This window comes from Mustelus asterias, unplaced genomic scaffold (assembly GCF_964213995.1).
Source record: "Mustelus asterias unplaced genomic scaffold, sMusAst1.hap1.1 HAP1_SCAFFOLD_1228, whole genome shotgun sequence".
NCBI lineage: Eukaryota > Metazoa > Chordata > Chondrichthyes > Carcharhiniformes > Triakidae > Mustelus > Mustelus asterias.
The window spans coordinates 1-107,000 of NW_027591173.1; the positions used below are offsets into that span (position 1 = coordinate 1).

A 107,000-nucleotide genomic window follows, 5' to 3' on the forward strand; every position below is an offset into this window, starting at 1 on the left:
CACCCTGCAAAAGAAATTCAGGAAAATGATATGAAGTATGGATAGAAACTCCGAACAGACAATTCTTGTTTCTCTGGAACATTTTTCCTCTCTTGTTCCCCCAAATCTGTAAATCCCCGTCACACACACTCTCCCTCCTCCCTGGGCTGAAATCCAAATGTGGAAATGCCGACGTTGGACTGGGGTAAACACAGTAAGAAGTTTAACAACACCAGGTTAAAAGGCCATTCACCTGTGTGTCTATTTAACCTGATGTTGTTAAACTTCTTACTGAAATCCAAACCCATCTCACCATTTAATCATAGAAACCCTACAGTGCAGAAGGAGGCCATTCAGCCCATCGAGTCTGCACTGACCACAATCCCACCCAGGCCCTACCCCCACATATTTACCCGCTAATCCCTCTCACCTACTCATCTCAGGATTCTAAGGGGCAATTTTTAGCATGGCCAATCAACCTAAGCCGCACATCTTTGGACTGTGGGAGGAAACCGGAGCACCCGGAGGAAACCCACGCAGACATGGGGAGAATGTGCAAACTCCACACAGACAGTGGCCCAAGCCAGGAATCGAACCCAGGTCCCTGGAGCTGTGAAGCAGCAGTGCTAACCATTGTGCTACCGGTCCACTCCCAGTTTTCTCCCTCCCTCTCCTCTGTCTGGGTTCAGTTCTCCAGCTCCTGTCTGCAGACTGACAATAAAACCAATGGGTCTTATTGGGGGTGTTGGAGCCTCCAGCGGGTGTTTGTGAATCCTCCCCGCCCACCTCCCAGGGTTTCCTTCCTTCCCAGAGATCAGAGTCCTCATTGATTTGAGGCCAAAGTGTAACCTCTTATTTATTGTCCCCCTCCCCCATCCTCTGATGTGAACCATCCTCCAGTGGCTGAGCCAGGATGGGGCCGTTAACCTGGGCCTGTTCCCGGGAGGGAGGGAGGGAGAAGCCCCGCAGCTGCAAACCAGGGAGCTGACAATGATTCTGATGGGTTTGCGGATCCACAAAGTGTTTCCAAATCCTCCCAGCCACCGCCTAACGCTGACTCCGCTTCTCCGGGACAAACAAGCGCCAAGGACAGCAATGACACTGCGCATGCTCCACATCACAATGCTTGGGGACTGATTGACGGCAGCTCCGGACCAATAGGAAGAGGGGGCGGGGCTGGAGGACCAAGCGGGAGCGGCTGGTCCTCCAACCAATCGGAGTGAATGAGGGGCGGGGCTGGAGGACCGAGCGGGAGTGGCTGGTCCTCCAACCAATCGGAGTGAATGAGGGGCAGGAAGTGCGGGTAATGGCGACGGACAGACGGCCGGTTTTATCTTGGAAACGAGATCAATACGAGGTAGCGGGCGGCGTGCGGGGAATGATAAATGTGGCGGGTGGGTGGAGAGACTTTGTAAACATGTTGTTCAAACCCAAACCCCGGAAATGAACTTCCCGGTCCCCCCCTTTGTACCAAATGGAGCGGCAGCTGGTAGTGTTAGACCCGGGCTGACTGCCGCCATTGAGGCTGCATGTGGGAGGCCGGCAGGGATTGTGATCGGAGAGTGAAGCCCTGACGTCACAATGGGATGGGTGAGAGTGTGAGGTCACAATGGAATGGGTGAGAGATTGACGTCACAATGGAATGGGTGGGAGTGTGACGTCACAATGGAATGGGTGAGGGTGTGACATCACAATGGAATGGGTGAGGGTGTGACGTCACATGGAATGGGTGAGAGTGTGACGTCACAATGGAATGGGTGAGGGTGTGACGTCACAATGAAATGGGTGAGGGTGTGATGTCACAATAGAATGGGTGAGGGTTCCAGATGAGCTGAGACTGGGCTGGAGTCGGGCGATGGCACTGACATGTGGCCCGGTGGCACAGTGGTTAGTGCAGCTGCCTAACAGCGCCAGGGACCCGGGTTCAATTCCAGCCTCGGGTCGCTGTCTGTGCAGAGTTTCTACATTCTCCCCGTGTCTGCGTGGGTTTCCTCCGGGTGTTCCGGTTTCCTTCCACAGTCCAAGGATGTGCCGGTTCGACGGATTGGCCATGATAAATTGCCACTTGGTATCAGGGGGATTAACAGGTAAATATGTGGATAGGGCCTGGATGGGATTGTTGTCGGTGCAGGCTCGATGGGCTGAATGGCCTCCTTCTATACTGTATTTTATTATTCATTACTTTTAATTAATTACTATTAATGCTTCTATGAATGAAGGTGGTCTTGATGATGATGTGGACATGTGGCTGGAAGCTCATCTTGGGATGAACTATTTCACCCTGGTTGTCAACAGTGTGGTTCAGCCTCAGACAGTTGCCAGGAGGAGAGATAAAGTTGTTGGCGAGGGAGTGGAGTTTGTAGTGGGGACTGAACACAATGGGTTCAGTCTTCCCAGTATTTATATGAAATAAATTTCTGTTCTTTCAGTACTGGATGTCAGACAAGTCAGGATGGTGTGTGGGTTGGAGAGGAGCTTGGAGCTCATGGTGTTCACAGGGTTTGGAAATTCTGTCAAAGTTCCTGTTGAGTTGTAGATGTATAAAATCTCTCTCCTCACCTCCGGCCTCTCCTACTTCTCTCTGTTTCCACTCAGAGTGTGGAGATGCCGGCGTTGGACTGTGGTAAGCACAGTAAGAAGTCTCACAACACCAGGTGAGAATCCATTGATATGGATGGAGATTTACAACTTTTTGGGAATGAAATAGGAAAGAATGTTCTATAGAAACTAGAATTGTCTGCTCTGAATTTCTATCCTATACTGATTGTGATGACTTTTGCAAACTCATTTCACAGGATTTTCAATGAGGAATCACAGGCAAAAATCTCAACGCCACGTCTAGACAGAGTCATATTCCTTGGGATCTGAATATCTTGTAATATGGAACTGTAGCTACGTTATATATTTCCAGACATCTCTTCCCTCAGAGGGTTGTGAGTCTTTTGGATTTCTCTTCTACAGGGACCAGTGGAGGCTGAGATTCATTGAATATATTCCAGTTAGACAGATCTTTGACTGACAAGGGTGTCAAGGGTTATGGGGAAAAGAAGATTTTGGAGCAAAAGCTAATATGTGGGGGGATTTCTTCACTGAAGGGTGTGGTAAAGCTTTGGAATTCTCAACCCCTGAGGACAGTGAAGCCTCAGTCATTAACTATTTTCAAGAGCGAGATTGATTGGTTTCTAGATATTGAAGGTATCAAGGGACATGGGTTTAGTGCGGGGAGAATGATGCTGAGGTAGATGAACGAATTATCTCATTGAATAGTTTAAAAGGCTCGATGGGCCAAATGGCCGACTGCAGCTCCTATTTGTTCTGGTCTCTGTGTCCAGGACAGGAAGCAGTGAGCATGGATCTGTCAATCAGCCTCAATCAGCACCTTCAGGAGAATTGGGAGGGTGAATATTAGATACAGCAGAGTGAGAATGGAGGGAGAGTGTGTGGGATGGAGATTTACAGCTTTTTGGGACTGAAATAGGAAAGAATGTTCCATGGAAACTAGAATTGCGTGTTCTGAATTTCTATCCTGTACTGACACTGATGACCTTTGTAAACTCGTTTTACAGGATATTGAAAGAGGAATCACAGACTGAAATCTCAAACGTCACGTCTAGATCTGACAGAGTTATATTCCTTGGGAGCTGAATATCATCGGCCTTTGAATCTAGAAGGAGAAATGGTTGTCCGGTCTGTCGATTTGAAAAGATTTCAAACATCAGTGTAACTGGACAAGCACCAACACACTGCCACACTCGAGTGAGAGTCTTCCAGTGCACTGACTAAAGAGCTTCAACCAGTTACACAGCCTGAATAAATATCACACCATTCACAGCAGGGAGAGACTGTACCCGTGTTCTGTGTGTGGACAAGGCTTCAACTGATTGTCCACCTAAGACAGAGGCAAGGACACCTGCACCATGGAGAAACCATGGAAATGTGCAGACTGTGGGAAGAGATACAGAGTCCCATCTCTGCTGGAAGCTCATCGGCGCAGCCACACTGGGGAGAGACCATTCACCTGCTCTCAGTGTGGGAAGGGATTCACTCGGTCATCTGACCTGCAGACACACCAGCGAGTTCACACTGGGGAGAGACCGTTCACCTGCTCTCAGTGTGGGGAGGGATTCACTCAGTCATCCCACCTGCAGAGACACCAGCGAGTTCACACTGGAGAGAGACCATTCACCTGCTCTCAGTGTGGGGAGGGATTCACTCAGTCATCCAGCCTGCAGGCACACCAGCGAGTTCACACTGGGGAGACGCCATTCAGCTGCTCTCAGTGTGGGAAGGGATTCACTTGTTCATCCCACCTGCGGAGGCACCAGCGAGTTCACACGGGGGAGAGACCATTTACGTGTTCTCAGTGTGGGGAGGGATTCACTCAGTCATCCAGCCTGCGGACACACCAGCGAGTTCACACTGGGGAGAGGCCATTCAGCTGCTCTCAGTGTGGGAAGGGATTCACTTGTTCATCCAGCCTGCAGACACACCAGCGAGTTCACACTGGGGAGAGACCATTCAGCTGTGCTCAGTGTGGGAAGGGATTCACTCAGTTATCCAACCTGCAGAAACACCAGCGAGTTCATACTGGGGAGAGACCGTTCAGCTGCTCTCAGTGTGGGGAGGGATTCACTTGTTCATCCAGCCTGCAGACACACCAGCGAGTTCACACTAGGGAGAGACCATTCAGCTGCTCTCAGTGTGGGGAGGGATTCTGTGATCCATCCAGTCTGCGGAGGCACCAGCGAGTTCACACTGGGGAGAGACCATTCACCTGCTCTGATTGTGGCAAGGGATTCAGTCAATCATCCAACCTGGTAAAGCACCAGCGAATTCACACTGGGGACAGGCCATTCACCTGCTCCGTGTGTGGGAAGGGATTCACTCAGTCACCTCACCTGCTGAAACACCATCATGTTCACGAGTGACTGCAAGGACTGAATTTTGCTGTTAATCTCATCGAGGTCCCAACCATTTTCATTGGTGTCTGTTTCTGCTGATGTTAATAAACCCTGGCCCAGTTGTAAGATTTGTATTGTGGATTGTCTTGTCTGAGTCCTGAACTCGGAAATAAAAACAAGAAGTGCTGTAAAAACTCAGCAGGTCTGACAGCATCTCTGGAGAGAGAAACAGAGCTAATGTTTTGACACTGAAGAAGAGTCACATTCAACTGGAAACATTAACTGTTCCTGTCTTTACAGATACTGTCAGACTTACTGAGATTTTGCAGCAGTTTTTAGAATGACGGTGAATAAAGAACAAAGAACAATACAGCACAGGAACAGGCCCTTTGGCCCTCCAAGCCCGCGCCGCTCCCTGGTCCAAACGAGACCATTCTTTTGTATCCCTCCATTCCCACTCCGTTCATGTGGCTATCTAGATAAGTCTTAAACGTTCCCAGTGTGTCCGCCTCCACCACCCTGCCTGGCAGCGCATTCCAGGCCCCCACCACCCTCTGTGTAAAATATGTCCTTCTGATATCCGTGTTAAACCCCCCCCCCGCCCTCACCTTGAACCTATGACCCCTCGTGAACGTCACCACCGACCTGGGGAAAAGCTTCCCAGCGTTCACCCTATCTATGCCTTTCATAATTTTATACACCTCTATTAGGTCACCCCTCATCCTCCGTCTTTCCAGTGAGAACAACCCCAGTTTACCCAATCTCTCCTCATAACTAAGCCCTTCCATACCAGGCAACATCCTGGTAAACCTCCTCTGTACTCTCTCTAAAGCCTCCACGTCCTTCTGGTAGTGTGGCGACCAGAACTGGGCGCAGTATTCCAAATGCGGCCGAACCAACGTTCTATACATCTGCAACATCAGACCCCAACTTTTATACTCTATGCCCCGTCCTATAAAGGCAAGCATGCCATATGCCTTCTTCACCACCTTCTCCACCTGTGACGTCGCCTTCAAGGATCTGTGGACTTGCACACCCAGGTCCCTCTGCGTATCTACACCCTTTATGGTTCTGCCATTTATCGTATAGCTCCTCCCTACATTATTCCTACCAAAATGCATCACTTCGCATTTATCAGGGTTGAACTCCACCTGCCATTTCTTTGCCCAGGACGAGAAGGGGGGATGTAATAACTGGAAATGAGAAAATGGCTGAGGCATTGAACAGGTATTTTGTGTCGGTCTTCACAGTGGAAGACACAAAGAACATGCCAAAAATTGATGACAGGAAGGCTATGGCAGGTGAGAACCTAGAAACTCTCATCACGAAAGAGGTAGTGTTGGGCAAGTTAATGGGGCGAAAGGTAGACAAGTCTCCTGGTCCTGATGGAATGCATCCCAGGGTAATAAAAGAGATGGCGGGAGAAATAGCAAATGCACTAGCGGTAATTTACCAAAATCCGCTGGACTCTGGGGTGGTTCCTGCAGATTGAAAACAGCAAATGTGACGCCACTGTTTAAAAAAGGAGGTAGACAAAAGGCAGGTAACTATAGGCCGGTTAGCTTCACTTCTGTAGTAGGGAAAATGCTTGAATCTATCATCAAGGAAGAAATAGCGAGACATCTGGATATAAATTGTCCCATTGATAAGACACAGCATGGGTTCATGAAGGACAGGTCATGTTTGACTAATTTGGTGGAATTCTTTGAGAACATTTCATGTGTAGTGGACAATGGGGAACTTGTGGATGTGGTGTATCTGGATTTCCAGAAGGCATTTGACAAGGTGCCGCACCAAAGACTGCTGCATAAGATAAAGGTGCAGTGTTATGGGTAATGTATTAGCATGGATAGAGGATTGGTTAACTAACAGAAAGCAAAGAGTGGGGGTAAGTGGGTGTTTTTCTGGTTGGCGATCAGTGACTAGTGGTGTGCCTCAGGGATCAGTGTTGGGACCGCAATTGTTTACGATTTACATAAATGATTTGGAGTTGGGGACTAAGTGTAGTGTGTCAAAATTCGCAGATGACACTATGCCTTATTCACTACCTGGAGAGAATTCAGAGATTGGTGTAAAACTGGGATCTGCTCCTAAATGAAAGGATCAATGTTTACTTTTGCCACTCTTTTTCGTTTTATATATTTGTAGAAACTTTTGCTTTCTGTTTTTATATTCTGAGCTAGTTTACTCTCATAATCCATCTTACCTTTCTTTATAGCTTTTTTCATGGCTTTCTGCTGACCTTTAAAGATTTCCCAATCCTCTCAGTTCCCACTTATCTTTGCCACTTTGTATGCATTTTCTTTCAATTTGATACCTCCTTTATATCCTTCGATATCCATGGCTGATTATCTCTTTTTCTACAGTCTTCCTTATCACTGGTATATACTTTTGCTGAGCACTGTGAAAGATTGCTTTGAAAATCCTCCACTGTTCCTCAATTGTCCCACCATAAAGCTTTTGTCCCAGTCTACCTCAGCCAACTCCTCCTTCATCCCTTTATAGTCTCCTTAGTTTAAGTACAAGACACTGGCATTGGATTTTACCTTCTCACGCTCCATCTGTATTTTAAATTCAACCAAGGAAGGAATTCAATTACCCATCCCTGCTGGAAACTCATCGACGCAGTCACACTGGGATGAGGCCATTCATCTGTCCCCAGTGTGGGAAGGGATTTGCTCACTCATCTACTCTGCTGAGACACCAGCAAATTCACACTGAGACGAGGCCATTCAATTGCTCTTGTGTAGGAAGGGATTCAGTTGGTCATCCAGTCTCCTGACACACCAGCGAGTTCACACCGTGGAGAAGCCATTCACCTGCACCCAGTGTGAGAAGAGATTCGCTGGACTCATCCAACCGAGCAATACAATGGCGAACTCACAACGAGGAGAGGCCATTCACCTGCTCCCAGTGTGGGAAGGGATTTAATAGTCATCCAAACTAGCAGTACACCAGCGAGTTCACACTGGAGAGAGGCCTTTTACCGACTGTGTGTGTGGCAAGAGATTCATTGACTCATCCAGCCTAGCAATATACCAGCGAATTCACAAAGGGGAGAGGCCATTCACTTGCTCCCGGTGTGGGAAGGGATATGTTACCTCATCCACTCTTCTGAGACACCAGCGAATTCACAAGGAACTATTGTGATTGTATTTTCCTGTTGAGCATATTCAGACTAAACCATGTTCCTTTGGGTCTGTTTCTGCTGAATTGAAAAATAACTTCAGCTCTGTTTAGGTGTTAATATAGTTGGTCTGAGAAGAGGAGGATTTGGGGTCAGGAAACTTGTACAAAGCATCAGATTATCTGAACAGCAGAGAATTTTGTACATGGAAGGAAACAACTCCGTTCTCAATCACATTATGGAGAAACCGTGCAAATGTGGAGACTGAAGTGATTGGTGGACCATTTTTTTTTGGTTTTCTAATTCAGCACATTTTTATTTTTATTCGTTTACTATCATATTATGGTGAGCACTCGGGTTTGATTCCTGGCTTGGGTCACTGTCTGTGTGGAGTTTGCACGTTCTCCCCGTGTCTGCATGGGTTTCCTCCGGTGCTCCGGTTTCCTCCCAGTCGGAAAGACATGCTGGTTCGGTGCATCGGCTATGCTAAATTCTCCCTCTGTGTATCCAAATAGGAGCTGGAGTGTGGCAACTCGGGGATTTTCAGTAACTTCATTGCTGTGTTAATGTAAGCCTACTTGTGACACTAATCAATAAACTTAAACTATATTACATGTAGCTCCGCTGTATCTTTCCAGTCAGACTCATTACAGCTCAGAAGGAATGCATTGGGTTTCTCAAACCTATTTGACTCTTTGTAGACGAGTTACACGGCCTGAAAAAAACATCACAACATGCAGCGTGGGGAGAAACTGTAGACATGTTCTGTGTGTGGACGAAGCTTCAACCTGGAGAGATACGAGGACTCTGGCACCATGGAGAAACTGTGGAAATGAGAGGATTGTGGGAAGGGATTCAATTACCCATCTGTACTGAAAACTCATCAATGCAGTCACACTGGGGTAGAGGCTGTTCAGTTGTGCTGACTGTGGGAAGGGATTCACTCAGTCATCTGCTCTGCAGAAACAGCAAGTTCACACTGGAGAGAGACCATTCACCTGCTCTGAGTTTGGGAAAGGATTCACTGAGTCATCATCTGTGGAGAAACCAGAGAGTTCATCTTGGTGAGAGGCCATTTACTGGCACTCAGTGTGGGAGCAAAAGAATGATTCAACCCCTGTTGAGACATTATGGCAATCACTCAGATTAGACCCATTATCTGCTCTGGGTGTTAACTAAATTATTTGAGATTAAATATATACAAATGGAGGGCATTGATTGGATGAGTGCAAATAAAGAGACACTGTCACAGAGTGGAGTTGGGAGGTATGTACTTGTAATGTTTTACTCTGCAAATAAATCTATTCCAAATAAAGGTTAGCTTCAGTTTCTTCCTTCACCATAACGCTGTCAGGATTATAACATGGTAACAGGGAATGTTTGTCTCATGGTGAATTTTAAAAACTAAAGGAAAATATATTTCAGGCAGGAGCTTACAATCCCAGTAGCTTTTGTGAGAAATGGTTGAAAGCCAGTGGGAATTGTCAGGGTCTGATTACCCGCTGATGTTCTTGAAGTCTGAACCACACGATCAATGTAAGAATGAAGTGGAGATGTGGACACGGGTTACATCCCGACTAAGGAGAAAACAAGGTCTGGCCTTGGCACTGTCACTTCTTGACAAAAAGATCAGAAGCAAAGTATTTTGTGAGCTGGATGTCCATCAGTTGGATACTGATGAAGGTTTGAATCTTTTATAAAGATTCATTGAGATTTACAAGATAGATGATCTATTGGTTGCCTATGAAGCATAATTGGACTTTGACAGGTTTTGTGTGAGGGTGAAAGCATCTTTAGTGCGTCTGGATATCGCAACAAAAGACAGGATTGGAACAGCGCTAATAGGTGATTGAACCCCAGCAATGACTGGGGAACTATTAACAGGTGTTTCAGGTCTGAATGAAAACGTCATCGTGCAAGCATATGAGTTAGGAGCAAGCACTGGCCACTCAGCCCCTCGTGTCTGCTCTGTCGTTCAGTAAGATAATGGCTGATCTGATTGTAACCTCAACCCCAAATTCCCACTTACCCCGTTAATCTTTCACCCCCTTGATAATCAAGAATCTATCTCGCTCTGCCTTCAAAATATTCAAAGGGATTCTGACAGCAACTTTTGAGGAAGAGTTCCAGGAACTCTCAACCCTGTGGAAAAAAAACTTTCCTCATCTCTGCTTTAAATGAACTTATTTTAAACAGTAAGCCCTCATTCTCGATTCTCCCACTAGAGGAAACATGCCCTCCACATCCACCCTGTCAAAATGCCTCAGGATCTTATATGTTTCAGTCAAGTTGCCTCTTACTCATCTAAACTCCAGGGGACAAAACCCTCACCTGTCTAACCTTGCCTCATCATCCCATTCCACAGTGACTGCACCTCGACAGTGTGTGGATCAGATTGAAGATGTTATCCATATTCACCTCATGGTGAAGAGTGACACAAGGTTAAGGGGTATGAAAGGTTTCCAGTTGGTGATATCAATAGATTGAAGCCATTAAAGAGAGTGTTGATTCGATGTAAAGTAGCTGGAGTCAGCACTCCAGGACTGGTGTAGTCTGGTGTGTCTGACAGTGAACCTGCTCAGTTTAATGTTGAGTGAACCTTCCATGAAAAAGGCACAAATGCAACTGGACATGGAACAAGGTATGATTGTTTACTCAAATCAGGACATTATTGTGTCCTCTTAACAAAACCTGATGTTTCTAATCCTCGGGTTCGAGAAGGATTCATGGCATCAGGTGAAGAGAAACAGAAAAAAATTACAAATTGTCTTAAAGCTGCACAAACAATTTGCTCGTCCTATCGAACAAAGATTAAAAACCCTGCTACAAGATGCAAGGTTGGTTGGTGAAGAGTATACGAGACTCAGAACAGATTAGTACAAAGTATCGGACAAAGCCATTACATCCTTCCCTTGGCTCATGAAGAAGTTGCTGTGCATCTAAAGGTATGAGACAAAGACAGAATTATTTTCATTCTACACTTTATCGATATGGTAACCCAACTTAGTCTTTCTCCAATAATACATGGTAAGGACAAAAGGGTGATTCTAGAACAAGTCATTGAGAAGTGGACAGGGACTGGACCTGGGGCACCAGCTAAGGTTCTGGCTGATAATGGAGGGGAATTTGTTAATGATGAGTTTTGAGATGTGTGTAAAAACATGAACATTCTAGTCAGGAACACAGCAGCTGAAAGTCCTTTCAGTGATGGACTCTGTGAAAGGAATCACTCGGTGATCGATGAAATGCTGCAGAAAATCTTAGCTGGTCAGCCAAACTGCAAGTTGATAACTGCACTGGCCTGGACGGTTCATGTAAAGAATTCACTTCAGATGGTTGGAGGGTATAATCCTTGTCAATTGGTTTGGGAGAAATCCCAAATTACCCTCTGTGCCGGGTGATAAACCTGCTTTCGAAGGGATGACAATTAGCACAATTTTTATTCATTTATTATCGAATTGTTTCACTAAAATAATTGCTCGAGCTAAGAAATTGTGGATCCTAGAAGAGCGGTGTCTTATAATGTAATACTTTGTACAAAATAAAGACCATCATATTTTTCTTCTACGATTTGTTTTGAAATATTGTTGTGTGAGTTGTTACAATTCGGGTTGGAAACATTATCGTTTCAAGAGAAATTTAAACACCCAGCGATTAACTGAAAAGATTACATCAGAAGATTGCAGGTTTTTAAACAAAAACAAACTTTATATATAAAACAAAAGAAATATTAAAAATCAGCATGATCAATTATATTTTATGAAGATTTATGCTGTAAACTCAGTTCTACTTTTCGACCCCTCTTTAGTTCTGAAGAGTCACGTGGACTCAAAACATGAACTCTATTTTCACTCACCACAGATGCTGTCAGTCCTGAGTGTTTGCAGTATTTTTCAGCTTTTGTTTGTACTTTTTACACCCCCCCCCCACCCCACCCCACCCCAACAAAAGAGTTCCCTTATATTTAACAATATAGAAACATCAAAACGAGAGGCAGGAATAGGTCATTTGGCCCTTTGAACCTGCTCCACCATTTATTGTGACCATGGCTGATCATCAACTTCAATATCCTGATCCCTCCCTGCCTCCCTATCCCTTGACCCTTTTAGACCCAAGAGCTAGATCTAATTTCTTCTTGAAGGTTCATTCACTTCTGTTCCAGGAACCATCCCAAAGGAATGTCAAAGCTCTCCAAGATTCACTTCAATTCTCCTCACTTTTCCAGCTATTCTCCAAGCTCCAAGATTTTATGGGGGTCTGACCATTAGCTTTTGATAAAACAACTCTCCAACTTTCCATTAAGACCTCAAAACTGTGGCCTTCTAAGTTCAAGCATGGGCTTCACTGTGTTCTTCCTGAGGGATTTAAACATTGGGAACACCTCTGATTCCTAATGACCTTCTCGGCTCCATGTCCCATAGCTGGTTCACAGCTCCTGGTCCCACAGCTGACGGTTTCCAAGCTAACTGCAGACTGCCTGCTTTCTGTGAGAAACACCCAAAATTCCAACCAAGCTCCACCCTGAATCACTTATCCCCATGGTAACAGAGACCAATTGGGATGTCCAATAGATGTTTAAATTAATTAACTTGTAATTTCAAAACCAAACATGTGACCCTGAGGTCTGCCTGATGAGTTCCCCTCTGTAACAAAGGCAGGACAATAAGTGTCAGACCCAATGGCCCTCATTTTACCGGCACGCTCGCCAAGGCTCACAGAACGGCATTCTCCGTTGCCCTCGGGCACGATCTTACGAACCTTGGGCAGGCGGGCGTGCCGGTAAAATTCCGGCAATGTCTCCAGGTCTCCTGCTAAAAGAGGCTGAGCCCAGCCCCCTTTTTACAGCATTAGCTGCTGTACTCTGCTCAATAAGAGTTTAAATGTCCCAAATCTTGCGTTAATTATGCTACTTCCAGCTGATTTGAAAATGTGATTTTCAGTCTCTACAATAATCAAATATCCCGTGGTTGTTTTTTTCTGAATCAAATTACTGGCAATCTTCTTGAATGAACATGTCAAAACTGAGGGAATTCCCTCTGTGTATTTAATTAGAAATGTCTCACTGTGACTCAAAGAGGAAGAGTCCAGCTGTCCTTTTACAGTTCTTATCCTTCCAGCTTTGACTCCTTAAATCAACATGGGCCACATCTTGTGATTGCAAAGTCCCTTAGGGTGTTTTTACCAGATTCTCAACCCAGATTTTTCATTTTTTTAAAACTAATTCTCAAGCTCAAAGTTAATTTGTAAAACAGGAATGATTCGACAGACACAAACCTCTTCCTCAGGAAGAAATGAAAATGTATCACCATCTAAATATCCTATTTAGAATATTACAATTTTCTGTACATATTAATAACAGCCATGATCATATTGAATGGCCGAGCAGCTCAAAGAGCATCAGCCCACTGGAAGCAAAGTCATGAGATTGGTCAGTCCAGCAGAAAGAAACCCTCCGACCGTCCCACTTTGGGGAGGCGATGGCCTAGTGGTATTATCGCTGGACTATTAATCCAGAAACGCAGCTAATGTTCTGGGGACATGGGTTCGAATCCCACCACGGCAGATGGTGGAATTTGACTAAAAAATATCTGGAATTAAGAATCTACTGATGACCATGAAACCGTTGTCGATGGTCAGCGTTCTTTAGGGAAGGAAATTTGTCGTCCTTACCTGGTCTGGCCGACATGTGATTCCAGAGCCACAGCAATGTGACTGACACTCAACTGCCCTCTCGAGAGCAACTAGGGATGGGCAATAAATGCTGACCAGCGACACCCATGTCCCACGAATGAATAATAAAACTGTCAGAGTGAACATGGTTCAGTTCTGGATGTGAATAACAGCAGCAATAACAGCAGAATCCAGTCCCTGTAATCACTTGTGAACTCGCTGGTATCTGAACAGATTGGATAACTGAGTGAATGCCATCCTGCACAGACCCAGTGAATGGCCTCTCCCCAACATGAAGACACTGGTGTGTCATAAGGTTGGATGAATCAATGATTGCTTTCTCACTCAGCTGAACAGCCTCTCCCTACTGTGAACTCGCTGGTGTGTCTGCAAGTGAGATAATCGATTAAATCTCTTCTCACACTCTGGACAGCTGAATGGCCTCTCCCCTGTGTGAACTCGTTCATGTCTCAGCAGGTCAGATGAAGTAGTGAATGCTTTCCCACACTCAGAGCAGGTGAACGGTCTCTCCCTGGTGTGAACTCGCTGGTGTATCTGTAGGCTGTAGGAGAGAGAGAATCCCTTTCCACATTCAGAGCAGGTGAATGGCCTCTCCCCAGTGTGAACTCGCTGGTGTGTCTGCAACTGAGATAACCGACTGAAACTCATCACACACTTGGAGCAGGTAAATGGCCTCTCCCCACTGTGAATTCGCTGGTGTATCCGGAGGTTGGAGGAGCGAGAGAATCCCTTTCCACACTGTGAACAGATGAACGGCCTCTCCCCTGTGTGAACCCGCTGGTGTGTCATTAAGTCGGATGAATTAGTAAATCCCTTTGCACACTTAGTGCAGGTGAATGGTCTCTCCCCAGTGTGACTGCGCCGATGAATTTCCAGCTCTGAGGGGAATCTGAATCCCTTCCCACAATGTCCACATTTCCACAGTTTCTCCATGGTGCCAGTGTCCTTGTATCTCTCCAGGTTTGCTGATTAGTTGCGGTTGGTGTGTGTGTATGTGTTACACCAATGTTTAAAATCTTTTCAAGCAGATAAAAGAGAGAAATATTTCTCCTGGACTCAAATGCCGATAATATTCTGGTACCAATAATCAAACAATTCTGTTAATTCTTCACTTGATGTTTCCTTTGAGATTTCAATCTGTAAATCCTTCCCTCCATTATCCTGTAAAAGGAGTTGACAAAAGTCATCACCGTCAGTACTGGATAGAAATTCAGAACAGATAATTCTGAATATAACTGGACTAAAAACATGTGGTATACAATGCTGCATTTCTTAATTAGATAGGTGATGGGAAGGAGATTTGAGAAAACTATATTTACTCCAGATTTTAAAAGCAATCTTTCTGAATTGTAATGTCTCTTTGACTGGAACTATATAACATAACTACATGCTATAATTACAAGAATAAAACAATGAATCTTATTACCGAAACATAAATATACCAAATATATGAACACAAGTTATATCTCTGTTGTGACTAATCTAAAAAGTAAACAAATTTCCAGAAAGTTCCAATGGAATACTGAAGGACAAGGTTTCACATTTTAAAAAATACTTTACAAATCAATCGAAAACCAGCATCACTAAATCATGCAAAGAGAGAAACACTATTTGAATGCACAAGATAAATTACACTTTAAAAAGCTCAGACAATAAAAACAGGTTTCACAAAATCACAAACATTTCCCCCTCAGTATATTTGGCTCTAATTCCAGTTACATAGTCCCACAACTCTCTGTAATTCCCAGGGGGAGAAAGAAAGTGTTTTACTCACAGCTGTTGTCCAGAGGATGAAGTTTGAGTCTGTGTGTGAAGTTTGAGTCTGTGTGTGAAGTTTGAGTCTGTGGTGAAGCTACAAACAGAAGCTGTTCTGTTTCAAATCAAACTGCGGGACTTGGAAGAAAATGATGGGAAGAGATTTTGCAAAGTCCCCTCCCCCACTCCCTCAGCTGGCAGCCCAGCACGCAGGCGCAGAGAGCGCTGCTGAGCCGAGCTGTCCGGAGCAGGCGCAGAGAGCGCTGCTGAGCCGAGCTGTCCGGAGCAGGCGCAGAGAGCGCTGCTCAGCCGAGCTGTCCGGAGCAGGCGCAGTGCGGCTGCCGCCAGCGGTCGCTCTCGATCTCTTTTTGGAGCAGCAGCCGCCGTAGAGAGAGGGGGGAGGGGGAGATCACCGAGCGGCTTCTCGCTCTGGCCGGAGCCGCCAGCCGGTTGCCCGGAAACCTTGGCTCGAGGAGGTGCAGGGGGAGGGGAACAATGAGTGGGGGCGGGGCTCCCGTGTCCGCTCGCCCGGGCCTGCGCACTGGAACCCGAGGATGTCACTGCGGTGCAGACTGATTCCTATTGGCTGATATAGGCAGGCCTCCATTGACATCACAATGCGGAAGTTGTCCAATGAGCTTCAGAGTGAAACTTCCTCCTCTGGACAACATCAGGGAGGAAATCAATGTTTCCCCCTTTCCATTTCTTTTCTCATTCTGGGGGAAATTGGGGACTCGCAGCAACTGAAGGGAGAGGAAGTGAATTCAGGGAGGCTGCAGACTGGAACTATTACAGACGAACATCGGAATTAGGAGCAGGACGAGACCCAGGTATCTTTTTCTTTCTCTCTCTCAAAGATATTGACATCTTTTGGCTCCCTCAGGTTGTCACATTTATTTGTCTGACAAGATAACCTCTTACCTAATGTTCACAATTAAAGGGGGAGTTTTCCCAGGAGAAGACTGTTTAAATGAACAGTAAATTCGCTTGGGACAGAGATATGTTTAATGTAGTTATATGGTACGTGCTATGTTATTTATGATTCCCTATTTCTTGTCTTGACATATAAAAGGCACTGTGTCAACATTACCTATTTCCACTGATGGAGACATTCCAACATAGAAGGAATCCATTTGGCAATTCAAATCCATGCCAACCCTCTGTGGAGCAATTCAGTCAGTCCCATTCCCTCTCTGTACTCCCATTCCCCTGAGTTTCACATCACAATGGAATGGATGAGAATTCCAGATGAGCTGAGACTGGGGTGGAGTCGGGTGATGTTACTGAGGTGGAAATAGTGATAATGATGTGGATGTGTGGCTGGAAGCTCATCTTGGGGTGAAATATTTCACCAGGGTTGTGAACAGCCTGTTTCAGGTCAGACATGTTTGTGATTTATATAAACGATCTGGAAGAAGGTGTAACTGGGGTGATCAGTAAGTTTGCGGACGACACAAAATTGGCAGGACTTGCAGATAGTGAGGAATCATAGAAACCCTACAGTGCAGAAGGAGGCCATTCGGCCCATCAAGTCTGCACCGACCACAATCCCACCCAGGCCCTACCCCCACATATTTACCCGCTAACCTACGCATCTCAGGACTCTAAGGGGCAATTTTTAACCTGGCCAATCAACCTAACCCGCACACCGTTGGACTGTGGGAGGAAACCGGAGCTCCCGGAGGAAACCCACGCAGACACGAGGAGAATGTGCAAACTCCACACAGACAGTGACCCGAGCCACGAATCGAACCCAGGACCCTGGAGCTGTGAAGCAGCAGTGCTAACCACTGTGCTACCATGCCGCTCCTTAGAGGAGCATTGTCAGAAGCTACAGAAGGATATAGATAGGCTGGAAATTTGGGCAAAGAAATGGCAGATGGAGTTCAATCCTGATAAATGCGAAGTGATGCATTTTGGTAGAAATAATGTAGGGAGAAGCTATACGATAAATGGCAGAACCATAAAGGGTGTAGATACGCAGAGGGACCTGGGTGTGCAAGTCCACAGATCCTTGAAGGTGACGTCACAGGTGGAGAAGGTGGTGAAGAAGGCATATGGCATGCTTGCCTTTATAGGACGGGGCATAGAGTATAAAAGTTGGGGTCTGATGTTGCAGATGTATAGAACGTTGCTTCGGCCACATTTGGAATACTGCATCTAGTTCTGGTCGCCACACTATCAGAAGGATGTGGAGGCTTTGGAGAGAGTACAGAGGAGGTTTACCAGGATGTTGCCTGGTATGGAGGGGCTTAGTTATGTGGAAAGATTGGGTAAACTGGGGTTGTTCTCACTGGAAAGACGGAGGATGAGGGGAGACTTAATAGAGGTGTATAAAATTATGAAAGGCATAGATAGGGTGAACGGTGAGAAGCTTTTCCCCAGGTCGGTGGTGACGTTCACGAGGGGTCATAGGTTCAAGGTGAAGGGGGGGTGGTTCAACACAGATATCAGAAGGACATATTTTACACAGAGGGTGGTGGGGGCCTGGAATACGCTGCCAGGCAAGGTGGTGGAGGCAGACACACTGGGAACGTTTAAGACTTATCTAGATAGCCATATGAACGGAGTGGGAATGGAGGGATACAAAAGAATGGTCTAGTTTGGACCAGGGAGCGGCACGGGCTTGGAGGGCCGAAGGGCCTGTTCCTGTGCTGTATTGTTCTTTGTTAGAACCATAGAAAATTACAGCTCAGAAACATGCCTTTTGGCTCTTCTTGTCTGTGCCGAACCATTTTTTGCCTCGTCCCACTGACCTGCACTTGGACCATATCCCTCCACACCCTTCTCATCCATGAACCCGTCCAAGTTTTTCTTAAATGTTAAAAGTGACCCCGCATTTACCACTTTATCCGGCAGCTCATTCCACACTCCCACCACTCTCTGCATGAAGAAGCCCCCCCTAATATTCCCTTTAAACTTTTCTCCTTTCATCCTTAACCCATGCCCTCTGGTTTTTTTCTCCCCTAGCCTCAGTGGAAAAAGCCTGCTTGCGTTCACTCTATCTATACCCATCAAAATCTTATACACCTCTATCAAATCTCCCCTCAATCTTCTACGCTCCAGGGAATAAAGTCCCAACCTATTCAATCTCTCTCTGTAACTCAGCTTCTCAAGTCCCGGCAACATCCTTGTGAACCTTCTCTGCACTCTTTCAACCTTATTTATATCGTTCCTGTAACTCGGTGACCAAAACTGTACACAATACTCCAAATTTGGCCTCACCAATGCCTTATATAACCTTACCATAACACTCCAACTTTTATACTCGATACTCCGATTTATAAAGGCCAATGTACCAAAGGCACTCTTTACGACCCTATCCACCTGTGATGTCACTTTTAGGGAATTCTGTACCTGTATTCCCAGATCCCTCTATTCAACTGCACTCTTCAGAGTCCTACCATTTACCCTGTACGTTCTACTTTGGTTTGTCCTTCCAAAATGCAATATCTCACACTTGTCTGCGTTAAATTCCATTTGCCATTTTTCAGCCCATTTTTCTAGTTGGTCCAAATCCCTCTGCAAGCTTTGAAAACCTTCCTCACTGTCCACGACACCTCCAATCTTTGTATCATCAGCAAACTTGCTGATCCAATTTACCACATTATCATCCAGATCATTGATATAGATGACAAACAACATGTTCTTTGACATGTTGCCAGGAAGAGGGATAGAGTTGTTGGCAAGCGAGTGGAGTTTGGAGAGGGGCTGAAGACAGTGGGTTCAGTCTTCCCAGTATTTATACGAAAGAAATTTCTGTTTGTTTAGTACTGGAAGTCAGATAAGTCAGGATGGTGTGTGAGTTGGGGGAACTCGGAGGTGATGGTGTTTATACCCATCTGCTATCTCGGTCCTTCTTGTTGGTGAAGTTGAGGGTTTGTGAGATTCTGTCAAAGTTCTTGTCAAGTTGTAGATGTATAAAATCCCTTGCCTTCACCTCAGCCACTCCTACTTCTCTCTATCTCCTCCCAAAGTGCCAAAAGAGTCTTATGTCGACCCAGGCTGTGTGGCAGGTTTCATTCCCTGAAGGATATCAGTGAACCAGTTGGGTTTGTATGACAATCCAGCAGCTTTCTTGGTTACCCTTTCCTCACGGCAGCTCCACAAATGAGCAGATTCATTCAGCTCAATTTCACAACCCACCGTTGTGTTTTTGTGGGTTCTTTCTCACTCACTTTTTTCTGTTTTAAATCAATTTCACAGGGGTTTACAAGAAGAAGATTTGCAGTTGAGAAACTGAAACAAAATATGATATCAGAATCTGATGAGTCGGCCAATTTATTGTAACCTGAATATCATTGTATTTTGAAATTGGAAGAAAAAAGCACCGTTCACAGTGGAGAGAAACTGTACACGTGTTCTGTTTGTGGACAAGACTTCAACCAATCATCTGGCCTTTGGGAACATAATTGCAGTCACAACAGGGAAATGGCATGGAAGTGTGAGGATTGTGGGAAGGAATTCAATTACCCATCCCTGCTGGAAACTCATCGACGCAGTCACACTGGGGAGAGGCCATTCACCTGCTCCCAGTGTGGGAAGGGATTCACTCAGTTATCCAGCTTAAATATACACCAGAGGACTCATGCTGAGGAGAGGCCGTTTACCTGCTCCCAATGTGGGAAGGGATTCAATCAGTCATCCAACCTAGCAATACACCAGCGAGTTCACACTGGGGAGAAACCGTTCACCTGCTCTGAATGTGGGAAGGGATTTGCTGACTCATCTACTTTGTTGAAATACCAGCGAGTTCACACTGGGGAGAGGCCATTCACCTGTTCCCAGTGTGGAAAGGGATTTGCTCAGTCAGCCACCTTGTTCACACACCAGCGAATTCACACTGGGGAGAGGCCATTCACCTGCTCTGTGTGTGGGAAAGGATTCAGTCGGTCATCAACTCTGCTGACACACCAGCGAGTTCACACTGGGGAGAAACCATTCATCTGCTCTGTGTGCGGGAAAGGCTTCAATCACTCATCCAACCTAGCAACACATGAGCGAATCCACACAGAGGAGAGGCCATTCATCTGCTGTGTGTGTGAGAAGGGATTCAATCAGTTGTCTAAACTAGCAATACATCAGCGGGTTCACACTGGGGAGAGGCCATTCACCTGCTTGCAGTGTGGGAAGGGATACGTTACCTCATCGAATCTTCTGACGCACCAGCGAATTCACAATGAACTATTGTGATTGGATTTCAAATTAGGGAGAAACCATGAAAATGTGCAGACTGTGAGGAGAGTTTCAGTTACTGTGAGAGCTGGAAGCACCGGGGACTGTTTGAAGATGGAGGGTTTCTACAAACTGCTCTAAGACTTGTCTTCTCTCTGAAAGCTTCAGGACAGTCTATACTCATTATAGCAAGTATATTTATGTTTTCTAACTGTAACTGAAGTGGGATCTACATCTCTGAGGAATGTTGCATATTTGGAACTGAAATTGTGCTAAATTAAAAATTAAAGTTGTTTCCTTTCACTGTTAAATATTGTTCAACAGTTAATAGTTAAGCTGCTTCATTTTTTGGAATTATATTTAAGCTGTTGTTAAATAAAGTTTGTTTTACCATGAAAGATTCCTAATTTGTCAGTGGAATTACTCCTGGAGTGAAGCATCCTATCCTCACATTTATGCCAAAATAGAAAGATTTGTTTGGATCTAATCTGGCTTCCTAACATAATTTATGGGTTCTGGTCCAGGACACTTTTGGAAGGGATTCAGTCCATAATCTACCCTCCAACCATCCCCGCTTCACACTGGGGAGAGACCTTTTAAATGCCCAGACTGTGAGAACTGCTATAAAAGCTGTAGAGAACTGATGTCTCATCAACGTGTTCACACTGATGAGAGACCATTCAGCTGCTTTTACTGTGAGACGTGGTTCAGGGAATCATTCCAACTCCCTGTACACCAGCGAGTTCACACTGGGGAGAGGCTATTCACCTGCTCTGAGTTTGGGAAGAGATCCACTCAGTTTTGAGATTCGATTTCCAGTATCTGCAGTATCTTATTTTGATCTGATTTTTTGTTTGATTTATTATTGTCGCATGTATTGGGATCCAGTGAACAGTATTGTTTCTTGCGCGCCATACAGACAAAGCCTACCGTTCCAGCATTTTCTGTTTTAGTTCCTTTTGAAGGGTTCTCCCTCTCTCCTCCATCCTCACCGACAACAAGAAGTCTGAGGAGCTCATGGAGCTCCTTTGTCACTAAAATGGAGACAACCTGATCAGCTGCCTCTGTTGTTTCCCTCCCTTCCACTGGGTCAAACTGTGTCTAACAATTTTCCCAAGCTTAAACTCATCTTTCTTTAGTTTCTCTCTGTCAAGCAGTAGATTTAGTAATCTATATTTGTATTATTGGATATTAGAAATAAGGTATAGATTTAAGTGAGTTTAATTCGGTGTTTCTGTGTACAGAAGGGTTAAAACTTTCATAGATTAATGTTAAATAAAGGTGTTTGCATGTATGAGGTTTTGGTTTCATTTCAAACTGTGCCCGTATTCTGTTTAGAGAATTTACAATGTGAAAACACACAAGTGTAAAAAAAGATTAGGTTGTTACTTGGCAACCAGTGGCCATTTTGGGTTCGAAAGAATTTCTGAGTTAGCTGAAGAGGAAACTGCCAGAAACACTGGGCAGAACAATGGAGTAAGGACAAGAAAGAAAGTCCCAGAAGTTTAAGAACAGATAGTTCTAGAAACCAGGGCATGAAAAAAGTCTGAGGAAAACTGAAGTCAAAGGGAATCTGAACAAGATACTGTTCCCTGAAGTTAAAGAAAGGGGCAAAGAGTGGTTTCCAGTTAAAGGCAACACACATGGTGACGTTAGCTGGTGAAAAGCCAGACTCTGAAGTAATCCTAAGGTTGAGGACTTTGGTACCACCTGTGAAACAGTAGTGTTCTGTTGGCATGGCTGGGTACCTGAGAGATTACGTGGAAGCTTGAATGCATGTGATAATCTAAGGCAGAAAAATAGTGAAAGGAGAGATTGAAATCCTGGAAGTGGATCCTTGCTGAAAAGATCTGAGAGAGCGCATTGTTTGGGAGAACATTTTCGAGAGTGGATCTGGTTGATGAAAATTTCTGTGCACCAATTTCAATGACAATGTTACAATTCGTGACGTTACACATGACAGAATCTCAGTGTGATTACTCAGCATCAGGTTATACTCTGAACCGGTGCAGTGCAAATGTTGGAACTTACTGATCAGGAACCGGTCAGAGATTACATTGAATCACAGAGAATTCTCTAATTCTTGGGCGACACGGTGACACAGTGGTGAGCATTGCTGACTCACATGGCCAGGGTCCTGGGTTCGAATCCCGGCTCGGGTCACTGTCTGTGTGGAGTTTGCACATTCTCCCCGTGTCTGCGTGGGTTTCCTCCGGTTTCCTTCTCCAGTCCAAAGATGTGTGGGTTAGGTGGATTGGCCATGCTAAATTGCCCTGAGTGTCAGGGGGGCTAGCTAGGGTAAATGCATGAGGTTATGGGGAGAGGGCCTGGGTGGGATTGTGGTCGGTGCAGACTCAATGGGCCGAATGGATTCCTTCTACACTGTCGGGATTCTATGAATATCCAGACCAGAAAGACATTGTTCGGTTTAACTAGTCTGTGCTGGTGTTTATATTTCATACAAGACACCTCCCATTCCATCTCCCTCATTTCAGCCTTCCAGCTCATCTTTCTAATCTCCTTTCCCTCACGTACTCATCACGTTTTCTTTTTAAATGATGAGTTGTCCAGCTAGTTCCTGTGGCAGTGAATTTCACATTGTAATCAATCTCTGAGTATAGATGGTGAGTGACTTGGAGGGGAACGTGCAGGTGATGATGTTCCCATGCATTTGCTGCCCTTCTCCAAGGTGCTGGAGGTTGCGGGTTTGCAAGATGCTGTCAAAGAAGCCTTGGTGAGTGCTTGCAGTGAATCTTGTAGGTGGTACACACAGCTGCCACGTGAGTCAGTGTTGGAGGGAGTAGATGTTTGTAGAAGGATTGCCAATCAAGCTGCTTTGTCTTGGATGGTGTTGAGCTTCCTGAGTTGTTGGAGCTGCACTAATTCAGAAAATTGGAGCTTATTCAATTAGACAGAAGAGTTGTGCCTTGTAGATGCTGGACTTTGGGGAGAAAGATTAAACAGACCTTTTAATGGAAAATTTACCTGATCTGGCCCAGACACCACGAGGAGATGGAAATGGGATGTGTTCTGATTCTCAATTGAAACCCTACCCAACTGAAAAGGTGAACATTGAAGACTCGAACACGGAGAGAGGTATGTCTGTTAGTGTTCTTCAGCAGTGGAAGTGGGGATCAGGATTGTGCTGGAAGAACAGGAGTGATGGTGAAATGAGTCAGCAAATAGGGAATGGTTATTTAACCACCAGCTCGGGTTACTGAAGCCTGAATATTGTGGGAGAGAAAAGGCGAGAGTGTTGCAGAGTTTAAAGTGGAACAAGAGAGTTTTAAGCTGGTGAAGTCAGTGAAATCTGAGTCTCGTCTTTGTCTGCTGTCATTTTACAGAGGCCCCGTTTTGCTGAAAGCAATAGAGAAAACGTGGAAAATCTCAGCAGGTTTAGCAGCATCTGTCAGGAGAGAAAAGAGCTGATGTTTCGAGTCTGGATGACCCTTTGACAAAGCTTTTTCTCTTTTGGTTTCAGATTCCAGCATCCGCAGTAATTTGCTTTTATCCCATTTTGCTGAAACTCTTTATTTCCACAGCTACAGAATCAGTGAAAAGACACATTCTTCACAGCAGCATCAAACTCACACTGACTGTTTCCTCACTCACCTCGAGGTTATCGATTCACCTCCGGCCTCTTCCGTTCACTCCTGCTTCGGGTGTGGTCTCAGAATGGGGAGGGGGAGGATTAGTGACCACCTCCCCGCACCCCCCTCCCCTCACCCCCCCTCCCCTCACCCCCCCTCCCCTCACCCCCCCTCCCCTCACCCCCCCTCCCCTCACCCCCCCTCCCCTCACCCCCCCTCCCCTCACCCCCCCTCCCCCCACAAACACACACACAGAGGAACAACTCAAACACAATCATTAAATAAAGCAAACACACGCACGCACACACCAAACGTGTATGTGCTCGCACACAGGTACACACACACACACACGAACTGAAATGCGTGTACACCCACACAGACACACACTCACTCATAGACACAAGCGTGCCTGCTCACAGACAAAATCATAGAATTCCTACAGTGCAGAAGAGACCATTCAGCCCTTTGAGTCTGCACTGACTCTCTGACAGAGCATCTTACCCAGGCCCTATTCCCGTTACCCCATATATTTACCCCACTAATCACCCTGATCCACATATTTTGTGACATAAAGCAGCAATTTAGCATGGTCAATCCACCTAACCAGCACACTTTGGAGTTTGGGAGGAAACCAGAGCCCCTGGAGGAACCCATGCAGACATGGGGAGAACGTACAAACTCCACACAGACACAGGGGCGGCACAATGGGGAGCACTGCTGCCTCACAGCACCAGGGACCTGGGTTCAAATCAAGCCTCAGGTTGTGTGAAGTGTGTGTGAAGTTTGTGCATTCTCCCCGTGTCTGTGAGGGTTTCCTCCAGTTGCTCCAGTTTCCACCCACACTCCAAAGACGTGCGATTGAGGTGGATTGGCCGTGCTAAATTGCCCCTTAGTGTCGGGGATATGATCAGTGTAAATACGTGGGGTTATGGGGATAGGGCCTGGGTGGGGTTGTTGTTGGTGCAGGCTCGGTGGGCCGATTGGTCTCTTTCTGCACTGTCGGGATTCTATGATTTATCCAAGGCTGGAATCGAACCCAGGGCCCTGGCGCTGTGAGGCAGCAGTGCTAACCACCGTGCCACCATGCTGCCCAGGTGGGCACACAGACAGCTGCACACACTACACTGTCAATCACCTCCCTCCAGCTGTCAGTGCTGAGGAAGTGAAACCAAGCTCCCCCCCCTCCTCACTCACTGCTGTGTCAGGTGGATAGTAAAATCCCACGACCACTACTGGATGGAGCGAAGGAGAGCTCCCGCTGGTTTCAGAGGGTCGATCTTTATCCTTCAAACAGCCTAACATTTGGTGGTTATCCGACAGGTTGTGGGATCTTGCTGTGTGCAGTGCCTGCCGGGTTTCCCAGGTGAACAGCAGTGACTGTGTTTCGGAAACAGGAAGCTGCTGTGTTGATTCAGAGCGGACTGGGACAACCCAGAACAAGCACAGGAGCTAAATCACTCCCTCCTTTCGATGTTCCCGCCTGCCGTTCTGTAGGAAGAGATGGTGACTGCACAGCAAGATCCCACAAGGCACGATGCAACACACAGCCAGGGAACTTAATTTCAGAGACGATTTGAGGGACCCCTGGGAGAACCTGTTACAGCAGCTCGAATCTCAGGAACAGGTTACACAAATCTGTGACCTTCTGACCTGGGTGAGAGAGAGAATGAGAGGCACCAGGATAAGCCTGGAATGACTGATCCAGGAACTTCCAGTCCCATCGTCAACTCCAACAGGTCCCTTATCCGAGGCTCAGCAAAGGGGGTCAACATGACAAACAACTGAATCCCCAGTGAAAAAATACACAGTCCCTGCTGTCAATATCTCCGGCCATTCCACATCGGTCACAGGTACACGGGCCAATGTCTATCTCTGTGTGCGTGGGGGGCAGTGATGGGAGGGCATGTTACCTACAGAAAGCCTGGTCCCAGGTTAGCCAGACGGCAGGTTATGTCCGGTGTCGATCGTCCTCGGGCCGTGTCTCAGTGAGCGACAGGAGGAGAGTGGGACCATCACAGGACCAGGCCCCCGCCCGTGTACTCCACTCTCTGTGTGAAAGGAGAAGGTGGTAAGAATCGGAGTGGGAATAGCTTCTGTCGCGCCTGCTCCACTATTCATCATCAACCTCATCTCCACTTTCCCCGCACTCCTTCCCATCCCTTAATTCCCAAAGATATCTCCACTTTCCCTGCACTCCTCCCCATCCCTCAATTCCCAAAGATATCCCCACTTTCCCCACACTCCTCCCCATGCCTCAGTTCCCAAAGATATCCCCACTTTCCCCGCAGTCTTCCCTCATCCTCCAATTCCCAAAGATATCCCACTTTCCCCGCACTCCTTCCCATCCCTCAATTCCCAAAGATATCTCCACTTTCCGCACACTCCTCCCCATTCTTCAATTCCCAAAGATATCTCCACTTTACCCAGTCTTCCCCCATCCCTCAATTCCCAAAGATATCCCCACTTTCCCCACACTCTTCCTTCTATCTCTCAATTCCCAAAGATATCCCCACTTTCACTGCACTCCTCCCCCATCCCTCATTTGTTTTTGTTCAATTGTGGGATATGGGCGTCTCTGACTGGCCAGTATTTATTGCCCATCCCTAGTTACCCGAGGGCTGTTGAGAGTCAACCACGTTGCTGTAGCTCTGGAGTCACATGTAGGCCAGACCAGGTAAGGGCGGCAGATTTCCTGTGGTTGACTCTCAACTGCCCTTCAAGGGCAACGAGGGATGGACAATAAATGCTGATCGGCCAGTGATGCCCATGTCCCACGAATGAATAAAAAGAATTGGGCCCAATCTACTCAACCTCTCAGGCTCCACAGCCCTGAATGGTTTCCTCTTCCTATTTTCCTGGCTCCCCCTCACATACAGAGTGCGGATCTCACCTGGGGTGGCTGGATGAATGCCAGCCAGTCAGCGGCATGTGTGGGCAGCAGCCCCATTGCCTGGCACTTGTAGATGGCCAGGGCCAACCCCAGCAGGTTGCCGATGAAGTAGATGAGACGCTGCAGCCAGTGCTGATTCGAATTCCCCAGGACCCTAAAGACTGAGAGCGAGAATGGAAAAGCAGGAAGTTCAGGAACATGTGAGAGCCTTCCCTCATAACACAGCCCATCCATTTTAGGTATTAGTCTGGTAAACCGTCTCTGAACTGTCTCCAGCATACTTGAACATACTTGATATCCAGCATACTTGAACACTTCCTTAACACAAGGGGCGGCACGGTAGCACAGTGGTTAGCACTGCTGCATCACAGCTCCAGGGACCTGGGTTCAATTCCTGGCTTGGGTCACTGTCTGTGTGGAGTTTGCACATTCTCCTCGTGTCTGCGTGGGTTTCCTCCGGGTGCTCCGGTTTCCTCCCACAGTCCAAAGATGTGCGGGTTAGGTTGATTGGCCAGGTTAAAAAGAAAATTGCCCCTTAGAGTCCTGAGATGTGTAGGTTAGAGGGATTAGCGGGTAAATATGTGGGGGTAGGGCCTGGGTGGGATTATGGTTGGTGCAGACTCGATAGGCCAAATGGCCTCCTTCTGCACTGTAGGGTTTCTATGATTTCTATGATTAAATAAGGTGACCAATACTGCACACAGTACTCCAGATGTGGTCTCACTAGTGACCTGTACAACTGAAGCATAACCTCCCTAGTTCTGTATTTAATTCCCATCACAATGAATGATAACATTCTATTAGTTTTCCTCATTACTTGCTGTACCTGCATATTAGCCTTTTGTGATTTATGCACTCAGACACCCAGATCTTGATCAATTGGGCCAGTGGGCTGACGAATAGCAGATGAAGTTTAATTTAGACAAATGCGAGGTGATGCATTTTGGTAGATTGAACCAGGGCAGGACTTACTCAGTTAATGGTAGGGCGTTGGGGAGAGTTACAGAACAAAGAGATCTAGGGGCACATGTTCATAGCTCCTTGAAAGTGGAGTCACAGGTGGACAGAGTGGTGAAGAAGGCATTCGGCATGCTTGGTTTCATCGGTCAGAACATTGAATACAGGAGTTGGAATGTCTTGTTGAAGTTTTACAAGACATTGGTAAGGCCGCACTTGCAATACTGTGTGCAGTTCCTATTATAGAAAGGATATTATTAAACTAGAAAGAGTGCAGAAAAGATTTACCAGGATGCTACCGGGACTTGATGGATTGAGTTATAAGGAGAGGCTGGATAGACTGGGACGTTTTTCTCTGGAGCGTAGGAGGCTGAGGTATGATCTTCTAGAGGTCTATAAAATAATGAGGGGGCACAGATCAACTAGATAGTCAATATCTTTTCCCAAAGGTAGGGGAGTCTAAAACTGGAGGGCATAGGTTTAAGGTGAGAGGGGAGAGATACAAAAGTGTCCAGAGGGGCAGTTTTTTCACACAGAGGGTGGTGAGTGTCTGGAACAAGCTGCCAGAGGTAGTAGCAGAGGCAGGTACAATTTTGTCTTTTAAAAAGCATTTAGATAGTTACATGGGTACGATGGGTTTAGAGGGATATGGGCCAAATGCGGGCAATTGGGATTAGGTTCGGGGTTTTAAAAAAGAAAGGGCGGCATGGACAAGTTGGGCCGAAGGGCCTGTTTTCATGCTGTAAACCTCTATGACTCTCTGACTCAATCCCTCTGAATCTCTGAGCTCTGCAATCTCTCAAAATTTAGACAAAATGCTTATTTTTCATTCTTCCTGCCGAAATGGACAATCTCACATTTGCCCACATTCTACTCCATTTGCCAGATATTTCCCCACTCACTTAACCTTTCTATCTTTCTGTACTCTCTGTATGTCCTCTTCACAACTTACTTTCCCATATATCTGTGTGTCATCGGCAAATTTGCCAAACATCCCTTCATCCAGTCATTCATATAAATTTCATTCCTTGCCTCAAATTTGATTCCTTTTCCACTATTTAGTTTGAAACCGTCTCTATTTTCCTCATCATGGGGTTCACAAGAACACCGGCCCCAGCACAGTTCAGATGTAGACTGTCCCAATGGTACAGATCCACTTTACCCAGTACTGCTGTCAGTGTCCCATGAACCAGAACCCACCTCCCACACCAGTTAGGGCAGCACAGTGGCACGTACTGCTGCCTCACAACACCAGGGACTCGGTTCTATACTGGCTTAGAATCCCTACAATTCAGAAGGAGGCCATTCAGCCCATCGCTTCTGCACCGACCATAATCCCACCCAGGCCCTATCCCTGTAACACAACGTATTTACTCTGTTAATCCCCCTGACACTATGGGAGAACTTACCATAGCCAATCAATTTAACCCGCACATCTTTGAACTGTGGGAGGAAACCGGAGGACCCGGAGATAGACAGAGAACATGAAAACTCCACACACACAGTCACTCGACGCCGGAATTGAACCTGGGTCCCTGGCGCTGTGAGGCAGCAGTGCTAACCACTGTGCCACCGTACCGCCCCTTGGGTCACTATCTGTGCAGAGTTTGCACGTTCACCCCGTATCTGTGTGGGTTTTCTCCGGGTGCTCCGGTTTTCTCCCAGTCTGAAAGATGTGCTGGTTAGGTGCACTGGCCACGCTAAATTCTCCCTCAGTGTAACCCGAACACGTACTGGAGTGTGGCGACTCGGGGATTCTCACAGTAACTTCATTGCAGTGTTAACGTGAGCCTACTTGTGACACTAATAAATAAACTTTAATGCAGCCTTTCAGTCACGCATTCATCCCTCCGTTCTGGTCTGTCCTATACCTATTAGCATGTGGCTCAGGTAATAATTCAGAGATTATAACCATTGAGGTTCTGCTTCTTAATTTAGTGCTTAGGTCCTCATATCGACACTGAAAACCTCCTTCTTTATCTCTGTTGTTCATACCTACATTGACGAGGACAACTGGAAGCTTCCCCTCTCCACTGAAAGTTCTTCTCCAGCCCTGATCAGATGTCCTGAGCCCCGGCCCCAGACAGGCACCACAGCTGCCTTGATTCACATTCTTTGCTGCAGAGAATGTGTCAATCCCTCTGACTATACTGTCCCCCATTATCACTGCATTCCTTTTTGCTCCCCTCACTAGAATGGTTTCCTTACCACAGTGCCATGGTCAATTGGCTCATCCATCCTGCAGCTCCCACTCATCCAAACAAGCTGAAAATACCTCAAACTGGCTGGACAATGGTAAAGGCTCCTGTCTGTGAGTTCCCTAATCTGTCTCACTCTCCTGTTCCTGACCACTGACCAAATCAGCAGACCCTGGGCCAAGAGGTGTGACTGCTCCCTGATACAAAGAATCCAGGTAACCTTCCCCCTCCCTGATGCATTGCAGTGTCTGTAGTTCAGCCTCCAGCTCATAAACTCTGAACCAGAGCTGCTTGAACTTCACTTACTGCAGACATGGTTGCCCTGGATCAAACTGACAGCCAGGAGCTCCCACACGCTGCAGCTGTGACACATCACCTGTTCGCATGTGTGCGAATAAACTGTTCAATTATTTTACCCAATTACATATTTTATTTTTGTTTTCAAGTATTTTAGTTTTTAAGTATTTTATTAACCTTACCACCAGTTGCTGTATTATTTTAATCCTTAAGAATAGAATAAACCTTCGTCACTTAGCAGATCCTCACCAAAAATCTAGCTTCTTCTCCTGTAGAAGAGTAAGATCACTTCCTGACGGCTGAGAAAGTTAGAAAGCAAAACAGCACCTCTTTCCCTTCCTTCTCTAACTCCCTTAATTACCCAACTCCCAGAACTCTATTCTAAGCTGCATTCAAGTGATGCCGGTTCAGAGCTGTTTCTGAGCTGCAGATTCAATATAGTACTCACTTGCAGACATGGACATCAAGGCCTGTATGGGTCTCCAGGCCATCATGCACACCATCATGATAGGGAGGATGGAGATGGTGTTGCCAGCCATGTACATGGTGAACAGATTCATGGGCAGCTGTTTCAATGGGCCCAAGGCGATGTCCCAGCAGCGCTGAAAACAGAAAGTGAGCAGGGTATCAGTAAAGAGAGACGGTTTGGGGAGGTCATATGCTGATCTTATACCCGGGCCTGGAAGTTAGGATGATGATTAACACAACAAGTCCCTTTAACACACAGGCTGCTGTGGTTCACCAAGGTACTTCACCATCATGGACAAACCAGACGTTGTCAGCCACACACTAAAGACACATTCAAATCCAACTTACTTTCTCAACCAGGATCCGGTCTGTTACTTGGACGCAGATGTCCGGTAGCTGTTTGTCCGAATATGTGACTGGACACATGGAGTCTCTGTGGCCACAATGTTGATCACAGCTCCTGTGAGAAACAGAAAACACAAATTGGTCACCCTTTCAAGACCTTCTTTCAAGAGGGAGTCTCTCTGTTGAGGACCCCAATGTGGTGGCAACAGTGTCAGCATGAACTAAAGCTTGGGCAAACCTCAGACACACACTGCCATTGCGTGTACCAAACTGCCAGGGGAATGGAGGGATGCAGAAGTGGATTAGTGTCAATTGATAATCAGGGTGCCAATCCGCTTGCCCTCCATTGAGGGACAAAGCGACAAATCACCAGATGTACCAAATTGTATCTCAAAAACAAACACTGCGGGATATTGAGAGAGATCCAGTTCAGCACCCGGCCCTGGAAACGAGCAATCGTTCCTCCAACCACCACCGCAGTTGGCACCTGATCAGGTGGAGGGGCTGAAACCAAAAGGGCATCTCAGGGTCATGACCTGGGGAAAAGATGCCAAGTGGGGTCTGAGTGGTTTCTGGGGGATTTGAGGGGCTGCTTTGTGCTGAGATGCTCGGTGAGGGGTAAAAGAGGCGCGAAAAACCCGGGTTGGGAAGTTTTGGGTTGGTTCCACATCCCCGGGTCATTGTGCGGTGGCCTCCCCTCGGGAGAGGCGGGCTGACCCGGCTTGCCTCCTACTCGAGCCCCCGGCTCCCCGCGCGGCCTCCGCACCTGCTGCTACCGCTCAGGTTGAGCTCGAGGGTCCACTTGTGCCAGCGCGCGCGGTTGACAAGCCCCGCCCCTGCAGCCATGACAACGCCGCCGACCGTTAACCGTCCCCCCTTTTCAAATCTGATTCCGATCCGAGGAAGAACCCGCGCGCTTCCGTCAACAAACCACTCCCGCTGCAATGCGCATGTGCGGTCCCAACCTCCTCAGCTCTGTTTACGCCGCCCATTGCCCCGCCCCCACAACTCCGCCATGTTTATTAGGGGCACATCGGTTCCGACTCGATCCACTCTCCGGCCAAATGGAGCGTCTCTGACCCGCACAAAGATGGACACCACTCAATATCAGAGATTTATAATATTGCTTCCTTAATTCCCTCACGAAAATGTCTTACACCGTATAAAACATCAATAAAACCTAAAGGACCAGATTATCCTTCTCATTCTGCAACCAAAACCAATTCAATGTTACTGGGTTTCTCCACAGATACTGCCAGACCTGCTGATGTTATCCATCATTTTCTGTTTTTATTTCACATTTCTGCAGTATTTTACATTCTGCCTCGAAGGGCTGATCCTTCCAACCAAGTTACAACGGACAGAACAATATAACATTGTGGCTTCCTCCAAGTATGAGAACTGAAGGGTGGACAATTTGCATGTATTAGTTAAAGTAAAGTTTATATTAGTCACAAGTCGGCTGAGATTAACACTGCAATGAAGTTACTGTGAAAATCCCCCAGTACTCACAGTCCGGCACCTGTTCGGGTGCACTGAGGGAGAATTTAGCATAGCCAATGCACCTAACCAGCACATCTATCGGACTGTGGGAGGAAACCGGCGCACTCGGAGGAAACCCACGCAGACACGGGGAGAACGTGCAGACTGCGCACAGACAGTGACCCAAGCTGGGTATCAAACCCAGGTCCCTGGCGCTGTGAGGCAGTAACGCTAACCACTGTGCCAAGGTTGATTAGAATCACAATATCACTGATGTAACCTAGTGATGCCAATGAAATAATGACAGTCATCTCATTGATGAGAGACAGTTTGATCTTCAATTAATTTGAAATAAGTTGTCATATGGAAAGAATACAGGTGTTGAATATAAATGAAGAGTTCAGTTTATTTTGCTCACTCTGACGAATCAGGCTGAACCTTCTACTGAGGACATACAAGGAGAAGATTTTGTCTTGTCATCCTGTTACTGACAAAGAACAAAGAGAACAAAGAACAGTACAGCACAGGAAACAGGCCCTTCGGCCCTCCAAGCCTGTGCCGCTCCTTGGTCCAACTAGACCAATCGTTTGTATCCCTCCATTCCCAGGCTGCTCATGTGACTATCCAGGTAAGTCTTAAACGATGTCAGCATGCCTGCCTCCACCACCCTACTTGGCAGCGCATTCCAGGTCCCCACCACCCTCTGTGTAAAAAACATCCCTCTAATATCTGAGTTATACTTCGCCCCTCTCAGCTTGAGCCCGTGACCCCTCGTGAACGTCACTTCTGATCTGGGAAAAAGCTTCCCACCGTTCACCCTATCTATCCCCTTCATAATCTTGTACACCTCTATTAGATCTCCCCTCATTCTCCGTCTTTCCAGGGAGAACAACCCCAGTTTACCCAATCTCTCCTCATAGCTAAGACCCTCCATACCAGGCAACATCCTGGTAAACCTTCTCTGCACTCTCTCTAACGCCTCCACGTCCTTCTGGTAGTGCGGCGACCAGAACTGGATGCAGTACTCCAAATGTGGCCTAACCAGCATTCTATACAGCTGCATCATCAGACTCCAGCTTTTATACTCTATACCCCGTCCTATAAAGGCAAGTATACCATATGCCTTCTTCACCACCTTCTCCACCTGTGTTGCCACCTTCAAGGATTTGTGGACTTGCACACCTAGGTCCCTCTGTGTTTCTATACTCCTGATGACTCTGCCATTTATTGTATAACTCCTCCCTACATTATTTCTTCCAAAATGCATCACTTCGCATTTATCCGGATTAAACTCCATCTGCCACCTCTCCGCCCAATTTTCCACCTATCTATATCCTGCTGTATTGCCCGACAATGCTCTTCGCTATCCGCAAGTCCAGCCATCTTGACATATTAAATAGAGCAGGAAAATACATGGGCATTGAATGGAATCTGACTTCTCCAACTGGACTCAATGGGAGCTGTCTTGAGAACACATTGTCTGGACACTATTTTCAATAAAATACTGGAACTCTGCATATCTCCCTGCACAGCACATTTCTCCATTCAGCTTGTTCCATTTTTGTACATGGTTCCCTCTGATTCCTGTCTCTGTGTCTCTCAGCCCGCAGTAATTTACCGTGCTGTCAGACAGCAGCTCGTGGATGGTTCCTCACTTTTCAAACTGTCGAATGATGCAGAAAATTAAGTCCCCATACCCTCTGCTCTAAAAACACTTCCATAATTAGGGATGCGGATGAAGAAGTTAGGAGCTTTATCCTGGACTTGATGGTACAGCACTAAGGAATATGAACGAGCTGTGCTCGAAAAACTCTAATTAATGGTAACTGAATCTCCCTCACACTGTGTCATTGTAACTGACTCCTGTGAGACACGGACACTAAAACTGATTTATTTTACATATTCTGATATATCCTGACCATTGATTAACTGTAAATAGCTACTGAACCTTGGGGAGGAAAGTGTGCAGGTGACTTTCTCCCTCTCTGATGCCCCACCATGACAGCAGCTCAGACTCCAGCTCAATAACCCTGAGCACAGATTCTGCCAGCTGCAGACACTCGCCACAGGTATGATTGTCCAGGTTTGCACAAACTCTCACATGCTGCAGTTCTAGCACACCACCTGCCCTGTGAAGAACATCAAACTCCTGTCCAGTTACAGGAGAAATAAAAAAAGGATTAACAACAGCATTCAACCCCTGCAGTTACACATGAACTCGCTGGTGTCTCAGCAGGTTGGATGACCGATTGAATCCCTTCCCACACTCTGAGCAGGTGAACGGCCTCTCCCCATTATGCGTGTGTTGGTGTGTCTGGAGATTGGATGATTGAGTGAACTGCTTCCCACACACACAGCACCTGAACATTCTTGCCCCAGTGTGAACTCGCTGGTGTTGAATAAGATGAGATGATTGTCTGAATCTCTTTTCACAGTGAGGACAGCTGAATGGTCTCTTGTCAGTGTGAACAAGCTGGTGTTTCATTAGATCCGGAGAGGTTTTAAAGCAATCCCCATAGTAAAAGCATTTATATGGTCTCTTGTCACTGTGAACTCTCTGGTGTGACCCTAGGCTGGATGACTTTGTGAATCCCTTCCCACATGTGGAGCAGATGAACGGTCTCTCTCCAGTGTGAGCACGTCGATGGGTTTCCAGCTGGGATGGGTAACTGAATCCCTTCCCACAGTCCCCACATTTCCATGGTTTATCCATGGTGTGGTACCCTTGTGTCTCTCCAGATTGGATGATCAGTTGAAGCCTCGTCCAAACATGGAATACGTGTATGGTTTCTCCCCGCTGGGAATGGTATGATTTTCTTTCAGGCTGTGTAACTGGTTAAAGCTCTTTCCACAGTCAGTTCACTGGAACACTCACTCGGGTGTGTGTGTCTCGGTGCTTTTCCAGTCACACCGATGCTTGAACTCTTTCCCCACAGGCAGAACAGAGAAACATTTCTCCTTCCACAGTGAAAGGTCGATGATATTTAGCTCTTGATTAATTCAGTGACTCTGACTGATTGCAAAGAAATGTTTTTCTGTCTTCAGATCATCTCCTACTAACTCCCTGTAAAAAGAATTGACGGTGTCAGTGTCACTCAGTCCAGGATAGAAATTCAGAACAGAAATATCTAGTTTCTGTGCAACATTCCCACCCTCTGTTCTTCCAAATATGTGATCCAATTAAACTAAAATAAGCTAAAATCAGCAACAAAGTCCTCACAAAAGGAAAGGGAATGTTCTTAACTAAACCAGAATGTTTTTTACAAACACATGAACAAGGAGCTGAAGTGGGCCATTCAGCCCCTCCACCATTTATTAAGACTGTGGCTGATTTGATAGTAACCTCAAATCTGCAAGATGCTTACCTCTGATAATCTATCACCCCCTTGCTTACCAAGAATCTATTCACCTCTGCCTTAAAAATATTCAAAGATTCTGCTTCCACTACTTTTTCAGAAAGAGAGTTTCAAAGACTCACAACCCTCTGAGTGAAAGAATTTCTCCTGACCTCTGGTTTAAACGGACGACTCCTTATTTTTAAACAGTGACCCCTAATTCTAAGTTCTCTCACAGGAGGAAGCAGCCTCTTCACAACCACCTTGACAAGACATCTCAGGATCTTATAATGGTTTAGTCAAGTCTCCTCTTGGTATTCTAAACTCCAGTGGATACAAGCCAAGTCTGTTCAACCTTTCCTTACAAGACAATACACCCATTGCTGCTATTAGTCTGTTAAACCTTCTCTGAACTGCTTCCAACATATTGACATCCTTCCTTTAATAAGGTAACCAATACTGTACACAATATTCTAAATGTGGTCTCACCAATGCCCTGCACAACTGAAGCATAACCTGGTTACTTTTGCAATCAACTCCCTCACAATAAATGGTAACATGCTATTAGCTTTCCTAATTACTTGCCCTGCCTGTATAAGGGCCTTCTGTGATTCATGCACTGTGACACAAAGGTCTCTCTGCACCTCAGAGCTCTGCAATCTCTCACCATTTAGATAAGTTTATCTTTTATTCTTTCTGCCAAAGTGGACATTTTACAGTTGCCCAATTCTACTCCATTTACCAGTTTTTTGCCCACTCACTTATCCTATGTGTATATTTTTGTAGTCTCCTTATGTCATATTTACGACTTATTTTCCTGCTTATAGTAGATTGGCCATGCTTAGTGTCCAAAGATATGTAGGTTAGGTAGTCTAACCATGATGAAATGTGTGGCATTATAGGGATAGGGCTGGTGGTGGGCCTGGGTAAGGTGCTCTTTTGGAGAGTCAGGGCAGACCTTATGGGCCAAATGGCCTCCTTCTCCACTGTACGGATTCAATGCTTCTATGGTTTATCTTGTGTGATCATCAAATTTGGCAATCATTGCTGCAATTCCTTCATCAAAGTCATTTCAATATATTGTAAACAGTTCAGTTCCCAGCAGTGATTCCTGTGGCACACCACTTGCCAAAAGGGCCACCTAGATTTCCCTCAGTGTACCTGAACAGGCGCCGGTGTGTGACAGTAACTTCATTGCCGTGTTAATTTACCCTACTTGCGGCACTAATAAATAAACTTTAAACGTTAATGATCCACAAACTCCTCTGGGCAGCACAGTGGTTAGCACTGTTGCCTCACAGCGCCAGGGACCCCGGGTGCTTTCCCAGCTTGGGTCACTGTCTGTGTGGAGTTTGCACGTTCTCCCCGTGCCTGCGTGGGTTTCCTCCGGGTGCTTCTGTTTCCTCCCACAATCCGAAAGACGTGCTGGTTAGGTGTATTGGCCATGCTAAATTCTCCCTCAGTGTACCTGAACAAGCGCCGGAGTGTGGCAACTGGGGGATTTTCACAGTAACTTCATTGCAGTGTTAATGTAAGCCTACTTGCGACACTAATAAATAAACGTTGAAACTTTCTATTGGTTCCTGTGACTCTGCGGGAACTGGGACCTCATTGGAAACAGACACTAAAGCCCCGCCCTCTATTGCGTCACCAAGGGGGGCACGCATGCGCGCCATTCCCCGTTGGAACAAGATGGCGGCCGTTAACTACGCCTTTGTCCCGGGAAACAGACACGGAGCTGCAGACACGGGACCTTCAGGTCAGTATTTGGGGTTTGAGGCTTTCACCACGTGTTTCGAAACATTCCCCGTTCCACGGTTGGCACTATCACTCCCTCTCGGTCACCATATTCTTACCCGTTTGGAGATACGACGAACAACAAACACTCCGTTGGCCATTGCTGCGCATGCTCCGAATACAGAGCGCTATTGCGTTTGCGCACTGCCCTGGATAGGGGACATCCACCGCCGCGGAGAACTCTGGGTAAAGTACCCACCATCTACTGTCCAAATTAATTTTTCTGCTATGATGTGGGGATTAGGGCGGCGAGGCAAATAAATGAAGTTAGGAACCAAATAAAATGAAAATCCAAGTGCACAGATCCTCCATAGAAAGAAGGAAAGTGCGAATTGGTGGAGAATCAAGAGTTCACAAAGCAGTGGCAAGAACTGCAGAAACCAACCCCTGCAATCACATAGGAACTGACCAAGTGAATCCTATCAGTGAGTAATTGTATGACCTCGTGTATGACTTAGATCATATATTTTAGTCATGTTAGCACACTAATAAAACTGAATTACTGGAAACAGGCTGCAGCTCTTTTCATTTTCATTTACTACAGTATGCAGGTGTCACTGGCATCTATTATCATTGCTGAATACTTTTGAGAAGGTGATGATAATCTGTCTTCCCTAACCACAGCAGCCCATGGAGGTTTCGGATGGTTTCTGGGTCCCCAGAATATTAGCCTGGGCCTTTGGATTACTAGTCCTGTGATATTACCACTGTGTCACCATCTTCCATCACAAAAAATACTCATTTTAGCATTTCCTGCTATTGAGGCAATTTTGTATCCAAAATGTAACTTGCTCATGGATCTCTTGAGATTTGATGTTTCTGCCCAGTCTGCCATGTGGGAACACTGTAGATGTGGATAGAATGTTTCCTTGTGTGGGAGAATGGGTGGCACAGTGGTTAGCACTGCTGCCTGACAGCGTCGGAGACCTGGGTTCAATTCCCAGCTTGGGGCACTGCCTGTTCGGAGTCTGCACATTCTCCGTGGGTTTCCTCCCACAGTCCAAAAGACGTGCTGGTTAGGTGCATTGGCCATGCTAACTTCTCCCTCAGTGTATCCGAACCGTGGTTAGAGTGTGGCGAGGCGGGGATTTTCACAGTAACTTAATTGCAGTGTTAATGTAAGCCTACTTGTGACACTAGTAAATAAATAAGTAGAATCATCCAAAATGAGGGGCCAGAAATGTAAGATAGTCACAGACAAATCCAATAGGGGAAATAAGGAGAAATGTGTTGATCAGAGCAGCTACAATGTGGAACTCGCTACTACAGGAAATAGTTGTGGCAAAAAACCTTTCAAAATGAAACAAAATGAGTGGATAAGAGGGAAAAGAATAGAATGAGAAAGTGAAAGACTGAGCTGAGGGAGGTGGAATGGAAGGAGATGCTTGTGGAGTATCAACAACAGCAGAGACTGACTGGGCCAAATGGCCAGTTTCTGTTATGTATATTCTGTGTAATTCCATATAAACTGTTTCCACAGGATGTTCGAAGAGGAGGATTTACAGATAGGAAAAAAAATAATTTTTAAGATCTTCAGAGTGACACAATTCATCAGGACCTGAATATCATCGGCTGTTCAATGTGGAAGGAAAAATGCTTTTCTGTTCAAACATCAGTGTGACTGGAAAAGCACCGAGACACACACACACCCGAGTGAGAGTGTTCCAGTGAACTGACTGTGGAAAGAGCTTTAACCAATTACACAGCCTGAAAAAAACATCACACCATTCGCAGCGAGGAGAAACTGTACACGTGGTTTATGTGTGGTTGAGGCTTCAACTGATCATCCAACCTGGAGAGAGACAATGACACTGGCACCATGGAGAAACCATGGAAATGTGGGGACTGTGGGAAGGGATTCAAATACCAATCTCGGCTGGAATATCATCGACACACTCACACTGGGGAGAGACCGTTCCTCTGCTCCATGTGCGGGAAGGGATTCACTCGGTCATCCGACCTTCTGAGACACCAAACCACTCACAATGAGGAAAGACCATTCACCTGCTCCACGTGTGAGAAGGCATTCATTCAATCATCCGATCTCAGGATACACCAGCGAGTTCACACTGGAGAGAGGCCATTCACCTGCTCTGACTGTGGGAAGAGATTCAGTCAGTCAGCCCACCTGCTGGCACACCAGCGAGTTCACACTGGGGAAAAGCCGTTCACCTGCTCTGAGTGTGGGAAAGCATTCATCCATTCATCCCACCTGTTGAGACACCAGCGAGTTCACACTGGGGAGAAGTTGTTTAACTGCTCCATGTGTGGGAAGGGATTCACTCAGTCACCCCATCTGGTGAGACACCAGCGGCTTCACAAATGACTGCAGGGATTAGATTCTGCTGTTAATCACATCCAGAACTGAACCATGTTCATTCTGACAGTTAGTGTTTCCTTCTGCTGAAAATAATTTAACTGAAGTTTTATATTCTGGTTATATGTCCAATAAACCAGCTTTGTTTTGAACCTATTGTTTTAGATTTTTATCTTTCCCACCCAAGTGTTTAACATCACCTGTCTGGGGCTCAAAAAGGACAATCTGGGGGAGGATCGTACGGCAGGAACGGAACTTCAGGCTGGACACAGTCCAGGAACACGGTGACCATCCACATTTTGTCCCTGTTGAATAAAATCAAACACAGCGTTTATTCTCCATCCAGTTATCTGACCTTTTCTATTTGTACAGCTTACACTGATCTCCCTGGTAACAGTTATTGTGCTTCCTTCCCTCATTTCCAATTAGTTATTATAAAATCTGTTTCTTCCAATCTATCTGGAACATCAGGTGGACCTTCCCAAGTGGAATTGAGACAGAGGTGAGATCAGCCATGATCAGATTGAATGGTGGAGCAGGCTTGAGGGGCTGAATTGCCGACTCCTGTTCCTAGTTCTTACGTTTTTCAGTTAACTATCATCACTGTCCCTGTGAGGGAATGTTTCTATCCTGGACTCGCTGTGATGGATTTTGGAAACTCCTTTCAAATGGACTTAGAGGGGGAGGATTTACACATCGTAAACCTAAACTAAGAAAAATATTTGTCTTTGATCAATCTTTAACTTTGGACATTTTTTTCACAGGACTTCAGAAGCTCAGTGGTGGAAGGCAAAAAACTCAAACAAAACATCGCAGCAGCATCTGACGCTATCACCTAAATAATTGTAATCCGAATATTATTGTAAGTTGAACATGGAAGGGGAAAGCACGGTTAACAGTGGGGAGAAACCATACACGTGTTCTGTGAGTGGACAAGGATCCAGCCCATCACCTGGCCTGTCAAGACACCAGCACAGTCAAGCTGGGGGAAACCATGGAAATGTGGGGACTGTGGGAAGGGATTCATTTGTTCATTCCCCCCCGAAACACCTGCTGAAACACAAGTGGGCTCACACTGGGGAGAGGCCTTCTTCCTGCCATAAGTGTGCGAAGGGATTTACTACCTCATCCATCTTGTTGACACACCAGTGTGTTCACACAGGGGAGAGGTCATTCACATGCCCTGAGTGTGGGAAGGAATTCACTCGTTCATCTATCCTGCTGAATCACCAGCGAGTTCACACTGGGGAGAGAGCTTTTACCTACCTGCTCTGAGTGTAGAAAAAGATTCACTGATTCATCCAACCTGCTGAAACACCAGCGAATTCACAATGGGGAGAGGCTGTTTATCTGTTCTGAGTGTGGGAAGGGATTCACTCAGTCATCTATCCTGCTGAAACACCCAGCGAGGTTCACACTGGGGAGAGACCGTTAACCTGCTCTGTGTGTGGGAAGGAATTTACTCCATTATCTCAGCTGCTGAAACACCAGCAAGTTCATGAGTGACTGGATTTGCTGTTAATCACACGCAGGACTGAACCGTTCTCATTGGCACCTGTTTCTGCTGATGTTAATCAGCCCCAGCCCAGTTGTAGAGCTTATGTTGTGGGTTAAAAGTCAAATAAACCGGCGATGTGTGAAATACGGTTTGATGAATGTTTATAATTTCTCTGACACAGGTTAGTTCCTTTTGAAGAGCTCCCCTCCTCCACTGTCTCCTCCATCGTCACCTCAACAGCAAGTATGAGGACTCATGGAGCTTCTTTGTCACTTAGTCAGGGATTCTGCTGTAATTGCTGCTGTTAATCACATCCAGGACTGAACCATGTTCATTCTGACAGTCCCTATAACTGGAATGGAGACTGTCAAGTAACTGAGCTTTGTTTAAACCTATTGTATATTTTTGTCTTTCCCACCTGAGTGTTTAACATCACTTGATTGGAACTCAGAAAGGGTAATCTAGGGGAGGATCATATGGCAGGAAGAGAACTTCAACCTGGACACAGTCCTTCAGGGTCACACTGAGAGGGACAAACAGCACTTTGGTCTTTCTAGAAAACCATAAGACATCGGAGCATTAGGCCACTCAGCCCATCGATTCTGCTCTGCCATTCAATCATGGTTGAAACTTTTCTCATCCTCATTCGCCTGCCTTTTCCCCATAACCCCTGATCCCCTAATTAATCAAGAACCTATCTATCTCTGTTCTAAAGACACTCAATGACCCGGCCTCCACAGCCTTCTGCGCTAAAGAGTTCCACAGATTCACCACTCTCTGGCTGAAGAAAGAAGGGCATGGACAGGGTGCACTGGGAGCAGCTGTTCCTCTTAGTTGAAGAGTCAGTTATGAGGGGACACAAGATAAAAGCACAGTCAAGCTGGGGGAAACCATGGAAATGTGGGGACTGTGGGAAGTGATTCATTTGTTCATTCCACCCCCCCTCCCCCTTCCCCCCCCCCCCCCCCCCCCCACCCCCCCGGCTGAAGCACAAGTGGGCTCACCCTCCACTTTATCTTTATCTCACCTCTCTTCACTGACAGCAAAATCTCCATGTGGGTTAATCCTGAGGTGCGTGAGAAATGTGTCCAGCCGCTCTCTTCCATGACTCTGAGCTCCTGGACACGGAACAGAAACTCCTTTACAATGTGTTTTAGAGTCAGGAAGAACAACAGTGAATAATGGAAACGGGCTGTCAAATCAGAGATTGGTGTAAAATTGGGATCTGTTCCTGACTGAGTAAAATGGCAGGTTTAAGTTTCAAAATGTTAGTGTAACATTTGTGAATCTACCAATGTAAGGTCATGGTAACAGAATCACAGATTACTACAGTGCAGAAGATGCCCTTTGGCCCATCGAGTCTGCACTGATGCATGAAAGGCCCTGACCTGCCCACCTAATCCCACTTGCCAGCACTTGGCCCATGTTATGAATGTTATGGCGTGCCAGGTACTCATGCAGGTACTTTTTGAAGGATGTGAGGCATCCCGCCTCCACCCCCTCTCAGGCAGTGCATTCCAGACTGTCACCACCCTCTGGGTAAAGTTTTTCCTCAAATCCCCCCTAAACCTCCAACCCCCCACTTTTATCTTGTGTCCCCTTGTAACTGACTGTTCAACTAAGGGGAACAGTTGCTCCCTCTGCACCCTGTCCATGCCCCTCATAATCTTCAACACATCAAGTTACATTTCTATATGGAACCTTTAACCATTTCTCCCCTTCCATTGACTTCAATGTGATGGAAGCTGACTGTTAGAATGTCAACATATAAAATATATTTACAAATGATTGGACAGTTTCTTACATTTGGGATCTTTCTCTGTTTTGTGCACTTGAGGTGATAGATAACAGACTTTCTCATGTGACTATCTAGCAGGAATATTAGTTTTAAAGTTCTTTTTTATTAGTGTCACAAGTAGGCTTACATTAACACTGCAATGAAGTTACAGTGAAAATTCCCCAGTCGCCACACTCCAGCACCTATTCGGGTACACTGAAGGAGAATTTAGCATAGCCAATGCCCTAACCAGCACAAGAAAACCAGAACATCCAGAGAAAACCCACACAGGCACAGGGAGAATGTGCAGACTCCACATAGATAGTGACCCAAGTCAAGAATTGAACCCATGTCCCTGGTGCTGTGAGGCAGCAGTGCTAACTACTGTGCCACCGTGCCGTCCAAAATCAGTTGTGAAACACAAATAATCTGATTTTAAGGCTTCCTGGTGCAATAAACTGATCATGCTCTTCCCAGCTAACACCATTTCACACCCGCATCTGTTGGATTTTAATGTGATTGTCCAATGTAGAAACCTTGCATCTTTTAGCCACTTTGAATTCATACACGCCCTTCTCCCTCCACCCCCTTCTCCCTCCCCCCCCCTTCTCGCTCCCCCCCCCCCCCCACCCCACCTAAAGAGATTGTCTTTGAAATCAGTCGTTCCTGAATGATATAAAATTGTGTATAAAATTATGAAGGGCATAGATAGAGTGAACAGTGGGAAGCTTTTTCCCAGGTCGGAGGTGACGAACACAAGGGGTCACGGGTTCAAGGTGAGGGGGGCAAGGTTAAACACAGATGTCAGGGGGACGTATTTTACACAGAGGGTGGTGGGGGCCTGGAATGCACTGCCAAGCAAGGTGATTGAGGCGGACACGCTGGGATTGTTTAAGACTCATCTAGATAACCACATGAACAGACTGGGAATAGAGGGATACAAAAGAATGGTCTAGTGGGCACATGAGCAGCGCAGGCTTAGAGGGCCAAAGGGCCTGTTCCTGTGCTGTATTGTTCTTTGTTCTTTGATGACAATATAAGCTTCTCTCTAACCTGTCCAAAACCTCCTGTCAGTTCATTAATTGAAACCAGGGACTCTCTCCCTTTTTAACCTGTCGGCACGGTTATTCCTTTAATTTACCTCTTGAATTAAACAAAGAACGAAGAACAATACAGCACAGGAACAGGCCCTTCGGCCCTCCAAGCCCGTGCCGCTCCCTGGTCCAACTAGACCATTCTTTTGTATCCCTCCATTCCCACTCCGTTCATATGGCTCTCTAGATAAGTCTTAAATGTTCCCAGTGTGTCCGCCTCCACCACCTTGCCTGGCAGCGCATTCCAGGACCCCACCACCCTCTGTGTAAAATATATCCTTCTGATATCTGTGTTAAACCTCCCCCCCTTCACCTTGAACCTATGACCCCTCGTGAACGTCACCACCGACCTGGGGAAAAGCTTCCCACCGTTCACCCTATCTATGCCTTTCATAATTTTATACACCTCTATTAAGTCTCCCCTCATCCTCCGTCTTTCCAGGGAGAACAACCCCAGTTTACCCAATCTCTCCTCATAACTAAGCCCCTCCATACCAGGCAACATCCTGGTAAACCTCCTCTGTACTCTCTCCAAAGCCTCCACGTCCTTCTGGTAGTGTGGCGACCAGAACTGGACGCAGTACTCCAAATGCGGCCGAACCAACGTTCTATACATCTGCAACATCAGACCCCAACTTTTATACTCTATGCCCCGTCCTATAAAGGCAAGCATGCCATATGCCTTCTTCACCACCTTTTCCACCTGTGACGTCACCTTCAAGGATCTGTGGACTTGCACACCCAGGTCCCTCTGCGTATCTACACCCTTTATGGTTCTGCCATTTATCGTATAGCTCCTCCCTACATTATTTCTACCAAAATGCATCACTTCGCATTTATCAGAATTGAACGCCATCTGCCATTTCTTTGCCCAAATTTGCAGCCTATCTATATCCTTCTGTAGCTTCTGACAATGCTCCTCACTATCTGCAAGTCCTGCCAATTTTGTGTCGTCCGCAAACTTACTGATCACCCCAGTTACACCTTCTTCCAGATCGTTTATATAAATCACAAACAGCAGAGGTCCCAATACAGAGCCCTGCGGAACACCACTAGTCACAGGCCTCCAGCCGGAAAAAGACCCTTCCACTACCACCCTCTGTCTTCTGTGACCAAGCCAGTTCTCCACCCATCTAGCCACCTCCCTCTTTATCCCATGAGATCCAACCTTTTTCACCAGCCTACCATGAGGGACTTTGTCAAACGCTTTACTAAAGTCCATATAGACGACATCCACGGCCCTTCCCTCGACAACCATTCTGGTCACTTCTTCAAATAACTCCACCAGGCTAGTGAGGCATGACCTCCCTCTCACAAAATCATGCTGACTATCGGTAATGAGTTTATTCCTTTCTAAATGCGCATACATCCTATCTCTAAGAATCTTCTCCAACAACCTCCCCACCACGGACGTTAAGCTCACCGGTCTATAATTACCCGGGTTATCCTTCCTACCCTTCTTAAATAACGGGACCACATTAGCTATCCTCCAATCCTCTGGGACCTCACATGCGTCCAGTGACGAGACACTGTTTGTGAATTGTTTGATGTTCCCATATCTCAGTGACAAATATTGAGCTGTTTGCTCCACGCAGTAAGAAGTCTCACAACCCCAGGTTAAAGTCCAACAGGTTTATTTGGTCGCACAAGCCACTAGCTTTCGGAGCACTGCTCTTTCATCAGGTCAGTGGGAGTTCTGTTCACAAACAGGGCATATAAAGACACAAAATCAATTTACAAAATTTACAGCCTGCATACAATACGCATCTCTTTAACCTGTGCTTGACCCCCTCTCCACTCACATTGTCTGTACCTTTAAGACTTGATTACCTTAAAGACTCGCATTCCAACCATTATTTTGTAAATTGAGTTTGTGTCTGTAAATGCCCTGTTTGTGAACAGAACTCCCACTCACCTGATGAAGGAGCAGCGCTCCGAAAGCTTGTGGCTTGTGCTACCAAATAAACCTGTTGGACTTTAACCTGGTGTTGTGAGACTTCTTACTGTACTAATACATGTGACAATAATAAATCAAATTGTACGTTCAAATTGAAATTCTGTTCTCCAAGGGATGAGTTCAAAGATAAATAATTACTGCGCTTAATTCTTGAATTAATCCCTGCTGTCTGTGCTGAATGAACCCATCTCAGTGGTAAATGTTGATGTGTTTGCTCCGCACCCACAGGGCTCCATCTGTTTGCTCCACACCCACAGGGCTCCATCTGTTTGCTCCGCACCCACAGGGCTCCATCTGTTTGCTTCGCACCCACAGGGCTCCATCTGTTTGCTCCACACCCACAGGGCTCCATCTGTTTGCTCCGCACCCACAGGGCTCCATCTGTTTGCTTCGCACCCACAGGGCTCCATCTGTTTGCTCCACACCCACAGGGCTCCATCTGTTTGCTCCGCACCCACAGGGCTCCATCTGTTTGCTCCGCACCCACAGGGCTCCATCTGTTTGCTCCGCACCCACAGGGCTCCATCTGTTTGCTCCGCACCCACAGGGCTCCATCTGTTTGCTCCGCACCCACAGGGCTCCATCTGTTTGCTCCGCACCCACAGGGCTCCATCTGTTTGCTCCGCACCCACAGGGCTCCATCTGTTTGAAGCCACAAACAGAAAGGTCCAGTTTTCTCCTGGAGTTTGACACAAAGCAGCTTTCACAATGATGCAGAGTTTCAGCCAATGAGAGCGATCCGGAGTCAGCCCCGCCCCTCATTCACTCCGATTGGTTGGAGGACCAGCCGCTCCCGCTCAGTCCTCCAGCCCCGCCCCCTCTTCCTATTGGTCCGGAGCCGCCGTCAATCACAGTATGGAGTACATGCGCAGTGTGGATTAGCTTTGACCGATTCACAGACGGTGAGTTTGCGGCGTGGCCGGAGAGATAGAGTTGGCGGGTGGATGGAGAAGCTTCATAAGCACTTGTAATGGACCTGAAAGCAGCATAAGGTGCTAACGGTCCCGAATTTGTATCTCTGCGGCAACAGCTGCTCCGCGCCGCTTCGCTCGGTAACAAACCCGGGTTAACGGCCACCATCTTTGGGGCGATGTGCAGGAGTGCGCATGCTCGCTGCTTCCTGTCAGCAGGAGGAGAGAATGTTGTGAATTTCTCTCCGGGACTGACAGGGATGGACTTTGGAAACTCCTTTTACAGGGAGTTAGAAGGGGAGGATTTACACACAGAAAACTCAACCCAAGAGAAATATTTATCTCTTCTAAATTTCTGTCCTGGATTAACAGTGATTTTTGTTTTGTAATCTTGATTTACAGAATACGACAATTGGAAAATTCAAACCGAAGATCACATCACATCTGGCAGCCATCCCGTTCTTTAGAATCTGAATATCATCAGCTTTTGAATGTGAAAGGTCAAAGGTTTGTCTGCTCTGTCTGTTGGGAACGATTTCAGATTTCTGGGGTGGCACAGTGGTTAAGCATTACTGCAACACAACGCCAGAGACCCAGGTTCGATTCCAGCCTCGGGTGATTGTGTGGAGTTTGCATGTCCTCCCCCATATTTCCTCCCACAGTCTAAAGATGTGCAGATGAGGTGGGTGGCCAATAACTGGTGTGAAGATAATCCCAGAAACTATAGTCAGTTTAGACTTGGCGATAGGGAAAATTCCTGAAACAATAATTGAGGACAAATTTAATAGTCACCTGAGTAAATGTGGGTTAATAAGGAAAGCCAGCATGGATTTGTGAAGGGAACTAACCTGCTTAACCTGTTTTTTGATGAGGTTACAGACACCAGTGTTGAGGATAATGCTATTAATATGGTGAACATGGACTTCCAAAAGGCATTAGGTAAATTGCTGCACAACAGACTTAGGAACAAAGTTATGACTCGTGGAATGAAAGGGACAGTAACAACATTGACACAAAATTGTCCACGGGACAGGAAACTAATGAAATATTGGTTAATGGATGTTTGGGAGTTCTCAGGAGCTGGTGTTAACACCCTGCTCTTCCTAATGTTCACAAATGACCCAGACCTTGGTGTTCAGGAACAGTTTTGAAATTAGTGGGGACAGTCTTCTGTAGACCCAGACCGTGTGGCAGGTTCCCTTCTCCGAAGGATATCAGTGAATAAGTTGCATTTTTACAACAATCCAGCAGTTTTCATTGTCACTTTTTCCCAGTGACGGACGTACAAATGACCAGATTAATTCAGTTCAATTTCACAAACTGCCTGTGTTTTTATGAGTTCTCTCTCACTCCCTTTTTTTCTGTTTTGAAACAGTTATACAGGGTTTTAGAAGAGCAGGATTTGCAGTCGGGAAATTGAAACGAAACATCACATCACAACCTGGTGGAGTTTTCCAATGTATCGTAACCTGAATATCATTTGATTTTGAACATGGAAGGAACAAGCACCGTTCACAGTGGGGAAAATCCATACACGTGTTCTGTGTGTGGACGAGGCTTCAGCCAATCATCTGACCTGTTGAAACACAAATGCAGTCAATCCAGGAAGAAACCGTGGAAATGCAGGGATTGTGGGAAGGGATTCAAATCCCCGTCTGACCTGGAAAGTCATTGGCTCAGTCACACTGGGGAGAAACCGTTCACGTGCTTCAAATGTGGGAAGGGATTCACTCGTCAATCCTACCTTCTGACACATCAGCGACTTCACACTGGGGAAAGGCCGTTCACCTGTTCTGTGTGTGGGAAGGGATTCATTCAGTCATCTTCCCTGTTGAATCACCAGCGAGTTCACACTGAGGAGAGACCAATTAAATGCTCAGACTGTGGGAAGTGTTACAAATGTTCTGGGGAACAGGTGCGCCATCAACGTGTTCACAGCAATGAGAGGCCATTCACCTGTTCCTTGTGTGGGAAAGGATTTACTCAGCAATACAAACTGCTGACACACCAGCGAGTTCACACTGATGAGAGACCTTTTACATGTCCAGACTGTGGAAAACACTTTAAAAGTTCCCAGGACTTGATGCAGCATCAACTTGTTCACACTGATGAGAGACCGTTCAGATGCTCTCACTGTGGGTCTGCATTCAAGCGATCGTCTCACCTCACTGTACACCAGCAAATTCACACTGGGGAGAGGCTGTTCACCTGCCCTGAGTGTAGCAAAGGGTTTACTCAGTCATCCGTCCTTCTGACACACCAGTGTGTTCAAACTGGGGGGAGACCATTCATCTGCTCTGAGTGTGGGAAGGGTTTCCCTTCCTCATCCAAACTTCTGATGCACCAGCACGTGCACACTGGGGAGAGACCGTTCACCTGCTCTGTGTGTGGGAAGGGTTTCACTCAGTCATCGAACCTGCTGACACACCAGCGAGTTCACACTGGGGAGAGGCCGTTCACATGTGCTGAATGTGGGAAGGGATTTGCTTATTTTTCTGTACTGATGAGACACCAACAAGCTCACAAACAACGACAATGATTGAATTTTGCTGTCAATGACATCCAGGATTATGTTCGTTGGGGTCTATTGGATGATGTCAATACATTCCAGCCAGTTGTTTGGGCTAATATTGTGGATAAAGGTCAAATAAATCAGTTTCATGTTACTATTTTTATATTGAACACACTGTGTTGCATCTATTTAATGTCTCTAACTCACTTAAGTTAGATAAATCGCCGGGACCGGATGGGATGTACCCCAGGTTACTGTGGGAGGTGAGGAAGAGATTGCTGATCCTCTGGCGATGATCTTTGCGTCATCAATGGAGACGGGAGAGGTTCCGGTGGATTGGAGGATGGCGGATGTGGTTCCGTTATTCAAGAAAGGGAGAAGAAATTGCCCAGGAAATTATAGACCAGTGAGTCTAACCTCAGTGGTAGGTAAGTTGATGGAGAAGATCCTGAGAGGCAGGATTTATGAACATTTGGAAAGGAATAGTATGATCAGAAGTAGCCAGCACGGCTTTGTCCGAGGCAGATCATCCCTTACGAGTCTGATTGAGTTTTTTTAAGATGTGACTAGACACTTAGACGGCGGAAGAGCGGTAAATGTGGTTTATATGGATTTCAGTAAGGTGTTTGATAAGGTGCCCCATGCAAGGCTTATGGAGAAAGTGAAGGGGCAAGGGATACAAGGGGATGTTGCTTTGTGTATTCAGAACTGGCTTGCTCACAGAAGGCAAAGGGTGGTTCTAGATGGGTCTTTTTCAGAGTGGAGGTCGGTCACCAGTGGGGTGCCCCAGGGATCTGTTCTGGGACCCTTGCTCTTTGTGATTTTTATAAATGACCTGGATGAGGAAGTGGAAGAATGGGTTGGCAAGTTTGCTGATGACACAAAAGTTGGAGGTGTTGTGGATAGTGTAGAGGGATGTCAACAGTTGCAACGAGACATAGATAAGATGCAAGACTGGGCAGAGAAATGGCAGATGGACTTCAACCCAGATAAGTGAGTGGTGGGTCATTTTGGTCGGTCGAATAGGATGGAAGAATATAATATTAAGGGTAAGACGCTTGGCAGTGTGGAAGAACAGAGGGATCTTGGGGTCCGGGTTCATAGGACGCTCAAAGCAGCGTCACAGGTAGAGGCTGTGGTTAAGAAGGCGTATGGAATACTGGCCTTCATCAATAGAGGAATTGAGTTTAGAAATCGGGAGATAATGCTGCAGCTGTATAGGATCCTGGTCAGACCCCAACTGGAGTACTGTGCCCAGTTCTGGTCGCCTCATTACAGAAAGGATGTGGAAGCCATAGAACGGGTGCAGAGGAGATTTACGAGGATGTTGCCAGGATTAAGTGGTATGCCTTTTGAGGATAGGTTGAGAGAGCTAGGTCTTTTCTCCTTGGAGAGGCGAAGGATGAGAGGTGACCTGATAGAGGTGTATAAGATGTTGAGGGGTATTGATAGAATGGATTCTCAGATGCTTTTACCCAGGGCTGAAATGGTTGTCATGAGAGGCCACAGGTTTAGGGTGCTGGGGAGTAGGTACAGAGGAGATGTTCGGGGTAAGTGTTTCACTCAGAGGGTGGTGGGTGCGTGGAATCGGCTGCCGGTGGTGATGGTGGAGGTGGATTCGATTGAGTCTTTTAAGAAACTTTTGGATAGGTTCATGGAGGTTAGTAAGAAAGAGGGTTATAGATGAGCCTAGAAGGTAAGGAAATTGTTCGGCACAACTTGTGGGCCGAAGGGCCTGTTTGTGCTGTAGCTTTTCTATGTTCTATGTTCACTTTGGATCCTTTTGAAGGGCTCTCCCTCTCCTTTGTCTTCTCCATCCTCACCTCCAACAACAAGTGTGAGGAGCGCATGGAGCTTCTTTGTCACTGTTGTAGGTAAAAAACCTCTGACACTATTTGTGGTTCAAAATGCAGTGTTTATTTTCACAATTGTGGGAGAAGTGAGGTTCCTAACAGTGGACCCCCAGCCTTCTCATCGAACACAAGTAAGAACAGAATTTATATATGTCCCGGGCCCCGCCCTCATTACATTGCAATTCTCTAAGATGTCTGTCATTGTTCATGGTGAGATTCTTGTTGCATCAGCAGTATCTTCCTCTGCGTAGTTTGTTCGATCTCCAAGGCCACGATTGTTCGTCATTTATATCCTTGAAACAACATCACAGGTTTTGCACAAACAAGTTAACTAATCTACATACAAGTTTGTATAATACTTTATATCAGGATAAGATGAATAACGTATGATGAATATATATATGAATCTATGGTGATTCAAAGACAGACGGCATACATGTCAACTCCATCGTGTTAAACAAAGGTACATAAAAATGGAGACTGTTTAGCTTATTTCGAGCTGGGTTAATCGCATTTCTTAATAACAAGAATAGCTGTTCCTCTTATCTGGTACAGACATGAAAAACACCGAACTCTGACGAAAACATGAACTCTGCAGTCTTCTCAACAAAATCACAGAGTTTGGGTCTTAATCCTTAAGTGTGACAAAGTTCATTAACCCATTCCCGACTTCAGTCACTAAGATTGAGGGGAGGTGATGGCCTAGTGGTATTAACACTAGACGGTTAATCCAAAAACTCAGCTAATGTTCTGGGTACCAGGTTTCAATCCCACCAGGGCAGATGGTGAAATTTGAATTCAATAAAACATATCTGGAATTAAGAATTTACTGATGACCGTGAAACAATTGTCGTAAAAACCCATCTGGTTTAATGATGTCCTTTAGGGAAGGAAATCTGCCGTCCTTGCCTGGTCTGGCCTACATGGGACTCCAGAGCCACAGCAATGTGGTTGACTCTAAAATGGCCGAGCAAGCCACTCAGTTGTTCAAGAAGGCAGCTCACCACCACCTTCTCAAGGGCAACTTGCAATAAATGCTGGCCATGCAACAACATCCATGTCCCATAGATGAAATTTAAAAAGCTGCCTCTGTTGCTTCCCTTCCTCCCACGAGTCCATCCTTGACCCCAGTGTCTTTGTTCCCCTCCTGCCCATCTCTCATTACAACTTCCAAAATCCCTGTCGTCTCCCAAATCTCTGCCCATATGTCCTGAAATTCCCTGTGTGAATCCCTCCGATTACATTTGTCTTTCGCACAGTATTAAACCAGCTCTTACCAAAGTCTCAAATTACTGTGTGAATATGACTGAGGTAAGCTATCTGTCACTGTGCTTCTCAGCCAGTCTGCAGTTATTGACACCATTGACCAAACCATCTTCCTCCAGTGCCTCTCCATTGTTGTGCAGCTGGGTGGGACTGCACACTTCGGATTAATTTCTTATCTGATTGTAGTCAGAGAATCACCGGCAGCCACTGTGATTATTACAGACAGAGAGCAAGTGAATAGAGGGAGCAAAGTAAATGGGGAAAAGAGACGGTGAGAGTGAATGGGATGGAAGTTCGTAAACTGAGACAAAGAGAAACAGATTGAGACAGAAAATGGGGTCAACATTGTTCCAAAGAGAAGAGATTAATGCTTTTCAAACCTTCCTGATCATTATAACTTATCAATTTCTGTAAAATATTTTGAGTGAATGGAACAAGGCCTGGATATGAGATTCTGAAACTCCCTCCCTAACTGTCCAGATTAAAGGTGTTTGTTCAGGTCTGTCTCTCCAAACAAGGTTTTGGCCATCCATCCTAATATTGTGCTCTGTGACCCAGTATTTCTAGTTGCTGATCTATCAGTAATGGACTTGCTGCCGTCTGGAACAAAACTGTTTTCACCACTAAGGCTCCGCTGTGATGTAATAGTCTCTATGACATCATCACAGCAGGACTGGATGACATCATCAGAGTCCATTGTTTCTGAATGATCCACATCAATAACAACAGGAAATACTCATCAAGCTGAGCACATTATCTAGGCTGACACTGCAGTCTGACATTGAGGGACTGCTGCACTCTGACACACACTGCCCTTCACATGGAGCTTGTGGAGGCTCTGGCCACAATCTTCCAATCCTTCTCATAGAGTTGTGGTGCAAAAAGGCTGAGAGATTGGAAATGTTACATCCCTGTTCAAAAAATTACAGAACAATCATCTTAACATCAGCGGTGGAGAAAAATGAAACCAATAATCTGGGGCACAATCAACTGGTACTTGGAAAAGTGTGGATTCTTATTGTCAGCATTTTCTGTTTTAATGCTGAAAACTTCCCTGGATCTCAAGGCTGAGAAAGACATTCTGGAATGTCATCCCCCCCCCATTCCTCTCTCTATCCCTCCTCCCATCCCTCCCTACAACAAGAACCATTCACTCTGCACCGCAGTTTCACCCTCATTCCCCCAGTTTGTATTCCAGCCTTTACCACACCCACTCTGCTCCCAGATACTTCACACCATTAGATATTAAAATTCAAACTTTATAATCTCTACAATTTAATATTTGTTCAGACAGCAGACAAATCATCAATTCCACTCCCACCCTGAGCTATGGGGATATATTTATACATTATTTCATTTCACAATAAAACTCACACACTGAATTTCAGATTTGCTTCTGTTGTTTTAATTTGCCCAGCAGATTATTTGGAGTGAGACTGACATCAACCCTTCATGGTCTCAGTCTGTCTCTGTGTTTGTGAGAGTGTCTGAGATAGTGTGTGTGTCTGAACGTGTGTATGTATGAGTGTGTATCTGTGTGTGCTGTGTGTGTGTTTGTGTGAGATTATAGAAAGATAGAAACTAGAAGCAGGAGTAAGCCATTCGGCCCTTCGAGCCTGCTCCGCCATTCATTTTGATCATGGCTGATCATCGAATTCAATATTCTGATCCCCCTTCTTCCCACACCTTTAGCCCCAAGAGCTATATCTAATTTATTCTTGGAATCATATGTATGTGTCTGCATTTTTCTGAGTATTTGTGTGTCTATGAGTTTGTCTGTATTTGTTTCCGAGATTGATATCAGTTATGAGAATAGATTCGTCTGCATTAAAATATATTAAAATAAGAATAATAGGAATAAGAAAAATACAGCAGCACAATCCTCCAACAGGATCCTTCAGTCATCTGAGAATTCAGTGATTTCCCAGGCAGAGGCCGTTTACCTCACATCGCCACAAGAGGGAGCTCCCTCGCTGTATTTGTGTGTTCACTGCAGCAGGAGCGGGTTCCATTTCACAGTGAAATGTAACAGAGCAGAAATCCAGGAGAACTGGATTAATTGTTAGATTACACAGTGATATGTTACAGAGCAGAAATCCAGGGGAACTGGATTAATTGTTGGATTACACAGTGATATGTAACAGAGCAGGAATCCAGGAGAACTGGATTAATTGTTAGATTACACAGTGATATGTTACAGAGCAGGAATCCAGGGGAACTGGATTAATTGTTGGATTACACAGTGATATGTTACAGAGCAGGAATCCAGGGGAACTGGATTAATTGTTAGATTACACAGTGATATGTTACAGAGCAGAAATCCAGGAGAACTGGATTAATTGTTGGATTACACAGTGATATGTTACAGAGCAGTAATCCAGGGGAACTGGATTAATTGTTGGATTACACAGTGATATGTTACAGAGCAGTAATCCAGGGGAACTGGATTAATTGTTAGATTACACAGTGATATGTAACAGAGCAGAAATCCAGGGGAACTGGATTAATTGTTGGATTACACAGTGATATGTTACAGAGCAGAAATCCAGGAGAACTGGATTAATTGTTGGATTTCACAGTGATATGTTACAGAGCAGAAATCCAGGGGAACTGGATTAATTGTTGGATTACACAGTGATATGTTACAGAGCAGTAATCCAGGGGAACTGGATTAATTGTTGGATTACACAGTGATATGTTACAGAGCAGTAATCCAGGGGAACTGGAGTAATTGTTGGATTTCACAGTGATATGTTACAGAGCAGAAATCCAGGAGAACTGGATTAATTGTTGGATTACACAGTGATATGTTACAGAGCAGTAATCCAGGGGAACTGGATTAATTGTTAGATTACACAGTGATATGTTACAGAGCAGTAATCCAGGGGAACTGGATTAATTGTTAGATTACACAGTGATATGTTACAGAGCAGTAATCCAGGGGAACTGGATTAATTGTTGGATTACACAGTGATATGTTACAGAGCAGTAATCCAGGGAACTGGATTAATTGTTGGATTACACAGTGATATGTTACAGAGCAGTAATCCAGGGGAACTGGATTAATTGTTAGATTACACAGTGATATGTAACAGAGCAGTAATCCAGGGGAACTGGAGTAATTGTTGGATTACACAGTGATATGTTACAGAGCAGTAATCCAGGAGAACTGGATTAATTGTTGGATTACACAGTGATATGTTACAGAGCAGTAATCCAGGAGAACTGGATTAATTGTTGGATTACACAGTGATATGTTACAGAGCAGTAATCCAGGGGAACTGGAGTAATTGTTGGATTACACAGTGATATGTTACAGAGCAGAAATCCAGGAGAACTGGATTAATTGTTGGATTACACAGTGATATGTTACAGAGCAGTAATCCAGGGGAACTGGATTAATTGTTAGATTACACAGTGATATGTTACAGAGCAGTAATCCAGGGGAACTGGAGTAATTGTTGGATTACACAGTGATATGTTACAGAGCAGTAATCCAGGAGAACTGGATTAATTGTTGGATTACACAGTGATATGTTACAGAGCAGTAATCCAGGAGAACTGGATTAATTGTTGGATTACACAGTGATATGTTACAGAGCAGAAATCCAGGAGAACTGGATTAATTGTTGGATTACACAGTGATATGTTACAGAGCAGAAATCCAGGGGAACTGGATTAATTGTTGGATTACACAGTGATATGTAACAGAACAGAAATCCAGGGGAACTGGATTAATTGTTAGATTACACAGTGATATGTTACAGAGCAGTAATCCAGGAGAACTGGATTAATTGTTGGATTACACAGTGATATGTTACAGAGCAGAAATCCAGGGGAACTGGATTAATTGTTGGATTACACAGTGATATGTTACAGAGCAGAAATCCAGGGGAACTGGATTAATTGTTGGATTACACAGTGATATGTAACAGAGCAGTAATCCAGGGGAACTAGATTAATTGTTGGATTACACAGTGATATGTAACAGAGCAGAAATCCAGGGGAACTGGATTAATTGTTAGATTACACAGTGATATGTTACAGAGCAGTAATCCAGGAGAACTGGATTAATTGTTGGATTACACAGTGATATGTTACAGAGCAGTAATCCAGGGGAACTGGATTAATTGTTAGATTACACAGTGATATGTTACAGAGCAGTAATCCAGGGGAACTGGATTAATTGTTGGATTACACAGTGATATGTTACAGAGCAGAAATCCAGGAGAACTGGATTAATTGTTGGATTACACAGTGATATGTTACAGAGCAGAAATCCAGGGGAACTGGATTAATTGTTAGATTACACAGTGATGTGTTACAGAGCAGTAATCCAGGAGAACTGGATTAATTGTTAGATTACACAGTGACATGTAACAGAGCAGAAATCGAGGAGAACTGGATTAATTGTTAGATTACACAGTGATATGTTACAGAGCAGTAATCCAGGGGAACTGGATTAATTGTTGGATTACACAGTGATATGTTACAGAGCAGTAATCCAGGGGAACTGGATTAATTGTTAGATTACACAGTGATATGTTACAGAGCAGTAATCCAGGAGAACTGGATTAATTGTTGGATTACACAGTGATATGTTACAGAGCAGAAATCCAGGGGAACTGGATTAATTGTTAGATTACACAGTGATATGTTACAGAGCAGTAATCCAGGGGAACTGGATTAATTGTTAGATTACACAGTGATATGTAACAGAGCAGAAATCGAGGAGAACTGGATTAATTGTTAGATTACACAGTGATATGTTACAGAGCAGTAATCCAGGAGAACTGGATTAATTGTTAGATTACACAGTGATATGTTACAGAGCAGAAATCCAGGGGAACTGGATTAATTGTTAGATTACACAGTGATATGTTACAGAGCAGTAATCCAGGGGAACTGGATTAATTGTTAGATTACACAGTGATATGTAACAGAGCAGAAATCGAGGAGAACTGGTTAATTGTTGGATTACACAGTGATATGTTACAGAGCAGTAATCCAGGGGAACTGGAGTAATTGTTGGATTACACAGTGACATATAACAGAGCAGAAATCCAGGGGAACTGGATTAATTGTTAGATTACACAGTGACATGTAACAGAGCAGAAATCCAGGGGAACTGGATTAATTGTTAGATTACACAGTGATATGTTACAGAGCAGAAATCCAGGGGAACTGGATTAATTGTTGGATTACACAGTGATATGTTACAGAGCAGTAATCCAGGGGAACTGGATTAATTGTTAGATTACACAGTGATATGTTACAGAGCAGTAATCCAGGGGAACTGCATTAATTGTTGGATTACACAGTGATATGTTACAGAGCAGAAATCCAGGGGAACTGGATTAATTGTTGGATTTCACAGTGATATGTAACAGAGCAGTAATCCAGGGGAACTGGAGTAATTGTTGGATTACACAGTGATATGTTACAGAGCAGTAATCCAGGAGAACTGGATTAATTGTTGGATTACACAGTGATATGTAACAGAGCAGAAATCGAGGAGAACTGGATTAATTGTTGGATTACACAGTGATATGTTACAGAGCAGTAATCCAGGGGAACTGGATTAATTGTTAGATTACACAGTGATATGTTACAGAGCAGTAATCCAGGGGAACTGGATTAATTGTTGGATTACACAGTGATATGTTACAGAGCAGAAATCCAGGGGAACTGGATTAATTGTTAGATTACACAGTGATATGTTACAGAGCAGTAATCCAGGGGAACTGGATTAATTGTTGGATTACACAGTGATATGTTACAGAGCAGAAATCCAGGGGAACTGGATTAATTGTTGGATTTCACAGTGACATGTAACAGAGCAGAAATCTAGGAGAACTGGATTAATTGTTGGATTACACAGTGATATGTAACAGAACAGAAATCCAGGGGAACTGGATTAATTGTTGGATTACACAGTGATATGTTACAGAGCAGAAATCCAGGGGAACTGGATTAATTGTTAGATTACACAGTGATATGTTACAGAGCAGTAATCCAGGAGAACTGGATTAATTGTTGGATTACACAGTGATATGTAACAGAACAGAAATCCAGGGGAACTGGATTAATTGTTGGATTACACAGTGATATGTTACAGAGCAGAAATCCAGGGGAACTGGATTAATTGTTAGATTACACAGTGATATGTTACAGAGCAGTAATCCAGGAGAACTGGATTAATTGTTGGATTACACAGTGATATGTTACAGAGCAGTAATCCAGGGGAACTGGATTAATTGTTAGATTACACAGTGATATGTTACAGAGCAGTAATCCAGGAGAACTGGATTAATTGTTGGATTACACAGTGATATGTTACAGAGCAGAAATCCAGGAGAACTGGATTAATTGTTGGATTACACAGTGATATGTTACAGAGCAGAAATCCAGGAGAACTGGAGTAATTGTTGGATTACACAGTGATATGTTACAGAGCAGGAATCCAGGGGAACTGGATTAATTGTTGGATTACACAGTGATATGTTACAGAACAGGAATCCAGGGGAACTGGATTAATTGTTGGATTACACAGTGATATGTTACAGAGCAGAAATCCAGGAGAACTGGAGTAATTGTTGGATTACACAGTGATATGTTACAGAGCAGTAATCCAGGAGAACTGGAGTAATTGTTGGATTACACAGTGATATGTTACAGAGCAGGAATCCAGGGGAACTGGATTAATTGTTGGATTACACAGTGATATGTTACAGAGCAGTAATCCAGGGGAACTGGATTAATTGTTGGATTACACAGTGATATGTTACAGAGCAGGAATCCAGGAGAACTGGATTAATTGTTGGATTACACAGTGATATGTTACAGAGCAGGAATCCAGGGGAACTGGAGTAATTGTTGGATTACACAGTGATATGTTACAGAGCAGTAATCCAGGAGAACTGGATTAATTGTTAGATTTCACAGTGATATGTTACAGAGCAGAAATCCAGGAGAACTGGAGTAATTGTTGGATTACACAGTGATATGTTACAGAGCAGGAATCCAGGGGAACTGGATTAATTGTTGGATTACACAGTGATATGTTACAGAGCAGTAATCCAGGGGAACTGGATTAATTGTTGGATTACACAGTGATATGTTACAGAGCAGAAATCCAGGAGAACTGGAGTAATTGTTGGATTACACAGTGATATGTTACAGAGCAGGAATCCAGGGGAACTGGATTAATTGTTGGATTACACAGTGATATGTTACAGCACAGGAATCCAGGAGAACTGGATTAATTGTTAGATTACACAGTGATATGTTACAGAGCAGTAATCCAGGGGAACTGGATTAATTGTTAGATTACACAGTGATATGTTACAGAACAGGAATCCAGGGGAACTGGATTAATTGTTGGATTACACAGTGATATGTTACAGAACAGGAATCCAGGAGAACTGGATTAATTGTTAGATTACACAGTGATATGTTACAGAGCAGTAATCCAGGGAAACTGGATTAATTGTTGGATTACACAGTGGTATGTTACAGAGCAGGAATCCAGGAGAACTGGATTAATTGTTGGATTACACAGTGATATGTTACAGAGCAGGAATCCAGGAGAACTGGATTAATTGTTGGATTACACAGTGATATGTTACAGAGCAGAAATCCAGGGGAACTGGAATAATTGTTGGATTACACAGTGATATGTTACAGAGCAGAAATCCAGGGGAACTGGATTAATTGTTAGATTACACAGTGATATGTTACAGAGCAGTAATCCAGGGGAACTGGATTAATTGTTGGATTTCACAGTGATATGTTACAGAGCAGTAATCCAGGGGAACTGGATTAATTGTTGGATTACACAGTGATATGTTACAGAGCAGTAATCCACGAGAACTGGATTAATTGTTAGATTACACAGTGATATGTTACAGAGCAGAAATCCAGGGGAACTGGATTAATTGTTGGATTTCACAGTGATATGTTACAGAGCAGTAATCCAGGGGAACTGGAGTAATTGTTGGATTACACAGTGATATGTTACAGAGCAGTAATCCAGGAGAACTGGATTAATTGTTGGATTACACAGTGATATGTTACAGAGCAGTAATCCAGGAGAACTGGATTAATTGTTGGATTACACAGTGATATGTTACAGAGCAGTAATCCAGGGGAACTGGATTAATTGTTGGATTACACAGTGATATGTTACAGAGCAGAAATCCAGGGGAACTGGATTAATTGTTGGATTACACAGTGATATGTTACAGAGCAGTAATCCAGGGGAACTGGAGTAATTGTTGGATTACACAGTGATATGTTACAGAGCAGTAATCCAGGGGAACTGGATTAATTGTTAGATTACACAGTGATATGTTACAGAGCAGTAATCCAGGGGAACTGGATTAATTGTTGGATTACACAGTGATATGTTACAGAGCAGTAATCCAGGGGAACTGGATTAATTGTTAGATTACACAGTGATATGTTACAGAGCAGTAATCCATGAGAACTGGATTAATTGTTAGATTACACAGTGATATGTTACAGAGCAGTAATCCAGGGGAACTGGAGTAATTGTTGGATTACACAGTGATATGTTACAGAGCAGAAATCCAGGGGAACTGGATTAATTGTTGGATTACACAGTGATATGTTACAGAGCAGTAATCCAGGGGAACTGGATTAATTGTTGGATTACACAGTGATATGTTACAGAGCAGTAATCCAGGAGAACTGGATTAATTGTTAGATTACACAGTGATATGTTACAGAGCAGTAATCCAGGGGAACTGGATTAATTGTTAGATTACACAGTGATATGTCACAGAGCAGAAATCCAAGAGAACTGGATTAATTGTTGGATTACACAGTGATATGTTACAGAGCAGTAATCCAGGAGAACTGGATTAATTGTTAGATTACACAGTGATATGTTACAGAGCAGTAATCCAGGGGAACTGGATTAATTGTTGGATTACACAGTGATATGTTACAGAGCAGAAATCCAAGAGAACTGGATTAATTGTTGGATTACACAGTGATATTTTACAGAGCAGTAATCCAGGGGAACTGGATTAATTGTTGGATTACACAGTGATATGTTACAGAGCAGAAATCCAGGAGAACTGGATTAATTGTTGGATTACACAGTGATATGTTACAGAGCAGTAATCCAGGGGAACTGGATTAATTGTTAGATTACACAGTGATATGTTACAGAGCAGTAATCCAGGAGAACTGGATTAATTGTTAGATTACACAGTGATATGTTACAGAGCAGAAATCCAGGAGAACTGGATTAATTGTTGGATTACACAGTGATATGTTACAGAGCAGAAATCCAGGGGAACTGGATTAATTGTTGGATTACACAGTGATATGTTACAGAGCAGTAATCCAGGGGAACTGGATTAATTGTTGGATTACACAGTGATATGTTACAGAGCAGTAATCCAGGGGAACTGGATTAATTGTTGGATTACACAGTGATATGTTACAGAGCAGTAATCCAGGAGAACTGGATTAATTGTTGGATTACACAGTGATATGTTACAGAGCAGAAATCCAGGGGAACTGGATTAATTGTTGGATTACACAGTGATATGTTACAGAGCAGTAATCCAGGGGAACTGGATTAATTGTTGGATTACACAGTGATATGTAACAGAGCAGTAATCCAGGAGAACTGGATTAATTGTTAGATTACACAGTGATATGTTACAGAGCAGGAATCCAGGAGAACTGGATTAATTGTTGGATTACACAGTGATATGTTACAGAGCAGAAATCCAAGAGAACTGGATTAATTGTTGGATTACACAGTGATATGTTACAGAGCAGTAATCCAGGGGAACTGGATTAATTGTTGGATTACACAGTGATATGTAACAGAGCAGAAATCCAGGGGAACTGGATTAATTGTTAGATTACACAGTGATATGTTACAGAGCAGTAATCCAGGGGAACTGGATTAATTGTTGGATTACACAGTGATATGTAACAGAGCAGAAATCCAGGAGAACTGGATTAATTGTTAGATTACACAGTGATATGTTACAGAGCAGGAATCCAGGAGAACTGGATTAATTGTTGGATTACACAGTGATATGTTACAGAGCAGTAATCCAGGGGAACTGGATTAATTGTTGGATTACACAGTGATATGTAACAGAGCAGAAATCCAGGAGAACTGGATTAATTGTTAGATTACACAGTGATATGTTACAGAGCAGGAATCCAGGAGAACTGGATTAATTGTTGGATTACACAGTGATATGTAACAGAGCAGAAATCCAGGAGAACTGGATTAATTGTTAGATTACACAGTGACATATTACAGAGCAGTAATCCAGGGGAACTGGATTAATTGTTGGATTACACAGTGATATGTTACAGAGCAGAAATCCAAGAGAACTGGATTAATTGTTGGATTACACAGTGATATGTTACAGAGCAGTAATCCAGGGGAACTGGATTAATTGTTAGATTACACAGTGATATGTTACAGAGCAGTAATCCAAGAGAACTGGATTAATTGTTGGATTACACAGTGACATATTACAGAGCAGTAATCCAGGGAACTGGATTAATTGTGGGATTACACAGTGATATGTTACAGAGCAGTAATCCAGGGGAACGGGATTAATTGTTAGATTACACAGTGATATGTTACAGAGCAGTAATCCAGGGAACTGGAGTAATTGTTGGATTACACAGTGATATGTTACAGAGCAGAAATCCAGGGGAACTGGATTAATTGTTGGATTACACAGTGATATGTTACAGAGCAGGAATCCTGGAGAACTGGATTAATTGTTGGATTACACAGTGATATGTTACAGAGCAGTAATCCAGGGGAACTGGATTAATTGTTGGATTACACAGTGATATGTTACAGAGCAGAAATCCAGGAGAACTGGATTAATTGTTGGATTACACAGTGATATGTTACAGAGCAGTAATCCAGGGGAACTGGATTAATTGTTAGATTACACAGTGATATGTCACAGAGCAGTAATCCAGGGAACTGGATTAATTGTTAGATTACACAGTGATATGTTACAGAGCAGTAATCCAGGGGAACTGGATTAATTGTTGGATTACACAGTGATATGTAACAGAGCAGTAATCCAGGGGAACTGGATTAATTGTTGGATTACACAGTGATATGTTACAGTGCAGTAATCCAGGGGAACTGGATTAATTGTTAGATTACACAGTGATATGTTACAGAGCAGAAATCCAGGAGAACTGGATTAATTGTTAGATTACACAGTGATATGTTACAGAGCAGAAATCCAGGAGAACTGGATTAATTGTTAGATTACACAGTGATATGTTACAGAGCAGTAATCCAGGGAACTGGATTAATTGTTAGATTACACAGTGATATGTTACAGAGCAGTAATCCAGGGGAACTGGATTAATTGTTGGATTACACAGTGATATGTTACAGAACAGAAATCCAGGGGAACTGGATTAATTGTTGGATTTCACAGTGATATGTTACAGAGCAGAAATCCAGGAGAACTGGATTAATTGTTAGATTACACAGTGATAAGTTACAGAGCAGTAATCCAGGGGAACTGGATTAATTGTTGGATTACACAGTGATATGTTACAGAGCAGAAATCCAGGAGAACTGGATTAATTGTTAGATTACACAGTGATATGTTACAGAGCAGTAATCCAGGGGAACTGGATTAATTGTTAGATTACACAGTGATATGTTACAGAGCAGTAATCCAGGGGAACTGGATTAATTGTTGGATTACACAGTGATATGTTACAGAGCAGTAATCCAGGGGAACTGGATTAATTGTTGGATTACACAGTGATATGTTACAGAGCAGTAATCCAGGGGAACTGGATTAATTGTTAGATTACACAGTGATATGTTACAGAGCAGTAATCCAGGGAACTGGATTAATTGTTAGATTACACAGTGATATGTTACAGAGCAGTAATCCAGGGGAACTGGATTAATTGTTGGATTACACAGTGATATGTTACAGAGCAGTAATCCAGGGAACTGGATTAATTGTTAGATTACACAGTGAAATGTTACAGAGCAGTAATCCAGGAGAACTGGATTAATTGTTAGATTACACAGTGATATTTTACAGAGCAGTAATCCAGGGGAACTGGATTAATTGTTAGATTACACAGTGATATGTTACAGAGCAGAAATCCAAGAGAACTGGATTAATTGTTAGATTACACAGTGATATGTTACAGAGCAGTAATCCAGGAGAACTGGATTAATTGTTGGATTACACAGTGACATATTACAGAGCAGTAATCCAGGGAACTGGATTTATTGTTGGATTACACAGTGATATGTTACAGAGCAGTAATCCAGGGGAACGGGATTAATTGTTAGATTACACAGTGATATGTTACAGAGCAGGAATCCAGGAGAACTGGATTAATTGTTAGATTACACAGTGATATGTTACAGAGCAGTAATCCAGGGGAACTGGATTAATTGTTAGATTACACAGTGATATGTTACAGAGCAGTAATCCAGGGAACTGGAGTAATTGTTGGATTACACAGTGATATGTTACAGAGCAGAAATCCAGGGGAACTGGATTAATTGTTGGATTACACAGTGATATGTTACAGAGCAGAAATCCAGGGAACTGGATTAATTGTTGGATTACACAGTGATATGTTATAGAGCAGTAATCCAGGGGAACTGGATTAATTGTTGGATTACACAGTGATATGTTACAGAGCAGTAATCCAGGGAACTGGATTAATTGTTAGATTACACAGTGATATGTTACAGAGCAGTAATCCAGGGGAACTGGATTAATTGTTGGATTACACAGTGATATGTTACAGAGCAGTAATCCAGGGAACTGGATTAATTGTTAGATTACACAGTGATATGTTACAGAGCAGTAATCCAGGGAACTGGATTAATTGTTGGATTACACAGTGATATGTTACAGAGCAGTAATCCAGGGGAACTGGATTAATTGTTGGATTACACAGTGATATGTTACAGAGCAGTAATCCAGGGGAACTGGATTAATTGTTAGATTACACAGTGATATGTTACAGAGCAGAAATCCAGGGAACTGGATTAATTGTTGGATTACACAGTGATATGTTACAGAGCAGTAATCCAGGGGAACTGGATTAATTGTTGGATTACACAGTGATATGTTACAGAGCAGTAATCCAGGGAACTGGATTAATTGTTAGATTACACAGTGATATGTTACAGAGCAGAAATCCAGGAGAACTGGATTAATTGTTAGATTACACAGTGATATGTTACAGAGCAGTAATCCAGGGGAACGGGAGTAATTGTTGGATTACACAGTGATATGTTACAGAGCAGTAATCCAGGGGAACTGGAGTAATTGTTGGATTTCACAGTGATATGTTACAGAGCAGTAATCCAGGAGAACTGGATTAATTGTTGGATTACACAGTGATATGTTACAGAGCAGAAATCCAGGGGAACTGGATTAATTGTTGGATTTCACAGTGATATGTTACAGAGCAGTAATCCAGGGGAACTGGAGTAATTGTTGGATTACACAGTGATATGTTACAGAGCAGTAATCCAGGAGAACTGGATTAATTGTTGGATTACACAGTGATATGTAACAGAGCAGAAATCGAGGAGAACTGGATTAATTGTTGGATTACACAGTGATATGTTACAGAGCAGTAATCCAGGGGAACTGGATTAATTGTTGGATTACACAGTGATATGTTACAGAGCAGAAATCCAGGGGAACTGGATTAATTGTTGGATTACACAGTGATATGTTACAGAGCAGTAATCCAGGGGAACTGGAGTAATTGTTGGATTACACAGTGATATGTTACAGAGCAGAAATCCAGGGGAACTGGATTAATTGTTGGATTTCACAGTGATATGTTACAGAGCAGTAGTCCAGGGGAACTGGATTAATTGTTGGATTACACAGTGATATGTTACAGAGCAGAAATCCAGGGGAACTGGATTAATTGTTAGATTACACAGTGATATGTTACAGAGCAGTAATCCAGGGGAACTGGAGTAATTGTTGGATTACACAGTGATATGTTACAGAGCAGTAATCCAGGGGAACTGGATTAATTGTTGGATTTCACAGTGATATGTTACAGAGCAGTAATCCAGGGGAACTGGATTCATTGTTGGATTACACAGTGATATGTTACAGAGCAGTAATCCAGGGGAACTGGAGTAATTGTTGGATTTCACAGTGATATGTTACAGAGCAGTAATCCAGGAGAACTGGATTAATTGTTGGATTTCACAGTGATATGTTACAGAGCAGTAATCCAGGGGAACTGGAGTAATTGTTGGATTACACAGTGATATGTTACAGAGCAGTAATCCAGGAGAACTGGATTAATTGTTGGATTACACAGTGATATGTAACAGAGCAGAAATCGAGGAGAACTGGATTAATTGTTGGATTACACAGTGATATGTTACAGAGCAGTAATCCAGGGGAACTGGATTAATTGTTGGATTACACAGTGATATGTTACAGAGCAGAAATCCAGGGGAACTGGATTAATTGTTGGATTACACAGTGATATGTTACAGAGCAGTAATCCAGGGGAACTGGAGTAATTGTTGGATTACACAGTGATATGTTACAGAGCAGAAATCCAGGGGAACTGGATTAATTGTTGGATTTCACAGTGATATGTTACAGAGCAGTAGTCCAGGGGAACTGGATTAATTGTTGGATTACACAGTGATATGTTACAGAGCAGTAATCCAGGAGAACTGGATTAATTGTTGGATTACACAGTGATATGTAACAGAGCAGTAATCCAGGAGAACTGGATTAATTGTTGGATTACACAGTGATATGTAACAGAGCAGAAATCGAGGAGAACTGGATTAATTGTTGGATTACACAGTGATATGTTACAGAGCAGTAATCCAGGGGAACTGGATTAATTGTTGGATTACACAGTGATATGTTACAGAGCAGAAATCCAGGGGAACTGGATTAATTGTTGGATTACACAGTGATATGTTACAGAGCAGTAATCCAGGAGAACTGGAGTAATTGTTGGATTACACAGTGATATGTTACAGAGCAGAAATCCAGGGGAACTGGATTAATTGTTGGATTTCACAGTGATATGTTACAGAGCAGTAATCCAGGGGAACTGGAGTAATTGTTGGATTACACAGTGATATGTTACAGAGCAGTAATCCAGGAGAACTGGATTAATTGTTGGATTACACAGTGATATGTAACAGAGCAGAAATCGAGGAGAACTGGATTAATTGTTGGATTACACAGTGATATGTAACAGAGCAGAAATCCAGGGGAACTGGATTAATTGTTAGATTACACAGTGATATGTTACAGAGCAGAAATCCAGGGGAGCTGGATTAATTGTTAGATTACACAGTGATATGTTACAGAGCAGAAATCCAGGGGAACTGGATTAATTGTTAGATTACACAGTGATATGTTACAGAGCAGAAATCCAGGGGAACTGGATTAATTGTTAGATTACACAGTGAAATGTCACAGAGCAGAAATCCAGGGGAACTGGATTAATTGTTAGATTACACAGTGATATGTTACAGAGCAGAAATCCAGGGGAACTGGATTAATTGTTAGATTACACAGTGATATGTTACAGAGCAGTAATCCAGGGGAACTGGATTAATTGTTGGATTACACAGTGATATGTTACAGAGCAGAAATCCAAGAGAACTGGATTAATTGTTAGATTACACAGTGATATGTTACAGAGCAGTAATCCAGGGGAACTGGATTAATTGTTAGATTACACAGTGATATGTTACAGAGCAGAAATCCAGGGGAACTGGATTAATTGTTGGATTACACAGTGATATGTTACAGAGCAGTAATCCAGGGGAACTGGATTAATTGTTAGATTACACAGTGATATGTTACAGAGCAGTAATCCAGGAGAACTGGATTAATTGTTGGATTACACAGTGACATGTTACAGAGCAGTAATCCAGGGAACTGGATTAATTGTTGGATTACACAGTGATATGTTACAGAGCAGTAATCCAGGGGAACTGGATTAATTGTTAGATTACACACTGATATGTTACAGAGCAGAAATCCAGGAGAACTGGATTAATTGTTGGATTACACAGTGATATGTTACAGAGCAGTAATCCAGGGGAACGGGATTAATTGTTAGATTACACAGTGATATGTTACAGAGCAGTAATCCAGGGAACTGGAGTAATTGTTGGATTACACAGTGATATGTTACAGAGCAGAAATCCAGGGGAACTGGATTAATTGTTAGATTACACAGTGATATGTTACAGAGCGGTAATCCAGGGGAACGGGATTAATTGTTAGATTACACAGTGATATGTTACAGAGCAGTAATCCAGGGGAACTGGATTAATTGTTGGATTACACAGTGATATGTTACAGAGCAGTAATCCAGGGAACTGGATTAATTGTTGGATTACACAGTGATATGTTACAGAGCAGTAATCCAGGGAACTGGATTAATTGTTGGATTACACAGTGATATGTTACAGAGCAGTAATCCAGGGAACTGGATTAATTGTTGGATTACACAGTGATATGTTACAGAGCAGTAATCCAGGAGAACTGGATTAATTGTTGGATTACACAGTGACATATTACAGAGCAGTAATCCAGGGAACTGGATTAATTGTTAGATTACACAGTGATCTGTTACAGAGCAGAAATCCAGGGGAACTGGATTAATTGTTGGATTACACAGTGATATGTTACAGAGCAGTAATCCAGGGAACTGGATTAATTGTTGGATTACACAGTGATATGTTACAGAGCAGAAATCCAGGAGAACTGGATTAATTGTTAGATTACACAGTGATATGTTACAGAGCAGTAATCCAGGGGAACGGGATTAATTGTTAGATTACACAGTGATATGTTACAGAGCAGTAATCCAGGGGAACTGGATTAATTGTTGGATTACACAGTGATATGTTACAGAGCAGTAATCCAGGGGAACTGGATTAATTGTTGGATTACACAGTGATATGTTACAGAGCAGAAATCCAGGAGAACTGGATTAATTGTTGGATTACACAGTGATATGTTACAGAGCAGTAATCCAGGGAACTGGAGTAATTGTTGGATTACACAGTGATATGTTACAGAGCAGAAATCCAGGAGAACTGGATTAATTGTTGGATTACACAGTGATATGTTACAGAGCAGTAATCCAGGGAACTGGAGTAATTGTTGGATTACACAGTGATATGTTACAGAGCAGAAATCCAGGGGAACTGAATTAATTGTTGGATTACACAGTGATATGTTACAGAGCAGGAATCCTGGAGAACTGGATTAATTGTTGGATTACATAGTGATATGTTACAGAGCAGTAATCCAGGGGAACTGGATTAATTGTTGGATTACACAGTGATATGTTACAGAGCAGAAATCCAGGAGAACTGGATTAATTGTTGGATTACACAGTGATATGTTACAGAGCAGTAATCCAGGGGAACTGGATTAATTGTTAGATTACACAGTGATATGTCACAGAGCAGTAATCCAGGGAACTGGATTAATTGTTAGATTACACAGTGATATGTTACAGAGCAGTAATCCAGGGGAACTGGATTAATTGTTGGATTACACAGTGATATGTAACAGAGCGGTAATCCAGGGGAACTGGATTAATTGTTGGATTACACAGTGATATATTACAGTGCAGTAATCCAGGGGAACTGGATTAATTGTTAGATTACACAGTGATATGTTACAGAGCAGAAATCCAGGAGAACTGGATTAATTGTTAGATTACACAGTGATATGTTACAGAGCAGAAATCCAGGAGAACTGGATTAATTGTTAGATTACACAGTGATATGTTACAGAGCAGTAATCCAGGGAACTGGATTAATTGTTAGATTACACAGTGATATGTTACAGTGCAGTAATCCAGGGGAACTGGATTAATTGTTGGATTACACAGTGATATGTTACAGAACAGAAATCCAGGGGAACTGGATTAATTGTTGGATTTCACAGTGATATGTTACAGAGCAGAAATCCAGGAGAACTGGATTAATTGTTAGATTACACAGTGATAAGTTACAGAGCAGTAATCCAGGGGAACTGGATTAATTGTTGGATTACACAGTGATATGTTACAGAGCAGAAATCCAGGAGAACTGGATTAATTGTTAGATTACACAGTGATATGTTACAGAGCAGTAATCCAGGGGAACTGGATTAATTGTTAGATTACACAGTGATATGTTACAGAGCAGTAATCCAGGGGAACTGGATTAATTGTTGGATTACACAGTGATATGTTACAGAGCAGTAATCCAGGGGAACTGGATTAATTGTTGGATTACACAGTGATATGTTACAGAGCAGTAATCCAGGGGAACTGGATTAATTGTTAGATTACACAGTGATATGTTACAGAGCAGTAATCCAGGGAACTGGATTAATTGTTAGATTACACAGTGATATGTTACAGAGCAGTAATCCAGGGGAACTGGATTAATTGTTGGATTACACAGTGATATGTTACAGAGCAGTAATCCAGGGAACTGGATTAATTGTTAGATTACACAGTGATATGTTACAGAGCAGTAATCCAGGAGAACTGGATTAATTGTTAGATTACACAGTGATATGTTACAGAGCAGTAATCCAGGGGAACTGGATTAATTGTTAGATTACACAGTGATATGTTACAGAGCAGAAATCCAAGAGAACTGGATTAATTGTTAGATTACACAGTGATATGTTACAGAGCAGTAATCCAGGAGAACTGGATTAATTGTTGGATTACACAGTGACATATTACAGAGCAGTAATCCAGGGAACTGGATTTATTGTTGGATTACACAGTGATATGTTACAGAGCAGTAATCCAGGGGAACGGGATTAATTGTTAGATTACACAGTGATATGTTACAGAGCAGGAATCCAGGAGAACTGGATTAATTGTTAGATTACACAGTGATATGTTACAGAGCAGTAATCCAGGGGAACTGGATTAATTGTTAGATTACACAGTGATATGTTACAGAGCAGTAATCCAGGGAACTGGAGTAATTGTTGGATTACACAGTGATATGTTACAGAGCAGAAATCCAGGGGAACTGGATTAATTGTTGGATTACACAGTGATATGTTACAGAGCAGAAATCCAGGGAACTGGATTAATTGTTGGATTACACAGTGATATGTTATAGAGCAGTAATCCAGGGGAACTGGATTAATTGTTGGATTACACAGTGATATGTTACAGAGCACTAATCCAGGGAACTGGATTAATTGTTAGATTACACAGTGATATGTTACAGAGCAGTAATCCAGGGGAACTGGATTAATTGTTGGATTACACAGTGATATGTTACAGAGCAGTAATCCAGGGAACTGGATTAATTGTTAGATTACACAGTGATATGTTACAGAGCAGTAATCCAGGGAACTGGATTAATTGTTGGATTACACAGTGATATGTTACAGAGCAGTAATCCAGGGGAACTGGATTAATTGTTGGATTACACAGTGATATGTTACAGAGCAGTAATCCAGGGGAACTGGATTAATTGTTAGATTACACAGTGATATGTTACAGAGCAGAAATCCAGGGAACTGGATTAATTGTTGGATTACACAGTGATATGTTACAGAGCAGTAATCCAGGGGAACTGGATTAATTGTTGGATTACACAGTGATATGTTACAGAGCAGTAATCCAGGGAACTGGATTAATTGTTAGATTACACAGTGATATGTTACAGAGCAGAAATCCAGGAGAACTGGATTAATTGTTAGATTACACAGTGATATGTTACAGAGCAGTAATCCAGGGGAACGGGAGTAATTGTTGGATTACACAGTGATATGTTACAGAGCAGTAATCCAGGGGAACTGGAGTAATTGTTGGATTTCACAGTGATATGTTACAGAGCAGTAATCCAGGAGAACTGGATTAATTGTTGGATTACACAGTGATATGTTACAGAGCAGTAATCCAGGGGAACTGGATTAATTGTTGGATTTCACAGTGATATGTTACAGAGCAGTAATCCAGGGGAACTGGAGTAATTGTTGGATTACACAGTGATATGTTACAGAGCAGTAATCCAGGAGAACTGGATTAATTGTTGGATTACACAGTGATATGTAACAGAGCAGAAATCGAGGAGAACTGGATTAATTGTTGGATTACACAGTGATATGTTACAGAGCAGTAATCCAGGGGAACTGGATTAATTGTTGGATTACACAGTGATATGTTACAGAGCAGAAATCCAGGGGAACTGGATTAATTGTTGGATTACACAGTGATATGTTACAGAGCAGTAATCCAGGGGAACTGGAGTAATTGTTGGATTACACAGTGATATGTTACAGAGCAGAAATCCAGGGGAACTGGATTAATTGTTGGATTTCACAGTGATATGTTACAGAGCAGTAGTCCAGGGGAACTGGATTAATTGTTGGATTACACAGTGATATGTTACAGAGCAGAAATCCAGGGGAACTGGATTAATTGTTAGATTACACAGTGATATGTTACAGAGCAGTAATCCAGGGGAACTGGAGTAATTGTTGGATTACACAGTGATATGTTACAGAGCAGTAATCCAGGGGAACTGGATTAATTGTTGGATTTCACAGTGATATGTTACAGAGCAGAAATCCAGGGGAACTGGATTCATTGTTGGATTACACAGTGATATGTTACAGAGCAGTAATCCAGGGGAACTGGAGTAATTGTTGGATTTCACAGTGATATGTTACAGAGCAGTAATCCAGGAGAACTGGATTAATTGTTGGATTTCACAGTGATATGTTACAGAGCAGTAATCCAGGGGAACTGGAGTAATTGTTGGATTACACAGTGATATGTTACAGAGCAGTAATCCAGGAGAACTGGATTAATTGTTGGATTACACAGTGATATGTAACAGAGCAGAAATCGAGGAGAACTGGATTAATTGTTGGATTACACAGTGATATGTTACAGAGCAGTAATCCAGGGGAACTGGATTAATTGTTGGATTACACAGTGATATGTTACAGAGCAGAAATCCAGGGGAACTGGATTAATTGTTGGATTACACAGTGATATGTTACAGAGCAGTAATCCAGGGGAACTGGAGTAATTGTTGGATTACACAGTGATATGTTACAGAGCAGAAATCCAGGGGAACTGGATTAATTGTTGGATTTCACAGTGATATGTTACAGAGCAGTAGTCCAGGGGAACTGGATTAATTGTTGGATTACACAGTGATATGTTACAGAGCAGTAATCCAGGAGAACTGGATTAATTGTTGGATTACACAGTGATATGTAACAGAGCAGTAATCCAGGAGAACTGGATTAATTGTTGGATTACACAGTGATATGTAACAGAGCAGAAATCGAGGAGAACTGGATTAATTGTTGGATTACACAGTGATATGTTACAGAGCAGTAATCCAGGGGAACTGGATTAATTGTTGGATTACACAGTGATATGTTACAGAGCAGAAATCCAGGGGAACTGGATTAATTGTTGGATTACACAGTGATATGTTACAGAGCAGTAATCCAGGAGAACTGGAGTAATTGTTGGATTACACAGTGATATGTTACAGAGCAGAAATCCAGGGGAACTGGATTAATTGTTGGATTTCACAGTGATATGTTACAGAGCAGTAATCCAGGGGAACTGGGTTAATTGTTGGATTACACAGTGATATGTTACAGAGCAGTAATCCAGGGGAACTGGATTAATTGTTAGATTACACAGTGATATGTTACAGAGCAGTAATCCAGGAGAACTGGATTAATTGTTGGATTACACAGTGACATGTTACAGAGCAGTAATCCAGGGAACTGGATTAATTGTTGGATTACACAGTGATATGTTACAGAGCAGTAATCCAGGGGAACTGGATTAATTGTTAGATTACACACTGATATGTTACAGAGCAGAAATCCAGGAGAACTGGATTAATTGTTGGATTACACAGTGATATGTTACAGAGCAGTAATCCAGGGGAACGGGATTAATTGTTAGATTACACAGTGATATGTTACAGAGCAGTAATCCAGGGAACTGGAGTAATTGTTGGATTACACAGTGATATGTTACAGAGCAGAAATCCAGGGGAACTGGATTAATTGTTAGATTACACAGTGATATGTTACAGAGCAGTAATCCAGGGGAACGGGATTAATTGTTAGATTACACAGTGATATGTTACAGAGCAGTAATCCAGGGGAACTGGATTAATTGTTGGATTACACAGTGATATGTTACAGAGCAGTAATCCAGGGAACTGGATTAATTGTTGGATTACACAGTGATATGTTACAGAGCAGTAATCCAGGGAACTGGATTAATTGTTGGATTACACAGTGATATGTTACAGAGCAGTAATCCAGGGAACTGGATTAATTGTTGGATTACACAGTGATATGTTACAGAGCAGTAATCCAGGAGAACTGGATTAATTGTTGGATTACACAGTGACATATTACAGAGCAGTAATCCAGGGAACTGGATTAATTGTTAGATTACACAGTGATCTGTTACAGAGCAGAAATCCAGGGGAACTGGATTAATTGTTGGATTACACAGTGATATGTTACAGAGCAGTAATCCAGGGAACTGGATTAATTTTTGGATTACACAGTGATATGTTACAGAGCAGAAATCCAGGAGAACTGGATTAATTGTTAGATTACACAGTGATATGTTACAGAGCAGTAATCCAGGGGAACGGGATTAATTGTTAGATTACACAGTGATATGTTACAGAGCAGTAATCCAGGGGAACTGGATTAATTGTTGGATTACACAGTGATATGTTACAGAGCAGTAATCCAGGGGAACTGGATTAATTGTTGGATTACACAGTGATATGTTACAGAGCAGAAATCCAGGAGAACTGGATTAATTGTTGGATTACACAGTGATATGTTACAGAGCAGTAATCCAGGGAACTGGATTAATTGTTGGATTACACAGTGATATGTTACAGAGCAGAAATCCAGGAGAACTGGATTAATTGTTAGATTACACAGTGATATGTTACAGAGCAGTAATCCAGGGGAACGGGATTAATTGTTAGATTACACAGTGATATGTTACAGAGCAGTAATCCAGGGGAACTGGATTAATTGTTGGATTACACAGTGATATGTTACAGAGCAGTAATCCAGGGAACTGGATTAATTGTTGGATTACACAGTGATATGTTACAGAGCAGTAATCCAGGGAACTGGATTAATTGTTGGATTACACAGTGATATGTTACAGAGCAGTAATCCAGGGAACTGGATTAATTGTTGGATTACACAGTGATATGTTACAGAGCAGTAATCCAGGAGAACTGGATTAATTGTTGGATTACACAGTGACATATTACAGAGCAGTAATCCAGGGAACTGGATTAATTGTTAGATTACACAGTGATCTGTTACAGAGCAGAAATCCAGGGAACTGGATTAATTGTTGGATTACACAGTGATATGTTACAGAGCAGAAATCCCGGAGAACTGGATTAATTGTGTGTGCGTGTGTGTGTGTGTGTCCCTGGGCACAGTTCCCAGAGAGTTTAAAATCTTCTTACAGCTAGCCAATTCCTGATCCAAACCGCTAAATCATCCTCAATCCCATGCCTCCGTATCTTCTGCAATAGCTTAACCGTGAGGTTAGAGTGTTAAAATCTGAAATAAAACAGTCAACGCCACAAAGAGTCAACAGGCCCGGCAGTTTGTGTGGAGGCAGAAACAGAGTGAAACACACAGTTAAACATCCATATGAATCAAGAGCAGCAGTAGACCTTTGGGCTGCTCTGCTCCAGATAAGATCCCAGCTGATCTGACTGTGACCAAAACTCCACTTTCCTCTCAAGAATTCAATGAATCAGCCTTAAAAATATTCAATGACTCTCTCTCCACTGCTCTCTGGGGAAGAGAATTCCACAGACCAAAGACCCTCTGAGAGAAAAAAAAATCTCATTCTCTCTCTTTCAGACGTCTTAAATCCGCTCGTTCTCCGGAGCCACACAGGGAAAGCCAGACCCGTGAAGAAGGGAGAGAGGGAGGTGGAGAAGAACAAAATGAAAAATCTGCAAACTGATAACATGATTCACAGCCCAAGACCAAAACGAGTGTTAATGGGACAAGTAAAGACACAAAAGATGATCTGGATGAGGTGTAAATAGTCCGAATGCAAAGTAAAGAAAACAAGAGGGAAATGAGGTGAAAAAAGCAATAACGAAACACAGAACACAATGGGGGCAGAGATTGTGGTGTAAAATTGTTGAGCTCAGTTTTGTTCTGAAGGCTGTAAAGTGTCTCTTTTAGTTGCGGGAAATAATATATTTCCCAGTTCCGATGACAGGTCACACTCAGTCTGTTTCTCTCTCCACAGAGGCTGCCTGACTTGTTGAGTATTTCCAGCGTTTCCTGCTTTATGTCACAGAGAATGTCGAAGAATTGTAACACCCGGAACAGATGTCTCTTCCTCGGGACACTCCAGCTCGGGTCAGGGTGGGGGGATAATGTTCACTGTTTTATATTTGTGTCTGGTGCGAGTAATACCTTAAATTAAATGGAGAAGTTTTTTAAACTGAAGAGAGTAACTGAAACTGACTTGAAACAACGTTAACAAGTCCGGGCTGCTGGAGAAACATTTTGGGATTTGTGAGCAGTCAGTTCCGGCTGGTTTGAAGTGAAATCCTGTCGGTGCTGCGGCAAATCTGAACTCAAACCAGACAAACTGGAACCGCTGGGTTAGAGATTCCGGGTGTTGGGATGTGGAGGCTGGGGGAGGGGGAGATGGCGGTAAAACTCTGAGCCTGAGTTTAGACAGGGTGAGCGGGGTAAAGGGGAGGAATGACAGTTAATGTGGGAGTCAGGGACAATAGCAGAAGGTGGGAAGCTCTGGAAAGGAGCAATGGGGGTAAAGGCCTTCACAGAATGCTTGTTTAAATGAAGATAAAAGCAAAATACTGCGGATGCTGGAATCTGAAACAGGAAATGCTGGAAATCTCAGCGGATCTGACAGCATCTGTGGTGAGAGAACAGAATTAATGTTTCCAGTCTGGATGATCATAGGTGCTGCCAGAAATGCTGAGGTTCTCCAGCATTTTCTGTTTGTGTTTAACTGAAGGTTCAGCAGGGAAACAAGCAGCGATTTCACACACACTAAACCCAGGGAGAGGGGGTGACCCAGGATAAGGGACAGGCGCAGCTCAGTGAGGCTCTGCAAAGTCCAGCAATCTGCCCACATTGAGAGCTTAGAGCGCCAAGGGGGAGGGGAAGGAGAAACTATTTGGGACACAGCAGGAGGTCACCCCTCCCCCCACTCTGGGGTTCCACATCCCTCCCACACCTGGGCAAGGTTGGCTCAAGGTGCAGGAAGCTGCAAGCTGAGAGGCTGAGCTGTGAACTGGGCCGGGTTGGGGGTTTGAGTGACAGTCCTGGGGCTATTTCAGGACAGGAACAGCCACAGATTCCCTCTTTTTCCTGGGACGTTTCAGTGGAGCTGTGTTGGTGAGTGTTTGTAATCTCTGTCTCACTGTCTCGGTAATGGGGGTGGGTTGTAGATTGCTGTGAGTGTTAGACTAAATAACCTCTCCTCATGCTGCCAGTTCCAGTCTGCAGACTCCATTTCTCAGTCCAGTTTGCTGGTCTGTCTCTGTCTCTGTGCACTTTGCTGCAGTGCTCCACATTCTGAGCAACATCCAGCCCATTGTTATCATCCAAAATTTGCGGCAAACTACCTTCACTGTGACCCAGCGGTTAGCACTGCTGCCTCACAGCGCCAGGGTTCGATTCCAGCCGTGGGTGACTGTCTGTGTGGAGTTTGCACAGTAAGAAGTCTCACAATATCAGGTTAACGTCCAATAAATTCATTTGGAATCAATGCAAATTACTGCGGATTCTGGAATCTGAAACCAAAAGAGGAAATACTGGAAAATCTCAGCAGGTCTGGCAGCATCTGTAAAGAGAGAAAAGAATTGACATTTTGAGTCCAGATGACCGTTTGTCAAAGCTGCTCCTTCATCAGCTCTCCAAAAGCTCGTGGTTCCAAATAACCTGGTGTTGTGAGACTTGTTACTGTGCCCACCCCAGTCCAACATCGCCACCTCAGGTGTGGAGTTTGCACAATTCCGCCCCCCCCCCCCCCGTCTGTGTGCATTTCCTCTGGGTGCTCTGGTGTGCAGGTTCGGTGAATTGACCATGTTAAATTTGTCCCTTAGTGTCCCAAGATGTGTAGGGTCTAATTTGATTTATTATTGTTGCATGTTCTGGGATACAGTGAAAATTATTTCTTGCGTGTTATACAGAAAAAAAAGTCATAATTTGATAAAGTACATTTGGGGAAAGGAAAAGAGTCGGGTACAGAATATATTGTTGCGGTTGCAGGCAGGGTGAAGAAAAAGGTCAGGATGGGGATTAGCAGAGTAAGTGCGTAGGGTTACTGGGATAGGGGTGAGCCTGGGAAAGATGCTCTCAGAGTCAGTAGAGACTCGATGGGTAAAATGGCCTCTTTCTGCACTGTAAGGATTCTATGATTAGTGAATTACGGTGAGCAACTTTTGAATAGAGGGGTTTCTGGGGCGCAGAGCATTGTGGGAAATGTGACGGCCATTAGTCAGTGCTTGACTCTAGATGTTTCATTATAGACTGAGGGCAGGTCAGCTACCTGAGCCCTCAGTTCTGTTTGTAACTCTCACAGGCTGCCTAGTCTGCTGAATATCTCGAGGATTTGTTTTTTTGTCGAAGATACAGTCTCCACAGAGTTTTCTGTGTTATTCTTTTATAGGTTCGAATTTAGAAACACAGTTAGGAGCCGGTTTGAATCAGGCTGCGTGTTGGATGCAGAACTCAGTTCCTGGCCTCCTGCGTGTTTTTTTTAACTGTTGCTTCGGTCTGGACTCTGTTCATCACCTGTCTCTATGGGTTCTCTCTCAATCCCCTTTTTTCTGTTTTAAATCAGTTTCACAGGGACTAGAAGGGGACGATTTGCAGTCAGGAAACTGAAAGTAAATATCATATCAGGAACTGCCAGAGTCGTCCAATTTGGAACATGGAAGGAAAAAGCACTATTCACAGTGGAGAGAAACCGTACACGGGTTCTGTGTGTGGACGAGGCTTCAGCCGATCCTCTGGCCTGTCAAAACGTAAGTGCAGCCACTCCTTGGAAAAACTGTGGAAATGTGTGGACTGTGGGAAGGAATTTAATTACCCATCCCAGCTGGAAGCTCATCGGCGCAGTCACACTGGGGAGAGACCGTTCACCTGCTCTGAGTGTGGGAAGGGTTTCACTCAGTCATCCAATCTACTTGCTCATCAGCGAGTTCACACTGATGAGAGACCTTTTAAATGCTCAGACTGTGGGAAATGCTTCAAAAGTTCTTGGGAACTGACGTCCCATCAACGTGTTCACACTGATGAGAGACCGTTCAGGTGCTCTCACTGTGGGATTGGGTTCAAGCATTCACATAACCTCACTGTACACCAGCGAATTCACACTGGGGAGAGACCATTCACCTGCTCCGAGTGTGGAAAGGGATTCACTCGGTCATCCCAACTATTGACACACCAGCGAGTTCACACTGGGGAGAGACCATTTAAATGCTCTGACTGTGAGAAGTGCTATAAAAGTTCTGGTGAACTGACTTCCCATCAACGTGTTCACACTGATGAGAGACCGTTCAGGTGCTCTCACTGCGGGACTGGGTTCAGGCGATCATATGACCTCATTCCACACCAGCGCATCCACACTGGGGAAAGGCCATTCACCTGCTCCGAGTGTGGGAAGGGATTCATTCAGTCCTCCACCCTGCTGAGACACAAGCGAGCTCACACTGGGGAAAGGCCATTCACCTGCTCTGAGAGTGGGAAGAGATTCACTCAGTCATCCTACCTGCTTAGACACCAAAGAATTCACGAGTAACCACAGTGATTGGAATCTGCTGTTAATCCTATCCAGGACTGTAATACGTTCATTGCGTTTGTTTTTGTTGATGTTAATGAACTCCAGCCAGTTATACGGTTTAATATTCTGAATAAAAGTCAAATCAATTATCTTTGTGTTCAGTACTGTGAATCTTTTTAATATCATCAGCACAACTGAATTCCTTTTGAGTTGCTCTCCCATTGTCCCTCTCCCATCTTCACCTCCCCACAAGTGCTCATTGGGAATAAAACTCACAATCTTCTTTGTCACTAAGTTTGAGACAATCCAATCAGCTGTCTCTACTGCTTCCCTCCTTCCCCTAACCCACTGGACCAAACCTCCTCTAACGCTGCCCTTTATCTGAGCTCTGAACTCTCATCTTTCTGCAGTTTCTCTCCTGCCTCCCCTCATGTCCTCTTAGAGCTCATATTGCCCATGAGACCCATCTCCTGATCCCTCAATCCTTTTCCCACTGTCCTACTGACAGCACAACTTCTCCATATCAGCTGATATTGCCAATATCTTCCTCTCCTTCAAATCCGATATCATCACCCACTTCTCATTAAAATATCTTTGACACATGCCCTTGTAAACTACCATCCCACCTCCCTTTCCTCTCTAAAGTCCTTGAATGTTTTACCTTCCACATATTGTAACTTGTTTTCCCTTTATCATTGTGTATAGTAAAGTTTATTTTGTTTGTGCAGAATCTGTGGAATCTTTTGCCTTTATTCACTTGTTAAGTGTCTTGAATCTCCACCTTTGTCAATTTTATACAAACTCACCCAAATCTAAAAACTATTTTGTGGGAATTGGGGGAATAGAACAGAAGATGGGTTTCTGCTGCTAAGTTACAATCTCAGCTGATGTTACTTCTGGACTTCTGGACAGGAAGGTCCCAGAATACAATCCTGGCTCAATTGACCATCACTTTTACCTTTTTGTTTTAGAAATGTTTAATGATGGATTCCAGCAATTTCCCAACTACGGATGTTAAGCTAACCGGGCTGTAGTTACCCGCCTTTTGTCTACCTCCTTTTTTAAACAGTGGCATCACATTAGCTGTTTTCCAATCAGCCGGCACTTCCCCAGAGTCCAGTGAATTTTGATAAATTACAACCAACGCATCTGCTATTACTTCTGCCATTTCTATCCGGACCCTGGGATGCATTCCATCCGGGCCCGGGGACTTGTCTACCTTTAGTCCCATTAGCCAACCAAGCACTACCTCTTTAGTAATAGTAATCGTTTTAAGGACCTCACCCCCTATAGTCCCACAACCGTCAATTTTCGGTAAGCTATTTGTGTCCTCTACCGTGAAGACCGACACAAAAACTTGTTTAAGGCCTTGGCCATTTCCTCGTTTCCCATTATTAAATCCTCCTTCTCGTCTTCTAAGGGTCCAACATTTACTTTAGCTACTCTTTTCCTTTTTATACATTTGTAAAAACTTTTGCCATCAGTTTTTATATTTTGTGCTAGTTTAGTTTCATAATCTATCTTTCCTTTCTTTCTCGCTTTCTTAGTAGTTCTTTGTTGTTTTTTAAAGCTTTCCCAACCTTCTAATCCCCCACTAGTTTTGGCCACTCTGTACGCATCGGTTTTTAATTTAATACTCTCCTTTATTTCCTTAGTTATCCACGGCTGGTTATCCCTTTTCTTACATTCCTTCTTTAACATAGAAACATAGAAAACTACAGCACAAAACAGGCCCTTCGGCCCCACAAGTTGTGCCGAACATATCCCTACCTTTTAGGCCTACCTATAACCCTCCATCCTATTAAGTCCCATGTACTCATCCAGGAGTCTCTTAAAAGACCCTACTGACTTTGCCTCCACCACCACTGATGGCAGCCAATTCCATTCGCCCACCACCCTCCATGTGATAAACTTCCCCCTAACATCTCCCCTGCACCTACACCCCAGCACCTTAAACCTATGTCCTCTCGTAGCAGCCATTTCCATCCTGGGAAAAAGCCTCTGAGAGTCCACCCGATCTATGCCTCTCAACATCTTATATACCTCTATTAGGTCTCCCCTCATCCTACGTCTCTCCAAGGAGAAAAGACCGAGCTCCCTCAGCCTATCCTCATAAGCCATGCCACTCAATCCAGGCAACATCCCTGTAAATCGCCTCTGCACCCTTTCAATCTTTTCCACATCCTTCCTGTAATGAGGCGACCAGAACTGAGCACAGTATTCCAAGTGGGGTCTGACGAGGGTCTTCTATATCTGCATCATTATCCCCGGACTCCTAAACTCAATCCCTCGATTGATAAAGGCCAGCACACCATACGCCTTCTTAACCACCTCCTCCACCTGTGGGGCCGATTTTAGAGCCCTATGGACCCGGACCCCAAGGTCCTTCTGATCCTCGACAGTACTAAGAGTCTTTCCCTTTATATTGTACTCCTTCATCCCATTTGACCTGCCAAAATGGACCACTACGCATTTATCTGGGTTGAAGTCCATCTGCCACTTCTTCGCCCAGACTTGCATCCTATCTATGTCCCTCTGTAACTTCTGACATCCCTCCAGACTATCCACAACCCCACCAACCTTCGTGTCGTCGGCAAACTTACCAACCCATCCCTCCATTTCCTCATCCAGGTCATTTATGAAAATGACAAACAGCAATGGTCCCAGAACAGATCCCTGGGGCACACCACTGGTGACCGATCTCCATTTAGAAAAAGACCCATCAATACACACTTTCTGCCTCCTTTGGGCAAGCCAGTTCTGGATCCACAGGGCAGCAGCCCCTTGGATCCCATGCCCTCTCACTTTTTCGAGAAGCCTTGCATGGGGGACCTGATCGAACGCCTTGCTAAAATCCATATAAAGCACATCTACCGCTTTCCCTTCGTCACTGTGTTTAGTCACATTTTCGAAGAACTCCACCAGGCTTGTAAGGCACGATCTGCCTGTGACAAAGCCATGCTGAGTATTCTTGAGCATACTAAACCTCTCTAAATGCTCATAAATCTTGTCCCTCAGGATCTTCTCCATCAGCTTACCAACCACTGAGGTTAGACTCACCGGTCGGTAATTACCTGGGCTATCCCTATTCCCCTTCTTGAAAATAGGAACCACATCCGCAATCCTCCAATCCTCCGGCACCTCTCCTGTCTCCATCGACGATGCAAAGATCATTGCCAGAGGCTCTGCAATCTCTTCCCTCGCCTCCCACAGTAACCTGGGGTACATTCCATCCGGACCCGGCGACTTATCTATCTTGATGCCATTCAACGATTCCAACCTCTTTGTTAAAGTCCACATACTCAATCTTTTCAGTCCACCGCAAGCCCACAGTACATCCACCCATGTCCTTCTCCTCTGTGAAAACCGAGGCAAAATACTCATTAAGCACCTCTGCCATTTCTACTGGTTCCGTACTGATTTTCCCGCCTTCACCTTTTATAGGCCCTATTCCTTCACGTCTCATCCTTTTACTCTTCACATATTTATAAAACGCCTTAGGGTTTTCCTTAATTCTACTTGCCAAGGCTTTCTCGTGACCCCTTCTGGCTCTCCAAATTTCCTTCTTTAGTCCCTTCCTACAAGCCCTATACTCTTCTAAATCCCTATCTTCGCCAAGCTCTCTAAGCCTTTTATACACTTCCTTTCTTCTCGACTAGGTCCCACATAGCTTTCGTGCACCACGGTTCCTTTAACCTACCAACTCCTCCCTGCCTGCTCGGAACATTGTCCTGTAGAACCCTAGACAGACATTCCTTGAAAAACTGCCACCTCTCTTCAGTAGATTTCCCCGAGAATCCCTCCTTCCAATTTACTCCTCTAATTTGCTGCCTTATGTCTTCATATTTCCCCTTTATCACAGGAATATATTTTTGCTGAGTACTGAGAAAAATCTCCTTAAAAATCCACCACTGTTGCTCAGCTGTCCTACCAACTAGTCTACATTAGCCAATTCTGCCCTCATCCTATTGTACTCCCCTGTGTTCAAGCAGAGGACACTGGTTTGGGACCCTATTTTCTCTCCCTCCATTTGTATTAGAAATTCAACCATATTGTGATCACTCATTCCAAGATCCCTCACAAGAAGATCATTAATTTTACCTGTCTCATTACACAGGACCAGATCCAAGATGGCTTGCTCCCTCGTAGGTTCTGTAACATACTGTTCGAGGAAACTATCCCGACAGCATTCTCAGAACTCTTTCTCAAGTCCACCGTGTCCGACTTGAGTCAACCAATCAATATGCAGGTTAAAATCCCCCATGATTATTGCTGTTCCGTTTTTGCACGCACCCATTATTTGCTTGTTTATAGCCCGAACCACTTCAAAGTTATTATTTGGGGGCCTATAGACCACGCCCACCGGTGACTTTCTCCCCTTACTATTCCTTATCTCCATCCACAACGATTCCACATTCTGCTCCTTAGAGCCTATATCGTCTGTCACTACCGCCCTGATGTTATCTTTAATTAACAGAGCTACCCCACCTCCTTTTCCTTCCTGTCTATCCTTCCGAAATGTCTGATACCCCTGGATATTCAGTTCCCAGTCCTGGTCACCCTGCAACCACGTTTCTGTAATGGCCACTAGATCATACCCATTTGTACTGATTTGTGCCATCAACTCATTCACTTTGTTTCGAATGCTACGTGCATTCAGGTAAAGTGTCTTTATGCTAGCCTTTATATGGACCCGATTTGTTAGTGCATTCTTTTGATTGCATGCTCTGTCCCTACCTGTCTCAAACTGGTTATCCTTCCCCAGACCATCTCCTTGCACTGCGTTAACCACCTCTCTTCTTGTGTTTGTCACCTTTTTTACTCTGCCTGAGCCCTTGACTCCTTTAACTAGGTGAATGTCCTCATCATTAACCTGCACTCGTACCCTCTCCTTTACCTTTGATTTTATAATTCCCCATGCCCCTGAACCCTCCCTCCCTCACCCCCCCCCCCCCCCACCTCACTATTCAGTTTAAAGCCCTATTTACAGCCTTGGTTATACTATTCGCCAGGACTCTGGTCCCAGCACGATTCAGACGAAGACCATCCCATCTGAACAGGTCCCATCTTCCCCAATACTGGTGCCAATATCCCATGAATTCAAACCCATTCCTCCCACACCAATCTTTGAGCCACTCATTTACCTCCTTAATCTTATTGATCCTACGCCAATTTGCTTGTGGCTCAGGTAGTAATCCAGAGATTACCACCTTGTTGGTTCTGCTTTTTAATTTGGCTCCTAGCTTTTCATACTCCCTCTGCAGAACCTCTGTTCCTGTTCTGCCTATGTCGTTGGCACCTACGTGGACCACTACAACTGGATTCTTACCCTCCCACTCCAAGTTCCTCTGCAGCCCAGATGAGATATCCTGGACCCGAGCACCAGGCAGGCAACACAACCTTTGGTATTCTCGATCTTGGTCACAGAGAACAGTGTCAATATCCCTAACTACACTATCCCCAATTACCACTACATTTCTTTTTTCTTCTTCCACCTGAACGGCTCCCTGTACCACGGTGCCGTGGGCAGTTTGCTCGTCCTCCTTGCAGTCCCCGTTCCCATCCACACTGGGAGTAAGAATTTCAAACCTGTTGTACAGATTCAGGGACTGAGGCTCTTGCAACTCTACCTTCTGGATCCCACTTCCTGCCTCGCTCGCAGCCACACCCTCTTGTCCCTGACCCCCGGCTGAATTAGTTAGTCTAAAGGGTGTGACTGCCTCCTGAAACACAGCGTCCAGGTAACTCTCCCCCTCCCGATATGTCGCAGTGTCTGAAGCTCAGACTCCAGCTCATCGACCCTGAGCCGGAGTACCTCAAGCAACCAACACTTACTGCAGACATGCTCACTGGGAACCACAGTGGGGTCCACCAGCTCCCACATCATGCAGAAACAACACATTATTTCCCAAGAGGAAGTAAAGTTTTGCCCCCTCTCGTCGGGAATGAGAAATTCCTCCTGAATACACTCAACAAATTTCGCTCCATCCAACCGTCTAATACAATGGCTGTCCCAGTCAACCTCTCACACAGTTTCACCTCAAATGCCCAAAGCGAAAATCATGCCCCTAGACCAACGAGTCTACGCAACCGGCGCTTTCACCGAAATATAACTGGTTTGCTTGTATCCAAAGCAGCTCAGAAATCCTTGGTAAAGGCCCGAAATTGTTGAACAAACGCAGCATGTTAGTATTTTGCTAACTCGACTGTTTGGAACTGGGCGCTGTCGTGTATAAAATACAGATGTTACCCGCTACACTACACAAAGAATGTCGAGTGCCAAACTGAATGAACGTGAATATTTTCTTATGAGTCCACCTCCTCCAAAGACAACCTTTTCCCAGATATGGGTCACTGAGATTCTGTCACTCAGCCGCTGTCCTCAGCAGTAAAGACAGAAGGAGAAGCGGTGACTTTACAATGTATCTATAATATTAAATTTTACTCTCTGAAAAGGGGAAAATTCTAAACATATCAACTGAGTCGCCTTTGTACCTTCTTGTTTGTAAGCAAAATAAACCAAATTAGTCTGTTGATCCCTGGCACTATTCTGATTTATAACCATAAGCCTTTAAGACGATAAGATATAGGAATAGCATTAGACCATTCGACCCATCGAGTCTGCTCCGCCATTCAATTGTGGCTGCTAAGTTTCTCATCCCCATTCTCTCGCCTTTTCCCGGAAACTTTGATCCCTTTACAAATCAAAAACATATCTACTCAATGACCTGACCTCCACACCCTTCTGTGGCAATGAATTCCATCGATTCACCACCCACTGGCTGAAGAAATTCCTCCTCATCTCTACTTTAAAGGATCGTCCCTTTACTCTGAGGCTGTGCCCTTGGATCCTCGTCTCTCTGACTTACACGGAAATATCTCCCCCAGCACCGCACTTTTCCCAAAGTCTTGGTATGCTCTGGACTTCGGTGTACCCGGGATTTGAACAGAGAATTCCAGGAATGATGCCCGCATCATTTTACGATGTAAGTAGGAAACGTAACAAGGACTTTCTACAGAGCACCAATTCGGATTCCTGGGCAGCATTTGTGCCTTGGTATGTGTTGGAGTAAACCCTGAATCGACTCAACAGCCAAATGCGAACTTGCATTAAACAACATTTGTCAGCAGAGGGCGCCAATCTCGAGCCCGGTTTTGGAGTGGGGAGGGATGTCGGGGGGAGGGGGGGGGGGTGCTACAATCTCACGTGACATTATCACTGGAGCCTGTAGGGATGGTAGGCTGCTGAGGTCACAATAGACTCCACTTCCCCTCCCCACAATTACACCCACACAGACAAACTGACTCACACTCACTCACACTGCAATCAACGGAGCAGAGTCTGGGTTCCCGCTCTCTTTCTCACTCTCTGACTCCTCCATTCTCATTCACTGAAATAAATTCACTCAGACATGTTTCTGATCATTCTGGCGGCGCTCTTGCACAGTAAGTACCGGATAACGTTCATCAAACCACGGAAACATATTTATACACAAAGATGCCAATTTAATTAACCATCAAAAATATCCATGTGACGTGTAGATGGGAGGTTCCACAAACTATAAATTTACATGAACTCTTGATATTTAATTCCTCTACCTTTACAGGTGGACTGTGCGCAGATCCAGTAACTCAGTCACCGGTGACAATAACCGCATCAGAAGGGGATTCGGTGCAGTTGGATTGTAACTATACAGACAAGGAGATGAGCTACATGCAATGGTATCAGCAGAAACCGGCACAGCCACCGAGATGGATTATTACCAATGCATTAGTAGTGGAGGAAAATGAAGTTTCAGGACGATATCTGCCGGCTACTGACAAGTCCACACAGAGCGGCTCCCTCAATATAAGCGCCCTCAGTTTGGAGGACGGGGCGGTCTATTACTGTGCAGTGAGGCACAGCGTTAGATTACAGCTAAAACCCCCTACAAAAACCTCAGCGAGTATTTACAACTCCACGAAGATGTTTTGATCACGTGTTCACGAAGGCGGCGATTCTATTTACCAGACAATTTGACCTTGTTCAAATCATCATAGAAGCACTTTGGTAAATCTCGAGACTAAACCCCATGCCGCGATTTATATAGTAAGCAGATACCAGGAGTATCGAGCTATCAGTTGAAGGATGCGCTCAGAAGTGGAGGTAATATAGCAGAAAATTACCGGCTGTTCATCCAGAATTGTTAACTCAGATGAGCCCACGGACACAGACTTCTCGGCATTCGTTCCTATAACTAAATTCAGAATGGATCAAAGTCTGCTGAAGTTCATAACAAATGAAATGCACAATAACCGCCACATAGACTCACTTAGCAACACGACTATTATTATAAATCCGGGACAGAGACTCACCTCGCAGCACGAAGATAGTCTATTCCCGCAGCTGACATTGGTGTATTGTGTGGTGGTGAACTGCCTTCTTGTGGTCCCTGATGTGCAGGTACACACACTGTGCTGTTAGTGAGGGAGTTCCAGTGATTTGGCACAGTGACCGTGAAGGAACAACGATATATTTCCATGTAGGGATGTAGAATAACTTGGAAGGGAACCTCGAGGTTGTGGGTGTTCCCATGTGCCCGCTGCCCTTCTTCTCCTAGATGGCAGTGCTCGTGTGTTTGGATTGTGCTGCCCAAAAAAAAAACCTTGGTGAGTTGCTGCAGTGTACCCTGCAGATGGTGCACACGGCTGTCACTGTTCGTCTGTGATGGCAGGAATGAATGTTCATGCAATGGGTAGCAATCAAGCGGGCTGATTTGTCCTGCATTCTGTCGAGCCTCTTGAGTGTGGTTGCAGCTACACTCATCCAAGCAAGTAGAGGGTATTCCATCTCACTCCTGACTTGTACCTTGTAGATGGTGGACAGGCTTTGGGGAGTCAGGAGGTGAGTTACTCGCCGCAGGATTCCTAACCTTTGATCAGCTCTGGTAGCCACTTTATTTATATTCCTGGGTCCAGTTCAGTTTTCTGTCAACTCCCAGGATGTTGATGGGGTGGGGGTTTAATGTCTATTAAGTCCCATCTTATGTGTACCTATATACAAATGGGTTCACATAAGATGGTTGCCTGGCACGCAAACAGTCACCCGGGAAAGAGACATTAAAGTCAAATCGGTTCTATAGTGTCGTCCCTCTATTCTGGGGTTGTGTGCCGTGTAAACCCTTTCAGTATTCCTGATGGCAGGTGATGGGAACGGAACAGATGCCCGGTCAACAATACTGCAGAGGTCAATGGCAATCCGCTGGAATAATTTGAAATAAACAGTCACAGAATGATAAGGGCATTCATGGTCACCAATGCCCCCTTAGGGCATGGTAACTGGAAGAGCAGGAGGTGGATGGCACAAGAGGCCTGGAGAGTGGACTCTATAAATCATTGCATTCCAATGTCTCTGGGCAGACTGGGCAACAATGTTTGCACAACGTTTCTCATCAATAAACAAATCTGCTTAAAAATAACGGCGTCCACAGTTCCTTATTTGTTAACCAACAAAACCACAATCCTACACTAGAAGTTGATGCATGTACTTTACATTGTGATTATATTAATCCGTCAAGCCTGCTTCGACAGCACCTTGCGAACCCGGAATCTCTTCCATCTAGAAGGATAAGAGGAACAGCTGCATGAGAACACCCCTTCAAGCCGCACACCATCCTCATTTTGAACCATATCATAGAATCATAGAAACGCTACAGTGCAGAAAGAGGCCAGTTGGCCCATCGAGTCTGCACCGACCACAATCGCACCAAAGCCCAACCCCATTTCCCTGCTAATTTTACCCGCTAATCCCTCTAACCTACGTATCTCAGGACACTAAGGGGCAATTTTTAGCATGGCCAATCAACCTAACCCGCACATCTTTGGACTGTGGGAGGAAACCGGAGCACCCGGAGGAAACCCACGCAGACACGAGGAGAATGTGCAAACTCCACACAGACAGTGACCCGAGCTGGGAATCGAACCCAGGTCCCTGGAGCTGTGAAGCAGCAGTGCTAACCACTGTGCTCTACGTAACGCGGCTCCCTTGCGTCAAAATCCTGGAATTGGTTTTCGGTTTAAGATTACGGGCAGAGGACAACAAATCAGAAAAGTATGAAAGGAGAATTGAAGGAAAGTGAGACATTACGAGTGCGAAATACAAAGTCAAAAGCTGTGAGAAAGACAGAAAGGAAGAGATTCAGAAATGACCCTGAATGCATTGTGCTTTCAAATTACTCATATTTCACTCACGTCTATTTATATAGTTGCATTGTTTGAAAACACGTCTCTCAGTAAAAGCCCGCTGGAGACGGCCCATCGTCAACCTTGCACTTGCGGACAGCGTCACGTAACCTGAGTCACCGCCAGAGGGCGCAGTCGTCACATATTTCTCCCAACTTGAAATGATGGCGACAAAACCTCTGGCACCATTCGCATATCGCTGCTATTGGCAGTAACCACGCAGTCCAATTTTTCTGCTCTCACCTCATGTATCCTGTATTAGTAAATAGGCGACACGGTGGCACAATGGCTGGCATTCCTGCCTCATAGCAAAGGGGGCCCAGGTTCAATTCCGGCCTTGGGTAACTGTCTGTGTGGGGTTTTTACCTTCTCCCCGTCTCTGCGTGCGTTTCCTCCCACAGTCCAAAAATGTGCAGGTTAGGTGGAATAGTCATGTCCCTTAGTGTTAGGGGGATTAGGAGATTAACACGTGGGGTTACGGGGATAGGGCCTTGGTGTGACTGTTGTCGGTGCAAGCTTAATGGGCTGAATGGCCTCCTTCGGCACTGTAGGGATTCTATGAAGAGATTTCTGTTGATTTACTTGTTTGGCACTGGTTGTATCAGAAATGCGGGTGGATCTATGAGCGTTGTGGGGGCGTGAATCTGTGTTTCCACTCCAGGAGAATATTTCCTGAGCTGCAACGTTCCTGATTCGGGAGAAGGACCTCTGCTCGTCAATATATCACTTTTTCACTTAGCGTTTCCTTCCCAATTAAAAGTAAAGAATATGCTGTTCTCCTGACTGCTGTAATTTAGGTATTACTATTAATCAAATGATGACTACTCTTTTTAAAGAAAAATATTGATTGGGTGTCGGTCACAAGTCCAAGATTTTGTCGATCACTAATTGTCCTCGAAACGGGCTGGGCTATTTGAGAGTTAGTTATGTGACTACAGTTGTTCTGTAGTCACACACAGACCAGGCTAGGCTAGGAAGGCAGATTTCCTTCCACAAAGTGCATTAGTGAACCAGGTGGATTTGCAGTGATCGCGTTCGGAACAATCATTGCGAGTAGCTTTCAATATCAATTAATCACATTTAAATTTAACCAGCTGCTGGGGTAGAATTTTGACTACTTTTCTCGTAAATCGAATTTAAATGTAACCAGTTGATATGATGGGATTGAACTACTTTTCCCAAAGCATCATTCTGGGTTCGTGAATTGCTTTTCCAGTGACCCCATGTTGACAATGATTAAAAAGAAAAAGCGGAAGTTCTTGAAGTTGACACTTCCCAGTATATTATATGAGATGGGGCCACAACTACCAAGTGCAACTTGTTGTCCCTGAATGGACCTTTGAAGAAAAGGCAATGTCATAATTAGCTGCACTATAACAATTTGATATCCTAACCCTGCTGATTTCAGGCATGGTCAAGTTTCAGTACAACATCCACAGTACACTTTTTACATTATCTCAGGAACAATAAACAGGCAACTAGAGCTCACTGATCGACTTCCCTGTTCCTTTAGTAAAACAACGAAGATTGCAAAGTATCTCACAGCCCATCCGCTGATATCTGAACATTCGAACACAAAAATTAGGCTGCCTGCAATCTGCTCTACCATTCAGTCAGATTACAGTTCATCTGATCTTCCGTTTAAATCCACTTTGCTGCCTTGATCTTCTTGAACCGTGGCATAAATTTTAGTTAAAATGTTGGTTTCACTCAGCTTTAAAATTATTCTGTGACCCTCAGCCTCCACCGTTCTCTGGACTCTCACTGGAGTCTCAGGCACTAATGCTCGGATGCGAAAGCTAAGAAAATGTGCACAGAACATTGATTGGAAATCCACCAAATCAATCAACACTCCTTGCTCCTCCGTTCCAATAACAAAATGAAGTTTTTTTTTCCTGACATCCCGTTTCCAAAGCGGAACAATTCGCCCAACAGGGACACCGAATGGAGGACAAGTTGGAGAACTTCCATTCACTAACAGTCATCTGAGCAATTATCAATCTCACGGAGCCACTGGCGAGACACGGAACTGACGCGTGAGCATTCTGAGACACGTCATCAGATTATTAAGGGTGGGGATTAGAATGGATGTCTTCAAATATCCGATTCCTCCTTTACAGAGCGGACAGAGACAATGCGGGTACTCGGCATCTGGATTGTGTGGGGGGCATTTGTAACAGGTATATCTGGACATCACGTTTGTTTTCTCATTTCCAAAACTTGGGTTGAATCTTACTGTTGAGTACACGTCACTCTATTCTTTATCTATCTGAACATATTTTCCAGATCTGACCCATGGCGATTCTGTCACTCAGTCGCTGTCCTCAGATGTTAAGACAGAAGGAGACGCGGTGACATTAAACTATAACTATGATACTGCAGAAACCAGCTATAGTTTATACTGGTACCGACAGCATCCAGACTCCCAGCCCGAGTACATACTGGAGAAGTACTCGGGGGGTACTGAATATAAAGCAGATTTTGCTCAAATCCGTTTCTCGACTGACCTCCAAACCCCGAAGAAATCCGTCAGTTTGACTATCTCGGATCTGCAGTTGTCTGACGCGGCCGTGTATTACTGCGCTTTCAGACTCACAGTGATGGAAAGCAGCCTGACTCCTGTACAAAAACTGTCTCAGCAAGATAAGTCAGAGCTCCTCGCTGCTGTATAGAACCTCTGGCAGATGCAGCCACAATGAGCAGCGGCGCTGTCAGCCGCTCAAACACAAACCGACAGGAAACCATATTCACCTCGGATCAACTGTCACCCAACTGTTTCCAGGAGAGGCCGAGAAAACAAACTGCAGAACCGTTTTAGGCCGACAAGTCCATCACATAATGAATGTGTCAATTAAATCGTCCCTTCTCCTGCTAATCAACTCTGTTTTCCTCTAAAATCAGACATGGGTGATAAAATCCCAAACATCCGTCAAACCTGGCCGTGAAGCGCCACACACACAGCAGACGTATAGTTCTCCATGTTTGTGTGACGTCCTCTGATCCCGAAGTCCCTATTTGTCCTTTTCCTTCTTTTTCCATGCCTGCTCACCATATTGACCACCACTCGCTCCATCTCCCTTTTCAGTTTCTGGGCCTTTGAGGGTGAGCTGTTCATAGCGTTTATTTGATCACTATTGCTACATTCCAGACAGCTTGCACACCCTGAACACATTTCATAATGTTGTGACTTTGATTTCTCAAACAAATCCGAGCAGCCAATTTCCACATTTCCCTGACTGTCTCCACCTGATACCAGGGTAGCATTAAACTTCTTATCATATCCGCATTGTTCATCTGTTTCTCGCTGCTCCTTGATTCTGTTAATCAGATGAATATTTGAATACTGTTTGGGAAACATTGTGAAATTCAATTGAATGATCAAAGTCAATGAGTTCTGAAATCTGTTCATTTTTCATAAACTGTTTCTGACCCAACAACACAGTCTGATCAAAAAAAAACCTGAGAACTGGTCTCGGGCCAAAGGCTCCAGAAATCTAAAAAGGGAGATGAGGAAGACTTGTTTAATGTTACAGAGAGACATGGAAACAGCTTCAAAACACTAAGTGAACGAAATAGTTCAAATAGATTTATAAAGGCGAGTTTAATTATGAACGCGAGTTAAAACCAACTAATACAATTCCGCAAGTGTCCCTCACCTCTTCTTGTGGGGGGTTATATTTTGTTCTTTTCGGAAGATTCCTGTGACTCTCACTGAGTTTAATTCTTGTCCCTAATTATCGGTGTGACAGCGCCATCCTCTGGCCACCAACTGGAACCCCCATTCTGGGGAGTTTCGTACTGGATCCGCTCTATGTATCTATGTGTGGCACGGAAATACACGGCAGTATCCGACAGAAGATATAAAGGAACTGTTTTGTTTCCCTTCAGCAAATCTGCAGAGAACCTCGGTTTGGGGACCTTTCTTCACCCCCTAAGCTATATTTCTTCAGCAAATATCTCGGGGCTTCCCCGGAAGACTGCATGTACCAGAGTAGAGTTGGGGTAGTGTGGATTATCAAGTAACGGCAGTCCAGTCCACACTGTCCTTCCCGAATTGTTAGTTCGAAATGAACCTGGAACACTGAAGTTTTGCCACTCATTCATGTCACACAAATACAGATTAGCTCAAAAGTCAGGGTTTAAAAATAACCACTGGATGACATGGTTACCATTTAATAATGGACCCGCCGGGTAGCAAGATCATTATCATCAGTAAGGAGCATGGAGAACAGATGGTTTCCCTGTATACATCTCGATATGAAGTAACAAAATGCTCTAATTCTGCCGGTGATTCCAATCCAGTGTAAAGGGTAGCCCCTGTTATAATCTGGTTTTATTTTTTGAGGAACTGAGGGGCATTGATACCTGACAATCAATGTGCCCTTTCTATTTGTCACATTTAATGAATCCGTCATTAGTAGAGACCATGAGACTGGCGGTGTAAATAAGAAGCAGATAGCTAAAGTTGGCGACATACATTTAAGGTCACGTGTGTTCTCTGCTCTTGGATTGTTTGGAAATGGATAATGTTCACCAGATTTAAGCAGTGATCCTCCCTTGTTGATCAGCCCCACAACTCGCCATCAGCAATTACTGAAACGATTCATTCCGCTGCTGTCTGCACCCGGGCAAAGACGGTGAAGGCAAAAGTAGTGGAGCAGACCGTGGCTGCATTTCGCGTTTTATCGACAGTCATCCAATGGAGCAGCACCACCTTATCCTCACTGCTCACTTCCGCACAGGGAAGTGTGTAATCCACCAAGGGAATCCTGCAAATCCATAACATTTGCAGATCGTGCGATGGGCCATTCACCCCATCGTGCGTGCTTGGCTGTCATTAATTGGTACAGTGGTGTCACAGTGGTTAGCACTGCTGCCTCATAATTCCAGGAATCCGGGTTCAGTTCCAGGCTACGTGGAGTTTGCAGATGCTCCCAGTGTCTGTGTGGGGTGCCCCTTTTCCTCCGGCAGTTCAATGATGTGCAGGTTAGATGCATTTAGCGTGCCAACTTGTCAAATATTTGTGGGTTAGAATAAATCGCCACGATAAATCTGTGGGGTTACGGTGATGGAGCAGGAGAGGACCAGGAAAATATACTCTGCCGGAGAGTCACTGCAGACTCGAAGAGCCTGATGGCCTCCTTTTGCACTGTATGGATTCGAAGACAATTATTGATCTTTTCATCAACTGCATTCCCTAAACTCCATATTCCTTATGCAAACGTAATTGGCGCAGCGCTGGTAAGCTTACTTACAGCAATGTAGCTCAAACATACATGAGAGTTGCTTTATTGAATTTTCAGTCATCTACCTGAATCACTCAAACATTCTGGTTCACTGCGTACCATTCAGGATATCTGTCACTGAATCAAGCGGTTAGCTGTTTTCCGTCAAACACTTACTCATCTCGAACCTCTTAATGAGGAAGTATGATCTGTATTGCTGAACGTTCCCCTTCAGTTATTTCCCTGATCTGATCTGCTTTCTTCCCGACTACAAGATACAATAGCAAAGCTTCCCTTGTTGGTGTTTTTTCCAACATTTCGGATTGTATAAGCATCTAAAACCAATCGTAGGAGCTATTCGGTTACCTCCTTTACCGACTTCTTGCATAGAATTAATACGAGACAATATAAATCTCCATTACTATTGTTGCATAATTTGTCTGCATATTTCTTCCACTATCTTCCTTCCCGGTGCAGAGACATGGTGAGGGACACAATAAGTTCAGAGATAGGGTTGTCGAGGTGAAGAGCTATAGAGTGACACGAAGATGTACAGATTCCGAAAGATACTGAGAAAGAAACTCCTGATATTGAGTTTGATGTAACGGTTAAAATGCACTCAGTGCAAACGTTTGCATCCCATCTTCTGATTCTGATTCGCACGCTGTCTCTCAAAGGCAATAAAGAAAGACTTCCATTTATATACCGCCGTTCATGACATCAGGACTTCACAAAGAGCTTTACACCCAAAGAAGTCTTCGAATTTTCATCACTGTCTTAATATAGGAGACGTGGCAGTTAATAGGCTCGCTTCAAACTCCACAAAGAACAAGGTGATAATCAGGTCATCGATTTTAGTGATATAGATTGGAGGGCTGATGGAAAGTGACATCTGTCAGAAAACCTGTCATTCTGTCATCTAAGTTGCCATTTCCGCTCTTCGGTCGCACAGAAAAACATTCAAGTTCTCATTTCAGGTTTTGGCTCATTTAGTTCCACTGTTGAGGTGGAGGGTGGGTGATGCAGGCTTTATAAACCTATTACTAAGGGTCCGAAGCTGTGTTGCTGCTGTGTTCTGTATTCTGATATTATGCATCATTTTCTCTTTTTGACATCGATATTCATTCTTCTCATTCAGGCCAGTGAGGAAATGGAGGCAGTGTTTCAGGATCCACCGAGCATCAGAGTGAGTTACGGAGACAGTGTGAAGCTAAACTGCAATTATTCGACATCACATACTTCTACTGCTTTCTTCTGGTATATTCAGCACCCAGAGAAACACCCTCAATATCTATTGGAAAAAAGGAGTACTGGAAAAAATGTGACTGCCTTTGGGAAGCGGCTGCTTTATGCTACCTTAGATAACACAGCAAGAACTGTTCCTTTAAGCATTCACTATGCGCAGTTCTCTGACTGTGCGGTGTGTTACCGTGTACTGGGACACACAGCGTTACCAGGTCAGTAGAGACCCGTACAAAAAATGCTCCTTCTTTCTAGTATGACGTTTTGACTCCACACAAGTTGTGATATTTTGCAACTGCCGCAGCAATGTGATGTACATTCTATTAACTACATTCAACAGTTAAATTTGTCTGTATCTGGTTCACTATCTCGTCGGTTTGGCTTTCTCCACCTGCACAGACTCTTTTCGCAAATCTCTTTATGTGGTTCCCGCATGCCTGGCTGCGAGGTTTGTCACTCTCTCTCTCTCGCTCGCTCGCTCGCTCCCTCATTCTCAGTTTTCTTTTCTCACATTCCCGTTTATATCACCTCCATCAGACGCATTGCACTCGGTCTCATCTCCCGTTGATATGCAATGGTATTAATTATCTCCGAGTATTATCATCCTCTGGGTTGGCATTTGACAGAAGCTGAGCTGAATTATTGTGTGTGTGTGCGTGTGCGTGTGTGTGTGTGTGTGTGTGTCTGTCTGTCTGTCTATGTGTTGTGCGTGTGTGTGTCCCTCTTTCTCTTTCTATTCTTTCTGTCTATCGTTTTCTATAGTTCTGCCTCTCTATTTTCACTGTTGTTCTCTCAGCTGGACTTATGTCGTGCTCAACGGTTTGCAACTGTAACAAAATTAATTTTCTCTTAACCACACCCACTGATCCAATACATTAGTGCCTAACGGTATTAGATTGCAGTTTACTGGATCAATATTTCTCCTCAATTCGGTGACACGATTTCTCAACCAGTTTTTATTTTATATTGTCCCACAACCGTTCTATTGGTAACATCAATTTCTGACACTATGATCAGTGTTGCTGAGATTTTCTACTTCATCCACCTCCTTCCACATGGAATACAATCACAGAATCATTGCAGCACATCCAAGCTTTCGGCCCTTCCATTCCAGGCTAGCTCCTTGCAATAACAATTTACCTATATTCACTAGCCTACAGTTCCTAATAACTGTGGAATTTCATTTCATTCAGCTGTTAATGCTATTGCTCTTTGAAAACCATGTGCTCATCGGTCTTTGCCACCAATTAATTTAACTGTAGACTTAAATCTACCATCCTGCCTGCGCCCCGTATCCTTTGACTCCGTTGTAGATCAGAAACATGTCCAATTCAGCATTCGATCTTTGGAAGGCCACAAAAAAACATCTGAGAGAAGAAATTCCTCCTAATCTCTGCTAAGTTGGAGGCCTCTTATTTTGAAATTGTTCCACGAGTTCCCCTTTCTCCAATCTCCACATCTATGTTGTCAAACACGCTGAGAAAAAGTTATGTTTCCAAATGATCGTCTCTCATTGATCGATATTCAAGTGTATGCCGGCACTTCTAACTAAACATATTGCCATAATTCAAACATTTGTTCCCTGGAAATAACGTAATGAATCTTCCCCGAACAGCTTCCATACACGTATAACCCTTCTTAAATCAGGACACGAACATTGTGTTGAGCTATGATTTCACCAACACTCTGTATAGTCAGAACATTTTGTTTGCCTTCCTAAATATGTACCGTATCTGCGATGCTAACGTGTTGTGATTTATGTACGTATGTACCTCGGTAACGTGCAGTCTGTAGTCCCTCCAAAATAGTCTTATTTTCTATTCAAACCAGTAATCTGAACAATTTCATTTTTGCCCCATTTGCCTCAGGGACAAATGTCAAAGTAACCTAATTTTTGGTGATAAACAATAGTTGCTGCCCCAAAGTTCAGTGCTAGCATCACTGTTCTGCACTATATATGTTCCGTGTTCTTGTCATATTGATTGAAATTTCTAAATATTTCGAATTGTGTCACAGATTGAGAATTGTATCTTTCAGCTGCAAACGGACCGGTGCAGGCTAGCAGAATTGGTAAATGAGTGAAAGCTGGAATTTAAGGTGATACATCTTGACAAAAAGCGTTAACGAGGGCTGATATATGTCAATGCATGGAAGGGGTTCTAATGAAGGAGGTTGCTTTGCCCTAGATCATGCCACGTGCCTTCTTTGTTATTCCAAATGTCGTCCTCAGTTGACTGTGTGAATTCGTTTTCTGCTTTGCCCATTATCCAGGAGCGCAACTTCCTCTGCACACTCATTTTGTTTTACTTATATGCCTTTGTTCCATTTCCTAAAGGATAAACCCTTCAGATTGGCACAAGGGGTTTCAACACGAGGAGCCAGGAAACAAACCAGAACGCAAGGACGACTTGTTAAGAACTGGGAAAAATTTAGATTCGGAATAAACTTATTAAAACAAAAGAAAATTGGGTAATATAAATTTTAAAAAGGAAATTTATGAGGACAGCTGAAAGAAGGGGGTACTGATAAGTGAATTAACATGCCAGTCCGAAAAGCAAGGGTCCACATATATGATTGGGGTGATACAATCAGGTGTGGAAGAGGTAACTTCAATGTGATCGTTCAGGGAATTGGAACTTATATGCTCTAGATGCTCATACAGTTGGATAATATTGGTTGCTGTTTGGCAATAAGGGGCATGTCAGATTTCAGGAAAAGTTGGTTGTTGGGAAAAAAGGGGTTACTTCATGTTAACGTCCGTATTTATAGCCATTAGTGTAGTTACGTGCACTGTATTTGTGTTTTATCGTCATGCTTGTCATGCGCTTTTCTTTTTATGTTAATACATGTTCTTTATTAAATGATCGCAACAAGATTTGACTGTTCCTCCCGGGTTTGCATACCGTACTAAATGGACACCAAATTGAAATATAAACCATTAAGCACCAGTGTACCAAGTTACACCTCTAGGTTCTGGGATACCCTCGTATTTAACATTAGCAGGGTACATAACAGATGTGTATTAGAGGCAGACAATGTGTGAGAATTGCGAAGATGACGAAGCCACTTGGTTGAAAACTTGAAGATCCTGAGGGCTGTGACCGGCTGCTTTTCTTCCTGATGGCCTTAATGTGTGGAATGTTTTCTCAAAGAAAGAGTACCTGCATTTAAACTAGTTCAATGATTCATGCAAGGACAAATCATCAAACAATGTTTCTCACTGATTTATTTTAGCACTTCACTTCTGACCTACGAGGTCACTTGATACTATCCTTTTTGTATCCGGAGGCAGGAACTGCGAGAGGGACGGGGTGAAAATTGAATAGTATGGGTATATAGTGTCTGGATTCAGATCATGAGAAGTTCTCAGTGACATGTTTCAACTCCTGTTTGAAGTTGACAGCGTGAATACTCAGAAGCTATTTCTCCATCCAGATAGTGTGAAGGATAAGAGTTTCAGATTAACGAAGAACGACTGGGATGATGAGAAAAAGCTGCGCTCCAATTGTTGATAATTTTGGATTTCACTATGTGATCGCTGTGGTTTTTCAATCGTTGAACATGGTCAGGATTGATGTTGATGGATTTCGGGGCACTGAATGGCTTAAGGGATAAAGGTACAGAGCAGATTTATTGTTTCATGAAAAAGATTGGTCCCAAACATGTTAAATGTCAGTACTGATTGGAGGAGCCGAGTGGCTTCTCTTCTCCCGATTCTTATTTTCTTAAGAGGAAATCTCTAAGGAAGGATGAAGACAGAATGGAAGGGACAGGTTACGTTAGCCTGGTGATCAGAAAGCAGCTGCCTTCTTTATATGTGATACAACTTTCTTCAATTGCCACCTCAGTGGAATAAAAGGGAAACTCGTGGTAGTTTTCTTACAGAGCTGCCGAAGACCAATTTCACCTCACAAGTCAAGGCGAAAAATTCTGTGATGAAAATATACATTTCGATTTGTAATTTAAACCAAACCTTTTGGATTTTCTACTTTACTATGCTTACAACGAGACTGCCAATATATTTTGCTGCATGTTTCAATTCTCCTCGGAATTTCCTCTGCGTCACTGCATAAATACACGTGTTAGTGCAACAGCTCAGCAGCTGCAGCATGTTTCCACTTTCTTGGCGAATGAATTTTGGGTCATTGAAATTGGATCCTCCGAAATATGCTTCATTTGTAATTTTCACATAGAGGAAATCCACAACGTATGTCATCCACAACAGAATGAAACTTCCCGAGATGGCGAAGAGTAAAACAACAGATTTCTTCCTGTTCTTCATTTCTGGATCACTCTGATTATCTGCACTGCTGTGAGCCCGGAGTCGACGGCGGGATCTACTGGCCGCCAGGATGTGTCTGACGGTCAGTGCATTAAACAACAAAATCAGAAGGAATGGCAGAATGGGATTTAATATACGTGCAAACCAATCATAGGCTGTCCATGAGAAGGAAGTGTAGAAAGCTGACTTTATATTACAAAACCATGGCACATTGTTCATTATATAGAGCGGTTCATACATAAAATACCAGGGAATGCTTTTTAAACAACTCAGCAAACAGACCATTCCAATCACCACAGCTGCTGTTTTCTCGGTGCAATAGTTTGCTTGTAGTGTCTGGCAGCAAATTGCTACATAACGATCAAAGGTGAAAACGACGGTTAACCAGACAGAACTCTCCGTGGCTGCATAGATTATCACAGTACTCAGAGTACAGGCTGGAGTCAACGACATAAAACTTACTGGAAAATAAATGCCAATAATCCGGTTGAATATCACAGCGGTGACAACGACAAGGAGATCCGTCACTGCCATGGAAACCAGATATCGAGTGATGCATTTGGAGAGACCACACCTTCCTCGGGAGAGGATCACAATCGCCATCAAGTTAACTGAGAGCAAAAGCAAAATTAAAGTTGTAAATTTATTCAACAAATTCCAAGCACACGCATGGGTGCTGCGGGGTTTTTTGTGACACTTTTGCTGGTTTATCTTCGTTATGGAAGACAGCTATTCTTGGCTTTTCAAGGTTAATTATATTTCAAAAAGAGCTACAAGGGCAGACTCCATTTATGTCGCAAATTTAACGCAAAGGGTGTCTCAAGTCGCTTCACAGGAAAGCAATGCAGCAAAATTTGACACCTAATAACATGAGGCGATATTAAGTTAAATGCTGAATAACTTGACAATGAGATACACTTAAGGAAACTATATAATGAGCACAGTGAGGAAGAATGGCAATGGCAGCAATTGCAATGTTTGGGACCGAAAGGCTGTAGATCTCCGGGTTGCATGTAAAATTCGGCATTCAAGCTTTGGACCATGTAACAGATAAGCAGAATATCCTGTAAATACGCTTGACATATTAGTTACACCTGTGTGGTTAAAATGTATAATGTGATAAGGATTTGGTTTGGCTTGTTAGGATTCCACGGGAATATATTCAGTAAGTATGATGTGTCAAATTAACACAATTTAAGGAGCATCAGATGTGTTTTAATCAGAAATCCCGCTTGCTGGGAAAATACATTTCCAATCTGTTGAGCAATGACACTAATTGTTCCGTAATGAGAAGTGAAAAAAAGGATATATATTGTCTGGAGTTTCGAAGAGTAAAGGCGATCTTGTTGAAACAAACAAACTTCTCGAAAGGCTTGACAGAGTGAATACTGGAAGGTTGTGCCCGCTGATTTTGGAATCATGCCCAAAGATTGTATTGCTGGAAATGTTTTCTCACGTTTCCCCCTGTAGCTGAATGCCCAGGAACTATAGGTTACAAAGATATGAAAAATCTTGCCTCGGTATATGCATGCTGGCAAGAACAGCCACAGAGTATTGAATGTGTCAGAGACTTAATGAGTAAGGCTTACGTTTAAGTAAAATACATATTTCAGTGATGAAAAGACAGGCTACCACTGAGCAATAATGTTTTAGAAGAAACCTGGAAACAATTATGTCATGTTCTTTATTACCATAATGAGCGCTAACTTCATAAATTAATGATGCGTCAAGTTAATGATTTAGTACCACGACTTACCTGGAACTCCAATGGCAGCAAGAATTGGATAGTAAATGGCATAAACTACACCAGATATTCGCCCGTGCATTCTGTATGAGAAAAGATGACAGTTAAACACAAAGATTCTCTGTTACAAAGTCACAGGCACCCACATTAATACTGTTGGAAATCTACAGGGACGCAATTACTTTCCAACATTATTTACACTTACTTGAACAAACAGATTCAGCACTCATTTTCCATGTTCATTCTGGGAGGGGTTAGCATATTGCGATATTCCAGGGAGGGGACGATCTAGTCTTTATGTCTCCTGCCGCCTGGGTAATTTTGAGTTGAATTACTTAATACTTGGGCAAAAGTAACGGATGCTTATCATGTGAAATGTTCATTATAATGATACAGCTAAAAAATATTACAGCCACGAGGCAGCAGGCAGCATAGCTCAGTGACATTAGAACAGATGAAAATCGGAATGATAGTAAGATTTAAAAAACTACTGAAGCTGGAATCTGGAACAAAAACAGAAAATGCTGAAAAATCCCAGCAGGTCTGACAGCATCTGTGGAGCGAAGCGGTCTGACAAAGGGTCATTCAGACTCGAAACGTTGGTTCTATTTTCTCTCTGCAGATGCTGTCAGACCTGCTGGGATTTTCCAGCATTTTCTGTTTTTGTATCGAATTGACAGTGACAGTCACATGCTATCGAATGGCCTCATATAACAGAAGTAGGAGTCCCATGCAACATATAAGTTCCTCACAAAATGTAAGTCATTCCCAGACAGTACAAACGATGCCGACAGACTCCACCGACCATCACGTCACAATAGCATGCATTCTCACAAACACATTCACACAGCACCGGAAACATCATGAAACTGCCCAATGCCACCACGTGGGAGCTGTCAAAAAATCCGACAGAAGAACATATGGAAATTAATAGATATGTTGATAACAATCCCAGCCCTCTTGACTATTCCAGTCGTTTCTTTCCATGTTTATTTTTCTCTGGACCCCATTTCTATTGTGCTAGCTAGATTCTCCTTGTTTTTTGGTGGTTCTAAAGCTCTGGTTATTTATTTCGTAGTCGTTATGTCATTCATGAATTCACTAGGCTCTCTCTATAATATTGCTTCATCATGGTCCCCTGTTTGATTAGGATACAGGGATAAACAAAATCGAAATCGTCTCTCCCGTCGCGGTATTACGTTACATAATAGCATGCACCCCTCAGAAAGCATTCATTTTGCTTTGCATGTCGATTGTTTGAAATCAGTTTTAATGGACCCAAACATTCATTCCCTCCACCACCAATGCAGCCGTCTGCATTACATACACGATGCACTGCAGGAACTCACCAAGCCTCGTTAAGCGGTACATTTCAAGCACACAACAGCTGAAACCGAGGAGGACACATCGGAACACTATCACTTTCCAGACTTGGAAATGTACTCGATTCCTTCACTGTCCCCTGGAAAATATTCTGGAATTCCCTCCCTAGCAGCGCTGTGGGTTTACGTACACCGCAGCGACTGCAACCTTTCAAGAAGGCGGTTCACCACCACGTTATCAAGGGCAATTAGAGATTGGTAATGTCTACTGGAATAGGCCCGTGAGCCTCACATCTGTCGTGGGTAAGTTGTTGGAAGGTATTTTGAGAGACAGAATCCACAGGAATTTAGAGACGCAATGACTGATTAGGGAGAGTCAGCATGACTTTGTGAGGGGAAAATCATGTCTCATAAATTTGATTGAGTTTTTTGAAGAGGTAACCAAGAAGGTAGATGAGGGCAGTGCAGTCGACGTTGTCTACACGGACTTCAGCAAGGCCTTTCACAAAGTACCGCATGGTCGGTTGTTGCATGAGGTTAAATCTCACGGGATCCAGGGTGAGGTATCTAAATGGATACAAAATTGACTTCTTGATGGAAGCCAGAGGTTGGTTGTAGAGGGTTGTTTTTCAAACTGGAGGCCTGTGACCAGCAGTGTGCCTCAGGGATCAGTGCTGGGTCCACTGTTATTTGTCATTTATATTAATGATTTGGATGAGAATATAGGAGGCATGGTTACTAAGTTTGCAGATGACAGTAAGATTGGTGGCATAGTGGACAGTGAAGAAAGTTATCTTCAATTGCAACGGGATCTTGATTGGGCCACTGGGCTGCCGAATGGCAGATGGAGTTTAATTTAGACAAAGGCGAGGTGATGTATTTTGGTAGTTTGAACCAGGGCAGGACTTACTCAGTTAATGGTAGGGCGTTGGGAAGCGTTACAGAACAAAGTGGACTCAAGTGGAGTCTCAGGTGGGCAGAGTGGTGAAAAAGGCATTCGGCATGCTTGGATTCATCGGTCAGAACATTGAATACAGGAGTTGGGACGTCTTGTTGAAGTTGTACAAGACATTGGTGAGGCCACACTTGGAATACTGTGTGCAATTTTAGTAACCCTATTATAGAAAGGATATTATTAAACGAGAAAGAGTGCAGAAAAGATTTACTAGGATGCTACCGCGACTTGATGGATTGAGTTATAAGGAGAGGCTGGATAGACTGGTACTTTTTTCTCTGGAGCCTATGAGGCTGAGGGGTGATCTTATGGAGGTCTTTAAAATAATGAGGGGCATAGACCAGCTAGATAGTCAATATCTTTTCCCAGACTTGCAGAGTCTAAAACTAGAGGGCATAGGTTTAAGGTGAGAGGGGACAGACACAAAAGTGTCCAGAGTGGCCTTTTCTTCACACAGAGGGTGGTGAGGTAGTAGTGGAGGCGGGTACAATTTTGTCTTTTAAAAAGCATTTAGATAGTTACATGGGTACGATGAGTATAGAGGGATAAGGGCCAAATGCGGGCAATTGGGATTCGCTTAGTGGTTTAAAAAAAAAAGGGCGGCATGGACAAGTTGGGCCGAAGGGCCTGTTTCCATGCTGTAAACCTCTATGACTCTATGACTCTACTGGCATCGCCAGCGAAGCCCACATGCATTGAATCAATAACAATAAATAATCTATTCGAAACCAAGTCGAGCATGCCACCCACAACTGTCGATCACCTGCTGAAATTCTGGATTCTCGCTGCCGGGAGTTTCGACTGAAAATTCACAGCTCAGTTCCCCATTTAAATACTGGAGTTTCATTTTAAACTGTGGGCGTGGCCGAATTCACCGATGTTCGGGTCTGAAAGACTTCAGTGCAGCTCTGAGAGCCAGTCTCCCAGAGCAGTCCAG

General features: G+C 44.0%; 6 protein-coding genes across 10 annotated transcripts; 4 read left to right on the forward strand and 2 right to left on the reverse strand.

Moving 5' to 3' along the window:
- Positions 1 to 1,255: 1,255 nt before the first annotated feature.
- LOC144488033 (uncharacterized) lies at positions 1,256 to 5,019 on the forward strand. The gene is made up of 2 exons (XM_078206054.1): positions 1,256 to 1,336; positions 3,546 to 5,019. Exon 2 carries the CDS (start codon positions 3,897 to 3,899, stop codon positions 4,905 to 4,907), a length of 1,011 nt encoding a protein of 336 aa, XP_078062180.1. The 5' UTR covers positions 1,256 to 1,336; positions 3,546 to 3,896; the 3' UTR covers positions 4,908 to 5,019.
- An 8,265-nt stretch (positions 5,020 to 13,284) lies between these two features.
- LOC144488031 (ER membrane protein complex subunit 4-like) lies at positions 13,285 to 32,310 on the reverse strand. Of its 4 annotated transcripts, XR_013496509.1 has the most exons (6): positions 32,140 to 32,310; positions 31,377 to 31,488; positions 31,009 to 31,162; positions 27,109 to 27,269; positions 26,133 to 26,266; positions 13,285 to 14,859 (listed from the first exon to the last, which is right to left on the reverse strand). XR_013496509.1 is itself a non-coding variant. In XM_078206050.1 (5 exons), exons 1-5 carry the CDS (start codon positions 32,217 to 32,219, stop codon positions 26,231 to 26,233), a joined length of 543 nt encoding a protein of 180 aa, XP_078062176.1. In that variant the 5' UTR covers positions 32,220 to 32,310; the 3' UTR covers positions 25,001 to 26,230. The 4 variants fall into 4 exon arrangements, 3 of the variants coding, with proteins under 3 accessions (XP_078062174.1, XP_078062175.1, XP_078062176.1); XM_078206050.1 differs by lacking the exon at positions 13,285 to 14,859 and having other exon boundaries at positions 25,001 to 26,266; XM_078206048.1 differs by lacking the exons at positions 27,109 to 27,269; positions 31,009 to 31,162; positions 31,377 to 31,488; positions 32,140 to 32,310 and having other exon boundaries at positions 26,133 to 26,208.
- Positions 16,144 to 21,023, forward strand: LOC144488030 (uncharacterized). The gene is made up of 2 exons (XM_078206047.1): positions 16,144 to 16,283; positions 19,660 to 21,023. The coding sequence occupies exon 2, from the start codon at positions 19,885 to 19,887 to the stop codon at positions 20,644 to 20,646; it is 762 nt and encodes a 253-aa protein (XP_078062173.1). The 5' UTR covers positions 16,144 to 16,283; positions 19,660 to 19,884; the 3' UTR covers positions 20,647 to 21,023.
- Positions 32,311 to 37,864: 5,554 nt separating the features above from the next.
- LOC144488032 (uncharacterized) lies at positions 37,865 to 40,454 on the forward strand. 2 transcript variants are annotated; one of them, XM_078206051.1, is made up of 2 exons: positions 37,865 to 37,949; positions 39,468 to 40,454. In XM_078206051.1, the coding sequence occupies exon 2, from the start codon at positions 39,807 to 39,809 to the stop codon at positions 40,311 to 40,313; it is 507 nt and encodes a 168-aa protein (XP_078062177.1). In that variant the 5' UTR covers positions 37,865 to 37,949; positions 39,468 to 39,806; the 3' UTR covers positions 40,314 to 40,454. The 2 variants fall into 2 exon arrangements, with proteins under 2 accessions (XP_078062177.1, XP_078062179.1); XM_078206053.1 differs by lacking the exon at positions 37,865 to 37,949 and adding an exon at positions 38,145 to 38,173 and having other exon boundaries at positions 39,468 to 40,448.
- Positions 40,455 to 49,033: 8,579 nt separating this feature from the next.
- Positions 49,034 to 50,080, forward strand: LOC144488034 (uncharacterized). Its single transcript, XM_078206055.1, has one exon. It carries the CDS (start codon positions 49,034 to 49,036, stop codon positions 50,078 to 50,080), a length of 1,047 nt encoding a protein of 348 aa, XP_078062181.1.
- A 51,665-nt stretch (positions 50,081 to 101,745) lies between these two features.
- Positions 101,746 to 103,869, reverse strand: LOC144488035 (putative G-protein coupled receptor 139; the record flags this gene model as incomplete). Its single annotated transcript, XM_078206056.1, has 2 exons — positions 101,746 to 102,653; positions 103,799 to 103,869. Coding segments are annotated over 2 exons (979 nt in total), but the record flags the coding sequence as incomplete, so codon positions are not given.
- Positions 103,870 to 107,000: the final 3,131 nt, after the last annotated feature.

What these genes read in the sequence shown, in the direction of transcription:
- LOC144488033 (XM_078206054.1), top strand. Translation starts at nt 3,897, where the DNA reads ATGGAGAAACCATGGAAATGTGCAGACTGTGGGAAGAGATACAGAGTC.
- LOC144488031 (XM_078206048.1), bottom strand. Translation starts at nt 14,631, where the DNA reads ATGGAGAAACTGTGGAAATGTGGACATTGTGGGAAGGGATTCAGATTC.
- LOC144488030 (XM_078206047.1), top strand. Translation starts at nt 19,885, where the DNA reads ATGGCATGGAAGTGTGAGGATTGTGGGAAGGAATTCAATTACCCATCC.
- LOC144488032 (XM_078206051.1), top strand. Translation starts at nt 39,807, where the DNA reads ATGGAGAAACCATGGAAATGTGGGGACTGTGGGAAGGGATTCAAATAC.
- LOC144488034 (XM_078206055.1), top strand. Translation starts at nt 49,034, where the DNA reads ATGGAAGGAACAAGCACCGTTCACAGTGGGGAAAATCCATACACGTGT.